Source organism: Mustela lutreola, chromosome 6 (assembly GCF_030435805.1).
Source record: "Mustela lutreola isolate mMusLut2 chromosome 6, mMusLut2.pri, whole genome shotgun sequence".
Lineage (NCBI taxonomy): Eukaryota > Metazoa > Chordata > Mammalia > Carnivora > Mustelidae > Mustela > Mustela lutreola.
The window spans coordinates 100,319,928-100,444,074 of NC_081295.1; the positions used below are offsets into that span (position 1 = coordinate 100,319,928).

General features: G+C 40.7%; 2 protein-coding genes and 1 long non-coding RNA gene across 4 annotated transcripts; 2 read left to right on the forward strand and 1 right to left on the reverse strand.

Moving 5' to 3' along the window:
• Nucleotides 1–66,338: 66,338 nt before the first annotated feature.
• KLHL31 (kelch like family member 31) lies at nucleotides 66,339–86,771 on the reverse strand. 2 transcript variants are annotated; one of them, XM_059178278.1, is made up of 3 exons: nucleotides 86,405–86,771; nucleotides 72,661–73,865; nucleotides 66,339–70,954 (listed from the first exon to the last, which is right to left on the reverse strand). In XM_059178278.1, the coding sequence occupies exons 2-3, from the start codon at nucleotides 73,830–73,832 to the stop codon at nucleotides 70,222–70,224; spliced, it is 1,905 nt and encodes a 634-aa protein (XP_059034261.1). In that variant the 5' UTR covers nucleotides 73,833–73,865; nucleotides 86,405–86,771; the 3' UTR covers nucleotides 66,339–70,221. The 2 variants fall into 2 exon arrangements, with proteins under 2 accessions (XP_059034261.1, XP_059034260.1); XM_059178277.1 differs by having other exon boundaries at nucleotides 86,356–86,770.
• LOC131834110 (uncharacterized) lies at nucleotides 70,283–87,601 on the forward strand. The gene is made up of 6 exons (XR_009354753.1): nucleotides 70,283–70,422; nucleotides 72,812–72,943; nucleotides 77,673–77,729; nucleotides 79,229–79,521; nucleotides 85,864–85,972; nucleotides 87,323–87,601. It is a non-coding gene; the product is annotated as an uncharacterized LOC131834110 (long non-coding RNA).
• A 6,267-nt stretch (nucleotides 87,602–93,868) lies between these two features.
• Nucleotides 93,869–121,205, forward strand: LOC131834641 (small ribosomal subunit protein uS5-like). Its single transcript, XM_059179311.1, has 2 exons — nucleotides 93,869–94,270; nucleotides 120,517–121,205. Exons 1-2 carry the CDS (start codon nucleotides 93,869–93,871, stop codon nucleotides 121,168–121,170), a joined length of 1,056 nt encoding a protein of 351 aa, XP_059035294.1. The 3' UTR covers nucleotides 121,171–121,205.
• Nucleotides 121,206–124,147: the final 2,942 nt, after the last annotated feature.

Here is a 124,147-nt window from a genome sequence, read left to right on the forward strand (position 1 = left end):
AAGGAAAAGTGCTCTGGTTAACTAAATCTGGAGGGCCAAGGGGCATAAAAATGTGAGCGGATGTAAGGATGCAAGGATGTGTAACCTTGTTTAGTTAAAAATATCTGGGGCGCCTGGGTGGCTCAGTGGGTTAAAGCTTCTGCCTTCGGCTTGGGTCAGGATTCCAGGGTCCTGGGATGGAGTTCTGTGTTGGGCTCTCTGCTCAGCAGGGAGCCTGCTTCCTCCTCTCTCTCTGCCTGCTTCTCTGCCTACTTGTAATCTCTGTCTGTCAAATAAATCAATAATCTTAAAAAAAAAATCACCTGGCCTTGTCTATAGTAATTTCCACAGCTTCATGAGGCTGCCATTTCTTTTCTAGAATGCCATATTTACTTTATAACAAATAGTAATTCCATAACTAGCACCAATTTTTTCCCTCTCTTCATCATTTTAGCTTTGAGTTGCCTGTGTTGGAACGCAGATGCTTGTTTTCTAATGTCTTGCCTCTTCCTGGAAGATACTTTTCCAGTCTGCAGGGGACTCTCATGTCCATATTCGTTGGGCATTTTTCACCCCCAAACTGTTTGCTGTACCCTGTAAAATTCTAATTTTGTAAAATAAAAGATCGCACTTTCAACTGTTTGGTGACTCCTCATTGTTAGTAGGTTTGCTTTTCTTTTTCTCAAAAAGATGATCACAATCACGAGGACCACTTTTGAAAAATCTCTCTGTGTGGATATCACTCATATTTTGGACTGAGAAAAAAGATGGGTCACGGCAATATCTTCTCCAAAGACCCTTCTTTGTATATTTTGAAACATTTATTAGGTACCATATGGCAATCAGTAAGCCCATAGAAGATGGCAGCGTGATTTGAGAGCTGTATGAGGCCTGGAATTAAGAAGATTAGGGACTAGATGGATATGTGTTTGTCATTGGGGGGTGTACGAGACACCTCTTGTTCATCCAGCATCAACAACCAGACGTATAGGTGTAAATGGGCTCTGCCTGGCCTCAGCTGTGTGTGCGACTCTTGCTGGCCTGTTCCTTCTCTAGCATTCCTTCTCCCAGAGTTCTTCTGAGTTCTGAGTTCTTCTTCTTCTGAGAAGAGCTCTCTGAGAAGGAGAGTTCTTCAGGAACTTGCTGAGACGTGGCGACAGATGCACAAACTCGAAGTACAAGACAATAACGTTCCAGGGGATGGTCTCTAACCAACGAGAGATGGAAGCCAGGGCATAACATGAATAAGGATACTCGAATTACTTCTTTTAGCCTTAGTCTCCTGCTTTATGAAGTATAGAGAAAAATTCCTACCTAATAATAAATGCCCTCCAGTGTAGTGGGGATAAAATGAGATAAAGTATGTACAGGTCTGTCAAAGAGTAGATGCTCAATAAATATTAATTGTCCTCTTCTTTCCTACATTTACAAAATTGTGTTAAAGAGTGTTATGATTTTGGTTCGTTTTCTCACCACTAGGATTTACAAATAAGTTAAAGAAAATAATCTTTTCAACATAAAACTCTTGGAAAATTGGAACTGCTAACCAATAACTATAGCCAAAAAGTGTAGTTGAAAGAACATCCTGTGTATAATCAGAAAAACCTAGATTCTAGTTCTCCTCTCAACGATTGCTGTCTGTATCACTTCAGGCAACTTGCGGCAACTCACAGAACATTGGATGAGGAAATAGTTTTATTCCAGCTTCCAAGAAACTGTTGGCAAGAGGGCGGGAAGCAAGAAGAGGAGAAGGTTTAATAGTAACACAGTCAACAGAGAATTTATTTCTAGCTTTCGTTCCAAGTAGGAAGTGATTCTTAACAACTAAAACAGGTTTAAAACCACACACACACACACACACACACACACACACACACACACTCAGTCATGGCATACAAAATGATTTGCAGAAAGGACACCATGACTCTGTATCCCACAGTTGGAGCAACAGAGCTCAGTAAGCCATAGCCAGGTGGGAATTTTGCAGCCAATAATGGGCCAAGCCCTTTATCACAGTCCGCTGGTAAAACCCAAGTCTTCAAAGAATTTCTATGAACAAGCTAAGAGGAAAAATTAACTTCTTAAAATCATTCTCAAGGATCCCAGAGCAAGAAGCAGGTATCTAAATGACGGTTGTGGCATAAGCAATGGGTGAGTCATCTGGAGAAACTGGACTGAACACTAACCAGTCCCTTCAGGCCACTAAGGGCCTTTCTTTAGGAAAGATGAGCCGGAGATGACACGGAAACATGCTCTATGTTCTTTAGAATTTGTTGTGCATGTTTGTGGAGTACAAACTCTTTATATGTCCCATTAATGGGTCATTTCAGTCATCTTCACCAATTGTTTTATTTCTTTAAAACTATTGAGTTGTTGGGCTGCCTGGATGGCTTGGGTGGTTAAGCATCTGCCTTCGGCTTGTGATTACAAGGTCGGGGATCGAGCCCCAGGTCTGGCTGTCTGCTCAGTAGGGAGTATGCTTCTCCCTCTCCCTCTCCCTCTCCCACTCGAACTTGCTCTCTCTGGTGCTCCCTCTCTCTCAAATAAATAAAATCTTGAAAAAAAATACTGAGTTATTTTGGGTGTTGTTTGAGGTGTTTTGGTCATTTTTCATTGTGATAAAAGCCATATAACATTAAATGTTTGATCTTAATGGTTTAATTTGTTTCTTTAATAAGTTTATTTATTTAAGTAATCTCTACACCAGATACGGGGCTCAAACTCACGACCCTGAGATTAAGGGTGGCATGCTCCACTGACTGAGTCAGCCAAGCACCCCCAATCTTAACCATTGTAGAGTGTACATTTCCGTAGTGTTAAGGGTATGCACATTATTGTGCAACAGATTTCTAGAACCTTTTCATCTTGCAACACTGAAATTGCATATCCACTAAACATTAATTCTCCCTCCCTCCTAGCTCTTGGCAGTGACCTTTCTACTTGCTATTTCTATGATTTTTGACTACTTTAGATACTTCATGTGAATGGAAACGTACAGTATTTGATTTTTGTGACTGGCTTATTTCACTTAGTGTCCTTAAGATTCATCCAATGTTTTAGCACGTGACAGGATTTCCTTCTTTTTTAAGACTGCATAACAATCCATCGTAAGTAGATACCACATTTTCATTTTAAAAATTTTAATCTCTGTATAGTTAGCATACAGTGTTGTATTAGTCTCAGGTATACAGTATATTGATACAGCCCTTCCATGTGTCACTCAGTACTCATCACAAGTACACTGCTTAATCCCGGATCACCTATTTTATTCTTCTCCCCCACTCACACCCCCACCCCGCCCACATGCCCTCTAGTAACCATCACTTTGTTCTCTACAGTTAAGAGTCTGTTTCTTGCCTTCTCTCTCTCTCTTTTTTCCCTTTGCTCATTTCTTTTGTTTCTTGAATCCCACAGATGAATGAAATAATACATTTGTCTTTCTCTGATTGACTAATTACACTTAGCAGCTGACTCTCTAGCTCCATCCATGTCAATGCAAATATACATTCATCTTTTGATGGCTCTTTGGGTTGCTTCCCCCTCTTGACTGTTGTAAATAGTGCTGCCATGTGTATCATACCTCTTTGAGATAGTGCTTTGAATTTCATATATACGTATTCAGAAAAGTGGAATAGCTGGATCACGTGGTAGTTCTATTTTCAATTTTTTGAGGAACTTCTGTATTGTTCTCCATAATGGCTGTTCTGTTTTATATTCCCACCAACAATGCACAAGGGTTTCAATTTCTCTGCATTCTTGTGAACACTTTTTTTTTTTTAAGATTTTTTTTATTTGACAGACAGATCACAAATATGTAAAGAGGTGGGCAGAGAGAGAGGGAAGCAGGCTCCCTGCTGAGCAGAGAGCCTGATGCAGGGTTTAATCCCAGGATCCTGGGATCATGACCTGAGACGAAGGCAGAGGCTTTAACCCATTGAGCCCCCCAGGTCCCCTCTTGTGAACACTTTTAATTTTCTGTTCTTTTCACAGTGACCTTTCCAGTGGGTTTGAGGGGGTATCTCATTGTGGTTGTGATTTGCATTTGTCTTATGGTTACTGATGTTGAGCTTCTTTTATATGCTTATTGGCCATTACCATATGTTTGGAATATTGTCTATTTGAGTCCTTTCCCCATTTTAAAATCAGATTATTTTCTGTTGTTTTTGAGTTGTAGAAATTCCTTATATATAGTCTTTTCTGGATATCAACCTATATATGTCAAATATATAATTTGCAAATATTTTCTCCCATTCCATAGGTTTCCTTTTCATTCTGTTGATCATTTCCATTGATGCGTGGAAGTTTTTAAGTTTGATGTCATCCCATTTGTCTATTTTTGCTTTTGTTGTCTGTGCTTTTGGTGTCATCTCTAAGAAATCATTGCCAAGTCCAATGTCCTAAAGATTTCCCCCTATATTTTCTTTCAGGAATTTAATAGTTTAAGTTTTACCCTTAGGTTGTTAATCCACTTTGAGTTAATTTTTGCATCTGTTGTAAAGTAAGGGTTCAACTTCTTCTATTTTTTTATTTTTATTTATTTATTTAATTTTATTGGTGGATATCCAGTTTCCTCAACATCATTTGTTGAAGAAACTACTCTTTTTTCCATTGTGTAGTCTTACTAAAAACTATTATATACATACAAGGGATTACTTCTGGGCTTTTTATCCTGTTCTACTGGTCAATCTATGTGTCTTTACACCAGTACCACACCAACTTAGTGACTCTTGCTTTGTAGTATGCTTTGAAATCATGAAGTATGAGGTCTGATCTTTGTTCTTTTTAAAAATTGTTTTAGCTGTCATATATCCCTTAAGATTTCATATGAATTTTAGAATATTTTTTCCTTTTTCTGCAAAAAATGCCTTTGGTATTTTGATAGAGATTGCATTAAATCTGTAGATCACCTTGGGTAGTATGGCTATTTTAATAATATTAAGTCTTTCAGTGCATGAGCAAGGGACCTCTTTACTTTTTTGTGTGTCTTCTTTTATTTTTTTCAAGCAATGCTTTGTAGCTTTCAGTGTACAGGTTTTTTTTTTATCTCCTTGGTTAGGTTTATTTCTAAGTATTTTATTCTTTTTGATGAATAGTAAATGGGGTTATTTTCTCAATTTTCTTTTCAGATTGGTCATGGGTATTGTATAGAAATGCAACTGATTTTTGTGTGTTGATTTTTTATCCTGTAACTTTGCTAATTTCTTTTATTAGTTGTGATAGGCTCATGTGTGTTTGTACATGTATGTGTGGAGTGTTCCACATATAAGATCATGCTGTCTTTGAACTGAGATCATTTTACTTCTTACTTTCCAATTTGGGTGCCTTTATTTCTTTTTCTTGTTTGTTTTAGATTTTTGAACATTGGAATTCAGATTCTAGTCTGCTATGTGGTCCTTGGCGAGAAAAACTAGGGCCCTTGTTACTCTGTAAAAGTAAGAGAAGCAAGCCACCTCTTCCAAGCAGCGCAGGCTGCACTAGCAAAAGTGATGTGTATGGCAGAGCACAGGATGAATGTCAGTCCTTCTGATCCCCTTGACTAAATGCTCTTGGGCAGTGGATGCTTGTGGTGTATCACTTCACATCCTCCCGGTCTCACTTTTATTCCAGCCTTAGCTGCAGTGACCAGTTCTGTGCAGACATCAACCACTTTCACACAGGTGCCCCTGAATAATGTCTCACCTAAAACTCCAGTCCTCTCATTTCTTGTCTGGGGGGTTTTTGAGATTTCCCTTCATGGGGATGCTCATAGGAACCTTCTTGGCACTCACACATGTGTAAGATTAAAGTGGGGGTGGGGGTGAGGAAGCAGGGAAAGGAAGGGAGAAGAAGGAACACTTAATAATACCCCATGAGGCAACCTTTGACCGATGGGGGAGAGGGGTCAATGAATACATGTTCTGCTCCCCCTCTAGAAACTTCCATGGAAGTTTCTGAGACACATTTCATAAGACTCGTCAAAGTTTCCCACGGGATAGGGCAACTGAGTCCCTTTGGGAAGGGCACCATGAGACATGCTTGTAGAACCATACGCAGCAGTGCTGACCGTAACCTCCGACAGCACTCGCTTCAGACCCTACCTTAAAGAGACTCATTTGTCTTTGATGCCTCACACGCTGCATAACTGCTTCACATTTCTGAGTTCTGCCTCCTTTTTATAAAACAGAAGTAAAGTGTGAAGCACTAAATACATTTTAATTACTAACATAAATCACTATTTCTCTTTTTGAATCTCACACCCACTACCACATAAACGAATATTTGCCTTTGTAGAAAATCCTTTATATGGATGTAGAGACACATGATGACAGGCAGTGAGTGTTTTAGACTGAGCTGCTGACTCTAGAGAGATCTCCTTTCTACTTTATCTTCGACTCTTATCTGGACAGCAGAATTGTTAAGTTCTGTCAGCCTGATCTGGACTCCGGCATGGCCCCACCTTTCCAGATTAAGCCAACGCTGACCCCTTGGTCTAGGTGGTTTGGACAGCCTGCATGTGTCCCATCTTAAGCACTACTCATTCTACATGGATCTGAACATTTTTAGAGCCCAGTGGTGCCAATCAGGTGAGGGCAGCTCTTATTTTCATTCCCCCTACCCAGCCCCCTGCACCACTCCAAATTTCCCCCTCACTGCACTGTCTTCTCTGTCAATACTTCCAAAGGTACCACTATGTGATGTCAACAAGGATCTATACTTTGTTCGTTGCTATATAGGAATTTTGTGTTTGGAATTTGCTGCTGTTGTTCTCAGAGATAGCCTGCCATTCACAGATGAGAGAAAATGCTAAATAAGAGCTATTTTTTTCCACATTAAAATATGATCAGATTATTGTCATTTATTAACATGTCTTTGGTTCTTCATTTGACCCTAAATGTTTTCATTACTGGGGTCCAGCTAGTATCAGAGAACACTGCCATTATCTGTTTTTTTCGAACACAAGATTATCATATTATTGACTTCACTGTCCCATTTTCGGTACTGTAAAATGAAGACTGGGTGTTTAGGGACTTAGGTCAAGACCCATTTCTGCCACTGGCTGTGTGGCCTTGGATATTTACTTAATTTCTCTGGGATCCAGCTTCCACTTCATAAAATGTGACTGCTGAACTAGACACACCACCTCCTCTAAATTCTGAGCGTCTCACGGAATTGGAGTCAACCAAGCACACACCTGGGTCAAGACGTCAGTATTAGTGTGTCTTCATTTCTTATTTATTTACTCTGTTGTCCTTTTCCTTGTCTGCTTGTTTATTTTAAAGTCATATCAGTACTTGGGGCTCTGAATCTTACTATGGAGTGTTGTCCCCAAGTGTCAAATCCTTCTTTAGCCAAGACAGACATGCCACGTGTCTTTCCCTGTGTGTTTCTGTTCATGGAATACCATTAAGCATAGAGTCTTCCACACATTTTTGAACGTTCTTATTTTCTATATAGTACAGATTGTTCCAGACTTTGATGTTTCAACGTAATGATTTTTTGATATTAGGCGCAAAAGAGATGTGCATTTAGTAGAAACTCTATTTCCGGTTTTGAGTTTTGACCTTCTCCTGAGCTAATGATATACAGTATGATACTGCCTCATGATGCTGGGTAGTGGCACAGTTCCTAGTCAGCCATGCTATGAGTCCAAGGTCAAGGTGTCAGAAGCTTTAGTTTCTTCTGAGGCCACTGTCCTTGGCTTACACATGATCACCTTCTCACTGTGTCCTCACTTGGTCCTTTCTCTATGTGTGTGGATCTCTGGTGACTCTTTGTGTCCAGACTTCCTCTTATAAAGACAGACCCCAAGTCCAATCAGACTGGATTAAAGCCCAACCAAACGGTCCCATTTCAACTTACCCAACTCGTTAAGGGATCTATCTCCAAATATAGTCCCATTCTGAGATACTGAGAGCTAAGCCTTTTCTATACAAATTCTGGGGGAACAGAATTCAATCCATAACATTCTCCATATATTGGAGGAGCTAAGTCAGCAGTCCAAGACTTTTATGAAAATAAGTTTGTGACAGGGCAGTCGGGTAGCTTAGCTGGTTAAGCAACTGACTCTTGGTTTTGGCTCAGGGTTGTGAGATCGAGCCCTGTGTGGGGCTCTACACTGAGCTTGGGATTCTCTCTCTCCTTCTGTCCCTCCCCGCCCTCCACCCACTCGCACATGCATGCTCTCTCTCTAAATAAATAAACAAAATCTTAAAAAAAAAAAAAAGGAAAATAAGGTTATGATAAAAAAAGCAGTTTTTAAAAATATATATTGGAAAAAGCATATTGAATTATTTTAACTTTCCAGTCCATTCTGAGAATATTGAGATACAGTGGGTATCTCAAAGAGGAACAAGACCAGATGCAATACTCATTTGCTAGGTGTCGGCCAGGCTGATTTTTAAACTGTTCTGTCAGTTGCTGACAGGCACTAAAGCTTCCGTCTATGGCTGCGGGTTTGCTTATTTCTCCCTTCTGTTTTGTTAGTTTTGTTAGTTTTCATCTCATGTATTTTGAAGCTCTACTATTAGAAACATACACAGTAGGAGTATGACTTGCTGGTGAATTGATCCTTTTATCGTATGAAATACTATTTTGCTTTGATGTTTACTTTGATTGATACTAATATGCCCTCACTTTCTTACTTTTACTGTTTGCATGGTATATCTCTTTCCTTCAGTATATTTGTGTCTTTATTTTTAAATTGCACCGTTTATAGGGAGTATATAATTCAGTCTTGCTGTTTAAATTCAATCAGACCATCTACACTTTCATTGCGGTATACAGTCCATTGACGTTTTATCTAGTTGCTGACATGGCTGGGTTTGGGTCTATCGGTTTGTATTTGTCTTCTGTTTGCCACGTGCTCTTTTGTTCTTCTGTTACTCCTTTCCCACTTTCTTTTCATTTAATTGAATTTTTAACATTCTTACTTATTTCTCCTATTTTTTAAAAAAATCACAGTCTATTTTAAATTAACATTGCAGTACTTCATATAAAATGAAAAATGTTTTCAACGGTATAATTCCTTTTACTCCATTCTTTATGCTAACTTACCATATATTTTATTTCTATGTACTTTATAAACCCCCCTACACAACAGTGTTACTACTTTTACTTTAAACAATTGTCTAAAGGATCTAAGAGAAAGGAAAGATAGGTTTTTTAATATATCTACATATTTCTAATTTTCTATACTCTTCATGCTTTCCTATAAATCTGAGATTCGTTTTTTCTTTCAGTCTGAAAATTAGCTCTTAACATTTCTTTTATTATAAATTTGCTGACAACAAATTCTTTCAGCTTTCACTCACCTGGAAATGTTTTTATTTTACCCTCCTTTCAATGATAATTTTGCTGGATATAGTATTTTGAGCTCATACTGGTTTACTTTTTTCCCCCTGCAGTGCTTTAAAGATTCATTTTCTGTCTTTCTGTCACCACTGTTTTTGCTGAAATGTCAGTTTGAATTTGTATTATAGTTCACCTGAATATAATGTACATTTTTCTCTGGCTTCTGTTAAGACTTTCTCTTTATCTTTGATTTTTCTTCACTGTAACTATGAAATGTCTCGTTGTGTTTTTCTTTGTGTGTGTTTATCTGGCATGAGTATCACCCAGCTTCTTGGATCTGTAAATCGGTTTTCTAAAATCCCAATTTAGGAACATTTCATCCATCTTTCCTTCAAATGTATTTTTCCTGCTCTGTTTTCTTTCTCTTTTTGTTCTGAATCTCTCCTTACACACATTAGATCATTGTTATCTTTCTAGAGATCACCAAGGCTCTAGTAATTGACAATATTTTTTTTCTCTTGTTCTTCAGGTTGAATGATTTCTTTTAATTTGTCTTCAAGCTCACGACTTTCTCTTCTGTGATTTCTGGTCTGTTGTTATGCTTATTTCATGAATATTTTATTTCAGATAATGTAATTTGCCAATACAGAACCTCCTTCTGGTTATTTTTTATAATATCCACTTTTATGTTGAGGTTTCTCATCTGTTTGCTATGTTTATCTTTTCTGCTATGTCCTTAAATGTATTTACAATGGCTACATTTCTGTCCTTGTCTGCCCATCCTAACACTTAGGTCACCTTCAAGTCTATAGACAAGGTTTTATGGGAATGCAACTATGCGCATTCATTTACATGTTGCCTGTGTCTGCTTTCATGCTACGATGACAGAATTGAGAGGCTGTGAAAGAGAACACATGACTTGTAAGCCTAACGCGTTTTCTATCTGGCCCTGTTAAAAAATTTTGCCAACCTCTGCTCTAAAGAATGACCCAGATTTGAGGACACATTATCTCCTCCTATCACATGGCCTTTCTGGGGTCTCAGGAAGTGGTCAAAGAGCCTAGCGAGGTCTCCCACTCTGTCTGGGGTGGAATTCCAAAGCCTCCCAACACTGAGCTACCTCATGGAGCACTTAGCCTTGCAGCAGCCTCTCTCTTTTGGGTATTGCAAGGGTTTTGCCCTGTGTGTATGCAGCTCTGCCCTCAGCCACAGATCTGCCCACAGCTCCCACACAGACTTCTAGGAACCCATCTTTGCAGCTGCATTTTCTCTGGTACCATACAAATTCCTTACAAATTCCTTCAGCAGCTTTGAATTTCACTCTCTGCCTCTTCAGCCCAGGGAGACTTCGGTGCCCTGCTAGAACTTCACTTCTTTGTCCCTATGGTTTGGAAGGTTTCCCTAGGCAAAAATCCAAGGTGAATGTGCTGTTCATTTCATGGGCTTTCCTTCTTTCAAGGACCTCAGTCCTGTGCTACCTGGTGTCCAATGTCCAAAAATTATTGCCTCATTTATTTGTCATTTATAGTTGTTACGACAGGAGGGCAAGTCTGGTACTGGTTACTCTGAAGGTGATGAAAGGCAGGAAGTTGCTCTTTATCCCTTTTTTATTATTAAATTTAATCATATATAATTATGACTGAACTAGCCCAGAACCTTTGAATTACAGTAAGGGAAACCATAGTCTTAGATGAGACTTTAATTAAATCTATCTAACATCTATTTTTCTTTTTTGCTACTGGGTTATCCCTCTATCTTTTTTCTTTGTAATTGGAGACATCCTCCATTCATGTACTTTGTTTTTCTTTTGGGGAAAAGTAAAGATTTTATGACTATCATGCTGTTCTACAGTCATAGGAAATGTTCAAACCTGTTACAGTATTATATGTGTATGTATTTATTTTATTTTATTTTTAATTGAAAGTTAGTTGACATATAATCTTATATTAGTTTTGAGTGTACAACACTCAAACACTGTGTTGAGTGTACAACACAGTGATTTGACAATTACATACTTTACAAAATGGTCACCACAAGAAAGAGCAGTTACTATCCATCACCTTCAAAATTATTATAGTACATTGACTGGATTCCCTATGCTCTACTTTCCATCCATTTTGTATATATTTTATCCTTTAAAACTACCACTACTAGAAAATAATTCAAGGCTAGTAGCCCTACTTCCCTATGTTAAAACAATATTTGTAGAATTGAAAGAAAATTTACAGCTGCATCATCTTGTCAGATTGTGCTAAGTAGAGTGTTTTTGTTAATGTCCCTAAATTTCAACTTCAGGGAACTGGACACAGGTTATTTTCTAGAAGGTAATGCATTATGCTGATTGGACAAACTGCCAACATGTAAGGTTTAATTTCTGTGCCACAAATGAGTTCTACATTAGTGGATTAATTTCGACTGTTTCTCAAAATTTCAGTTCTTTTACATTTTATCTCAATTTTAGAACTTACATTATTGCACCAAGAAATCTTGGTGATTTTAAAACACTAAGCACCTCTTAGATGTTAAATTGATAAGCATCAATGCAAATTTTTGGAAGACGTGCTCATAGGCACAGTGACGAATTACAGTTTGCAAGAGGTAACTGAAATTTTGAGATGTGTGTAAATCATGTCATATGCAAGAGGAACCACCAAAGAAATGAGGGCTGGTGATGAAAGCACTAAGTGTTAATTTTTCAGCATACTTTAATAGGCTGTTTTAAGTGAAGAAAAGACTATGCAGAGGCTTGTTCAAGCCTTTGAAGCTAATAATACATTTATTAGAGTTTCAGATTCTAAATCCTTAAGGTTTAAGGTTCAGCTTACAAATCTTGTTTTATTTATAAACCAAGCACATTTTTGCAATCACTTGTAAGAGTCTTTGCCTATATTTGGTTCTACTTACAGATTTGTTAATTAAGTATCTTTGACCCTTTGACACTGCACTTATATATTTACTCTATTTAAATTCTGTAGCTTTAAAAGTTGTTTGACCTACAAACCTTTCTAAGTGCTTAAATAATTCTTACAAATCTGACCCATTAGACTCATAACTATAATTTAACTATAACTATAATGTAAAAATCCTTTTTTTTTTTTTAAGGAAAAAGCCTGAAAAACAAAACTTGATTAAAATTAAGAACTTGTGTTCATCTGAAGACACCACAAAGAGAGTGAAAGGCAGGCCAAAAGACTTGACATTTGTGGTGGGTGTATCAAAAAGGAACCATGTTAGAATACGTAAGGAATTCCTAGATATGAAGGACACAGGCAGGTGACTTTCCTTAATACCCCCTGACCTATGAATGGGGAGGGCCTGGAGAGGGGGGAACTGTGAGATGAGTGGCTGCCGAGGTAGCTCTTGAATGATGGTGGCAGGAAGCCAGGAGGCTGAGTGTTGGATATTTCCTTGTGGCTCCAGGACTGTAGGAGGCAGAGAGGTGGTGGCAGGGTAGATGCCCATGGCAGAGGCTAGGGAAGGGACCTCTGGGAGCAACACTGACCCACAGCCTCCTCATCTGTTCATCTCCTCAGGGCTTGGATCTGGGAGACTTCCTCCAGGAGGCGCTGTTCCCAGAATCTCTGCAGAAGCTCTGCAGGGCTGCTTCTGTCCCGTCCTCCCTTCCTGGCCTCGGGCAGGGGGGAGGGGAGCCCTCAGAGTCCCCTCCACACTCTCACACTCTTGCTCCAGTCTCTTCTCCAAGAGTTCAGGATCAGTCAGGTCATTTCATCTGCCACTGAGGAGTCCAGCATCCTGGCATGGTAAGAGAGGAGATGCCACAGGCTCACCTCCCTGCCCCCTTGTCCCCACCTCTTCTCAGGTTATCTCCAAGAAAGAACTGCTTAGCTGAAGAGTAAACTTAAAATTCTCTTAACTGTTCCAGTGCTTCTTCCCAGTTTAGAAGATTTTGACTACAAAATAGAAGTCTATATTGACTATTCAACTACGCATTTAAATTCTTTTATTCTTATTCTTATTCTTACTATTAACATATAATGTATTATTAGCCCCAGGGGTACAGGTCTGTGAATCATCAGGCTTACACAATTCACAGCACTCACCATAGCACATACCCTCCCCAATGTCCAACACCCAGCCACCCTATCCCTACTCCTGACATGCGCCCAACCCAGCAACCCTCAGATTGTTTCCTGAGATTAAGAGTGGCTTATGGTGGGACACCATAGGCTATTTCTGTATGGCCTAGGGACTAAGAATGGTTTTAAAATCTTTACATGATTTGAAACAAAATAGAAGAAGAAGAAGGAACAGGAACTATATGTGAACAGCAAAGCTTAAAATATTTATTAACTGAATCCTTAACAGAAAAGTTTGCTGACCCTGGAGCTACAGAGGAAAGAATGTTAACCAGAAGCCAAGGACAATGATTCTTTTTCTTTGCTCTCTAGCCTAGTAAGCCAGATGTGTCAACAGGTTCTCTCTCACTGGCGCTAACATGTTGCTCAATCAGAAAAGGGTTTAAATTTTTACTAGCTTATGTCAGTCCCACCTAGTGATATTAAGTGTAAGGAAGAGTTTGCTAAAACACCATGCCAGACCACTAAATTAGGGCACTCAGAGGTGGTTAATCGCAATCTTGATAAGAACTGGGTTTTTCAGAAATATAGGAATAGTTATGGCTATGTTTAGCTCTTTTCAAGCCTATGGGTGTGTTTTGAAGACTTTGTCATAGATATGCCATAGATATTGTCATCACCTGAGACCTTTGCTGTACATTGGGGGTGGGGACAAAGCAGGAAAATATGCAAGGGGTTCTGATTTAGGAGTTTCCAGCCATATATCCTGTCCCTCCTTTTCTCTCCAAATAACCCATATGCGTTTTGCTCAAGTCTATTCCACCTTGCCATGTGATTCATTCAGCAGTCAACATTCTACTCTCCAGAGGGAAATTCAGACTCAAATCAGGCCAGTCTGGCTCGCATTTGGTCTGATGACTAGACGGGGGTCACATGGGAGTTTCTAGGTGGTGTTGATGTAATTGTTGCTGCAGTTTGAGTTGGTCTGTTATTGGATCAGCTATGGTTATTGGCATGGAGAGGAGGCTGGAAATAACTAGGAGAATGTTTGAGCCCTAATAAAATGGGTGGGTCTCAGGGGAAAGTTTGTCTTGGAAAGGGAAGTAAGGTGTAAGCCAAGAAATTTGTGCAAAAGCCAAGAACAAAGATGACTGGGGGTAGAGACAGATTGCATCTGTTGGGCTCAAGTCTGGGTTGGGACATACTTCATACCAGGCTAGGGGCAGGAACATGAACTACCCATTTGCAGGGTCTCTAGAAGCCTTGCGTTGGCTGCTGGAACCGAGCTGGCCACTTGAACGCTGAATGGCAATTGTTGAGTGTGATTGCATTGGTAAGGCCCAGGATTGAGAAGACGAAGTTACTATTGGTATTATTACTACAAAAAATATTTGATGACATTTGCCATTTTAAGGGTATTGCTATTTTATTGAGACATCTTGTAAATAATATCTCTACTCCTTACTACAACTTTATGGAAGCAGTTGCTATTTTTTAAAAAGATTTTATTTATTTGTCTGAGAGAGAGAGAGTGCATGTGACCATGAGTGAGGGGAGGGGCCGAAGCAGAGGGAGAAGCCGACTCCCTGCTCAGCAGGGAGCCCTTCTTGGGGCTCGATCCCAAGACCCTGGGATTATGGCTTGCACCAAAGGCAGACACTTAACTGACTGAGCCACCCAGGTGCCCCTGAAGTAGGTACTATTTTCCCTATTTCCCAGAGCAGACAACTGTAGATAGAAGAAGGGAAGTGATTAACTTGTGCTAGTAAGTGGCAGAGCTGGGCTTTGGAGCCAAGTCTCTCTGTGCCCAAAGTATAAAAGTATAAAAGCTGCTTAATTTTATACCTAATGGTCCTTCCATAAGGGGCATTTAACAAATGCTGTAACCATAAAGCAGTTACTTATCCTACATCCTGGAGTATAGTTCTCCATAGATTTGGGTGTATCTAGGGACTTTGGATACAAAGTAAATCTAACCTCACAATCCTCTGATGTTACTATAATATACATACTTAGCCTATTTTAACCAAACATCTTTTTGAGTCATACAGTGTGCCAGCTGTTGTGTGCATGATAACAAATGAAATATGCATAGTCATAGCCCTCATTGGGCTTCCAATAAAATGTGTTGGATAGACATTGAACAAGGAAATAAGATAATACGTATGTAATCCTTCTAATGGTTTCATATGTCACTATTCTGAGCACAAGGCAACACTATAGAAATTTCTGTCAGTTTTTCTAGACTATGTGGGAGCAAAGAGGTAAAAAAAAATCTTGCTGCATTTGTCAGTGGGGGACACTGAACAGCCTCTAAACATCAGTGTTCTTGTCTATACCACTGGCAGTTCCTTCATGGAACAGTTTCTGGACTATTTTGGTATTGTTGCAATTCAGAGCCAAGTTTGAAAATCCTACTTGCTTCATGGAGGTGATAAAAGAAAATGGAATTTAAGGGGGAGAAAAAAAAGACATGCTTTCTTTCATTCTGCTGATGGTACTTTTAAAACTAGCAACAACAACAACAACAAAAAAAAAACACAAAAAACCAAAAAAAACCCCACAAAGACAAAAAACAAAACAAGACAAAAAACAAACAAAAAACAGCCAAAAAAGAAGTGATCTGATCAAACTAAATAAAGGTGTAGGAGGGTTCTGTAAATATGTGGCTTCGACAGGGAAACGTTCCTGCGGCAATACCAACGTGTGTATCTTTTCATCCGCTGTGATTCAGGCGTTGCAAACAAGCCACTGGTTCTCAGCCCTGGCTGCCTTTTTGTGAAGCTTTCCCTGGAGAGTCTTCCCTTGTCTGCTGGGAGCTCCTTGTGTGAGGGGCTGCCCTTCCATTTTTTCTTTTTCAATAACTTAAAGCTTATTTGTTTGGTCCTTTCATGAACCCCCAGAATGTTGGGATAGATGGGTGATAGAATGGAAGGGGAAGCTGAATATTAGATCTTGAACTGTTCTATCCTTAGGGGTTTGATTGGAAGAACAAAGCATGATGGCCTTTCTGATTAGTGTGCAGTCTGTCCATATTTGAACAGCTGACAGGGCCCTGCCATGGACTTCTTCGTTTCCTATTGGGTTTTCTCTTCCTCTTGTTCTCTCTACAGCAGGTTATACTCTTTAAGACTGAAAGTGAGTGTTACTGAGGATTTTTCCCTATTGTGTATTTCCTACATTCTTCATATATTTAATTGCTTATGATTTTAGGTGTAGGACATGGAACTAGTTATTTATTAGTCAAATCAAATTTCAGACTGTACACCGCAGCACTTAGCAGGGGGCATCAGAATCTGAAATGCTGCTCCAAGAACTTAAGTACAATTTTTAATTCTCAGCTTACATATTTGAATTATTTAAATGCTTTAATTAAAAAAAAACCCTACTGATTTCATTCTAGAATAAGATTCTGTTATTCTCTAGCCTATAGCTCTGTTCTTTCTCCAGCATTTGACATATGGGCTGGTTTCCTTCCTCTTGTCTCATTCAGATATTATCTCTTAACCTTGACTGTTGGAACTAGAGCAAATATTTTCAGACACTGGAAATATGTCAAAGTAAATATGGTGTTGACAATGTAAGGGCAGTGTCCAGACCTAATGCTGACTATTTAATAGATCCTACCCCCCCCCTTTTTTTACATATATGATTGAGAGCAAGATATGGCTCACGGCCTCTACTGTGTCCAAAGAAAAGAGAAGGAGACATACAGTTATCAAATAAACCGTTGTCATATGTTTTCCTCGGCAACAAAAGCACTAATACTTGAAAGTCAACCGAGAAGAAAAGGCCCACTTTCACCAGGTGGAAGGTCTGGTTGCTTGGTCAAGGAGGGGAGGAAAGATAGAGACCTAGTGGAGTAGGGAATGTGGGGTGGGGGGTAGGGGGACAGAAAAGGGAGAAGACGTAGCCTCTTCCCTCTTTGGAGCCAGGGGCATGAAGTTATGGTGAAGGCATGGAATGGTACACTGTTCCTTTGTGGGCTTAGGAGCATTGGCATTCATTTACTCATTTCTCAGTGTTCATTGAGCACTCACTACGAGCCAGGTACCATTCTAGGTGCTTGCGATACATCAGTGAACAAAACGAAGACGTCCTTCTGGAGTTTATGCTTTAGCAAGGAAAGACACACAATACATACAGTAAATAAGGAACCATATAGGAAGTCAGAAAGTGATAAGTGTTCTGGGAAAAAAGAAAAATCAGAGCAGGAGATCCAGAGTGGGAGGTTAGGTGCATGGTTAGGACACAATATGGCCCTGATAGAGTAGCAGGATAGTTAGGCCTTCTTGAGAAGGCATGACTTGAACAAGGACTTGAAGGAAGTCTTGGGTGCAGCCAAGTGGCTATCTGAGGAAGAGCACTGCAGGCAGAGGAACAGCCAGTGCAAAGGCCCTGTGCAGGGAAGGAGTTGGAGCAGTCATGGAACAGGAAGGAAGTCAGTATGATGGAAGTGGTGTGTAAGGGGTTGGGAGAGGAGGCAAGTCTAAGAATTGCACAGGGTTCTGTGGACTCTACCTTTGTCTCTTCTATCTCACCTCCTCTCCCACCCCAACTTTGAAAACCCTTCTATGAATCCCTCTGGAATTCACCATCCGTTGTCACAAAATATAGTATCAGCCCAGACTCTAAATAATTTCTTCCTCTTCCTATTCTACCATGGACTCTACTTCAGCAGCCCTCCGGGTGGTGGTGGCGGGATTCTTTCATAGCACTCATGCTGGTAAGCCTGGGGGTGGCTAAGCTATTCAGATGGGCAAATAGTTTTCCATCCTTTAAAGCTCCATTTATGAGGTGGCTTGCTGTAGTTGATTTTTTTAAAATGGTGCTTGGAAACAGACAATTTGTGTTCAATTCTGCTGTGCCCTTAACTGTAGGACTTTGACACATCATTTAACGTCTCGTATTCTCTGTTTCATTCCTTATAAGAAAATGGAGATAATAAAGCTCTATCTTTCAGGTTGGTACTGAAGGTAAAATGTGGTTATGTCTCTGCAAGTGCTTTCTGAATTACACGAGGGTGAGCCCTATTATCTTTTGTGGCTGACACGGCCAGTGGACCATCAGCCTACCCACCTGGCACTCTTCTCTGTCTACCCAAGCCTGCTTACTGTGAACACCTGAGATTCTCTACCTAAAGCTTTGTTCTGGTCCTGGGAATGTGCTAATAGCACTGTGGCAAGCCAGAGGGCCAGGGAGTTAATGCCCTCCCCTGCCCCAGGAGCTGCTCTGAAGCAATGATGGCCAGTCGTTGGTGGATAAATACACCAGCTTCCTAGCTCTGGGTTGCGAGAACTCTGAGGTAATCTCTGTTCTGTCTGCTAGGGTTCCCCAGCAAGACTCTGCTCCAGTTGTCCCCTGTGACAGATGGTTTGATAACTTACCCTTCATTAGCTTCCTTCCTTTTCTTAGTTTATTTCCTCATTCCCCACCTGATGTTTCCTGGGATTACTTCCAAAATAAGTGGCAGAACTAGAATTTGGTCTCAGCATGTCTGGTTCCAAAGGCTTTGTCTTCAACCACTAAATTATAATACCTCCATTGATGCTTCAAATATTGTTTCAGACAATAACCTGGATGAGGGTTATGCTCTATGTGTGATTGGATTTACCTGCTTCACAGATTTGAGTACAGCTGGTCACATTCTTTTTGAGTTTCATATTTCGTGTAAGAGTACTCGAGAACCTCAGTGGCCAGATTAACAGGAATTCTAATAGTTCCCTTTCAGGGTCCTCTCTGTAAATTATTGAAACAACCCACCACCACCACCCTTCCCCCTACCCCCGCCACACCATCGTACTTCTAAAATCTGGAAAGGGCCTTTGTCTAACTTTTAAGTCATCTATCAGCTGTTGCCATCCACCCTACCCCATCTCCACCAGCCTGTGATGGAGAAAACAAATCCTCCCCAATCTGCAGGTGATGACAGTCCCCTCTGAAATGGTATTTTCTGCTCAACTCCTGTCACCTCAGTTCTTTGGGGGTGGGGAAGATTCCCATCCCTCAGTTCTGGGCCCTAATGCAGGTACCTCCCTTAAGAAGCCTGCGCTCAGCTCCTGTTTCTGGATCACAAGCCCCATGTCCTGCTGGCCAGTCAGGAGGCATTCCAGCTTCTAGTAAGATCTATGTTTAATGCATTCTTTCCCCATTCACTCTGGGGCCCGTGACCTGAGCTCCCCTCATGCTTTGAGACCTCTGTGACCCTAGAGTTAATTTCAGAGTCATCCTGGTCCACCTCGATAGCTCCCTATCTTCACATATCTGCAAACTGGTGTTGATTAAGCCACTTTCTTGACTCCCTGAAGACCCTGGACTCACTCAAATTGACCCAGTGTATTCCCTGCATTGAATTTTGTGTCACAAGGATCTCAGATTTGACTGAGACACAAATGCTTGAGTTCTGTCCTAATCCCAAGACAATGCCTGCTTTCTTGCTCTGTATTTATTTGCCTAAAAAGGCCACTCATGTGACTACCCCAAGGCAAAAGAAGACTCACCTCCCCGGGACAAATTATTTGAAAACTATTCACCCGTGCACACCCATCTAAAAAATCCTGGACAAACCTTTTTTGGCCAGCTTCTGTTTTAAGGAGATGCTTTATTTTATTTTTTCTTTTTCAGAAGCTCTAATATCAAAAGAAAAAAAGGATAAAGTTGAAGGAAGATTTATCCCCGTTTTGTTCCTGGAAGAGTACTTACTTGTAGTTTTCTTGTAGGGGAGCTGGTGGCAGAAAGAAGATGAAAATGTCTCCCTCCTTGCCATATGGAATTGGGACAAATATCGTTCTGGAAAGAAAGGTGACACAGACTCCCTCAGAAAAACTCAAAACTCCCCGGTGAGGAGAATTTGCTGAGGAGCCGCAGCCTTGGTGGCTGTCTGCTGTTTACATTCCTAACCTCCTGTGGCTTGAACCCCCTCGTCTGGCATAGGATTCATGACTAACAGGCATATTTCTCTATTTGTTTAATGTATATAGCTCTTATTTCTCCGTGGGGGTTGAAAGCTCCTCAGAGCCTAGCACAGTGTGAGCACAGCAGGCTTTTACTCATGTCCAGGAATTACCACATTCTTCCTTTCAGGTAACCCTATCTACTGGTCTTATTCTCTCACAAAGTAGCAGAAAGGGAGAGGGTCTGGAGTAGGGTAACAACTGTGGCTATGAAAAAAACGTGATTTTCTTCAAATCTTTCTGAGAAGGAAAATAGCACTTAGTGTCCTGAAGAGGTGTTTTCTTTACTCTGTTTCTTTGATGCACCTGTTTTTTTTTTTCTTTTTCTTTTCTTTCTTACTACTTTGACAATGTTATTTGTAAATCGGCATACAAGGAGCCATATTTTAGGTATTCTTAGCACTCAAAAGGCACTTTTCCCAGCATGTGTGATGTGTACCACCCCTGTAGGCAGACCCTCTGGTTGTCCGGGAGTCCAAGTGGCCAGTCTCCCTGGCAGTGAGGGGCAGCCTCATGGCTTGGTTTTAACCCCCAAGCTATAAGCGGAAGTCTTCTGGGGGAGGTTGGTGGAACAGCTTCTGCTTTTCTATATAGAAAGGGGCAGGGGGCTCCTGGGTGGTTCGGTCCGTGGAGCCACAGACCCTTGGTTTCCACTCATGCCACGATCTCATGGGTCCTGGGATCAAGTCTCACGTTGGGCTCCAAGCTCAGTGGGGATTCTGCTTCAGATTCTCTCTCTCTGCTCCCTCTCCCCTGTTTCTCTTTCTCTCTTTCTCAAATAAATAAATCTAAAAAAAAAAAAAAAAAGAAAGAAAGAAAGAAAGAGGCATATTTGGTTGTAAGGGCCCTTCCCCTTGCCCTTCCTGTCTCAGCACGGGTGAGGATGCTTTGGCACACCTGTGAGGAGCCGTTCTCCCAGGTTGCAGCTTCCGGAAGTGATAACTACCTACAGCCGACTTGGGATTTCTTGCGATCCCATTGCTTCTCTGCTTGCGCTTCTGTGACCCTAAGAGTCAGGGTTAGGAGTGTGACTGGTTGGAGCTCCAGAGGTGAGAAATCTTCTCAGGTTCTTTTGTGTTTTGGGATGATTTTTAAATTACATTTTCCCATAAGAGGCATGGGTTTTGTTAATTTTTTAAACAGTACTTTAGCCATTAAAGTAACACATGCTTATAAAAATATTTAAACTGTCAGAAAGGAATTAAGGAAAAGTCTTGTCTTCTTCCCCTAGGGGAAACATGGTTAACATTTCTTTTTTTTTTTTTCCCCCAAGATTTTATTTATTTATTTATTTGACAGACAGAGAGAAATCACAAGTAGGTAGAGAGGCAGGCAGGGAGAGAGGGAGAAGCAGGCTTCCTGCAGAAAGCCCCGGTGCGGGGCTTGACTCCAGGACCCTGAGATCATGACCTGAGCTGAAGGCAGAGGCTTAAGCCACTGGGCCACCCAGGTACCCCATGGTTAACATTTCTTATGTATTCTTTCAATTATGTATATATGTGTATGTATATTTATTTACACAAAATGATCTTAGTCCATGATATTCAGTATCTTGCCTTTTAAATCTATCGTTTTCAAAATACATACATATGTCATGGTCTTAATTGGCACATAGTATAAAAGATTACATGGCTAAGTCATGAGCATAAGAGAAAAGCAAATTATAACCAGAGCAGGGTACTGCTGTACACGTATTACAATGACTCAGATTAAAAACAAAAAAACAACAACAACCCGACAATACCAAGTGCTAACAAGGATGCAGAGCAACTGAAACTCTCATAAATTGTTGGTGAGAATGCAAAATGTTATTGCCAGTTTGGGAAATGACTGGCATATAAAAGTATCAGCCTTCAGGCTCAGGTCATGATCCCCGAGTCCAGGTATCAAGGCCCATGTCCGGCTTTCTGCTCAGCAGGAAGCCTTCTTCTTCCACTCTCACTCCCCTTGCCTATGCCCCCTCGATCTTGGTCAAATAAATAAATAAATAAATAAGATCTTTAAAAAAAAAAAAAAGTAAATGTATATTTCCTATACAACAAACTCTATGCCCAGACATTTGTTCAAATGAAATAAAAACATAAGTTCTCACAAAAATCTCAACATGCACATTTATAGTGACTTTATTCATAATTACCCCAAACTTGAAACAATGCAAAATTCTTCAGTTGGATAAACCAGCTGGGCACATCGACACAGGGGAGCTGGCCCAGGAGCAGGGTGAGGCAAATGCCGTGCTTGCCTCAGGCACAAAATCTAAGGACACCAAAACATCCAGTGATCAAGATAAGTAATAGTAGTGCAATATTAAAAAAAGAAAAAACTAGTGCAAAAATACATGATGAACAAAATTTAAAACAGAACCTGATCTTGCACTTCTAGAACCCTGAGAGTTAAGCCAGTTGGGGGTGAAGGTGCAAGGAAGTAAAAATGATCTAATTTGCCTTTTCTTTGAACAGTCATGACAACTGTTCCTAAATGAAGCAAGTTCTTTTCATGGTTTCTAACTTTAATCCATAGTTCCATGGGATAAATGGGAAAGTTTTGTTTTATTACAAATATATGTGTGTGTGATTTTTTTTGTTAAGATTTTATTAATTTATTTGCCAGAGAGAGTGAGTAAGCACAAGCAGAGGGAGCAGCAGGCGAGGGAGAAGTAGGCTCCCCGCTGAGCAGAGACCTGGATGCAGAACTTGATTCCAGGACTGTGGGATCATCATGAACTGAGCTGAAGGCAGATGCTGAACTGACTGAGTCACCTAAGAGTCTGCATGTGTGTGTGATTTTAAAAATAGAAAGAGCATTGAGGTAAGGTATACAAATTTTATTTAATAAATATTTATTTGAAAAATGAAATAATCATTTTTATTTTTATATAAATAAGTAATATTTATTTCTGAAGTACCTTAACTATATATTTTATTTTTCAGGAGTAAAACTTGATCAATTTCAAACATTTTTATGAAAAAAAATTTAACCAGGAAAATAACAAACTTAAGAGGATTTTACACTTTATTCACTTAAAACAATGATACATAATTCACTCTGTTTCAGGTCTTTCTATCAATATTATTTTTTAAACTACTTTTGTTTTACCAACTTGTCTAGAAAGCTGGTGTGTAATTTTTTGCTACTAGTAAATGGTAGCTTCTAATTAAAATTAAATTTTTGTTGAAGTACATTTTATTTATTTACTTATTATTATTTTTTTTTTAATTATTTTTTATTTTTTTAAACATGTATTTTTATCCCCAGAGGTACAGGTCTGTGAATCACCAGGTTTACACATTTCACAGCACTCACCAAAGCACATACCCTCCCCAATGTCCATAACCCCACCCTCCTTCTCCCAAACCCCTCCTCCCAGCAACCCTCAGTCTGTTTTGTGAGATTAAGAGTCACTTATGGTTTGTCTCCCTCCCAATCCCATCTTGTTTCATTGATTCTTCTTCTACCCACTTAAGCCCCCATGTTGCATCACCACTTCCTCATATCAGGGAGATCATATGATAGCTGTCTTTCTCCGCTTGACTTATTTCGCTAAGCATGATACGCTCTAGTTCCATCTACGTTGTCAGAAATGGCAAGATTTCATTTATTTTGATGGCTGCATAGTATTCCATTGTGTATACATACCACATCTTCTTGATCCATTCATCTGTTGATGGACATCTAGGTTCTTTCCATAGTTTGGCTATTGTGGACATTGCTGCTATGAACATTCGGGTGCACGTGCCCCTTTGGATCACTACGTTTGTATCTTTAGGGTAAATACCCAGTAGTGCAATTGCTGGGTCATAGGGCAGTTCTATTTTCAACATTTTGAGGAACCTCCATGCTGTTTTCCAGAGTGGTTGCACCAGCTCATTCCCACCAACAGTGTAGGAGGGTTCCCCTTTCTCCGCATCCTCGCCAGCATCTGTCATTTCCTGACTTGTTGATTTTAGCCATTCTGACTGGTGTGAGGTGATATCTCATTGTGGTTTTGATTTGTATTTCCCTGATGCCGAGTGATATGGAGCACTTTTTCATGTGTCTGTTGGCCATCTGGATGTCTTCTTTGCAGAAATGTCTGTTCATGCCCTCTGCCCATTTCTTGATTGGATTATTTGTTCTTTGGGTGTTGAGTTTGCTAAGTTCTTTATAGATTTTGGGCACTATTCCTTTATCTGATATGTCATTTGCAAATATCTTCTCCCATTCTGTCAGTTGTCTTTTGGTTTTGTTAACTGTTTCCTTTGCTGTGCAAAAGCTTTTGATCTTGATGAAATCCCAATAGTTCATTTTTACCCTTGCTTCCCTTGCCTTTGGCGATGTTCCTAAGAAGATGTTGCTGCAGCTGAGGTCGAAGAGGTTGCTGCCTGCGTTCTCCTCAAGGATTTTGATGGATTCCTTTCTCACATTGAGGTCCTTCACCCATTTTGAGTCTATTTTTGTGTGTGGTGTAAGAAAATGGTCCAATTTCATTTTTCTGCATGTGGCTGTCCAATTTTCCCAACACCATTTATTGAAGAGGCTGTCTTTTTTCCATTGGATGTTCTTTCCTGCTTTGTTGAAGATTAGTTGACCATAGAGTTGAGAGTCTATTTCTGGGCTCTCGATTCTGTTCCATGGATCTATGTGTCTGTTTTTGTGCCAGTACCATACTGTCTTGATGATAACAGCTTTGTAATAGAGCTTGAAGTCTGGAATTGTGATGCCACCAACTTTGGCTTTCTTTTTCAATATCCCTTTGGCTATTTGAGGTCTTTTCTGGTTCCAGATAAATTTTAGAATGATTTGTTCCATTTCTTTGAAAAAGATGGATGGTACTTTGATAGGAATTGCATTAAATGTGTGGATTGCTTTAGGTAGCATAGACATTTTCACAATATTTATTCTTCCAATCCAGAAGCATGGAACATTTTTCCATTTCTTTGTGTCTTCCTCAATTTCTTTCATGAGTACTTTATAGTTTTCTGAGTATAGATTCTGTGCCTCTTTGGTTAGGTTTATTCCTAGGTATCTTATGGTTTGGGGTGCAATTGTAAATGGGATTGACTCCTTGATTTCTCTTTCTTCTGTCTTGTTGTTAGTGTAGAGAAATGCAACTGATTTCTGTGCATTGATTTTATATCCTGACACTTTACTGAATTTCTGTACAAGTTCTAGCAGTTTTGGAGTGGAGTCTTTTGGGTTTTCCACATATAGTATCATATCAACTGCGAAGAGTGACAGTTTGACTTCTTCTTTGCCGATTTGGATGCCTTTAATTTCCATTTGTTGTCTGATTGCTGAGGCTAGGACCTCTAGTACTATGTTGAATAGCAGTGGTGATAATGGACATCCCTGCCGTGTTCCTTACTTTAGTGGAAAAGCTTTCAGTTATTCTCCATTGAGAATGATATTAGTGGTGGGTTTTTCATAAATTGCTTTGATAATATTGAGGTATGTGCCCTCTATCCCTACACTTTGAAGAGTTTTGATCAGGAAGGGATGCTGTACTTTGTCAAATGCTTTTTCAGCATCTATTGAGAGTATCATATTGTTCTTGTTCTTTCTTTTATTAATGTGTTGTATCACATTGACTGATTTGTGGATGTTGAACCAACCTTGCAGCCCTGGAATAAATACCACTTGGTCGTGGTGAATAATCCTTTAATGTACTGTTGAATCCTATTGGCTAGTATTTTGGTGAGAATTTTCGCATCTGTGTTCATCAAGGATATTGATCTATAGCTCTCTTTTTTGATGGGATCCTTGTCTGGTTTTGGGATCAAAGTGATGCTGGCCTCATAAAATGAGTTTGGAAGTTTCCCTTCCATATCTATTTTTGGAACAGTTTCAGGAGAATAGAAATTAGTTCTTCTTTAAATGTTTGGTAGAATTCCTCCGGGAACCCGTCTGGCCCTGGGCTTTTGTTTGTTCGGAGATTTTTAATGACTGTTTCAATCTCATTACTGGTTATGGGTCTGTTCAGGCTTTCTATTTATTCCTGGTTCAGTTGTGGTAGTTTATATGTTTCTAGGAATGCATCCATTTCTTCCAGATTGTCAAATTTGTTGGCGTAGAGTTGCTCATAGTATGTTCTTATAATAGTTTGTATTTCTTTGGTGTTAGTTGTGATCTCTCCTCTTTCATTCATGATTTTATTCATTTGGGTCCTTTCTCTTTTCTTTTTGATAAGTCTGGCCAGGGGTTTATCAATTTTATTAATTCTTTCAAAGAACCAGCTCTTAGTTTCGTTGATTTGTTCTATTGTTTTTTTGGTTTCTATTTCATTGATTTCTGCTCTGATCTTTATGATTTCTCTTCTCCTGCTGGGCTTAGGGTTTTTTTCTTGTTCTTTCTCCAGCTCCTTTAGGTGTAGGGTTAGGTTTTGTACCTGAGACCTTTCTTGTTTCTTGAGAAAGGCTTGTACCGCTATATATTTTCCTCTCAGGACTGCCTTTGCTGTGTCCTACAGATTTTGAACCATTGTATTTTCATTATTATTTGTTTCCATGATTTTTTTCAATTCTTTTTTAATTTCCTGGTTGACCCATTCATTCTTTAGAAGGATGCTGTTTATTCTCCACATATTTGGGTTCTTTCCAAACTTCCTCTTGTGGTTGAGTTCTAGCTTCAGAGCATTGTGGTCTGAAAATATGCAAGGAATGATGCTAATCTTTTGATACCGGTTGAGTCCTGATTTAGGACCGAGGATGTGATCTATTCAGGAGAATGTTCCATGTGCACTAGAGAAGAATGTGTATTCTGTTGCTTGGGATGAAATGTTCTGAATATATCTGTGATGTCCATCTGGTCCAGTGTGTCATTTAAGGCCTTTATTTCCTTGTTGATCTTTTGCTTGGATGATCTGTCCATTACAGTGAGGGGAGTGTTAAAGTCCCCTACTATTATTGTATTATTGTTGATGTGTTTCTTGATTTTGTTATTAATTGGTTTATATAGTTGGCTGCTCCCACGTTGGAGGCATAGATATTTAAAATTGTCAGATCTTCTTGTTTGACAGACCCTTTGAGTATGATATAGTGTCCTTCCTCATCTCTTATTATAGTCTTTGGCTTAAAATCTAATTGATCTGATATAAGGATTGCCACCCCAGCTTTCTTCTGATGTCCATTAGCATGGTAAATTGTTTTCCACCCCCTCACTTTAAATCTGGAGGTGTCTTTGGGCTTAAAATGAGTTTCTTGGAGGTAACATATAGATGGGTTTTGTTTTTTTATCCATTCTGATACCCTGTGTCTTTTGATTGGGGCATTTAGCCCATTAACATTCAGGGTAACTATTGAGAGATATGAATTTAGTGCCATTGTATTGCCTGTAAGGTGACTGTTACTGTATATGGTCTCTGTTCCTTTCTGATCTACCACTTTTAGGCTCTCTCTTTGCTTAGAGGACCCCTTTCAATATTTCTTGTAGAGCTGGTTTGGTGTTTGCAAATTCTTTCAGTTTTTGTTTGTCCTGGAATCTTTTAATCTCTCCTTCTATTTTCAATGATAGCCTCACTGGATATAGTATTCTTGGCTGCATGTTTTTCTCATTTAGTGCTCTGAATATATCATGCCAGCTATTTCTGGCCTGCCAGGTCTCTGTGGATAAGTCAGCTGCCAATCTAATATGTTACAGACTTCTTTTCCTGGGCTGCTTTCAGGATTTTCTCTTTGTCACTAAGGCTTGTAAATTTTACTGTTAGGTGACAGGGTATGGGCCTATCTTATTGATTTTGAACCTCCTGAATTTTGATGCTTGCTCCCTTTGCCATATTGGGGAAATTCTCCCCAATAATTCTCTCCAGTATATCTTCCGCTCCCCTCTCTCTTTCTTCTTCTTCTGGAATCCCAATTATTCTAATGTTGCTTCATATTATGGTGTCACTTATCTCTCGAATTCTCCCATCATGATCCAGTAGCTGTTTGTCCCTCTTTTGCTCAGCTTCTTTATTCTCTGTCATTCGGTCTTCTATATCGCTAATTCTTTCTTCTGCCTCATTTATCCTAGCAGTAAGAGCCTCCAGTTCTGATTGCACCTCATTAATAGCTTTTTTGATTTCTACTTGGTTAGATTTTAGTTCTTTTATTTCTCCAGAAGGGCTTTTATATCTCCCGAGAGGGTTTCTCTAATATCTTCCATGCCTTTTTCAAGCCCAGCTAGAACCTTGAGAATTGTCATTCTGAACTCTAGATCTGACATATTACCAATGTCTGTATTGATTAGGTCACTAGCCTTCGGTACCGCCTCTTGTTCTCTTTTTTGTGGTGAATTTTTGCGCCTTGTCATTTTGTCCAGATAAGAGTATATGAAGGAGCAATTAAAATACTAAAAGTGTGGCAACAACCCCAGGAAAATATGCTTTAACCAAATCAGAGGAGATCCCAAATCGTGAGGGCGGGTGGGAAAGGGGATAAAAAGAGGTTCAGGAAGAAAAAAGAAAAGAAAAGAAAAGAAATGAATTTAAAAAAAAAATGAATAAAACGAATAAAGAACAGTATAAAAAAGAAATATATATATATATTAGATAAACTAGTTAAAAAACGTTAAAAAAGAAAAGGGTAAAAGTTAAAAAAATTTAGCAGAAGAATAGAAAAAAAATGAAAAAGAAAAAAAATTAAATTAACTGCAAGACTAAAGAATCACAGGGAAAAAGCCATGAGTTCCGTGCTTTGCTTTCTCCTCTGGAATTCTGCTGCTCTCCTTGGTATTGAAAGTGCACTCCTTGGTAAGTGAACTTGGTTTGGCTGGATTTCTTGTTGATTTTCTGGGGGAGGGGCCTGGTGTAGTGATTCTCAAGTGTCTTTGCTCCAGGCGGAATTGCACTGCCCTTACTAGGGGTCGGGCTGAGTAATCTGTTCGGTTTGCTTTCAGGAGCTTTTGTTCCCTGAGCACTTTCCGTAGAGTGCCAGAGGATGGGAATACAAATGGTGGCCTCCTGGTCTCCGGCCTGGAGGAGCTAAGAGCCTGGGGCCCCACTCCTCAGTGTGCCCTCAGAGAGCAGCACCCAATAACTCCGTCTGCCTGACCTCCAGCCGCACTCTGAGCTCACCGAGCCTTTGGCCAGTTCAAGGTAACACCGAGCTGTGAGCTTACTGTTGGCTCTGTCTCTGTAGCCGGTTTCCCCGTTCCAATACCCGCAAGCTCTGCAACACTCAGACACCCCCTATCCTTCTGCCCTTCAGGACCTGAGGCCACGCTGACCCCGCGTGGGCTTCACCCCTGTTTAGCCTCTGGAGTGATGTCCCTCAGCGGAACAGATATTTAAAAGTCCTGATTTTGTGCTCCGTTGCTCCACCGCTTGCTGGGAGCCAGCCCCTCCCCCGGGGTCTATCTTCCCGTCGCTTTGGATTCACTTCTCCGCCAGTCCTACCTTTCAGAAAGTGCTTGTTTTTCTGTTTCTAGAATTGCTGTTCTTCTTCTCTTTGTTCTGCTGATGGATTTGCAGGTGTTTGCAATCTTTAGATAAGCTATCTAGCTGATCTCCTGCTAGCTGAAGTAGTCTCAGCCTGCTACTTCTCCGCCATCTTGACTCCTTCCTGATGTACATTTTAAATGATGGTAAAATACACATAACCAATTGACCATCTTAACCATTTTTATAAGGGTACTGTTGAATTGTGTTATGTATGTTCACACTGTTGTGCAATCAATCTCCAGAACTCTTTCATCTTGCAAAACTGGAAGTTCTGCCCAATGAACAATAACTTGACTTTATCCCATCCCCCAACCCCGTGCAACCATGGTTGTACTTTCTGTTCTTATGAATTTGATTGCTCTTGGTACCACATTTAAGTGGAATCATACATTATTTGTCCTTCTGTGACGGGCTTATTCAGTTAGCATCATGTCCTCAAGATCCACCCATGTCGCAGCATATGTCTCTTGAAATTTCCTTCCTTTTTAAGGCTGAATCTATTCTATTGCAAATGTATACCGTATTTTAATTATCCATTAGTCTGTCAATGGACACTAGGGCTGCAACCACCTTTGGGCTATTGTAAATAATGCTTCTATGAATATGGTTGTACCATGTCTCTTGGAGACCCTGCTTTCAATTCATTGCTCTATATATCCCGAAGCTGAATAACTGGCCATATGGTAATTCCATTTTTGAGTTTTTGAGGAACTGCCATGCTGTTGCCCCCATTTGCTTTTCTACCAACATCTCACAAGGGAGTTTCTATATTTTTGATACAAACTTTTATGTACATATATTTGATTGTTAAATATCATAATTTACATGCATCGAGGTGATTTGAATTCACTATGTTATATTTGCTTGAGTTCAGAAATATGGCATCTAAAAAGCCATTTTGGTGATGTGATGTTCAGGAAAAGGAGAAAAAGAATGCATATGGAAATGGATCAAAATTATGTGGGGCAGATACAAGTTTGGCTAGAAAACAGTACTTTGATCACTGAAAATAATTAAGCCCCTACTCTTGATATTATTAGAATAGAATCGGCAAACTCAGAGTTACCACAAGAGTCGTTTTTGAATTGTGAAGAAAAAACTGAAGAAAAGGAGATGTACATTTCAGAAACTAGTAAGAAAGAGTATAAACAAGAGAGCAAGAGAATGTAATTTATAGTAAATTTTAATAATGTTCCATTGTGACCACCAATTTTCAGTACAAAAAGTGATTTTAATAGACCTAACCAGATTATAGTGAATCTATTTCACATAGTGGCTAAAGATTTCAAGAGACTATTTTAAAAAAAAATGTTCTAAAGACAAATTAATTCATCACGACTGGTTCATTTATTCTAAAATTCTTTGTCTTTATTTTTTTATGCATCCTTTTTATCAGTGATACTACAAAATCATATTTGTAACTCAAAAACAGGTTTCAAAATTGGATATTTGCAATTCGAAAACATGGTTTAAAGATTGGAAAATTTAGGATGCCTGGGTGGCTCAGTCGGTTAAGCTGCTGCCTTCAGCTCAGGTCATGATCTCAGCATCCTGGGATCGAGTCCCGCATCAGGCTCTTTGCTCAGCAGGAAGCCTGCTTCCCTCTTCGCCTCTGCCTGCTTGTGCATTCTTTCTCTCTCTCTCTCTCTGAGACAAATAAATAAATAAATAAATAAAATCTTAAAAAAAAAAAAAACCCTTAAAAAAATTGGAAAATTTAAACTTTCTTTTTGCCATAAAAATGCCACCTTTTATCATAATGCTTTTCTAAAATCAAGTTTTTTTTTAAGTCATTCAAACTGTTTAATAGATAATGCTTTGCAGAAGGAAATGAAATTGGAAATATAAAAATTGTGGAATATTTTGCCAGTGATTTTAGATTTATATCTGGTGCAAAAATAATTTACTTCTTAGAAAATAGCAATAAATTATTGGAAGTCTAGATGTTGGAATGATTCTGAATTTAGTCAAACTTATAGATCATTAATGTCAATAAAACTAATCACATGGCTAATTATAAAAATGATTCCATGAGTCATGTCTAAAAAATTTCAAGCAAATTAGTAGAGCTACTAGGAAACCAGAGTAAATATGAGCAGTTATTGAGAATAAAAGAAGCAAAATAATTTTGATTATTAATTTGATTATTTTGATTAATAATTTCATAATTATAGTTAATTGTGAATAGGTATGTGAGATTATTAGGTATATTCACATTATGAATAATGGCATCAATAAAAGAAAGTTATGCTGACCACTGAAATAAGATAACAGGATATGGCTTAGCTTGTGAAATTTTAATAAATTGGAAAAAATGGTATTAACATAAAAATGCTCATGGCCAAAGATATGATAATGGATCAAACATGGCTGGTGTATATAAGGACTTAGAGGCCAGATTTCCTCCTAAAATTGATTATGCCAAATTTATGCAACATTCAGCTCATAGTCTTAAAATGAAAAAATATTGCTTCTGTGAATTGAAATGTGAACTGTTTTTAGTATGGGATAAAGCACATATAGTTTTTTTGGTGAATTCAATGTCAGATGTTTGTCTTAGGAATGATATTATGGGGGGCGCCTGGGTGGCTCAGTGGGTTAAGCTTCTGTCTTCAGCTCAGGTCATGATCTCAGGGTCTTGGGATCGAGCCCTACATCGGGCTCCCTGCTTGTTTCCCCCTCTCTCTCTGCCTGCCTCTCTGCCTACTTGTGATCTCTCTCTCTCTGTCAAATAAATAAATAAAATTTTTTTGAAAAAAGAATAATATTATGGAACACCTGATGGCATAAATATCAATTGTATCCAAGTACTTTATATACAAATTTAAAATATTTATCAAATATTAAAAGATATAACATCTAATGACAAGATACAGTATGCAGTATCTAAAAGCATCTTGGTGCAATAGATCGCACATTTTTATGAGACTTATGTGTATGGAATGATGTTTTACTTTATTTTTTTTTAATTTTTAATTTGATGTTTTACTTTATTTATTTATTTACTTATTTGTCAGAGAGAAAGAGAGAGACAGCACACAAGCAGGCAGAGTGGCAGGCGGAGGCGGAGAGAGAAGCAGGCTTCCTGCTGAGCAAGGAGCCCAATGTGGGACTCAATCCCAAGACCCTGGGATCATGACCTGAGTCAAAGGCAGTGGCTTAACCAATTGAGCCACCCAGGTGTCCCTGGAATGATGTTTTAAACCAACAAAAAAACTTAACAAAGCTGTATATTAAAAAACCTATGACTATACATAAAGTTACATGCTTAATAGAATGCCTACCCCTTGCTTATAACAAATGAGAAAACTCCTTTTAAAACATATTTGATGAATGTAAAACTTTAATAAGAGATATGAATATACTTCCTCAATTTGAAAATAAATGAAAAAGAAAATTAAGAAGTAAAAAGTTTACAAATTACTGCAGAAGAGTATCAATTATTATGAAAAAAAAATGCACACCAAACAAAACCTATGGAGAGTATAAGGATCCTAATTTCCACACTTGAGGTACAGATATGAAAAATTAAATAAAGCTTGTTCAGATTTAAAATTTTTAACTAGAAAACTGTTATTTCTCTATGATTGCATCTGATTTACAAAAATCAGCCACTGATTTGGCTGTTAAATATTATGACAACTTAAGTCCTATAGAAATTTCTTCTGAAATAGTTTTAAGCAATATATAATATCAATAACTTGAAATGTAAAATCGGTATTGAGTTTGGATTTTCTAAAACTGACTGACCAACTTTACTAAGAGAAATCTCCTCCAAACTTGGAAGTGATCTTTTTTTTTTTTTTTTTAAGATTTTATTTTCAAGTAATCTCTACATCCAGCATGGGACTCGAATTCACAACCCTGAGATCAAGAGTTGTATTCTCCACATACTGAGCTAGCCAGGTGCCCCTGGAAGGTGATCTTGAGATTTTTTTTTTAACAACGCTAATCTTAGTGCAATAATCTTCTGTGAAAGAAAATGAGATAAGCAACGAAGTAGATTTTGAAAATACTAATGATGAGTTTGCTTCCGTTAAAGCCAGGAAAGTAAAATGACAATAAATTGTGCTTTGGTATAAATAAAACTTTTATACTTTTTTGTTTTTGTTTGTTTTCTTTAAAGATTTTATTTATTATTTATTTGTCAGAAAGAGCAAGAGCACAAGCAGGGAGAACTGCAGGCAGAGGGAGACGCAGGCTGCCCAGTGAATAAGGAGCCCGAGGCAAGACTCGATCCCACAACCCCAGGATCATGACCTGAGCTAAAGGCAGATGCTTAACCAACTGAGCCACCAAGGCGTCCCAAACGTTTATATGTACTGTGAATTTTAATATACCTATTTTTAAAATTTTCAATATTTTTCAGCTACTTAAAAGTTCTAGAAAGAAAATACCCATAAAATACATAAATACATGTATGTAGGGGGGGCCTGGTTTTCCTTTTGCTGTAGGCTCCAATATAGCTCCTTGCGGCACTGCAATGGGAATTGTGCTCAGTAACAGAAAGGAACAAACTCCTGACACAGGCCACAGCACTGCGGAATCTCTAAAGTATCCTGCAAAGTTGGGAAGCCAACTCAGAAGGACCTAAATGACGTTTGGGAATAGAAAAAACTAGAGGCATGGAAGGCAGATCACTGGTTGCCAAGGGCTGGGATCATGGAAAAAAGACTGGCTGTATAGGGACAGGGAAGGATTTGGGGGATGAGAGAAGTGTTCAAGATCTTTTTTGGTTAAGATTTATTTATTTATTTATATGAGAGAGAAAGAGAGGAAGAGCGAGAGCATGAGCAGCAGGAGGGGCAGAGGGGGAGGGGCTCCCTGCTGCTCCCCTCAGCAGGGAGCCTGATAGGACGCAGGGACTCCATCCCAGAACTCTGGGATCATGACCTCAGCCAAAGGCAGACGCTTAACTGACTGAACCACCCAGGTGTCCTGGTAGTGTTCAATATCTTGACTGTGGTTGTGCTTACACAACTGCACGCTTTTGTGAAAACCTATAGAGTTGTGCGCATTTCTTTTTCTCTAAAAAAGAGTGAGCATTTGTTTTTCTGTGTGAACCTTCACAACAGAACAGCATGTAAAAAATTCTCCTCAGGGAGGATGGCTTTGGCTATGGTAAGCACATAAATTGGTATTAACAGTAGAATAGATTATAGATCTAGAATAGATTAGTAGATAATAGAACAGATATAGAATAGAATAGATTAATAACCCTGTAGAAAGGGTTCACTCTGAATTCCTTTTTGTCCTTCTTGATTATTGTGGTTCTCCACTTTGCCCTACTTCTTTTGTGGCCTATTATCCAAGTAACGTCTTATGTGTTTATGGGGTCTACATGTTCCTTGCAAGTAATAGACTTAAGATGCGAGTGGAGTCCTCCAAAATTGCCTAACTCCACTTGAGGCTGAGAGAGTTCAAGAGGCTCTTGAGAGCACATGGTTTTTCAAGGTTGGGCTTAATTACCTTTTAGTAAAATCTTGGCATAGGGACAACCATATTCAGGGTGCATGTCAGAGCAAAGACTTTTAGTCTTTGGAGGTTTTCGCCCACATCTCAATTATGTTTTTCATTATACTCTTGGCAAGCTAGCTAGATTGCTAAATCACATGGAGTTCCCACAAGACTTTGTGTATTAGGAGCTGTAGGATGTCCTCCCAAGCGACTAAGAGTAGTAAACTCTTATAACTCTATATTTTGCAGCTTGTTTCATAGATTATTTAATAAAGGATTATAAATCCCTTTATAGAGCATGAAAACTTGGGGTTGGAAGAAGCTGTGGGGGGGCATTGCTATTCAAAATGTGGTCCTCTAGTTAGCATCGGCGTCACCTGGAACTTTGGGAAAAATGCAGAATCGAGAGCCCAGCTGCAGGCCTGCTACATCAGAATGCATATTTTAACAACTTCTGCCTCTCCACTTGCGTGCACATTAAAAACAGAGGAGTGCTGCTGTGGCTGTCCCCTACCCTCATCACTTCCGTGGGGCTCAGCTCTCCCATGGCAACCCTGCAGAGAGCTCACGCAGGGTGAACATGCTGCATTTTTGTACCTTACAATACTCTTTGTATTCTACTCGTGTGGTATCTTTCCTGTACAACTTAATACAGATATTGAACAAGATGACACATCGGATACCTTGGTTATTGTTTATCATGGGGATTAGTGTGTCACAGTAGGAGTTTGATGATCACTCAGAGCATTCACAGGGAGTTACTAGGTTTCATTTGTATGGCAACAGGGGTTTCTGCTTTGATATTTTCAGGCAGAGGATCATCTCAGAGTAGCAAACAAGAGCAAAGATTTCTTATGCAGTTACTTTAGCTTTTACACTAGACATCTTGTGGTGATACGGGGGGCCAGGGGGGTGCAAATATTAACATTAAGTTGTTCTACTCAGTGACATTTCTGGACTAGTCCTAGGACTGGTTTAGCATTCAAGTGCATGTAGTGTTTAAAATTGAGAAATAATTCTTTCTTTTTTTAAAAAAAGATCTTATTTAGTTATTTGAGAGAGAGGGAGAATAAAAGCACAGACAGGGGGCAGGGAGGGGCAGAGGTAGAGGGAGAACCAGACTCCCCACTGAGCAGGGACCTCCCCCCACAATGCAGGGCTGGATCCCAGGACCCTGGGACCATGACCTGAGCCAAAGGTGGATCCTTAACCAGCTGAGCCACCCAGGCACCCTTAAAATTTAGAAATAATTCTTGATGCCTTCATCATAAGTGACTACAGTAATGGTTTAAGTTCCTTAATTCTAAGCAGCATCCTAATTTGACCTTTTTCTAGGTTCTCAAAATTTCAGGATTTCTTTCTTTCTTTCCTTCTTTTAATTATAGTTACTTATGCCAGTCACAATCCCACGCTTTTTGCTAAACTATGTATTTACATTGAATTTATCTTTATCTTTTTTTAAAAAAATATTTTATTTATTTGAGATAGAGAAAGAGAGAGAGAACATGAGAGGGGGAGAAGGTCAGAGGGAAAAGCAGACTCCCTACGGGGCCGGAACTCCATGCAGGACTCATTCCGGGACTCCAGGGTCATGACCTGAACCAAAGGCAGTCGCTTAAGCAACTGAACCACTCGGGGGCACAAAGTTATCTTTTTAAATGTGGTTCCACAATCCCCTATTCAAACCATTGAATAGAAGTATTTAGGAATTCAGAAGTTTTAAATTTAGATGATACTGTTTATTATGTCCTATTCCAACCAGAGTCTGGGGCAACACTCCTTAAACATTAATATTTCTTTAACATATGAAATAAATGTTCACACTAATTCATATGAATGAAGACTCTAAATATCTTTTTCTCGGGTCAGATTGAGTTTTTGCCACAAAATTGGTTGCAACATTTTTTTTTTTGTTTTCATAGTTTTTGTCTGCCTCACTTTTACATTTTGCAGTTGTGGATAAAGAAAGACGGATTGGTTTGTCACAATAAAATGAGAGGAGATTTTCGGAGTGCTTTAGTTCACTTTTTGGCTACAAGTAGGATGGACTAAGCAAAAATGAATGGGAATACGTGTTTATCAAAACTAAGATGTATTGGAATAGTCCCTAACTTTCCCAGTGTCTCATCATCAACAGAATCATAGTATCATGTGAGGCCAGGGGTAACCTCTGTATCAGCAGATACCAATATTCATCCCCTCTCTCTTTCTAAGAGACCCTAATTTTGTCCACAGTGCCGAATTAAAACTATTTGCTTCATCAGACTGTCTCACAGCCAGAGGGGTCACGTGACCCTGAGGTGTTGCTCAAGATCCCTGTGGAGCGTTTCTGTGGAAGCTTTGGTTTTCCTGACACAGATGGAGCCTTCCTCTCCCTGCCGGGTTACAGATGTAGTGCGTGGGTGTGCAGCAGCTCTCTTGTAGCTAAGAGGTGACAAAAAGCCTCATGCTCAGGATAGTGGAAGTGATAAAACAGGAAAAGCCTGGTGAGCCTGCGGAACAATGTTGGACTTCCCCAAATTTCTTGTTGCACCAGGAAAGCATAGAATTTAAGCTACTGTTATTGAGTTTCTGTTATTTATAGCTAAACACATTCCTAAATGCTACACAACAGCACTACTTTTTCCCCCCTTATTTATTTTTATAAGCAATAAATTGGCTGTACCCGCCCGGACTCCATGGGAGGATAATGATAACTCTGTACCGTGTCCATATCCTTTATTACTTACCTTACCTATTGGAAATGCCTTTAACTTGTGTTGGTTTTCAAGGTTACCTCCAATCCGTGAAGAATTACAACCCAAAGATTCTCTACTTAGTAGCTTTTGGCCACTCTTTACCCGCAACATGTGTTTACTCAGGTAAAATGATGCCCCTTTTCTCCCCATAAAAATTGCTATCAAACAAGGACTGCAGAAGTTGAGACAAAACATATAGAATGATTCTTTTAATTTTCTTAAATAACTTTAGAATAGTCAAATCATTTGAATTGTCAAATTCGTATTTGTTTCCTTCATTTTTTTCTCTATTCTGAGGCAAAATTTACAACAAAGTTTAGTTAATAATTGGTCAGCTTAATGCTCAGTTAATGCTCAGAATAGTAGATCATAACTAGAGCCATACTATTTAACTCTCTTTCAAATCTGCATGCCCTTTTCTTAAAATGTTCTTTTCTTGCCTTACAGATTCTCTTCCTTCCTCTATCTCTTTGACATTTGAAAGGTTTATTTTAAAGTTCCTTTCAGATGGCTCTGTTGCATGTGGTTCATCGAGTGTGGTTCCTTGTACATGCCGTCTGCTGACTCTCTCCCTCCCTGGTGTGCAAGCATACCTTCAAAGGTAATCAAGACCTCTGTTTAGATCCAATTTAATCACAGGGCTGTAGAGAATCTTCATGGGTTGGTTTCTTGTTACAGAAATGTGCCCCAACACAAAAATTTAGAATATCATAAAAATGGCATTTCAAATCATTAGGGAAAAGGCAGTCGTTTAATAAATGGTGTTTGTAAACTTGAGCGATCATCTGGAAAAAGATGGAAGTTATATCCGCAGCTAACATCTTATACCCAAGTAAATTCCACGTGATTCAGACATTTCAACAGACAAACAAACAAAAACTATTAAAACACCAAAAGAATCCATGGGAGAATCTCCTCTTATAATCTTTGAATGGAAAGGTCAGAAGCCACACAATAAAATCCAACTGCATAAAAAACAATCTATATGGCAAGTGCTAATATAGGAAAGACAAGAGAGAAACAAGAACTTGGGGGGAAATGTTTGCAAGACGTTTCATGATTAAAAGCTAGATTTCTGAGTATGTAAGAAGTATTTTCAAAAAAATAAACCAACAATCAAACAAGAGCATGAAGAAATGGTATGAAAAGAGAGTGCACAGAAAAGGACCTACAAATGGTCCTTATACCCATGAAAATATGCTCAGCCACACTCACAATAGGAGAAATGCAAATTAAATCTACAAAGAGGAAATTTTTTTTTCTTACCAGATTGACAAAGATCCAAAAGTTTAATAACAGGCTGCGTTGGTAAATGTGTGAGGAAACAGGCCTGTGGAGCTTAAACTGGAAAACCATGTCACTGGAGTAACTTTATAAATCTATAAAAATTGCAAATACATATGTCCTTTGACCTAACAGTTCTGCTCTTAAGAATGTTTTCCTACAGATTTCCTTTCCTATGGGTAGAATAACATTATCTAAAAGTCTATCATAGCAAAAAAATAGGCAATAAATAAATATGTATCAGTAGGGGATTGGTTCATGAAAGGAATACTCTGCAGCAGAATAAATATCAGGAAAAGTCTTGAATAGGAACAATATCTGTGATATCTGTGTGTGTGTGTGTGTGTGTGTGTATAAAATGCGAGGTAAAGGACACTGCGTAGTGCATTCTGTAGACTTGTGTGAGGAGGAAAACTATGTGTACGCATGTGCATTGGCATGTATATGAATAAATATTTCTGTAGAGATGCACATGAAACTGGTATCATTGATAGTCTTGGGTAGAGGTGTTGAGTGACTGAGGTCAGAGCTGAGAGAGAAATACCTTTCAAATGTATTGCATTTTTAAAAATTGGATAAAATTAAACTATGTATCTAATAGATTCAAATTGTATCGGGCTCAAGAACAGACAAAAGAGACTGTGGTGATAGAGGTCAGAACAGCTTCATGTTTGTTACCCTCGTCCTGGTAGATACTGGAGCAACGAGGGAAGTTATGGGCCCATGTGTAGTGTTTTCTTATTTCTGATGAAAAGTCACCCTGTGTTGACCTTCCTTCCAGGTCCAGCTACTGTTCCATTTTTTTAGAGTCATGCTCTGTGTGGATGGGCAGCTGTGTACCTAGACTCATGAATAAGTACATACTCAGCTATGAATAGACCAAGTCACATGCTTCTAAGAATTTGATATTGGACTTTGCTTCCATAGTGAATGGATTTCTAAACATTAGCTCAGTGAAGCTTTGAATATTGTACAATGCGTCAACAAAAGCTCCCATCTAAGAGTGTGAACCAACAACAAATTCCTTTTGAAAAAGAACTTTGATCTGCACTGAATCACTGCCCACTTCTGCCATGCAATCTCTCTTTTTTTCGTGTAACAAATACATTCTTCCGGCACCAAATATATATTTTCTAGCAATATTGGTGAGGTTTGATAGAGCAACATGTGGGTCATAATGTAATAGTAATAGGTACCGATGCCAAAGAAGTCCGATGGTGCTGAGTCACTGTGATTTGGTAATTCTCTAGTGAGAAGGATATACCGAGAGCTTGACTTTCATTTCCTTTCTTTGGCTGAAGTAAGCTGGAGGCACAATTACACGATTACTTTTCACCCACTAAAGCTCACGTTGCAGGTGCATCTCCCTCACAGAATGAAACAGCGAAGCTCTCAGATAACCCTGTCCCCAGGGGAAATGGGTCTGCCTGCCCCAAAGACTCAATTAGATTTGCCTGGGAATTCTGGGTAGGGGGTAGGGGGTAGAGGAGTTGGGACTGATGTCCAAGCACCAGAACACTGAAATTTAGATTAATGAGCAAAGGAATGTGTGTGTGTGTGTGTGTGTGTGTGTGTGTTTCTTAACCTCACTACTAGGTGTTTAAAAACTTATTCACTGTTGAACAGAGTAGAGGTATTTCAAGTTGCTATACAGAGAAGATGACCAAAAAAAATTATCTTCAGGAGCCAGACAACTTTTTGGAATATAGTAGGAGAGCTCTAACTGAGGTGAGATGAAGCCCTTCTTGGTAATAACAGTAAGATCCACCTGGCAAGATTGGTTGTGACAAGTGTTGACAATGGGGATAGAATAATAACTGATATCATCCTTCCTTGGGTGTGTGTGTGTGTGTGTGTGCATGTGTGTGTGCGTGCGTGTGCTCGCACCATGGCATCGTAGTAGAGTCAAGTCTTAGAGCAAGACAATACTGTAAGACTTACAGTAAGTCTTAGAGTAAGAATGCCAAAAAGTATCATGGAGATCCAGGATCCTCTTGGGATAAAAGAGGAACTGGAGGTCTGGGGGCTTCTGGGAGTCTACTGAGTGGAACCCCATGTGTCACTAAAACAAATTTTCATTAGTTTGATGTTTTTTATCCTTATTCTTGGTAGCTACCAGAGCAATGGACTGTAATTATCTGCCAGTTCCATTGCATTAGGGGGCTCCTTGACCAAAGGGGCCATATTGAATTTATCTCTATACCCCTAATGTTTAGCAAATGTTTTTACCAAATTGATCAATAAATCCATTGTCTACTTTTTTCCCCCAAAACCCTGAGATGTGATGAAAAAATTAGTGTCTCAGTAGAACTTTTGCTTTTACACAGAGTGAGCACTACACAAGTGTTAATTATGTCTGCCGTGATTACTATTATTTCTAAGTTTGCCTTGAACCTTCATATATAAAACTTTAACTGACTTTGGTATTTTTATATGATCACATTTCTCTGGTTTCTTCCTTTTACTTTTTATTTTTTTGGTGGGTTATTTTTAAATTTTTATTTTAAGTGGGCTCTGCACCCAATGTAGGGCTTGAACTCACAACCCTGAGATTAAGAGCTGCATGCTTTACCAGCTGAGCCAGACATCCCTCTGCTTCCTTCCTTTAAATTTAACGTATATGCAGTATGGTCATATGCACATAAGTTTGAAGTTTTATTTCTAGAATCCCCACAATTTTCTGCACAAATGTATATATTTCTCATATTTCCTGTTTCTTCTGAACATCTTCCCAATGACTGGAGTCATGAAAGCTCTCCTCAGGAGTAGATATTTTTTTAAAGATTTATTTATTTATTTGAGATTGAGAAAGAGAAATAGACCACACACACACACACACACACACACACACACACACACACACGGAAACGTAGATTACCTGCTGAGTAGAGAGCCCGATGCGGAACTCGATCCCAGACCCTGGGAGCATGTCCTGAGCCAAAGGCAGATGCCTAATTGACTGAGCCACCCAGGCACCCAGGAGTTGATTTTATATCTATGGCTCTGGTTAGACATGGAATTTGTAACCAGTGTATAATGTTCTCTCTTTACTTAAAAAGCATCCCTCCCTTGACCTCATTACAGTGTCCAATTACCATTGCATTTTTCACAAATATCTGCGACGAGATGCATAGTGTGGGGAAATCAACATTTCTATCCTACTCACCTTCACCTCAGCTAGGGGTTGCCTGACTTCAGCTTCACTGCCCATCCAAATACATCATTTTCTATAAAGCTTCAGTGCTTTTCTTCTGACCATGAGCCAGGAGGCTGTTTTCGTACTCCCTTTCAAGCTTAGTTGGTTTCCCATTATTAAAAAAACAAAATGAAACAAAAATCTGTCTTCAACCAAAAGTCCTTTCTCCTTTGAGATAGTCTCTTCTTCCTGACAATTATGACCCTGAGTTCATTTTTTTTTTCCAACCCATCTGGTGAACAGGTGGGGTTAATGCTGATCACACTTGGTGTTCGCATCCTTTAGCTTCCTGAAGTGAGCCCTAGGCTGTCCTCCCTCTGGTGATTTTGGTCCCCTGTGTGTGGTTCCCTCAGAGATGTACATCTTTACTCTGTTTTGGATACTCTTAACCCCACTTAGCCCCTTGGTTTTCTTTCTTTCTTTCTTTTTGTTTTTTTTTTTTAAGATTTTATTTATTTATTTGACAGACAAAGATCACAAATAGGCAGAGAGGCAGGCAGAGATGGGGGAAGCAGGCTCCCTGCTGAGCAGAGATTCCCAATGTGGGGCCCAGGACCCTGAGATCATGACCTGAACTGAAAGCAGAAGCTTAACCCACTAAGCCACCCAGGCACCCCAGCCCCTTGGTTTTCTAAACCTGTTTTAAAACTCATACATTCAAGGAAAATCTTATCTTCTTAAACTTTCCCTACTCTAACAACTCTCTTGGGTTTTGTGGGAACAGTGTTTTTTTAATGTAGTACTAATATATCAACACGCGTGCTTCTTAGTCAAGATTCTTAAGCTCTCATCTTTTCCTAAATGGGTATTGCTCCCTGAGACCCTTTTTTCTATTTGGGTTCTTGCCAAAATGCATATGATCTTCCAGATGCAGTGGGTATGACCTACCTTTTGGTGAAAGTGGGTAACAATTAAAAATGTGCTATTTACCCCTGACAGCTAAGTCAATATTTAACTTACTTAAAATGACTCAGTGATAATTTGTTCAGATACTGCTATTTCCTGCTTTCAGGGAACTGCTGTCTGTTGCTAACTTCATTGCCTCTCTTTTACCGCTTAGATCAGATGGAGAATATGGGGCTTATGAATTAGACCAGAACGTTGTTCTTATGCATTTTACTACCTGAATCACATGCCAACCTATCCTAAAGGCCAGATATTCCTTTCCCAGCCTGAATGTTTATAATAGTGGTGAGGAGATTTATTTGTGAGAGAAAGGACCCATAGAAGCTTCTCATGCCAGATTGCTGGGGTTGAAGTTCAGGTTTTGCCACACTCTAGCTGTGCAATTCTGTCCAGTTGCTTAGCTGCTTTGTGCCTCAGTTTCCTATTATAAAAAGGTATAAAAGTAATTGTATTACTCTCCTGAAGTTATCATCAGGAGCCAATGAGTAAATACATGAAACAGAGAGAGCTACCACCGCCCCAACTACTATTTTTAGGTTTGCTTAGAGTCCTTGTATGTGTATGTGGATTCAGACGCTACAAATAAAAGCTCCTGAAAATCAATTGTTCGGTTTATTCACCCTCAAGGAATAGATTCTAGAAGGTTAGAAGAGCAGACACTGGGACACTTGGGTGGCTCAGTCAGTTAAGCATCTGCCTTCTGCTCAGGTCATGATCCCAGGGTCCTGGGATTGAGTCCTGCATCGGGCTCCTTGTTCTGTGGGGAGCCTGCTTCCCCCCCATCCCCCGCTCCCCCAGGTTGTGCTTTCTCTCTCTCTCTCCTGCATACACACACAGACACACACACACACGGATAAATAAAATATTTTTTTAAATATTTTTTTTAAATACCTTCCTCTGTGAAGGTAAAGCCAACACCAGAAGGGATTGAGAAATTATAAATTATAGTGCTCCTGTTCTAGGGACTGTCTGCACTCTTCACAACCATCACTGTCAGACAAAGAAAGGCTGAGGAACTTTTCCAGATGAAAGGAAATGAAAGAGGCACGGCAGCTAAATGCAACTCAGAATCCTGGGTTGGATCCTAGGTTGCCAGAGAGGACATGATTGGGGAAATTGGAAGAATTTGAATATAGACTGAATGATAGATAGTGATTATGGTATTAATGTTAAATTTATAATTGCAACGTGGTTATGTGAGAGGATGTTCTTGTTCTGGGTGTGCGTGTGTGTGTATACATTGAGAGAAAAGAGAGTGAGATGAAGAGAAAGTGTACTAAAACATTAACATTTGATGAATTTGGGTTATACAGGATTCTTTTTCCTGTTTTTGCAACTTTTCTATAACTTTGAAGTTATTTCATTTCCTTTTCTTAAAAGTGAAAAAAAAAAAATTCGTCCTGTGATTTGGAGACCCAGTTTTCCAACTTGAAAGATGGAGGAGTTTTAATTTATGGTCTTTAAGAGTGATGATAATATTTTCTGAGCTGCAGATTGGACTATTTTGTCTGAAGAGTCTGTTAAAATGTTTCAAATATAAAAATTCTCCAAAGATGATATATTAAGACACACATTGAAGATAGTTCTGTTGAAAAGAATAAAAATATATAAGAAAAAATAACTTAATAAGATTACATTTATTGGTTAATAAAGAGTTGTCATATATCCATTTCAAAGTCAATAGTATATTCATCCTCTTGCTGCTATTGATACATACTCCGTGGGATGCTTTACTACCTGAAAAAGACACGATAAAAGAAAATAGATAATATTTCACTCTTTAGGCCCTGAAATGTCAGGGATATGAATGTGTATTTGCTTATACTTGAAGTCATAACAAAAGGGTATAAAAAAAAATTGGTTACCTACATTGGGAATAGGATGAAGGAAACACATTACAAACTACACTTTGGATTATACCTTGTTTGGGGAATTTGATTTTAGAAACATGTAAAGATTTTATGTAATGATAAAAATCAAATTAAATTTCAAAAATAATTCCTAAAAACAAAGTAAACTAAAAATTACTGTGTTGAGTTAGTAGCTTAACTATACAGAGAAAAATTATTTCCAGTGGCTTAATAAACAGTAATTTAACATATAAACAAATCTATTGGGCTATATCTAGGAATGAAAAGAATTGCAAGTACACCTTTATATGATATATATTAAGTATAGTACATAGTTTATATACAATAAAATATATATTATACACACACCTACCTACATATATATATATATATATATATATATTTTTTTTTTTTTTTTTTTTGGTCAGAATGCTGGAATTTCTAGGATATTCTGATGATTCAGTAGGACAGAATATGGGACAGAGTCCTGGAAAGTAGGACTTAGAAAATCTAAGATCAGAAATTGTGAACCCATCTAAGGGTTATGTGTTACTGAAATTGGCAAGGTGACTGACTTCCTTTGCTGGCCCCAAACCTGATAAAACTAAAACTTTATTGGAAAAATCTTTTAAGTAAAAGACTGGTTTATTAAGTAGAGGTATAGGGTGTATGCAAAGTCTTCAAAGCTTGGAAATAGAAAGTTACAAGCAATTCCTACATAAATTTTTTTGTCTTAAATATATGTATAGATGTAAATGTATCTCTCTGTTTAGTTCCTGAAAACAATCTTTTCACCTCCCAGGAGTTCACGCTATTGCTGAGATTTGCTTTTTTTCTTTCTTTCTTTTTTTTTTTTAAACCATAAGAGACTTTTTTTTTTAAAGATATTTATTTATTTATTTATTTGACAGAGAGAGCACAAGTAGGCAGAGAGGCAAGCAGAGAGAGAGAGGAGGAAGCAGGCTCCCGGCCGAGCAGAAAGCCGGACGTGGGGCTCGATCCCAAGACCCTGAGATCATGACCTGAGCCGAAGGCAGCGGCTTAACCCACTGAGCCACCCAGGCGCCCTGAGATTTGCTTTCTTGCAAGATTTTCCAATGATATAATAGTCCTTATTTTTGAACTGTCAAGTAGAAAAAAATCATTTAATTTGACAATAAGATAAAATTTTGATTCTAAGATGACTTAGTAGAAGATTCTGAGATGTGCACTGGAATATTTTTGAAATGTTCTTCAAATAGGTAAAATTTAAACTAGAAAGAGTAAAAAGTTAAACATTTTCTATTTATAAAAAGTCAAACAATTTTTTCCTCACTTGGTTAAATAGTTGGTACTGAAGTCATTAAATAGCTTCATATAGTAAACAATTAATCTTTTGTTGGATTCATTCCTAGTTCTATTTCAGGAAATTACCTTTGTTTTCCCCTTTGGTTTCCACCTCTGTAACTTATGTTATCAAGCTATCTTTTATAAAATCTTCTAAGTGGCCTTTTAGTCTTTATGGAATATGGTGAGGGAATAACTAACTCACTAGTTAAATTTAAAAACTACTACCAACTAGGGGCATCTGGGTGGCTCAGTTGGTTAAGCCTCTGCTTTGGACTCAGGTCATGATCCCCAAGTCTTGAGATGAGCTTCTGCAGTGGGGTCCTTGCTCCCCTGGGAGTCTGCTTCTCCCTCTCTCTCTGCCTTTGTCGTGCTCCACATCCCCCGACCCCAGCTCATGCCCACTTGCGCTCTCTCTTGCTCTCAAATAAATAACATCTTAAAACAAACAAATAAAAAAAACTGTAACCAACTAAAGATTGACACAATGATGTGACTTGCATTACTGTCTTCACATGAACAACCATAGACTTTATTTTCTAAGATACTTCAGAGAATGAAATGCCCAGCCACACTCTCAGCTTCGTTCTCTCGAACTCATTATCTGGATTTGGTGTTTCACCTGCATGGTCAAAGCTTTGAATCTGAAAGGTCAAAATTTCTTGGAATCAAAAGTTACTGAATGAACAAAAATTATTTCAGGAAGAGATAGATTTAAAGTCTTTGCCAACAAAAAGTCAAAGAGATTTATTAAGGCTCTAAAATGAATAATTTAAATATTTTAACATGTTAAGGGACATTTTGTTTCCCCCAAAGGACTCTGAATTGGCTAAGCATTTAACAATGACTTTAATCGTTTTTTTTTTTTTTCCATCTCAGTATATAAACTCAGTTACTTTCATGTCATCACATTGTCATTCCCAAGTAACCTCTTTCACAATAAAATTTTATCTGCCCAATTCTGTTTTTGATCTTTATGCAGCATTGTACTGAGTTCTACTGCTCAGTGTCCTGAGGTTTTCATCTGAGACCATAGTAGGTATTTGGAAGCATATTCCCCCCATGAGGACCCAGAAGCCCCCTGGAACAGAAAGGCCTCCATCCTCTGCCCTTTGCCTCGTAAACTTGTCCTTCAACTCCACGCACTTTCGGACCTACACTTACAGTGGCTCTAAGGAGGCAAGTACTTTGTTATCTGAGAAGAGAAGGCCAGGACTCCCCCCTCACCCCCAGGAAAGTGTGGAGAGGCTTCCAGGAGGTGCCTGCCCTCAGCCTGGAGATGTGCATCCCATCTGGTCAGCAAGAGAGAGAGAACTCACCATCAAGAGAGAAGAAATCTCCATTTTTAAAAATGTTAAATTCCAGTAGATGTACCACACAGTGTTGCATTAGTTTCAGGTGTATGACATAGTGATCCAACACTTCCGTGTATCACCCGGTGTTCCCCATGACAAGTACCCTCCTTCATCCCCATAGCCTGTTTCACCCATCCCCTGCCACCTCCTCTCTGGTAGCCATCAGCTTGCTCCCTGCAGTTGGGAGTCTGTGTTTTGGTTTGCATCTCTCTCTTTTCCCCTGCCTTTGCTTGCTTGCTTTTTTGTTTGTTTCTTAAATGCCACATATGAATGGATTCATATGGTATTTGTCTTTCTCAGATTCCACTGAGCATTAGAATCTCTAACTCCATCCATATCATTATAAATGAGAAGATTTCATCCTTTCTGATGACTGAGTAATATTCCATTGTGTGTGTGTGTGTGTGTGTATGTATATATATATATACACACACACATATATATATATATACACACCACATCTTCTTCATCCATTCGTCAATCAGTGGACACTTGGGCTGCTTCCATAATTTGGCTATTGTAAATAAGCTGCCATGAACATTGAGGTGCATGTATCCCTTTGAATCACTGTTTTTGTGTTTTGGGGGTAAAAGCACTAGTAGTGTGATTATTGCATCATGGGGTTGTCCTATTTTTACCTTATTGAGGAATCTCCACACTGTTTTCCACAGTGGCTGCACCAGTTTGCATTTCCACCAACAGTGCACGTGGGTTCCCTTTGCTCCACATCCTCGCTAACATTATGGTCAAAGAAATCTCCATCTTACACACTAGGAAACTGAGCCCAGGGAAGGCATGGGACTACACAGTTGTGCCTGTCAACCTGGCTAATCCAAAGACTTTTGTCCGCACTACTACTTCCTATGTGAACTGGTACCACCCACGGTCACAAGGCAGAAGGCAGAGCCTTGAGGAAATGACCACTGACTGATATGTGTTGACCAGGCCATGGGCAAGAGGGAAATCAGGAGGTTGTGGGTAGATGGGGGGGAAGACAGGAAGTTAGCATAATAACGTGGGAGGTGGGGCTCTGCAAGAAGCTGGGGAAATAAAAATTTTCAAACTTTGCATTTCCCCATTAAGGCCAGACCAAGTTGGATCTTGTTTTATAGCAGGAATGAAGCAGTAGGGCAAAACTTCTTTGTAGAAAAGCCCAGTAAGTAACCTTCTCATGAAACAGTCTTTTTCTAAATCTAAGGTCTTTTCTTTTATGTGCTCTGTAGAATGGAGTGTGTGCATGTTTGGGTGGGAATATATTGGCCATAAGTCTCCATCTTTTATTTTTCTTGTCCATGTAGTTCAGAGTCCATTTTCCTCTTGGTCTGTCAAAAGATACTGGTCAAGGGAGGGCACCTGGGTGGCTCAGTGAGTTAAACCTCTGCCTTCGGCTCAGGTCATGACTGAGGTCTAGTCCCGCATTGGGTTCTCTCGTTGGTGGGGAGCCTGCTTCCCCCTCTCTCTCAGCCTGCTGCTCTGCCTACTTATGATCTCTCTCACTCTGTCCAATAAATAAATAAATCTTAAAAAAAAAAAAAAAAAAAGATACTGGCCAAGGGAGCCAAGCAAAATGCCTCCTTCTATCCAGAGTTAAACACTTATATATGGGTAGATCGATGGCTGTGTTATGTAGGAGAGCACAGATCTGGTCATAGCAAAACTGGGCAGCACATCTGTAGCTCCAGATGCTGAGGTAATCTTTCTGTTTCCCTTCTGCTCCCCACAAGGCACTGCGCTCTGATGGCTGAAGGGAGGTGGGGCATGGGTCTGTCAAAGATTTTTTATTGATCTCCATGTGTCCTTTTTTTATGTGCCATTTCAGCATCACTTGTTTGTAAGGATTGAAAACACCTGAAAGCAGCTCAAGCAAAAGAGGGTTCACTGGAAGGATCTGAGCTTATGCCCTGGAGTCATTTGCAGAAAGGGTGTTGGGATCTCCTGGGAACTCTTTCTGGCTTGCACTATCTCCCTGATTGAGGTTCCAATGGCTCCGGCTGTTTCCTAGGACTGTTGCAGCAAGGCTCACCTCATGACGTGACTACAGGGTTGTAACAGCTACACAATTGGCTTAATTTTATTTTAAAAAGCAGTGTTCGTTCCACTTAGCCAACATGTTCCAAGTTGTTGTAAAGGATGCCGCAAAATGCTTGCAATTAAAGTCTTGTTCATTCACATTTAAAAACATTAAATGAATTGCGTTTCATTTTCATGCATGTGCAGGATGGGAGGCTGTCATATCAAGACTGGACAGTCAAGTAGATAATGATAGAGTGCCAAGATTCCTAAAAGGTTGGGAATCATGTTGGGGGAGGGCAAAGAATTTGTTTCCCCCACAAGCATGTGGCTTCGAGCCAGTGTACCTCCTAGTTGGTTTCCCTCCATTCCCTTCTGTTTTCCACCCCCTTCTTGTAGTCAGTTTAATCAGGGGAATGAGGAGCGTGAGGTACCTCTGTTAGTCTTTTTTTTTTTTTTAATTTATTTATTTGACAGATAGAGATCACAAGCAGGCAGAGAGGCAGGCAGAGAGAGAAGGGGGGAAGCAGGTTCTCTGCTCAGCACGTGGGGCTCGATCCCAAGACCCTGGGATCATGACCCGAGCCAAAGGCAGAGGCCCCAACCTACTGATTCACCCAGGAGCCCAGTCTTTTAACATCTGAATAGTTGTTACTTCTGAGAGACATGGAGACTTGTTGGGGTTGGGTGTGTTGTTCTGGTTCTTATCCCTTGGAAGTTTGAAAGTCTTTATTTTTTGTATCAGATATTTGACCAGAGGTCCAAGTCCAGAAGGTCAGACTCAGATGGTGAACCAGTGGGTTGTTAAGAGCTACGTAGAGGTCATTGAATCTACGCTGATCTAGAGTGAGGGACTAAGATTAAGGAATGTACAAGAAACTTAGATTCATTTAAGGAAATAACATAAAATGGAGTAATCAAGACGATAAAGAAGGGAAAGAACTTCTGTGGTCTTTGTTCTTGGGAAAGGGGCAGGTTGGTCACCTCGCTATGGCTGTGAGCCTATTGTAACCTCCAGAATATGGGATTTGATGAGTCATGCACACTTGTAGAGGGCTTGGTCAGGACAACACTGAACTACTGGAATGGTCAATGCTGTCAGCAGTAGAAGATCAAGAGATGCTCTTTGGTCAGATTTGATAAAGAAATGACTTTCAGAGACACAGAGATATGGCACCAATTTTCTGCCGTCCTAGGAGAGGATATGCACTAGATTACAGCAAGCATTTGGGTGAATCCCTCCATCTAGGCTTGGGTGGAGTTCAGGCCCCCTGGCAGATGGGTGGGAGAAATTTCATTATCCTCTGTATTCTTCCAGTATCGCACATCCCGAGCTTTTTAGTTTTAAGGCAAGGGTGGGACAATATATTCCCAGTCCATTTGTGAATGACCTCAGAGAATGAGGTAGGGGAGAGGAAGATACCACTTTTAATCCACCCTGGAGGAGTCTCTAAATCCTCATGAGTATCTCAACTGTTTGGTTGAATTGAAGGGTGTAAATATAGTGTTCTTTTTTAATCTAAACGTGATTGATTGATTGATTGATGAATTAATTGATTGATCAGTATGCATTGGGGACATAAACATGAAAATAATATGATCAAAACCCTTAAGGAGCTCAAATTTTAAATGGGGGATATAAACATTTATGATATTTGTGATAAGGACAACAATAAAGCAGATAAAGATATAAGGAATCTTCTGGTCTTTGCATGGAACATAATGTCCCTGGGAGGTCCTTTGCCCCCAAGCCAGTATGGGTCCCACTCCAGCTCCAGCTATTCTAAATGAATCTAAAGATAATGTATGATCTCACACCTGGAGCCATGCCCGCAGTCTGAAATTTCCCAGTGGCTACCCAGTTATTGGTCTGGTCCCTACAGGCCCATTAATTATTATCCATCCCACAGTGTTACTTCTGGAACAGACACCAGACGGGTAGTATCAGGAATAGTACTGCATGGGTTTGGCCCCCACAATCTTTGAAATAGGCCTGTTTCCATTCTGGCTCTTGCTGGGGAACCAGCATCTTCACTTCCTGATTTCCATCACATGCCTTCCTAGAGCCCTGTCCCAAGGCCAGAGGGTAGAAGAGTTCAAAGGGCAAGAAACCAGACATGGAGGGACCTGAAGCTCAAGAAGTGAGCAGCAAACCCTCAGCACATCATTATCATGGATAATTTAGCAATGCATGAAAATAGATGCCCCCAGTGGAGTCACACTGGGCTAACAAAAGGCCTCTTGCTCTTAGTGGTTCCTTCCGGGCTAGTATTTTCTTGCTGCACATGAAAGCATAAAAGACATTCTGTTAGGAAGATGAAAAAAAAATGCTTGTTTTAGACAAAGCTGGTGAGGGTTTAAGGATCACCTATTTATTGGCCATACCGAGTTTCAGTGGATTAAAAATAAAATAAGAAAAATAAACTCAGGCAGTCTTTCCTTCTTCAAAGGCAAATTTTCCAAGCCTTTCTTTTCCACCTGAAAACAGGAATTGAGAAACAGTAAAAAGAGATACTGGAGAAGGCTAGAGTTCCAGCATCCAATACTGTTCTTAGAAATAAATGCTTGATTCCAAAAGTTCTCTGAATACCACGTAGCCCTGAAGAAACTACAATTGCTGGCTCAGACCTTGATAAAATAACATATATTAGATGCTTTTCATTGCCAGGCACACTTCTAAGTGATATACATCCCCCCACACACACTGTTTATATATATACTATATACACTAATATACTGTATATATAGCCTATAGTATATAATGTAAATATATATTATAATACACACACACATTAATTTCTTTATTTTCTTAGAGCATAAAGGATAAGCAGAACTTTCAAGTTCTGGTATGTTCTAAGACAAGTTAACCCAGAAACTGTTATGGAAAAACAGATTCAGCAAAAAGGGACCAGCCAATATGTTACGTGGAAGTCCCCATGGCTTAGTGGCAGGGATTGGATGTGGTGCCCTTAGGGGAAAAACGATGAGGTCAGAGCAGACAGGGAGAGATCAGGTCTGGCACTTCTGCAGCAGGCCTGGATTCAAAGATGAGCTGATGGGAAGCCAGGCAGACAGTTCGACCGAGGCATTCATCCATAGGGGCTGGCCAGAGAGGCACAGTTTGGATTGAGAATGTGGGTGCCCTAGATCAAAGCAAGAGGCCTGTGGACGGGGTACAGGGCCCTGGAGGGCAGTCTCAGCCATGGGATAAAGCAGCAGTGACTTTTTATAGAGCGCTGGTGTGTGGGGTACTCTTTGGGAACCCTGAGAGGGGTATGGGGTGTCTAGCACCATATGGGTATACCCTCCCACAGTCTGGATCCAGGCAAAGAAAGGGACAAAGTACAAGAATCACGAGAGCAGGGAGAAGCTGTGCCAGATTTCATCCCAACACCAAAAAATAGTTGCAAAAATAGAAGAAGAGGATTTTTATTCCCTACTGGACTGGGATTCAGTCTTCTTTTCCATCAGGTCTGGGATTCTAATTGTTCATGATACTGACTTTGGCATGGGGATGATTATGATTACTCAGGGTTTTCGTAGTTTAAATCCTACTTGGCTCATTCCAGTAGGCACTAATGCCAAACTTCTACCACTGAATCCAAAGGCTTGTTAAAGACATGGCAATGCCATGCCGAGAGATTTGCCGCAAGTCATTACTTGTAACCCGTTCTTGCTTGCTGTCTTGTGGTATTCTTCAGCTCCTAATCCCCTAAATCTAAGTAAAGGGTTGGCAAAGTGTTTCTGGTAAGGGCCAGATGGTAAATGCTTTAGGCTTTGCTGGCAACATTCCGGTCCGCCATTGTGGTGGGAATCTGTGATAGACTGTAAGATCGACAGATACGCTGTGTCCCAGGACAACTCTATCCACAAAACAGGCAGCAGTCAGGTTTGGCACGTGGGCCACCGTGGCTGAACCAGGATAGAAATACATAGACAGATAAACACCCTTTCTACCTCCCCACGAGCAACTGTCGTATTCTAATTGTCTTTTCCTAAAGGACAAGGGGAAGGAGGAATCATTTTGTCTGCATGGAACTAGAAGACACTGTCATTTACCTTCTCTCTTACATTTGTAACCTTGGAAGCTAATAGCCTTAAACCAAACTTCTTGCCTGCTTTTAAAAGATACAGAAGGGGCTGGAATATATTCTGGTGGGTTTTTTAATTTTAAAAAAGGGGACCCCATTTGCTATTTTTTCCTCCTATCTAGTGAATAGTCTTCCCACACAGACAGCCTCTGGTAAGAGTTGAGTAGCGTCCCTTAGGCAGCCTCTACTCTTTCTTTTTCTGAGTTTCACTGACAACAGTGACCATGTAAATAGCCTTTGTAATTTTACTCTCTTTGGAGTGGCTTATCCAAGTAAAGAGTTAACAGATTTAAAGATGAAGCAAATGTGATTCCTCCTAAAATGCAGAAAATTACCAGAGAGCTTGAGTGAGAAACTACTAGACGAGAGATATCCTGGCCAAAATCAAGTCCAAAGGTTAAACACGTTTGCCCTCCTTATCTAAGGAATGAAAATGCTCAGATGACAAGATAGCACTAGGTTGACTCTAGATTCTCTTCAGTGAATAGCAGATTTACCACCTGTTATTGGTTGGACTCTGTCTTCCCAAAAGATCCAGTGAAATGCTGACCTCTGGGACCTGTGAACGTCACCTTATTTGAAAATAAGGTCTTTGCAGATGTAATCGAGTTAAGTTCAAGTCATTAGGGTAGATCCTTATCCAGTATGACCAGTGTTCTTGTGAGGAGGGGGAGATCCGGACACAGACCCACACACAGAGGAGAGTGAGCAGGGAGAAGATGGCCACTTGACAACAGAAGCAGAGATTGAAAGGAGGTAGCCACGAGCCAGGAAATATCCGGGAGGACTGGTAACTTCCGGAAGCGAGGGAAGAGCGTGGAACAGGCTCACTGTCAGAGGCCTCCAGAAGGAGCCAACTTTTTTGGCACCTCAGTTGTGGACTTCCAGCCTTCAGAACTGTGAAAGCACACGCTTCTATTGTTTGAAGCTGCTGTTTGTGGTAATTTGTTATGGCCGTCCTAGAAAATGAATTTGCCAACTGTAGGTTGACGTCAGATAGCTCACATCGATTTTGTAGTGTGCTCCCCACTGCTCATGTTCATTAAATGTCCTCCTCCTCCTCAAGATCTGGATACCTCGGTAGTGGGGTAAGCTTAGTGTTCTATCATCATAGGCAAAGGCTACATTCTGATTTTATTTTAAGGTATCTTGCAGATAACCTGGGACTTTCAAAGTCTAGTGGAAGTGATCATTTTAATACTTTCCCTCTTTTTGTGATGTGAATTCAGAGCCAGGCCAAAGGCAGTTTGGCAAATGGTCAGCAACTGATAGTATGACTGAAAAACCTGAAAGTCAGCTATTGTTCTACTGTACGAGCTTCTTTGGGTCCTCTGAACTCATGAAATATAACAAAGCACTGTATTGTCCAAACTTTTCTGAATATATGGCCAGTGGTCACGTACTCCTTTTGCTTCGGCTGTGCCGGTCTAACAGAAATTCTCTGGTGTCTTTGTTTCCCTTTAGCACTTTCCCTCTAATGTGACCTGTCCTTGATGACATGGTTATAGAGAAGGCCAGGTACCTAGTAGAGCAGAATGGCATGGAAGCATGGCAGAAGTCAGGCTGTGATGCAGGAAGGAACATTCCCACACCGAAGAAGTCTGAGAGCTGACATTTCTTGAGTGAGTCCCATGTGCCAAACACTCCCCTAGATGCTTGACAGCAGATAATGGTTTTATTCTTTAAGGACCCTAAGGGGCAGGTGCTATTGTTTTCCCCCTCTTTATAGCTAAGGAACCAATTTATGGCAACGATAAGTAAAACTTACCCAAGGTCACAGGGCTGGGTGGGTCAGGACTAAGATGATGAACCCAGGTGTTCCAGTGGCAAAGTCTTTTCTTTGACCATTACTCTGTTTCTTTTCTACCTGGGAAATACTCCCATCCTGGATGTGGACATTATCATGTGTTCCTCACTGAAAATCAGTGTTTTTATGTCCTTTTCAGCTAACCAAACTTTGGATCTGTGTACTTGCCTGAGGAGGCAGGGTTGTCTTTGCAGGAAGGGGACTGAATGGGAGCCTCTGGATTTCAGCTCTAGAGCCTTGGTGATTGGACAATGTTTCAGAGGTCTCTTGACTTTGAATGACCTAGGCCACATGGGTACCATTTTTAAGCAGTCATATCTTCTTGAACTAGACCCACTAACTGGAAATATCACAACGTTTGCAAAATTAAATGCTTTATTTTTGTATCATGTTATTATACACTAAAATTAATGGTAGTGATTATGCATGATTGACTGCAAGTCTACTTACCTCTGTACATAACACATTATCTGGGACGAGGTATCAGAAACCCACGAAAGAGAGGGCCAGAGTCCAATGCCTCCCCTGAGGGACCTCCTGCAGGCCTGTGGCTCCTAATGTTGAAGCGGTCAAGAGGAGAAAGGATTAGGGAATGGAGGAGTCATAGTTGCTTCTAGGACCTGGATTTAATCCCATTGGTCCCAATACAGCCTATTCATAACAATTTTTTTATTAAAATCCTTTTATCCTAAAATGACTTTCATAGATAACATAAGCTACTTCTATACATAATTAAAAGTCAGTGTAATGCCCCAGCTTAATCATAAAGAAAAAAACCAAAGGAAAAGAAGTAGAAATTACATAGTGTGATATTTATTGCTCAGGACCAACTGTAGGAAAATCATAATGATGTAGGCAGATGCTTGCAGCCGAATGTGCAAATGCAAATATGCAGGATACAAGGTGTGGTGTGACTTACACCCCGAGAGCGGCCTTACCTCTGAGGTGAGTCTCCTGGTGGTAAGTAATCTACGTAAAATTATTAGTAAAACAGCATGTAATCTTCCCCTGATTAAAACAACGACAACAGGGGCGCTTGGGTGGCTCAGTGGGTTAAAGCCTCTGCCTTCGGCGCAGGTCATGATCTCAGGGTCCTGGAATCGAGCCCCATATCAGGCACTCTGCTCAGCAGGGAGCTTGCTTCCTCTTCTCTCTCTCTGCCTACTTGTGGTCTTTCTCTGTCAAATAAATAAATAAAATCTTAAAAAAACCCATAAAATAAAACAGCAACAACAGGGACACCTAGATGCGTCAGTGGGTTAAGCCTTTGCCTTGGCTCAGGTCATGGTCTCAAGGTCTTGGGATCAAGTCCCGCTTCGGGCTCTCTGCTCAGCAGGGAGCCTGCTTCCTCTTTCTCTGCCTACTTGTGATCTCTCTCTGTCAAATAAATAAATAAAATATTTAAAAAAAACAATAGCAAAAAAGTTGTCAATAAAACAACATACAATTTTCCCTCAAATTTTTTTCCCAAGAATTTGCATTTTTTTGAGAGATTTTATTTATTTGTCAAAGAGAGAAATCTCAGGCAGGGGGAGTGGCAGGCAGAGAGAGAAGCAGGCTTGCAGCTGACCAAAGAGCCTGATGTGGGACTCGATCCTAGGATTCCGGGATCATGACCTGAGCTGAAGGCAGACACTTAACTGACAGTGTGGCCCAGGCGTCCCTCCCCTCAAATTTAGTGGCATTGCTGAGATATTCAGCCTATATCAAAACCAAGAAAAAACACTGCATTATTGTGGGAAATAGACCTGAGTCCTGAATTTGTCACCTACTTGAATTAATATGACAGTTAAGTAGGATGTGGGACTACTTAGTTGTGGGGCCATCTCACGCATTCTATGGTATCTACCACACCTGAACTTCTGTTGTTAGAACAAACAACCATCCCCGGAAATGTCCGCACCTCTAGGGGTTGTTTAACTCCAACTCATGGCCATGAGGTTCGGCCGTTTTTATTTATAAATCTCTCTCGTCTCCTTGTCCTCTCCTGTCTCTGTCTCTTCTCCCTTCTCCTCTTTCCCTCTGCCGCCACTCCTGTTCACCTTACTTGTTCCCTGACTTTCTCCCCTCCTTGCTCTGCTCTCCCCCATCTCCTCCTCTTTCTCCCCTTCATCAGGGAGGAGGTGGTAGCCCTCTTCCAATTGCAGAGTTGGGGGCTTCTTGTCTCTCGAGGAGAGTACATCTCATACGACTGCCTTCCAGCTCTGAGCATTCTCACATTGCATTTTCTCTCTTTCTCTCTCTCCCCCTCCTAATTTTGATCTGTGATTTCAGCTGTACAGGTCAGAAAATACGGTCTGAGAAACATGGTGACATCAGAGCCTTAACTCTTTAATATAATTTAGACTCTTAAACACCAAATAATGGCTAAGATATAGATATGCATTATTGCCTTTAATTTTCATCTTCTCCCCATTTTGCAGAGGAGGGGCTGAGACACAGAAATTAAATGACAGGCTAAGCCCACAGAGCTCATAAATGGCAGAGCTGGGATGTTCTCTTCTGACCTAGGCAAGGGGTGCTCTGAATCGGTTCCTATCTCCACAGAACTGGCTACCGGGGTGCAGATGAAAAACCTGTAAAGGAACAGATGAGAATTGGACAGCGAATATTTATTGGATATTGCCATGTGTCATTAATGCTCTACATGCCTTACCATTATTATTATGTTTTTTTGAGAGAGGGAGTGTGTGTGTGCACATGCAGTGGAGCAGGGGTGAGGGCAGGGAGGGACAGTGGGAGAGGGGGAGAAAATCTTAAGCGAGTTCCACCTCCAGTGCAGAGCCCAACAGCTCAACATGGGGCTCATTCTCACAAACCCGAGATCATGACCCAAACTGAAGTCAAGAGTCAAGATGCTTAACCAATTGCGCCATGCAGACGCTCCTTAACGTTTTCAATAACCCTGTAATGACCATGCTTTTTGTTGTTCTTTTTTAGTGTTGCCACCAATGTCTCACTGACAGATAAGGGACCAGAGGAAGACAGCTGCTGGGATTCGGATGCAGATAGACGGCCTTGGGAGCCTGGGTTCTCATCCACTAGTCTAAGCCCAGGGATTTCGAGAGAGGGGGATGTTTTTGGCAGCTGGAATCGGGGAATGAACAGCACTGCAGCTGAGCTTAGGGCTGGGGAGTTTCCCCCTGGAGATGGAGGAAGTGTCTTCTGTGCCTTGAATGGGTGAAGCCTGGTGGACAAGGAAGAGAGGGAGTCAGGTAGGGCTTTCTCCTTTTAAAATTTAAAGGCATTATTATTTATTTATTAAATATTCCAGTTGAATTTTGAAGAGAACTTTACAGCTGAGCATCTGTAATTGGAATAGATATATCTTTATCTGTTCTGGGCGACTTGAAATAATTTTTTAAAAATATTATTTGTTGAAATTTATTTTTTTTAAGATTTTATTTATTTGACAGAGAGAGCGAGCAAGAGACAGAATACAAGCAGGGGGAGGGGGAGAGGGAGAAACAGGCTCTCCACTGAGCAGGGAGCTCTGTGTGAGCTGTGATCCCAGGACCCTGAGATATGACCCCAGCCCAAAGCAGATGCTTAACGACTGAGCCACCCAGGCACCCTCTACTGAAATAATTTGTGAGAAGACACCACGGTCATGCCTGTCTCTTCCTCTGCGTGCTGCATGTACCAGGAAATGGTCCGAAGGCGAGACCTAGGGCTCAAATCTTGATTCTGCCTGTGGATCTGGGGCCTCCTACTTCATCTTCCCCATTCTTCTGCAAGTGTGGAGTAATGACGCAGGCCGCAGCTCATCCTGGCAAGATATTAGAAGGCCTAAGGAGGGAACAGAGCTGCCAAGCTTCAGAGGAAAGGTGCTATGAAACTCTAAGGCATCAAACATTTTTGTTACTTTGGTTACTGTCTCTTTTAATACATAGTAGTAATTAACATTGGTCACCAGCAACTCAGAATAGAAATGGTGTGACCTTGATAAATTTTAGAGTGACTTGGTGTTTTCATATACATGGTCTAATTCAATCTTTATAATTGCCCTATGATGTAAGCAGGATGGTTATGATCAATTGCAATTTTTACAAAAACTGAGACCCAAACCATTTGTTTAGTACATGCTGGGTCTAGGGATAAAAATCCTGTCTTCCAACCCTCAGTTTAGACTACTTTCCAGAGACAATAGAAGAGGCATTTTGGGGTCAACCCTTGCTAAATTTCTTGGCAAAATTCAAGACAGACTAGCGCACACATAGACTTGATAAGGTCTTTGAACAGAGTATGTAATCCACAGTGACACTGAATTCCAAAATCTTCTTAAAATTCAGCTCCAAGCTTGCCTTTTTTACTTTGACCCTTCTGGATAAGAATCTGTTACTCTTGTAGCAATCCCATAAGGCTGCATTCTTACCCCTGTAATTACACATATCTTGTCACACAGCAATAGTTCATGTGCATGTGTGCCTCTCCAGACTCCTCCTCCTGGTCCCCCCACCCCCACCCCAGGGGACAGTAAGACAAGGGCAAGCCATCTTGGGTCTCCAGCACCTAGCAGGTTTCTAGACATAGGAGATGTTCGAGAAGGATCTTTATTTTTTTCCTAAAAGGAAAATTTATTTTGACTGCTAAAATTCAGAAACATTTAAAAATAGTAAGGAGGTCATGATCCCAGGGTCCTCGTATGGAGCCCCTCGTCTGGCTCTCTGCTCAGCAGGGAGCCTACTTCCCTTCCTCTCTCTCTGCCTGCCTCTCTGCCTACTTGTGATCTCTCTGTGTCAAATAAGTAAATAAAACCTTAAAAAAAATAAACAGTAAGGAAGATTAAAAATGAAATAAAATTAAAAAGAAATAGAAAAATAAGAAACAAATGGTTGCAAAATGACAAATCCCCTAACCTATGAATTAATAATAAAAACATTACTAAGTTTAGCTGGGGATGGTACTGCCATTTGGGGTTGTGTGTATGTGTTATTTTAAAACCAGTCAAACCATTTTGAGGTAATATTAAGTTACTTTTATTTTTTTAAAAAAATACACTATTTATTTGTCAGAGAGACAGAGAGAGCACAAACAGAGGGGAGAGGCAGGCAGAGGGAGAGTCAGGCTCCCAGCTCAGCAAGGAGCCTGATGCAGGACTCAATCCCAGGACCCTGGGATCATGACCTGAGCTGAAGGCAGATGCTTCACTGACTGAGCCACCCAGGTTGCCCAACGTCTACTGATTTCTAATAGCAGCTCAGAGGGTAAAGAAATGGTTGTTATTCTTCTGAATGTCTCCATTTGGTCGTGTCAAAGTTCAATGATCATTTAAGTAATAATGGACATTTTTCTTTGAGCAAAATACAATTCATTGTATATAGTCTACAGGGCCCGCAGAAGAATGATAGAACAACATCTGTATCTGAAAAACACTACCTTATGGGTCATTATTCTGTCAGCCCTCACTAACAGTAAATGTAGCATCAATCAAATAATAGTAGTTAAATGAAAAAGAGGTCCATCAAAATGACTTTTAAAGAGGGGGAACACAGGCATATCACCATTGGCTGTGGACACTCAGGGGTCAGGTGCTTTAAAAGTTGAATCAAACCTGCATGTGACCCAGGTTTCCTGAGTCCTCCCAGCTTAACTCTGCTCTTCCCCTAGGGACCTGCTGATCAGGGGATGTCCCGATTCTCTTGGGCCTGTGCCAGGGCTGCTCATTGAACAGCAGAGACTTTAGTTTTCTTCTGTTGCTGAACACATCACCCTTCCAACTGAGTGCCTTAAAGCAACACACATTTATTGCCTTTTGAGTTCTGCAGGTTGGAGAGGGGTTAACTTGGCCGGTTTCTCTGCTCCAGATTTCACCAGCCTCTGATGCAGAGCTCCAGCTCAGGATCCTGAGATCATGACTGAGATGAAATCAAGAGCCTTTAAGACATTTCTGATGTGAGTTTTGAAGGACTGGGGGGATTTTGATTCATTTGCAAGTGGCCACACGTCTGTCCTTGAAGGCAGGCACGATGATTGCAACACTGAGGAATCACCCTGGCTAGAGGTGACTCGGGTCCTTCCAGGTCTTGTAAGGAGTCCAGGTGCCACCGACTTCACCATATTCTTCCACCCGGCACAGAAAAGCTTTTGCCTAGCTCTTTTCCTCCTCTTTAAAGTACACGGGCTCTTTATTATAGAAAGCAGATACCAGAATCACCAGGAGACCCAGAGAGAACTGTGCATTGTTTCCAGCTTCCCGACAGCCCTGGCTGATCCCAGCACAGCTGCTCCGGACTGCTGGAAGGTCATAGTTGTGCCAGCCGGCAGGCCCTCCATCCCTCCAAAGGGTACCGCAGCGCCACCTCTTGTTGGCTGGTGCCCTTAGCCACTACTGGCACAGAACCCTGCAAACTGTTCCACATCTGACTCTTAAACCCTCACCTCCATCCAGGACAGACCACTAGTGGGACAGGGAGAGGGGGAAGCCAGGTTTTGTACAACAGGGCTGTCTAACTTTGCCCTGCCCAGGGAAAGAGAAAGTGTATAAGGAAACCGTTTGTATGGCGCAAGGAGTGGGGGTGGGGCAGCAAAGGGACTGGGTGCAGAACGGAAAGGGCTGATGCAGCCAGAGAAGACCAGCCTGTGAGCACTGGCCTCTCTCAGCTCTCCCTGCAAACCTGCAGCAAAACCCCAGCAGCAAACCTGGGAGGCATCAAAGCAGTGCTGCTCCAGACCCCAGTCCCTGCATGTCAGGGCTTAATGGTGGCACACCCTGCAGTAAAGGGCTCCCTGCCACCGCCCCCCCCCCCCCCCCCCCAGGGGAGCCTCACTCTTCTGGTTTCAAGTTTCCTTCTGCAGCCCAGGACTCTGGTCTGCCCACAGTGATCCCAGGGCCCTCCCAGCCCTGCAGTCTCCCTCTCTCTTTTCGGTTTGGTCAGTGGAGGCAAGGGCAGAGGTCTTCACCAAAGGTACTCACTTGCTGAGCTGGATTTCAACTGGGAAAATTCAGGAGAAATCAAGGGGGAGCTGATGTGTCTTCATATTTCATGGTTTTTTATGGAGCCGATCTGTCTCCATTCAATGCAAGCATTCCTGGGAGACTCTCTTCCAGTGGCCCTGTCACCCTCAGAGCGCAGCTCCCAAGTGTGCGTGGGGCTGGTCTGTGGTCCACATCTCCTTCAGAAGTGTGCCTCCGTGTTGTGTCTCTGAAGAACAACAAGCAGATCCCCCTTACAGCTGCATTTACCACCTTTTTTTTTTCAAAAGATTTATTTATTTATTTATTTATTTGTCAGAGAGAGAGAGAGAGAGAGAGAGCGAGCACACAAGCAGGCAGAGTGGAAGGCAGAGGCGGAGAGAGAAGCAGGCTCCCTACTGAGGAAGGATCCCGATGCGGGAGTCAATCCCAGGACCCTGGGATCCTGACCTGAGCCAAAGGCAGTGGCTTAACTGACTGAGCCACCCAGCATCCCTGCATTTGCCACTTTTTGTCTTTGTAATACAACATCTCATTCTCCTACTATCTCTGGTCGCCTCAGGCCCAGAGCCTTACTGTCTATCACCCAGGACTCTCCCTTGTCCTCAGTATCGTTAACTTTGAAAGAAATGAGAGAACCACAGATGGAGGCAGGTGTGGAGGTTCTGAAGGGGGCCAGGGTTTGGGCTGCGAGTGCCCTGCGCAGTCCCTCCTTCTAGCTCTTATTCCTGAATTGGAAGAAGTCCTCTGGGTGTTAATGGGTAGGCTCTTGACTTTTCAGGTTTCTCCATGTGGCCAGGAATGTGGCTGCCCTCAAGAAATATTTAAAGAAATGGGGAACCCTAGGGGGCTCAGTTGATTAAGCATCTGTCTGGGCTCATTTCATGATCCCAGGGCCCTGGGACAGGGAGACCCAAGGAGGGAGGAGGGGGTGATTCTGATATTGGACAGATTTCCTTGATGGTTTGTGGGAACCAGATTTATACCAACAGTCAATACATTACTGAATACAGTAATGCATGATCCCAGGGTTCTGGGATCGAGCCCCTCATTGGGCTCTCTGCTCGGCAGGGAGCCTGCTTCCCCCTCTCTCTCTGCCTGCTGCTCTGCCTACTTGTGATTTCTGTCTGTCAAATAAATACAGTCTTTAAAAAAAAAAAAAAGTAATAACGCAAGGCACCTGGCTGACTCAGTCAGAAGAATGTGTGACTTAATCTCCGGGTCCTGGGTTCGAGCCTCACATCAAGGATAGAGATTACTTAAACAAACTTAGAAAAGCATTAAGTAAACTGAAGTTTGTGTAGACCTGTGGGGGCCCTGAATTGAAAAAAGGCCGCAAGAGTTGTTCGGGCTTGGCCTTCAGAAGGGAAAAGGCAAGACACACTAGAGGACTTCAGAACAAGTCTTATGAGCCAGGAAAAGGAAAGAGGAGAACGTGGATCCAGAGATTAAGGGGAGGCAGTTGGCCTGGGAAGCTCTTTGCTCCGTGGGCAAATGAGGAAGGAAGCTGGGAGCAGTGGTTTCCAAAATGTAATCATTCAATGTGCAGAGATGATGCTATATGAACTCCTTTCTTCTTCCTCTTGGGCTCCCCTGAAGTCTTCTCCAGCTCCCTTGCTTCTAGGTATGGCCAGATGCCTACTTCTGTGATGTAGTGATGGAGGCAGAATTGACCTAAGTCACTTCATACCTGGCTCACCAAAAATAGATCCCGCTCAGTTTCCCCCTCTAATTGATGGTAGTGATGTCTCCAAGACGGAAAAAGAATTTCTGAATGGAGAGCCTACAGGCATAACCTAAATGTGAGCACAAAGCAAAACCAGCCAGTCCTCCATGATATGAATGGAGGACACAAGTCCTCCATTCATATCATGGGGCACTTCCCTCTTGTGGGTACGGATTGAGATGGTGGTGGCGGGGTACAGAGACATGTTTGTTATGAAATTACGGCCTTTTTTCTTCCATTTTGACATATCACCCCATCTGAATGAGAGAAATAGTCATTTTCAAAGCCTTTTTTGGTGACGCCTGAGTGGTTCAGTTGGTTACATGTCTGCCTTTAGTTCAGGTCATGATCCCAAGGTCCTCGGAGTGAGCCCCGTATCAGGCTCTCTGCTCAGCAGGGAACCTGCTTCTCCCTCTGCCTACAGCTCCCCCTGCTTGTGCTCTCTCTCTCTCTCTAACAAATAAATGAATACAGTCTTAAAAAAATAAAAGGTCTTTCTTGAACATTGCTTCTATAGTTACAACTGAATATTGAGGCAAAACCTGAATGGTCATTTCTCCAAGATGAGTCAGGCTGACTTTTAAAGGTGCTTCCCTGAAAGGGATAAGAAAAGAAGCAATATAGGATCTTGGGCTGGCTAACCAGAAGCTACTGCATTTGTCCAAAGGTTAGGGAAAAGTGACTCCCTTCCTCACCACTCTTTAAGGAGCAAGTCTGGCCTGAAACAGGGTGGAAGACTGGCATTGGCTAAGGAATAATTTATCACACACCTATGTTCATAGCCCAACTTGTGAATGTGGCTGGAAAGGAAAACAAGAGGGGCTGAGGGGCGCCTGGGTGGCTCAGTGGATTAAGCCGCTGCCTTCGGCTCGGGTCGTGATCTCAGGGTCCTGGGATCAAGCCCCGTATCGGGCTCTCTGCTCAGCGGGGAGCCTGCTTCCCCCTCTGTCTCTGTCTGCCTCTCTGCCTACTTGTGATCTCTCTCTCTGTCAAATAAAATAGATAAAATCTTAACAAAAAAAAAAAAAAAAAGAGGGGCTGAGCAGAGTATTTCTAGGGAGCATGGGTTGGATTTCCTCTCTCCATCCAGGCCTGTCCCCTTTCCTGAAGTGGACTTCCTAATGCAATTTTTTATCACCCAGATGAGGAAAAAGCATAGAGGTGGGTTTGGATATCTTTTTGTCTCTGGTCTTTCTATCAAATTTGCCAAACACAGTAGGTGCAAAATGGTTATTCCTTTGCTACATCCTAGAGTACCTTAGATGTCCTTCGTGTCATTAAATAATTTCACACGTGCTGTGAACTGGACAGACAGACTAGTATGTGAACGTGGGAGGGAGTGCAGACCCGTGGGGAAGCTTGGAGTTCTAGATGTGGGAGTTCAAAGAGAACTCAAGGAAACTCTGGGGCTCCTGCAGGTATGCTCAAAACTGGGAATGTGGCACCAGCTTGTTTCTGTGTGGGGGCTTTCTAGTCTCTTTTCATGATAACAGAGCTTGGAGAAGTTTAAGAAAAAGTAATTGCTGCCATTTTGAATTTTCTGGAAAGGACCACCTCAACTGAGTGTTACTCTTTAACTGCTAGATCAGATCGAAGATTGAGCATCTTATGAGCTTCCTTTGCTCATCTGGAAGGCGAGGTGGAAGAGTAAGGCGGTGAGAGTTTGCCGGGACACCAGCACGATTTCATTTCCGAAAATGTAGCTTCATCGCAATGATGACGAACCCGAGTCCGTGACCGGGCAGCTGTGGTCAGGGCGGGAATAAGGCTAGAAACCACCACACTTTATCTGTGATTTCTAAATGGTCAGGGCTGAGAGAGACCAAACGTAGGCTTTTGTCTGAGCCACAAGCAAGTCACTACTGACGTTTTATACATTTTTCTTTTACTAGTCTGCAAGCTGTTGGAACAACCCTTCAATTATTTGTCATCTCTTTTGTTGTTGTTGTGTTTTGCTGAGGTGAATCATCATGAAAACTAACTGGAGGAGAAAACCAAACACCCCAACCATCACACAAAGGACACTTCAAAACCACCCACATCTGATATTGACTAAGTTCTCACTGAATACAGCTTTATTGATAGTGGTAAGGATACAGATACACATACATTTTAGTTTGTTGTTCCTTATATAATACCAGAATGTTTTAAAGAAAGAATTTGTTTTGTTTCGCCAGGATTTGCTGAATAAATACAAAGGTTTTTTGTTTGTTTGTTTTTTAAAGGAGTGTCCAAGACAAGTATTTTTATCCCAAATTCTCTGGGAGGGAAATTTAGGTGGTCTTTACCCTCTGAATGTGCTGGAGGGTAAATCTTTAATATTTTAGAATCTTTAGTTCTTATAATTACCACAGAGGAGTGTTGAGGTAATTATGCTGTAGTTTTTACTGGTATGAAGAGACATACTGAAAAATAATTCCTTGTAATGCTATCTTGTGCTAGAAATCGTATTCATCAGTGGCTCGGATGAGGACGGAGCTCATTCAGAGAACATTCGTTCAAAAGAGAATGCAGAAGAGTCCTTTAAAGAAGATTACATAGACATGTTTCTTTGTAACTCGGGGGAAAAAATGAAGTGATTCCAATTTGTCTAGTATCTTGGATCAATTTCTGAAGATATTTGGCCAAGATAACCAGCAAAAAATTGGCCTTTTAACACTCACGTATTTCCAGGGAAGCCTCTAGTTACATGCATGTTTGTAAAATATATTTACTATAATTGCTGCTCTGGCTTAAATAGGAACCATTTAGTACATTTTCACTTCCTTCTTTCCCCAGTTACACCTCTTCGTTCCTAAAACCCCACTATCGTCGAATCACTGATTTGAATTATATTAATCTGCACCATCACCGACTTTCTATACTTAACCAGTCTTACACCAGAAGAAGTAAACATGAAACTCATTCAAAGTCACTTAAAGCAACTAGTGCACCAGGGACAAGAGCGAAGCACCAAGAGTCTAACTCAAAGCGGACAGACTACATTAAAGTCTTGCTTCCTCGAGACTAGCACATCAGGAATCTGGCCCATTCAGAAAAAGACAGCTTATCCCTTCAGCAGCTGGGGAACTTGCTCCTGCTCTGATGGATTGAGTTGATGCTTTTATTTAATCGCAGGACTTGGCGATTACAAAATACACATTACAAAAATTAGATGTCCTTTTCTTTCAGAAAAATAAAAGGAGGTCCGGAGTTGGATCCTGAGGCTGGAAGTGTAACTAAATGTAAGCTCAAAACACATTAGAAATGACATCGTTTTCCAGCTGGGAAACATGGACAAACCGTCACATTTCTAGGAGCAATGGCTCCAGCACACGAACCAGGACACACGTTATTTTGATTCTCTAGACCTCCATGTCTTTCAGTTGTCCGTGAGAGATGTTCCAGGATAGGACCCCACCCATTTCTCCCACCCTAATGTTCCACCCTCCTTATCAATTTGCCATGCCAGAAATCCCAGGATTCTAAATTCATACCGTCTTTATTTATTGACCTAACTGTTGAGGCATAAGATAGAACAGCGACGCATCCGGGTACCTGGTAAGCCTCGACGGGTGTGTTTTCAGAATCTTCAGATAAACAATATGGAAAATATGTTACATGGTCATTTTAAATGATTTATCCGGCGCTAACATGTCTTCACTCTCATGTCTAGAAAGCCACTGCCAAGTCTGTGGACAACCTCTTACCAAGCTCTGAAGGCTGAAGAACCCTCTCGTTTCAATCTCTCCTCATTCTTCCAAGATAAAATGTTACAACTGATTGATTCCTATTTCATTCCAAGCGTTAGGTCCTCCACTTCACAAAACCTCTAGAATCTCAATGGGAGACACATCTACTATTGTACATCAGGAATTATGCCTATTTGCCCCACTTGTGACCTGTGATCCACAATAAATCACCTTTCTTCCTTTCAAAATTTATAAGATACTATAGGCTGCTCAAGTGTACAAGAATATATTATATTTATACCAAACTAAAAGATGTCATAGCCACCCTCACATAGGTTTTGTTAGTTGTGGCCAAACTAATTTATTAAAAATGAAGTTTATTTTATCAAAGATCCTGCAAGGACAAAAATTATCTATAGTTAGTATGCTGATAGCTTAAGGGGCTCAGTGGTTTAACTTGTTCCATAAACTTGTTTCTTGTACAGCTTTATTCTCCAGTGTGGCTGGAGAATGAGTCAAGGGAGCAGGTGCCTTTAGACCTACTCCCTACTTGGAGAAGCTCCGAATGTTCTGTGTGGGGTGAGGAGACAGCCCAGTGTTTTTACATTAATAATGCCTTGTTCTTAGTTTACAGTGTTGTACGCTTTACCAAGTGTTACTGTTAAATACACATAGACTGAACTTTTCATAAGGGGCGATGATATAAAATTGTTCCACAAAGTGTACTATATGAACCACTTTTCACAGTTCAAATAAAATATTTTAAATATAAATATTGTAACTCTAGCAACAACCTAGCTACATAGGGTAGGAGAAATGGGACTAATGAAAACCCAGTTAGATTTCCATACATCTCATGGTTAACCATTTAAATAGTTTTATTTTTCAAAAACCAATTGCACATAACCCATAATTGATAGGCCACATCTCCAAAACAAATAAGCCACCAGAGTAGAGTGATTAATTGTAAGAAAGGAAAATATATATCATTTACTACAATCATTCCCTTGCTCTAAAACTTGGCAAATATGTAAGAGAAATGATATCCAGTGGATACATTTTAATTTGCAAAGCTAATTTGGAGCAGATGAAGTTAAAATATATAGAACAGAAGGGCATTATTATGTCCATGTGAAATGAATGTGTTAGAGTTTTAATTAGGAAATCAGAAGAATTGCTATGAAATGGGAAATGGTGACATTTACCAACAGGAGAAGCCATTCATCCTGTTACTGCCAAACCCAAGAATTCCAAATGTTCCCTTCATTCTCATCCATATAAAAAATGAGGGAAATCAAATTATTGCTATCAGTCGTATAATCTACGGGCTATATAAGCTTTAAGTTAATAGTCCTTACGGCCATAGTTTTATCTGGTGTTCTTCTTGGGGCTTATATTAGGGTCAAGGTTGCATCTTTTTAGGGTCAAAGTAAGACTGCCATGATACTGGCAATTCCTTTAATAGGGGACAAAGGTTAAAGTGCCAATACTTCCAGGAGAAACAACAAAATGACTGAAATTTACAAAATTTACACCATAAACTAAATGACAAGTAGCTTCTTTGAAAGCAAGTATTTTTCAATAGCAAATACCCTGGGGACTGAGGCACAGAATTAGAGGAGAATTAAGGGATAAACCAAAGGGATCAGTGTGACAGTCCAGGGAGGAGTCCCTGTTACTCTCCAGTCAAACCTTGTTTTAAGTTTTAGAACGTTATCATGGGACGCCTTTCAATATTCTTTACTCAGTCGCGTATGGAAAAAGAAACTGTATTTAAACGTAGAATTTAACCTTTATGGATTTAGATGGCCTTCCATTTTAAAATAAAAGCGGTAACTGAACACTTTTAATTTCCTAAAGAAAAAGACGAGAGAAGATCAACTTTCGTACCCGAAATTGCTTACTCACATAAGCTTCATGTGTACTAAAGGGTAGAGGAAAAATCTCAAATGTGGGTGTAACCGCTATCCACGAAGGGGCCGTGCCCCGGCGGGAAGAGTGCCTACGACGAATTCCGTCTGCCACCCAGTGGCCGCTGAAATAAATGGTTTCTTTTCTTTGTTGGCCAGAGCCCTGTATTTTGCCTTTTTTTTTTTTTTTTTTTTTTTTTTTTAAAAGAGGTAGATTACGCCCGCCCTACCAGGAATTCAAAACTACCAAGACAGACGCCTCGATACGGCGTAAGATACAATCATTGTAGTAAATGTTACGTATTTTCCTGTTTGCCCTTCCTGCGTCCCCGCAGCTACCTGGGTTCAGATACTGACTGGCACCGAGGACACCGAGCTGGCTCGGGACTCCCGGGTCACGCTGTTGGGCATCGAGAGGGTGCAGCAGGACACGCCCACGGTGGCCTCGGGCAGCTCGTCGTCCTCCGTCCACTCGTTGAGCTCCGGGCTGAAGCACTGGATGCACTTCTTGTACTTCTTCTCGCCCTCGTTCCAGCCCCCCAGCAGGTAGGCGCGGCCGTGCAGCGCCGAGGCGCCCGCCGTGCTCACGCCCACCAGCAGCGGCGCCGCGTAGCTCCACTGGCCGCTGGCCGGGCTGTAGCACTCCACGGTTAGCACGTCCACGCGCTCCCCGCGCGGCCCCAGCTGGCTGCCCCCCATCACGTACACCCGGTCGGCCAGCGTGACCGCGCAGTGCCAGCCTCGCGGCGTGCTGAGGCCCGGCAGCTCCTGCCACGAGTCGCCGGTGGGGTCGTACGCGCACACGGAGCGCGAGTACGCGCTGCCGATGTAGCCGCCGGTCACCAGCACGCGGCCGTCGGCGACCGCGCTGGCGTGGCAGCAGCGCGCCACCTCCAGGGGCGTCTTGGGCTGCCACTGATTGGTGGCGGGCACGTAGCACTCGAGCGAGGCCAGGCTGCCTTCGGGATTGCGGCCGCCCACGGCGTACAGGAGCCCGTTGAACACGCTCAGGCTGAAGTGCGTGCGCTTCTGGGTCATGTTGGCCAGGTGGATCCAGGTGTTGAAGCGGGGATCGTATCTGAAAATGGCAGAACAAGTGTGACAGCCAGGTTGGCGGCGGCCAGGGACCCGCGTGACGCCACAACCCACGGCGTGGCCACTGTGACACTCTTCAGGCAGGGAGGCTACGCTAGGCACAGAACGCACTTCCTCACCCGCAGGCTGGGGTTTGTTTCTCAGCCAGTGAAGTGTGACGAGTTTGCGACTCCCTTACTCCCGTTTATAAAACCGCTGCCTTTATCGGGCCTCTGGGAGAAGTCCCCACAGATGCCACTGGTCAGGCCCTCTTCTCCCGTACTCCCACATCATGGGGGGGGAGAGGGGTGTTTATGAGACCGGGGCTTGTGGGGGAGGCAGGTGGAAGCTGGGTATCTGCGGCAATCACAAAGGGAACCCTGCCACATTTAAGTCAGTTCCACACATCTTCAGACACCAGCCATCCCTGGCTCATTCTTACTGCTTAATTAGATAGCAGTTGGCTAACTGGACTTCTCCAGGTCTGGCAGACACTGGCCACTGGAACAGTAAAGCTACGTCACTCAACCAAGTCTTCGATCTGCTTAGAATGAGATCAATGGAAGTCGTGTCCAAAAGCATCACCAGAGGGTTAACTTTCGATATTCCTCTATTTTCTAGCACTTACCCATAGGTAAGATTTTTCAGTTTAGAGATCTGTCTTTCCAGTGTTTGATATTACAGTTATTATATCACAAGTACTGAAACCAATACTGCAAAAATGGTTGAGTACCCAACAGAGTTATCAGCAGGAGGAAAATAAGCAGTCCTAGAAAACCTGTTTTAAACTGTTTACGTAGTTCCAAAGCATTGTAAACCCAGACCTCCCTGCATTAGTTTGATGTTCCTTCATTTTTGTCCCATTTAACCTCCAAATCAAAACTTAACTATAGTTATAAATTAAAGGGCAAAAATCAGTTGTTTGGATTCATTTAAATGACACACAGACATAAAATAATAAAATAATAAATGATATGCTTTATAAATTTTTAGATCTTCCTCATCAGTTATGATGAGGTATATCGTTATACCAAGATATAAGCATGACTTCCTGACATTTCATATATATATGAAAGTGTTTTTATTATAAATATACACAGACAACATGGCATTCGAATTCCATTTTCTGAAGGATATATTATACCCTTACTATTTCTACGTGCGTGAAAGAAATGGACAGTTTTTATAGAATTCAGTCTTCAAAAAATATTAAGAATTAATGACCTGCCACATTTTTAAATGATCTCATTGTATTTGCCAATTATGAATCTTGACAGTCATCAGTAATAGTCATTTAAAAGAAATTCTGTATTATTTTGACCTTTCTTATTACTCAGTGTTAAAAACTAAATTTGTACCCAGTTTGTTTTCAGAAAAACAGTGTACAGTGAAGGGAATGTTACTATAAACGAGAGAATATGAAATGAATTACCACTCACTTGTGGTATAACTTGTCTGGGTATCAGATGTCTCACATGTAAGATCCGAATAACCACATTTTCCCAGCTCATTTCATAGGCTTATTCAGAAATCTGGAGTGCATTTTATATATGCATATACTTGATGTGGACTTTTGTATACATGTAATGTGGCATTATTGATTTACTGAGCCAGTGAACTAAGCTAACAGGCAGGACTCATTTACTTCTATGTCAGAGCAATTTCCTCACAATACTGAACCATTTCAGTTCCTAATAAAGGATCAAATACCTGCAGAAATTGCTGACTGCATGCTTGGCTTGGTTTCTAGCATCATTCTGGTCTTCACCACCAGCCACATAAAGAAATCCATCCATCACAGCCACACACTGATTAAAACTCTTGGCTGGCATTTCTGTAAGCTTGCTCCATCCGTTTTCAGGGTCTCTGTACAGGATGTCTCTACTAAGGGACTTCTCCGTAAGGCCTGGACGTCCCCCAACAGTGACGAGGACTCGACAGCCCCCGCGGATTCTTGTGCGCCTAGACTGCAATGTGTTTTGACGATATGGAAGTAAGTGGTAGTTCATAGCATCTACAAGAAGTTTGTGACAATCAGCGTCTTGCATCATTCTTGGTACAGACTGAACGTAATTGACCAGGTCTTGTGCAGAGATGGTACCAAAGCGGATATTGCTCAGAAGATCTGCAGCATATTTCACTCTCTTTTGGTCAAATTCTAACCATTTCATTGCAATCTGGAATGCTACTATTTCAGAAGGCAACTGTAAGTCATCATCTATGAGAAGTTCATTAATTTGCTCAAATGTAAGTTTCAAAAACTGATCTGATTCTGCAAATTCAAGGAAGTTATCCCGGATAAATTTTTGGGCTGCTGCTTTGGCATTTTTCAGGGAGTATGTTTCAGCAATGTTAGCAATGTACATGCAATTCTCAACACTCATCTCTCGTATCAGAAAATCACTGCACATCTTTACAAGGGTATGGATCTGAAGATAGACAGCAGCAGAGATAATGCTTCCTATAGTATACAAAGAGAGTGTCAGCTTTCCAGTATAGGCATATGCAATGACAGTAGCCAGGCCCAGCGGTGAGATATCGTTGAGATCTACCCTTTGGGTAGATGGGTCTTTTTTTAGAATGTTGTAGAAGTATTCACTGCACGAAGCCATCACTGACTTGTGAACATCAAAGGACTTTGTTTTGGTGCCAATGACTAGGTCGCAAAGGAAGTTCTCTTGCCTCATTTTACTTAAGCCTTCCAAGAGGTTGGGGCCATAAGAAGCATCTGTTAATTCAGAAGAAAGGCAGCTAAAGCCATTGCCTCCTTCTAGGAGCCCATTCAAAGTGTTTAGTTTGTTCAGAGGGCTATCTTCTACGATTATGGTCATCTCATTAATATCTCCTTTGCTCTTTTTCACAGTCTTCTTTTTGGGGGCCATGTTGGCAAACACACTGTCACAGGCAAGATATTGCTAAAAAAAAAAAAAAAAAAGAAAAGAAAAGAAAAAAAAAAGCATGGTTTTATTTTAACAGCTCTTTGGACTTTGAAATGCTACATTGAGAAACCGTTCTTTTCCATAATAGTTTTTAAATGACGTAGATTAAACTTCAAAGGGGATTTAAAGACTTACATTAAACTAAATGCACATTTTATTGAGTTTACTTCAGCATCAAGCACTGAAGACAATTCTAGAAAGATTTATACTATCAAATGTGACCTCCCAGTAGCTATACTGCCAAGTCATTTTACTAATTTTAAAAAATTTTTTATAAACATATAATGTATTGTTAGCCCCAGGAGTACAGGTCTGTGAATCGCCAGGTTTACACACTTCACAGCACTCACCATAGCACATACTTTCCCCAGTGTCCATAACCCCACCACCCTCTCCTTATGCCAAGTCATTTTATTCAGCAGAAATGACCAGATAGTCTCTGATTTAGCTGTACAGCAATTACAGAATAATAGTTAAACATCACATGAAGGGCTTAAAGATTAAAATTCTAAAGTTTTCCTCGGAAAAATACTGAAGTTCAGGAATCCATATAAAATGTGTGTGTGTGTGTGTGTATATACACACACATATCAGAATAAATATGGAACTTAAAAATCAATGGGTAAGGACTCGAAGCGATACATTAGTTCAACTGATTTCTACTCTCTGCAGTCACTAAAATAACGTCCAGATGGATGAAATTGCTAGATCACACTCACACACACAAAAACTAGAACCAAGTAGGTTTTTGTTTGTTTTAATTTTAGGGTAGGAAAGTCCCTCTTAAGCATAGCCCAAAATCCAGAAGTCATAGGGAAAAGACTGAAACATCTGAATACAAACAACAGCAGCAACAGCAACAAAACCCCACAACTTCTATAAAATGTTTAAAAGACAAGCATTGATAGTGAAAGATGTTTGTAACATTCTTGACAAATGGTTAACTAACATGTTTAAAGAAACTCCAACAATTAGTTAATAAGGAAAAGGTAATTCAACTCAAAATTCTCAAAGGCTGTGACTAGAAAACTAGGTTGTTCACAGAAAATAAAATACAAATAGTTGATCAACATATTTTTTTTAAACTAAACTATAATCAGGGAACTGTCAACTGAAACACAGAGATCTTTTTACTTTTTGGTGGACACATTTTGCTTATCAGATAGTTAAAATATTTTTTAGTGTTCACAATAATCAGATTTTGCTGTGGCACTCCCCATGCATTGTTGATGGGAGTATGACTGATACAGTCTTTGCTTTGACATTAAATCTAAGTGTAGGAATGTGCTCATAGAGATATATCCTCATAAGGACATATTTATATGGATTCTATATACATATGGTTCTATATATAATAGAACTATTTTCTATTATCAGTGTTATAAATATTTGAGCCAGTTTTGTTCGTGTGTTTGTTTTTAGAGAGAGAGAGAGTGAGTGCAAGTGATTAGGGGAGGGGCAGAGGGAGGAAGAGAGAGAATCTTAGGCAGACTCCATACCCAGTGCAGAACCCAACGCAAGCTCAATCTCAGGACCCTGAGATCATGACCTGAGCCAAAACTAAGAGCTGGATACTTACCCATCTGAGCCACCCAGGCGCCCCAATATTTGAACCAGTATTTAAACCTGTATGAAGTGGTCTGATCCTTTAAGGCAGCTCTAAGCAGCTTTAGTATTAAACAGACTTGAAATATATTAAGTTTAGCAAATACATGCAGAACCTTTAAAATACCATTGATTAAATTGTTTTAGAATTTTTCAAAATTCTGAGCATAGTTATCAGAAGATGTTACACTTGGACTTTTCAATTGATTATACTTATAGCGTGGTAGCATTCACTTTTTTGTGAGACTATTCTTTTTTTTTTTTTTTTCCATTTTTAAGATGATAAAATCAGGGGTGGCTGGGTGGCTCAGTTGTTAAGCATTTGCCTTCAGCTCAGGTCATGATCCCAGGGTCCTGGGGTTGTGCGCCCCATCAGGCTCTCTGCTCCATGGGAAGCCTGCTTCTCCCTCTCCCATTCCCCTGCTTGTGTTCCCTCACTCCCTGTCTCTCTCTGTGTGTCAAATAAATAAATAAAATCTTTAAAGAAAAGATTATAAAATCAGTATGTGTAAATTCAACAATTCACGGTTTGGTATATATTATTTCAGATAACTGGCTATGCTTACACAAACTTGTATCTGCACATTTTTGAGCAGTGGTGTGCTGATAAACCAGCTCTCTAAGGAGGCAAGGGATTGGGGGTGGTAGTGGGGCTGGGGGGAGAGCCCTTATTGGTAAGGTGTAGATTTCTTTGGTGCAAATACACTCATTGTAGCTGATTTTAAAGTGTCTACTGTTTAACAACCAGCCTGTCAAATTCATGAAAATGTAACAACTGCCTCCCATGAGCCAATATAAGTCACTTCCAGCCCCTCTAGGAGAACTTGCATCAAAGCATTTTTATGCTTTATTATTGGGCAGTTTGCTTTGTTCGCCTAGCAGTAACTAATGGGTCTCCTTCCAGATTGCTACACACATAAATTTACATCATTCTTTTTTAAAAATTTTATTTAATTTTTTTTTCAGTGATCCAAAATGTTTATGCACCACACCCAGTGCTCCATGCAATACGTGTCCTCCTTAATACCACCAGGCTTACCCCACCCCCCACCCCACCCCCAAACCCTGTTTGTTTCTCAGAGTCCAGTCTCTCATGGTTTGTCTTCCCCTCCGATTTCCCCCAACTCACTTCTCCTCTCCATCTCCCAATGTCCTCCCTTATGCTCCATAAGTGAAACCATATGATACTTGACTCTCTCATAGTCTCCCATACTAAAGATATACAAAACTTATGTCATGCTTCGACTGATGGACATTTAGGTATTTCGGTGTTTCATAGTTTTCTTGAGGGGTGTGTGTTTGTATGTGTATGCATCTCTCTTAAGTCACACTGCTGAGTTCACCCTGAAGGGTAAAACCTGGCTTTGATCCCCCTTGAAAAGCCCTTCAGTTTAATTATGGGAAAGTATGTTTAAAAATTCTATAACCTTTCTATTGTGTTTGTCCTTATTCCTTTCCATGTGGAAGAAGTAAAGCAAGTGGGTGGGAAACAGAAATCTATCCCTTTGCCAGGGACTTTGTCTTCCTCATTAAGCTCAAATTGTCATATTCATATTCATATTTGTCTACAAACTACAGCCTATTTGTCCTTCCTCATTCTTTCTTGCAAGCAATGACAGATGCAGCCTTACCTTGTGAAACAGATTTCCAACCCACCATCAGTTTAGTCTTCAAATGCATTTGACTTAGGTGGCAAGTGTCCCTGTGATGGACTTTTCTGGAGCAAATTTTAAATTTTAAAACTTTTAAAAATTTTGTTCAGTTATCAGACACCTACTGCTGTGTGGGCAGCATCATTCTGGGAAGGATGGAGCCATACGATATGTAAGTTATGTGAGACAGACAAGACAGGACAAGTACAAATTGATAACAAGCAACTAGGGAAGCACAGCAGAATTTTTTTTTTTTTTTTTTAAAGCATCAGTTTCTACCATATGAATAGAAGCACCAATGTGTCTTTGGGAAAAGCCTTGTCTATTTTTCTGGAAGAACCCCTTTGGAGATGTTTCTATTCATGCAGATGTAGGGCTCGTGACCACTCCTTATTTGGAAGGCAATCCTGACCTTGAGGAGTAACGTGAATATTTTAGACTGAAATGGTAAATATTCTGTTTATCTATCGGTAAATGATTACAGTAGTCCCCTTTTTATCTGTGGTTTTGCTTTCCTTGGTTTCAGTTACCCGTGGTCAGCTGTGGTCAGGAAGCAATGATCCTCCTGACATATCATCAGAAGGTCAGTGTTATCCTAATGCGAAGTCACAATGCCTACACCATTCCTCTTATCTTCTTATCATACAGGCATTTTATCATCTCCCATCCCCGCAAGAAGAAGTTCTGTTCTGAGCACGGAACAATAGGATATTTTGAGAGAGAGAGAGAGAGACCACGTTCACATAACTTTGATATAGTATGTTGTTATAATTGTTCTATTTCATTATTAGTTACTGTTGTTAATATTTTACTGTGTCTAATTTATAAAATAAACTTTATCACAAGTATATGTATAGGAAAAAACAGTGTATCGAAGCTTTAGAACTATTTGCAATTTTAGGCAGCACCAAGGGGCTTGGAAGGTGTCTCTGTGGAGAAGGGGGAACTCCTGTTTTCTTGCTAGAGTGCAGGGTGGTATTCAAATATTCAAAAACTGATAAAACATGGCACCTACTAAATAATATGGATTCACAGGCCACAGGTCTGGAGCAGGGTTCCAGAGGCTTCCTTGAAGGACTCTGTGTAAGTCTTCAGTTGCTGGATAATAGTGGGGCCCGGGGGCTTCTGGGGGAAGGATGGAGGGGTGGAAGGGCTTCAGGGGGAGCTCAGGGCAGCAACTATTTGGCTGTTTATTTGCCCATTTACCAACTCTGTACAGAAGGATCTCTTTATTTTAACAACTGTATACTGTACTCAATCATTCTTGTCCCAGGGACAGGGTGTAATTCTGAGGTGTCTGGAGAAAAGAGAGAATCTGGCCTTGACAACATAGCGATATGATGAGGCCAAGGAGGCAAAGGGTCAGCAGGGAATTCCAAAGGAATCCAAAGGTGAACTGCAGGGCCACTAATATATGATTTCCAGTTTCAAATCTTCCTTTGCTACATTGTTATTTCCCTATATCACACATAATTGGAGCATCCTCAAGTATCCTAAATTAAGTTTGATAGATTGCTGACTAGCTCACTCTCTGCCTTTAGGAATATCATAATATTGTTGGGAAAACCCCACCCTCCGAAGAAGAACCACTTGAGTTTAAGAAGGAGCTCTAGGGGGGCACCTGGGTGGCTCAGTGGGTTAAGCCTCTGCCTTCGGCTCAGGTCGTGATCTCAGGGTCCTGGGATCGAGCCCCACATCAGGCTCTCTGCTCAGCAGGGAGCCTGCTTCCCCTTCTCCCTCTGCCTGCCTCTCTGCCTACTTGCGATCTCTCTCTTTCTGTGTCAAATAAATAAATAAAATCTTTAAAAAAAAAAAAAAAAGAAGGAGCTCTAGGGAGTGAGGGTGGGGGGGCATGGGTTGGAGGGGGTAGGGAGAGAAGTAGGGGAAACTATCCACGGTCTGTAGGGAGTATAAAAAACAGGATAATTTCAAAGAGGAATCAAGAGTTGGAAAAAAGAAATAGCATAGCATGAATCCCCCAACCCTTAACAGATTTTGGGGTGCTTTTGTGGATTTTGACTTTAGGGGGGTTTTTTTGGATGGCTTTTCACCTAAGAGCAGACTGCAATTGGTACTTTACAGGGCAGCAACAACTCCAACAGAAAGTATCACTGTATTGAAGAAGCAGAGGGTTTGTGGCAAACACATCCCCTGGAAAGTGAGCTGGGAATTCTGGGCAAGAGAGATCCCAAAAGGGGAATGAAGGAATGAAGAACATGAGAAATAATAAATATCTGGATGCATATAAAAGACTCTGAACTTCTTTAAAATTCATATAACTCTTCAAAGCAAAACTGGTAACATCGTCTCATGGAGATTCTAACATTTCTGGATGTAGCACATATGATTATTACAGTATAAAGGATGGAGTGATGGTAAGTGAATCTTACAGTTGCAAAGTTTCTATATTTTATGTGAAGTAATAAGTATTAACTTCTATAGTTGTGAGAGTTTAACTGTATATCGTAATCCCTAGAGTAGTGCTTGCCAATAGAGATATAACATGAGTCACATATGCAATTAAAAAATTTCCAGTAGGAACATGAAAATGTTAAAAAGAACCAGGTGAAATTGATTTTGATGGTAGAGTTTATTCAACCTAGTATTTATAAAATATTATCATTTCAACATGTAATTGGAATGAAATTATTAATGTGATATTTTACATATTTTTAATCCTAAGTCTTCAAAACACAAGGTGTGTTTCATATTTACAGCACGGCTCATTTTGGACAAGCTGCGCTTCAAGTGCTTAATAGCTTCATGTGAACTGATGACTGGTAATGGATAGCAGAGCCCTAAGACAATCACTTAAGGAATGCAAAATATAGCTGAAAAAACCCAATAGGTAAATTTAATGGCATTCAAAAGAGGGCAAGAAACTTGTAACAGAGGGACAAAAATTAGAGGAGACAAAAAAAAAAAAAAAAAAAAAAAAAAAAACCTCCAAATAATTTAATGGTCAACCTAAATCCAATTATATTATTCATTATATTAAATGCTAAAGGGTGAAACATTGTAATTAAAAGGCACAGGATTTCAGAATGGATAAGAAAGGCAAGACCCAAATATATGCTGTGTACAAAAGACTCAATATAAATACAAAGACACAGATAGGTAAAAAAATAAATGGGCATAAAAAGATTTACCATAGAAATGGTAGACCTAAGAAGGCTGGAGTGGATATGTTAATATCCAGGTGAAATACACCTCAAGAAAAAAAAATTATCAGTGATGAAGAGGGAATTTCATAATGATTAGAAGGTCAAATCATCACAGGTATAACACATATACATTTATATGTGCAAATAACAGACTTTCAAAATTATGTGAAGGAAAACAATGTGACTGAATTAAAGGGAGAAATAGCCAATTCCTCAATTATATTTGAAAATGTTCATAACTGTCTCTCAGACACTGACAGAACTACTAGACAAAAAAAAAAAAAAATCAGTAAAGCTATAGATTATCTGAAGAACATTATTTATCACCCTGACTTAATTGATATTTCTTGAACATTACACTCAACAAATGCAGAATACAAATTGTTCTCAAGTGTACATGATACACTCACCAAGGCAGACCCTATTTTGGACCACAAAACACGTTTCCATAAATTTAAAAGCACTGAAGTCATACAGAGTACGTTCTCTGATCATTTTGATGAAGTGGTGTTGGGGTGGGAAGATTTGCAGTTAATAGGAGTCTTGCTGGTCCTGGTACCAAACCAAGAATTTTTAAGAGGAGTGGGTATAGGAAGGAGAAGGTCATTAGAAGTAGAGGAAATGCCTCATGCTGAAGCAGGGAGCCATGACTCAGCATGGTATGCATAGATTCAGATAGCTGAGTCATGAAGGAGACTACTTATATATTAGGCCAATATATAAAGGATGGAGACAGTGGGTGGGCATATTCGGTCAATATATTAAAGGATGTTGGATGCTGAGAAGAGTTTGGACTCAATAAATTCCTTTGTGATCAAGAAGGATTACAAAATCTCCAGGAATGGAGAAGACAATATGAGGCCCTAGGGGAATTGGTAGTTCTTCCAGTCCTTCCTTCTCTTATTTCCTGTTGCCACTTTTTATTTCCTTTATGTATGTGTGGGTATATATATCTATATATATGGACACACAGTTGACTCTTGAACAGCCCAAGTCTGAACTGCATGGGTCCACTTACACAGGTTTTTTTCAAGAAGTATATTTTTGGAGATTTGCAATAATTTGAAGAAAAAAAAAAAGGATGAACCATGTAGTCTAGAAATATTGAAAAAATTAAGGAAAAGTTTGGTCTTTCATGAATACATAAAACATACATAGATACTAGCCTGTTTTATTGTTTACCACCATGAGATATACACAAATCTGTTATAAAAAGTTAGAATTTGTCAAAACTTAGGCATACAAATGCTTGCAGACCACATGCATGGCACCATTTATGTTGGGAGAAATGTGAAGCTACAGTATGAAGTCATAGCTGCATAAAAGCAACGGTGGTCCATACTACACTACCTAAGAAAGTGGTAGAACTCACTGGTACTATTGCAGTGAGCTCAAGTGTTGCAAGTATTCTCTTAACATGCTGTGTGACCTTAATCTTCTCTGCATAAAGAGTTTGTTTCCCCGGTAACTTGTGTATGGCACTAGTTCAGTTTTGCGGGAGTCAAGTTATATTCCGATTTTTTATTATGGAGGAGGCTGGCACCCCAAATCTCTGTGCTATTCAAGGGGTAACTGTTTATTATGGATATGTCATTTTATTTTGTAAATGTTATTTTAAATAACATCAATTGATTCAATTAATTTGATTTTAATATTATTAACATTTTCAAAGATTTTATTTTCAAGTAATTTTTACACTCGATGTGGGGCTTGAACCCACAACCCTGAGATCGAGTCACATGCTCTACTGACTGAGCCTGCCAGGTGCTCCTATTAAGTAATATTTAAAACAATATTTTAATATATACATTTTTAAAATACGAGAGAGCTTTTAGAGCCCTTAAAATCACTCTGTAGACTATGGTGAGTGCTGTGAAGTGTGTAAACCTGGCTATTCACATACCTGAATCCCGGGGGTTAAAAATATATTATATGTTTATAAAAAATAAAAAATTAAAAAAAAATCACTCTGTAGAGGTAAGTGGCTTTTTTAGCTCTAGGGGAGGCAGAGGGAGAGAAACAGGAGACCATTTAACAGACCACGAAATCAGAGCCTACATTCCACTTCCTAGTGGCCATATTTTCTCAGATATGCTCGCAAATTCAATCTTTCTTTACGGGAGTGCTGCCACTACATCCTTTTCCTAGGTGTGCACCTTGGAGGTGAGGCTGTCTCTCCACCTGCCCAGGTGTTCTTAGTCTGTGTCCTCTTCCTCCAATCAGGACTCCACAGATGCCTCAGAGAAACCTGAGGACCACTCACCCCTGTGAAGCTGGGCAAATCTAGAGTATAACATAGACATTAAGTAATAAATTTTGAAAGCACCCCATTCTCATTGATTCCTTTATATATTAATTCAGAGTTGGATGAGGATTTTAGTTATTGTTATTTTTTTAAAGCTTTTTTCTTTTTCTTTTTTTAAAAACGGAGTGAGTGCCTTGTGGCCAGCTGCTCAGGGATTCTCTGGGCTTGGTACCTGGGCAGTTGCCATGGCTACCATTGGTGGGGGTGGGGGGATAGGGGGGGTGGGGGTGTGTGGGGGTTGTAGGGCTTTGACTGGGGTCGTGGTCTGGGCTGCATGGTGAGGAGCACACAGCCTTGCTGAGGTGCCCATGGCTAGCAGAGTTTCAAGATTGTTTCTCTGTTTTTCTTACAGCACAACAGGCTTGATTCTCCCTCCGCACCCAGCTCCAGTGAGCTCAAGGGTGGGGGAGCCTTCCCAACGGGGGGAATGAAAGAAAGGAAGAACCATACACACTCTCTGAGACAGTTAGAACTTGCACTTTTCCCACAGCCCCTGCCACAGTAAGACTGTTGCTGGAAAGGGGACCAGCTACAGCAGGGGAGGTTGTGTAATGGGGTGAACAGCTCTTTAGAAGCACTGCAAATCCTTTCCTGTCCTTCCCTTTTTGGGTGAAAGAAAAGACTTTGGACAGGGTGCAGAGGGTTATAGAAGGCTCCCTATGCTTCCGAACTATGCCTTCATTCTGTGCAGAACACACAAGAGAATTTTTTTTCTCTGGTCACAGACCACAGCCTCCTTCCTCTCTCTGCTGGATCCAGGATTACCCAGAACAGTCTCTTGGGTTCCTGGAAGAGCTGCCCATTCAAAACTAGATAGAAGGGCAATAGAAAGGCACCTCCATACTCTCCTCCATTGTCCACCACAGACCTTGGCTCCCGTGCCATTTCTATTACGATAGTATCCTACATTCGACATCCAATAAACAGCTGGGCAGTGATGTGAGCCATTGTATTTTTCATCACCTTTTGTATTTGCCAAATTTAAGTACATTAATAATTATTCCTAAATATAAGTCACCGAGCATGAATCCATATTATGTATTAATTGTAAACTGTTACCTCCACTTCTAATTGAAATAATAATTATATTAATTTATTAATTGAGAACTGTGTGTGGAGCCCTGGGTTTAATACTTTACATGACTTTATTATGATTATTTTTTTTAATTTAAGCACCACTGAAATCTGAAGAGATGGTTATATTATGTTCATTTTACAAATGAAGAGATTAAGAGTCAGAGAGACTTTGAAAACATATCCAAGGCCACACAAGCGTGCAACCCATAGTGCAACAAAGACTCAAACCCAGAGTGAGTCCTGACCACCGTAATCGCCTCCCTCAAAGGCAGGGTAGGTTAAAACCTGTAGCAGGTTAAAAAGTTAACTCTTTCCAGCATGAGAAGAGAGAGACTGAGTGACGCAGACCTAAGGTTGTCAAATAAAATTTGGATATAGAGAACATGAAATGGTTCTTTGTAACGCCAAACACTGAAATAAAAAGGATTGCCTTTTTGAGTTTAAAATAAATCAGAGGATGAAGTAAACCTGTGGATTTCTTAATTCTGTTATAGGTAGTAAAGACAGAAAACTCCCATAGGTTGGGTAAGCCAAAAACAGAAAGAGGTTCAAGGAGATTCTGCATGAATTGGTTGCTCTGATCAGAGCACAAAGCACTTCCTTTTAAGTGTTGGGTTGAATATGAAATTATCAACCCAACCCAATTTGTTGTTTAAAAACAAATATTTATTCCATATGTTTTAATTTAGCTAAAGAATTATGCCTGGCTTTTATCTAAGTATATAGAAACTATGCACAAAGTTAACTACAATTCCATTCACCAAGGCTGCATACAGGACACAGGGATCCAGTGCTAAAACTTTTGGTTTGGGTTTTATTGGAATTTCAGGAAAACAGCTCTTTCTCTTCCTAGTCTTTTGTGTGTTTGTGTGTGGGAAGGGGTGGTTGGAAATGTAATTTTTCAGATTCATGTCTCTCTGGTTGTCACAGAACTGGAAATCGAGTTTTAGTGTTCTTTTTGCTCTAACCATCTAATAGACCTATAGCAAAACATCAATGAATTAGGAATTCGGTTTCAACATCTATTAGATGGGGATATGTGTAACTTTCTCTTCTAAAACTTTACACAGAGTTAAGAATAAACAGCTGGCTTTTGCTGCCAGAACTGTCAAAGTCTGGTCTGGTATCTCTTCTCCCCTCAATATGTTTTTTCAGAATCCTACGATCAACTGTATCAGATAGAGACACACCATCTGGGACAGGGGATTCTTCACCTAGGAGGTATGCAGTGGGGTCTAGGTTGCCAGATTTAGCCAATAAAAATACAAGATGTCCAGTTAAATTTGAATTTCAGATCAACCATGTATCATATTTTAGAATAAGTATATCTCTCACGCTATTTTGGGACATGCTTATACAAAAAGCTGGTTTGTGGTTTATCTGAAATTCAAATGGAGTCTTGGGTGTTCTGTATTTTATCTAGCAACCTTGCTCTGGTTTGCATTTCAAGTGAGTCCATGAATTCCATGGAAATTTCTAGAATATTAAGAAACATGTTACACATGTGTGTTTATGTGTCTTTTTCTGAGGAGCGGGCCAAGAGCTTCCTTGAGGTTCTGAAAAAGACCCATGACCCAAAATAGACCTAGAACCTTTGGGCTGAGGACAGTGAAGACAAGAAATGGTGATGTAATTCTACTCTCTTTGAGGAGCCGGCAAGTCCCTGTGGAGGCATTACCCTAGAGAGAAGCTCCTCCTGGCTTGACACAGCCCTCAGATGCAAACCTCTACAACTGATCATAGAAAAGAATTGCCACTTTATATTTAAGAACATTCTCTTTTCTGCCGCCTTCTCTCCTTGCCTCCTGGGAGAGACTCTACACAGGGCAAGCTGCAAAGCCATGTATGTAGAAGTGTCACTGTCACTCTCATGCCAGAATGAACTGGGATCCCAGAATGTGTCTTTGCCAAAGGGGCGAATCAGCTGTGCCTTTGCCCTGTCCTGTCACATTCCAGTCGCTGCATCTGTTCTAGCTCATCAGCACGGACTCCGGGAATAGAAACATTCCAGCTTCTGCCACTTGCCATTTTAAGTGAAGTCCGACTTAAGGGGGGGTTTTCCATTTCACCGTTTCACTTCTAACGTAAAACTGAGGTCAGGATAGCCAAAGGTGCACATTAAGAACAAAAACTCATTTTATGGTTAAGTAAAACCTGTGTTCTTTTTATAGGGGGAGTTTCTATGTTGCCAATATGGATATTTCTGGGACTTCAAGGAGTTCTCTGACTTTTGTGTTACCGATTGAATTAAACTGATTGTATTTCATCTAAACCTATCAGGTACTGAATGTTTACATGGTTCCTGATAAAAATGAAGACGGAATTCAAAACTTTGTGAACAAAACCTACAAATTTTACTTTGTCCCCCCTTTCTCTATAAAGGAAGGTGAACATGTTTTAGGCTTTAGAGACTGAAAATTATTCATGGAAATGACAGGTCATTTTACTTTTTAAAAGCAGCCCTCTCACGCATTTCTCTTACTATGACATTCTTCTGATCTCTGGCATTCCTTACACTGGGAGAGAATGTGTTCTGGCTCCCAATTTCAGATCCAGAACATGAGCCGTGGGGTCCGGCTATAGACTGCCTGTCAGTGGCACAGCCCCCCTACCACGAGCACACAGATACCTCCACCCGCTCCCACCCACCCACCCATACGCACCCTAGAATCTAGAAGTCAGGAATTGGAGATCGTGGTCCCAGCTCCTTACCCTCTTGTGTGGTGTCGGGATGTGTAATGATGAGTTTTCAGCAGGAGGCTCCTCTTGGGAAGCAATCTGTGGGGAGAGAGAGGGACGGAGGGAAAGGAAACCGCACTGGGGAGCCACCAGCAGCCACCTGAGGAGTCCCAGCAGCAGCAATTTTTAGAGTGACCCTTGCGGTCCTACTGGATGAGGCAGCAGAGCCCACGCTCCCCCACCCAGAGTACAGTCCCCTCTCCCTCTTTGGCCTTCAACTCCAGGCCTCCTGGGGCAGAGGCGGGGCTCTGGTTGGTGGAGAGGGGTTGGGTTTCTTGGCCTGCTCAGCTGTTTAAACAAAAAAATAAGTAAGTCAAGAGTCTGTCAGCCTGGGTGTGAGGAAAAAAATTAATTTGGTGGGAATTGAATGGTTGGAAGCAGGGATATCAGGGTACATACTTGGTAAGAAGAAGGGAAGTTGGTGAAGAAAAAATTAGCTTCTAGAAACGTCAATCCCCTGGTCACCTCAGGTCCTCTGAAAAGATCGAGTTTATAAATAGGCTGTTCTTTAGAAGTGGAGCGCATGTTCAGGAGGACAAAGTGCTTTCTTTGGTACCTCAGATATGGCATCAACACGATTAGGGTCATGGTATAGTTGCACAGAGTGAGGTCTGGGACCAGTGCTTGACTCTCCAGTGATCCCCAGGGATGTCTGAGACTAACACACACTCTAGCACACGGGCAGGTGTAGAAATACCTACTTCGGCAACACTCCATATGAAAACAAACAAACAAAATCAGAGGATTACAACTGACCACAAGTTTTTAATAGACACCAAGGATGTGAAATAGCTGATAAGAGTTAATGTGATATTAGACTGTAATAATGGAAAAATAGGTCCTGGAAAATTCATGTTATAATTATTTTTCATTTGTTGGATGATGTGTTAGGCATCGCTTTGCGTGTTGGCACACTAGAAAATTATTCTGCACCCTGAAGGAGTGGCGGGAACAAAGAGAACTTCGGAAGCTGTGACTGTTGGGACAATCTGAAGAAAATACCGAGAGAGGACTTACGATGGATGAAACACCTGTGCAAGTGTATGGGGGTTGTTGGGCAACAAGTGGATTTAGCGAACATTCTTATACCCTATTGTGGCCAAAATTGGGCCCGATGGGCGGATATTCCTGGGAAATATTAAAAGTAAGGAAAGAAAACTCTGATAGCAACTGACTCTTAATGATTAAAATGGGTCCTAATGATGAAAAGGAGCCAGTTCCTTATGAGTGGAAGTGGGGAGGTAAAAGGTGATGTAGGGACTCTCACTCCAGCTGGGCACTTGGCTTAGCTCATCCTTAATATAATTCCAACTCTAAGACTCTATGATGCCATATGTATTGGCTTCCAGACTTCCCAAACCTCTCAGCTCACTGGTTGGCATCTTAGTTACCACTTAGTCTTAAATTCCATTCAGCTTTTTAGCAGGGAAAACTCTTTTGATTTAAAAAAAAAAAAATTCTTTGTTTTCACACATAGCCATCCAGCTTCAAATGTGTCAGAAGTATATCAAAGAACTTTATTGTACGGTTTATAAAGCTAACAGAGGATCATTCCCAGGTGATCCTTCATGTTTCCCCCTCCTTGATTCCAGTCAAGGGCCAAGGCATTCAACTCTCTTCTTAGTAGTATGATAAAAATCAGCTTTAGATAAGTATTTATGATAATGATTACATGATTATGGAAAGGTCCTTTAAGAAGTAAGCAGAAAATTACTTGGGAACTTTATTAAAAATCAGTTTTGAGGGGCGCCTGGGTGGCTCAGTGGGTTAAAGCCTCTGCCTTTGGCTCAGGTCATGATCCCAGGGTCCTGGGATCGAGCCCCGCATCAGGCTCTCTGCTCAGTGGGGACCCTGCCTCCCCACCCCACCGCCTGCCTCTCTGCCTACTTGTGATCTCTGCCTGTCAAATAAATAAATGAAATCTTTTTTAAAAAATCAGTTTTGATAAGGTAGGTCTGGGCTGGAGCCTGAGATTCTGTTTTTCTAATAAGTTCACAGGTGTTGCTGATATTGCTGATCTAAAGACCACACTTGGAGTAGCAAGGATTTAGAATGCTTTGGCTCCCTAACACCTGAAGGAAGAGGGTTTGTTGAAAAGGCAGTAAAAGCCATTGTATCAGAACACATTCAGTGTACTAATACCAAATCTACAAATCCACCAGGAAGAAGACTACAAGCTCTCTTTCTTTGCCTTGTTACAATAGAGGAGTCCTCCTTCGAAAGCCAGCCCCCACACCGGTACTTTGGGTTATAGATAGAACCACCTTTTCAGGAACTTTGCTGTATCAGTTCATCCTACTCTTACCCAGCAACCTCCCTGCCCTGTCTCTGCTAGCCAGTTTCTACCTCTGTTTAATGGTACACAAACTCTTCTGTTTAAAACCAGTGCAACAAAAGAAAGCTTTCAATTTAGTCCATTTCCCCCTCTAGATGAGGCCATATTTCTCTCCACTTCTTCAAAAGCAAACCTCTCAGATGTATTGTATGTATTTGTATTTGTAGCCTCTATCATGTTGCTGCCCATTTTCTCCTCAAATCAGTCCAACTAAGCTTCCCTGTTTGCCCTTCTACCAAAGGGCTTGTGCCGAAGTCATAAATAACCCTGGGTCGCCTCATTGCTTGGGACATTTTCCAGGGCTTGACCTTTCAGAATTACTTCACACAGTTGACCAATCACTTTGACTAAAAAATTCTCTTTTCCTGTTGGTTTTTTTTTTCCCCAGTTGCTCTGGTCATTTCTTCTCATTCTCTCTTTCTAGAAGATCTTCAATGCAACTCTTGCAGGTTAAAGGACTTCAGAGCCATCTTAGACTCTCTTCACTTCTCAAAGCTGCATTTGGCAGATCAGCTCACACGTCCTTAGATATCTCATAGGGTCCTTAAAAATCATTATTTCCAAGACTCAAGTCATATTTTCCCTCAAAATATGCTCTTTCTACAGTATTCCCATTGGTAGTATACAAGCAATTACTCATCTATTTCCTTAAAGGGTGGACTTGGCATCATCATTTGCCTCATCTTTTCTATCCTGCACCTCTGTCTCCTCATCTCATTATTCACCATGTCCTGCTATTATATATCTGTAATATCTTTCCCACTGCTACCATTCTGGTCCCAGCTATTATTACTTCTCACCTAGACCATTGTGAAATCCCTAAAATGGCCTTCTTGTGTTCACTCTTGCTTCTCTCTAATCCATCCTTCCCACAATGTAGCCAAAGTGATATTTTCAAATTTCATCATGTAACTTCCATGCAGAAAATTCAGTAGCTTTCTGTTTCCTCAGAATAGAGGTCCAAATCCTTCTCTGGTTTATAGTGCCTTTCAGCACCTGATCCCTGATTTCCTCTATGATATCTTCATGTTCTAGCAAAATCCATCCTCTCCAAGTGTCTCAAATATACCATAATTCTCTCCTGCCTTAAGGTCATCATACTTGCTCCCAAGATGCTGTCTATTTCCCCTTCTAGGATGATCCCTAAATGATCTCTGCTCCCTGCGATTCAGAGCATTAGATAATGTCTTAACTTTTAGCAACTTACTTCTAAATAATAGAATACCTTAATGTTGAAGGGATGATTTCTATGAGTAGATTACGAAAGATTCCAACTTCCATCTTTAGAGCAGACTTTCTTCCTTGCTGGCTTTAATGAAGCTCAGTGTCCCACCTGAAATACCCAGGAAAGGAAAAGCCATCTAGGAATGAAGCCCTCAGTCCAACATCCCCCAAAGATGTGGGATCCCGCCAACCAACCCTGCATGAACTTGCAAGTGGGCCCTTCCTCAGCTGAGCCTTCAGATGAGACTTCAACTCTTGTGAACATCCTGGATAAGCACAGGCAGGTGGGTAACACAGTGCTGCTATCCCTGATCAAAGCCATTGGCTTGGAGATCATTTGCTCTATGTTGGCCAAAGCTCAAGAGAGTGCTTCAGTTAAAATCAAGGAGGGTGAAACTACTAAGGACTAGCTTTGCCCCCCATCACCCTTGTTTCCAGCACCAGTGATCCCCATTGTGCACTAATATTGTATTTTGAACATGTCAAAATCTGTCTGTTAAATTGTCATACATGGTGTTTGTGGCCTTGGCCGACATGAAGCTGTTCTCTGAGGTTTGCTTCTCAAACTGCACAGTGCTTTGTGTAGTACTTTGATTTCACAAAAGAAAGTCTCTAGTTAAGCTCTTCATGGATCCCTGATCTACTGAAACTGTGAGATAATAAATGTATATTTTTAAAGCTGCTATTTATGCAGCAATAGGTAACTGATAACAGTACCCTTGTATGAGCTTTTCCTTATAAACTAACATAGTCCTCATAATATTTTTATCAGACAGGATCCATGTTTTGTAGATAAGGAAACTGAAGAACTTTTAACTTATCACAGAGCACATGCTGGTAAGGGATGGAGCCAAAATTTGGACCCACATTGTCAGGCTCCATGGTCTGTGCTTTTAACCACTTCATTCTGCATGAAGCAGTGACTGTAACTGATTTGTTGACAACTATAGTCCCAACCAACAACACAAGATTTGAAATGTACTAGTGATCAATAATTGGTTAATTCATTACTTAATTTAGAAAATTGCTAAATGAGTGATGAATAAATTTTGTTTTTGTTCATGCAAAGGAATTTTATAAGAGTATTTTCAGTATAATTGATCCTTTTTGGTCTCAAAGGATTTTTCCATTTTGTGGTATGTAGTAACAGAATGGGCTACATGCTGACTGACTGAAAATTACAGATGCACACCAACAGCATTTTTCACAGAACTAGAACAAACAATCCAAAAACTTGTAGGGAACCACAAAAGACCCAAACAGCTGGAGCAATCTTGAAAAAGAAAAACAAAGCTAGAAGGATCAGAATCCCAGATTTCAAGTTATACTACAGAGCTGTAGTAATCAAAACAGTATGGTTTCCATGCAAAAATAGGAACATAAATCAATGGAACAGAATATAGAGCCCAGAAAGAAACCCACAATTATATGCTCAATTAATCTTCAACAAAGTTGGCAAGCATATACAATGGGAAAAAGGCAGTCTCTTCAACAAATGGTGTTGGGAAAATGGGACAGCCACATGGCAAAAACAATGGAACTGGACCACTTTCTTATACCATACACACAAATAAACTCACAATGGATTAAAGATCTAAATGTGAGACCTGAAACCATAAACATCCTAGTAGGGAGCACAGGCAGCCATTTATCTGACATTGACCATAACAACATCTTTCTAGGTATGTCTGCTGAGACAAGGAAGATAAAAGTAAAAATAAACTGTTGGGAATACATCAAAATATAAAGCTTCTGCACAGCACAGGAAACATACTATACAACTAAAAGGCAAGTTATTGAATAAGAAAAGATATTTGCAAATGACATATCCAATAAAGGGTTAGTATCCAAAATATATAAAGAGCTGATACAACTCAACACCCAGAGAACAAATAATCTCATTAAAAATGGGCAGAAGACATGAACAGTCATTTCTTCAAAGAAGACATCTGGATGGCCAACAGACACATGAAAAGACACTCAACATCAGCCATCATCAGGGAAATGCAAATCAAAACCACACTGAGATGTCACCTCATCCCTGTCAGAATGGCTGAAATTAAAACAAAAACAAAAACAAAAAAAAAAAACCAACAATACAAGGAACAACAGGTGTTGGAAAGGATATGGAGAAAAAGGAACCCTTATACACTGTTGGTAGGAATGCAAACTGGTGCAGCCACTGTGGAATCAACATAGAGATTCTTCCAAAAACTAAAAATAGAGTAATTATATGATCCAATAATTTCATTGCTGATTATTTACCTAAAGAATACAAAACACTAATTCAGAGGGACACATGTACTCTTATGTTTACTGCAGCATTATCTATAATAGCCAAATTATGAAAGCAGCCCAAGAATCCATTGATAGATAAATGGATAAAGAAGAGGTGGTATGTGTGTGTGTGTATACATATTTAATATATATATGATATAAAAATAATATGTCATATTATATATGATATATAAATAATGTGTATATACATATACATATGCAAATAATAATTATCATATGTGTATATTTATATGTATATACATATACAGTGGGATATTATTTAGTCATAAGAAGAATGAAATCCTGCCCCTTGCAAACAACATGGATGATCTAGTAAGTATAATGCTAAGTGAAACAAGTCAAGAGAAAGACAAAATACCAAATCCTTTCATTCACTTGTGGAATTTAAGAAATAAAAAAATAAAAAAAGGGAGAAAAAAAAAGGGACAAACCAAAAAATAGCCCCACAAAAACCAAAACCCAACAAAAAAACAAAAACCCAGTCTCTTAACTGGGTTAACAGTTTGGAGAACAGATGGTTACCAATTGGGTGGGAGAATGGGTGAAAAAGGTGAAGGGATCACTATACTATAACCTGAAACTAATACACTGTATAACATACCAAAATTAAAATAAAATTAAAAAATAGGTGTATTTCAGAGCACAAAGCAGTGTAATATAAGCATGATGTAAGCCACATATGTAACTTCAAATTTTCTAGGAGTTGCATCAGAAAATGAAAAAGGGAATGGGTGAAATGAATTTTAATAACATTTTACTGAAATCAGTATATCTATAATATTGTTTTAACAGACAATCAATATAAAATTATGAGGTATTTTACATGCTACGTAAGTACTAAATCTTCAAAATCGGGTCTTTTATACTTTCAAGACATTTCAAGTGCTGAAATCTGGATGCGCCCTACTTCAAGGGTCCAGTAGTTTGTATTAGACACTGAGGATAAGGACAATATAGGTGCATGGTCAGTGCAGGTGTAAAGAAAACTTGGAAGGAAGACAAAAGAGTCTGGAAGTCAACAGAGTTATCTTTTGTCCTTATAGTTACCCTTTCTGTTACAATACCAGGACGTACTAGAAATAGTTCAAAATAAGAACTGAACTTCAGGGACAGACGTTGACTAAAAGATTTTCTTTAAATGGAAACTGAAAAAAAAAATCATGATGTGTCACTCAAATGGTAGGGTTTGAGCACCTGCCTTGATGCTTCTAAAATTTAGGTTGCCTAAAATATGCAGTTTCATTTCAGGCAGAAGACAGGAAAGTCTTAGAGAACCAAACTGACAGTTTCTAGAAGGCAGGGGTGGAGAACGTCTCCCTTTGATTCGCAAAGGTTACTGTAAGTCTTTGGCTGGTCGGGACCAAAAGGCCAGGAGACAAATAAGCGATGGAAAGTGATGAAGACATCTTTACTTCAGGCTCTGAAGTAAACTCTGGGCCTCTGAACCCCTTTCCGATGGTTGTGTATTTACTTTCCCACTGTAAGAGGCTGGGTGGGAAGCAGAGTCTGTCTCCACCATATAAGCCAAAAAAGTCGGATGCTTTTGTCTGGCTTCTTGTCCACTATGGCAGGGTTGGGTCATGGGTTTGACTGATCGGCTGCCCGTACCCTGCATTGGAAACTGGGAACCAGTGATGCAGAGAAGCAGGTCAGAGAGGAAGCTGTTCCGGGATTGGCAGGCCCTGGTGAGCAGCACCAGCAACATCGGTTTGCAGGACCGTGCGCAGCTGGCAGGGCTGGTGGCAACCTCTGCGTCTGGAGCCGGAAGCCTGGGGACTTCCAGCAGTGGCTTCTACTGTTCCATAGGGGTAGCTGTGGTGCCTGGGGCTCTTCTCTATGGCTGTGGGGTCTTTACTTGTTCCTGTCCTTTTCCTGGCCTTTTTGGCGGTCCAGGAGTCAGTGCAGGAGCTGCGTGGTATCCTTTCAGTAGATTCCCTTCCTCGGTTACTCTGCTGGCGGGCTCTGGAGCTCAGCATCTCTGTGTAATGAAATGAGGGGACCCAAGGGACAGAAACAGAGAGAAGGCAGCCTGGAAAACAGGGAAGCCCAGAGATGGTGGGAGTCTCGAGGGAGACGGGTGGAGTTACAAGACCCGAGCTGTGGTCGGCTGGTGGCGGGGAAGGTGGGGAAGCCAGGGAGGATGGAGTCATTTCTGATGGCTTGGTGGCTGAGGGAGCTGTGCCAACAAAGGTGCCTAATTATCCATGTTGAGCATTCAGTTTGCATTTCTGCCCTGTAAATGATCTCCACGGCATAAAAGTTTCAGGAAAGACTGCTCTACATCTCTACGTAGATATTCTGGGTAGGTGTTTTCAGTGGATATCAGTAAGAAGTCACCCAGGTTGGCACAGAACAAAAAATGGCAGCAGAGTGCGGAGATGGGCTGTGAGGGACAGCTCAACAGAGCAGTAACTTGGATTCAGGGGTGACAGCACGTGAGCCTAGGGCCCTGGCTCATTCCCCCAAATCCTGGTGAAGGCATGGAACGGCTGTGACTTAGAAATGTTAAGGCAATCTTATTTAAATATTAGAAAGGCTTGGAGAAGTCAACTGACATCAGGGTCACACCTATATTAATCTATTTGTACTAGAAAGGACTAGCTCAGGGATGGGTCACCGGGGACAACCAAGAGTTTCTCATCTTGATCACGGGATTAGTAATCTTTGAAAGAGGGGCTGTTAGTGAATCTCTAAAACAAAAGGAAGAGACAAGCTAAGAGAGTCCATATGCCAAGAATTTTCAGATAGCAGACGTGAAGCATTGTCTTTTCGAGGTGACACAAAGGGTTCTAGTTCATTATTTTAAACACATAGGTGTTAAGCAGACAACATTGACTAGCAACATCCAACACAGAGGTGTTCATAGGTCCCATTAAGTTCTTAATTTTGGAAAATAAACATGAGAGCGGTCGATGACATAAAAACTTACATGGAAACTGCACCTAATGCATCAGTTTATACAGCCTACTCTAATAGTGTCCACGGATGCCAATTGTGCATGGACTGTACTTGTTTTAGTTAAGAGGTTCTTGACGTAGGAGGACACACGCAAGCCACATGCTCTGTTATGACATTTTAAAGGCAGCAGTACTGTTTTGGTACAAAGACACACTTGTAAAGGAGAACATGTATTTACTGCAAGCCCTGTCAAGAGTCTGACCGTTTTCAAAACACAGAGCACGCTTCTCCAATGATTGTAAGTGCACAGTCACTGGGGGTTGCTTTTCGAAACCAAATAATAAAAATGATCCATATATGAAAGCTGAGGACTGACACTCATTTGCTGTGGCACTACTGCAGAGTCAACCCAGCTAAAATGTAGAAAACCTCTTAATCAGGAACTTGCTTTAATGGCCACAGTCTTCCTGTGGCCATATTGAGTTAAAATGCGGTAACTTTCTCTATTAGCAAAGGGTGAATGGTGTTTCTCCATCAGTTACATTCTTCTTGCATACGCCTTCCCTGACCTGTCCACCTCCCCTTCTCCTACCCACTTCCAGGCCATGTTAGGTGACTCCTTCCATGTCCCCATGATGCCATGGGTATAGCTGTCTCTTGTGGCACTTACCACATTATAATAATGTGGTTTTCTCCTCCCTGACCTGGGACATCTTGGAGGACAAGGTCCTTGTAGTGTCCTTTTTTTTTTTTTTATTTTTAAAAATCTCTATACCCAGTATGATGTCTGGTACCTGGTCAGCACTCAAGAAAGTCTCTCACTCTAGGAATGACCCATTTGCTTGCATTAATGACCCACTAACTCTGGAATTAAACAAGATTTAAACAAGATTAGACAAGATGCTGAAGATTGATTTCTCATTAGTTGCGTTGTCAAATTACCTTCAAAAGGTAATTAAAAGACTGAAAGTGCCTTTTACTCAATGCCCTAGATAAGTGATGGTCCCACTCTCTCCTTCCTGCCCGGCTCTCCTTTTTCACCCATCCAGCTCTTTCATTAAAATCCTTCTCCTCTGCCTCACTATGACCAAAAGCTCTATCATTATGCACGATTTAAAGAATTGAAAGAAGAGATGAGGTGTCGTTTTGGTAACGTTTCATCAATCAATTTCACCCCAGCCTCCACCCCTTTTTTAAAAAAGAACAGCAATCGTAAAATCTTGAAACCATAGTGGCTTGTGTTTGTGCAAGCTGGAATCAATCCTAGGTTGTCTTAAAACAGATTTTAATTGTAAAATCTATTTCTGAACAGAAGAATTTATTAAAATTATCTTCTGAAAGCTGGATGGCTGTCCCTGAGTCCTTTCAGGCAACAAAGTGACTCCATGCTAGTGGAAAACAGCTGGAAAGAATAAAATGATCAAAACCCAGATATTATAGGTCCCTTATTCTTTCCCCATAGGAGGTCCCTTCACATCCTCGCTAAATGCATTCTAATTCTTTTGTCACATATTTCAGTCGGGTTCCCAGGCAATCAAGAAGGCATGCATGGCAAGAGGTGGCCAGTGGATTGGGATGGAGGCCAACTGTTGAAAACATGGCACAGGAATTTCCAAACCCTCAGTTTTAGATCTTTGAGGGTAGGGGTACTCTTTCTGAGCATCATTGTGAGGACTTAAGACAGCTGTCCTATGGGCCAAATTTGGGTTGCCCAAGTGTTTTGTTTGGCCTTTACAGTGTTTTCATTTTTTTGTTTTATTGAGCTAATATTTTTGAATAAAGGGGTGTCCACAGAACAATATATTTTTTAATTTTAATTTTAATTTTTTTTAAGATTTATTTTTTATTTATTTGACACAGAGAGAGATCCCAAGTAGGCAGAGAGGCAGGCAGAGAGAGAGAGAGAGAGAGAGAGGCAGAAGCAGGCTCCCTGCCGAGCAGAAAGCCCGATTCAGGGCTCCATCCCAGGACCCTGAGATCATGACCCGAGCCAAAGGCAGAGGCTTAATCCACTGAGCCACCCAGGCGCCCCACAATATATATTTTTTAAAGGTACTTTTTAGACTTGTTCATTTTTAAAGATTTTACTTGTCAGAGAGAAAGAGAGAGGGAGAGAGAGTGAGCACACAAGCAGGGGGAGCAGCAGGGGGAGAAGCAGACTCCCTGCAGACCAGGGAACCTGATGCAGGCAGGGCTCAATCCCAGGACCCAGAGATCATGACCTGAGCCAAAGCCAGCCACTTAACCAACTGAACTACCCAGGCGCCCCTCACAGAACAGTATATTGTTCCATAGAACAATGTCCTTAGAAAAGGCGGTTTCATGAGCAATCGTACCATCTGGCAGTACCGGGCCTGGGCAGGTACATGTGAAGAGTAGTTGACGCTCAGTGGTGACTGCACCTGAGAGAGAAGGCACATAACCCCCGTGGGTCAGTTCCACTGCTGACATGTGAGTTACCCGGCCCCCATCCCGGCTGTTTGCCACTGTAGGCAATTCAGTTTGGCACAAAGAGCTTCACATCATGGTCCATTTTCTAATTGTCATACCATTGATGTTTTCACGGTGACAGGGAATTCTCCACTGCAGCAAGAAGATATTCTTGCCTCCTGCTCGCCTAGAATTGGTTACTTTTATTTGTGTAAAACTCCAAGTGTGTTCTATAGAACCTTCATTCCAAGGGATGTTAAAATTGGTGTAACAGGGCGCCTAGGTGTTCAGTTGGTTAAGTGTCTGCTGTTCAGCTCAGGTCATGATCTCAGGGTTCTGGGGTTGAGCCTGGCCTCAAGGGCTCCATATTCAATGGGGAGTCTCCCTCTCCCTCTGCTCCTCACCCCACTCTCACTCTCATATGTGCTCTCTCTCTCCCAAAGAAAAAATAAAATCTGGGGCTCCTGGGTGGCTCATTCGGTTAAGCATCTGCCTTCGGCTCAGGTCATGATCCCAGGGTCCTGGGATGTAGCCCCGTATCAGGCTCCTTGCTTGTTGGGGAGCCTGCTTCTCCCTCTCCCTCTGACTGCTTGCCGCTTCCCTTGCTTATGCTCTTTTTTTGTGTCAAATAAATAAACAAATAAAAATCTTTTAAAAAAGAATAAATAAGATCTTTTAAAATTGGTGTTACATAAAAGAAAAATTTCAATAGTCAGGTATTTATTCATTTATCAGCAAAGGTAAATTATTACTTTTTTCCTTTCCTTTTCTTTCTTTCTTTCTTTCTTTTTTCTTACTGAAGGACTTCTTAGAGCCTTTAAAATATTATTGCTCATTGTTGGTCTCTAATAGGAGGATAAACATGTAGACTTTCTTCATATATATTTGACCATAAAACCTGTTTTCATGGGACTATCCTTGGATAATTCATATAGGGATTCTTAAGGATTTCTAAATTTTATTATGTTGTCTCTACTGTTTCTGAAAAGTCAGCTGGAAACAAGATACAGCAACTTGCTCTAGAACACAGAAACTGTGGCTGTGATGAAACTGAGATGGAATCCCAGAATCCTGACATCAGTAATAGTAGCAGGATGCATATGGAGTGTGTACACTGATCACTAAGTTTGGGGATAAATAGGCTTAGTTAAATCCATAATAGTGGAAGAGGAAAGTGTGACCACCTTGATAAACACCGATGTTAATGTAGAATCAGTGATAGCAAAATACATAATAACAATAAGAATGGGAGGTGGTTAGGAGGTTAAGAAGGTAATTAATGGGGGCTTAGCTTTATTTTTGTAAAAAGCTGAAGTACTCTTTCCTTTGATGTTCATATTTTACATAAGACTTTAGTATATGTAATATATGTTATAAGCATATCTATTACAAAAGCAAGTCATACAATGATTATGGTCTCATTTGTACCTCCTGTCAAAATTAAGTCCTCATGAAGGAAAAATTGAAGAGAACAAAACAAAATTTCCCACTATCATCATTAAATTATCATTGTTAGAGACAGGCAGTCTCATTAGTAAGTCTCTTTTTGTACTTGGGATTTAATGTTAGCTAAAATATAGAGATTTAGGGTGCCTGGATGGCTCTGTGGGTTAAGCTGCTGCCTTCGGCTCGGGTCATGATCCCAGGGTCCTGGGATCGAGTCCCGCATCAGGTTCTCTGCTCAGCAGGGAGCCTGCTTCCCTCTCTCTCTCTGCCTGCCTCTCTGTCTACTTGTGATCTCTCTTTGTCAAATAAATAAATAAAATCTTTAAAAAAATATATAGAGATTTATGTTTTGGGGCCATCTCAAAGGAATAATATAGCTTTATCATCACACTATTAGGTCAAGAGTGCAATAAAAGAATGGTAGAGAAAATTGGGAGCTAAAAATAACATATTCCAAAATCCCACTCTTATATCATAGCTATCAACATTTGTATTTATTTCTTACTAATATTTGTTTATGTTCTTTGTATTTTTTATCATTATAACCATATATGTATAGTTTTGGCATAATTCTTTATTATAGTAAAATATACTTAGCAAAATTTATCATTCTAGCCATCTTTAGGTGTACATTTCAGTGATTCTAAGAATCCTCAGCTTGTTGTCCCAACATCACCACCTGCCATCTCCAGAAATCTTTATCTTCATAAACTGGAATCCTGTACCTGTTGAAAATAACTCCTCACCCCTCTCCCTCCAGTCCCTAGCAAACACCCACCATTCTCTTCCTGCTTTTTAATGAGTGTGTTCTTTTAAAGATATTCTTTGGGATAACATCTTTTTACCAATCAGAGGTAATTCTGTTCTTAGGAGTTATAATGAAGGTAAATATTCAATCATGATATTTTTGGTGAACCAGTTACACTCTTGTTTCCAGGAGTTATGGCTTTATTCGTTCACTGGGTCGTTCATTCCTTCTTCCAACAACAAATTGTTGCATCATGTCTTAGCCTGAATCTTCCTGAAAGCAGAGCCTGAGATAAGAGGTGTATTTGGGAAGTGATCCCAGGGAGGAGTGAGAGGCCAGGAGACTGAAAAAGGACAGAAGGGAAGACAGCAGCACAAGGATGCATTAAAAAGTTGGCTAGCACTGTGGGCTGCTGTGGCCCAGCCCCCTGGACCTCTTGAGAAACTTTCTGAAGTGGATCTCAGAACTGTCCACACGGAACAAAAGTTGTCCCACAGGCATTAACACTCTGGCCTCTGGCTTGTGTATTCTTGTGAGTCAAGTGGGTTTTCCTGGGATTCCACACTAGAGGCCAGAGAAGCACCGGTACAGGAAGAGAGAGCTATGTGGAGTGGGCCCAGTGAGGTGCTGAACAATTATACCTGTACCATGTAGGGGAATGCTTGCAAAGAACTGGGAGCTGGGGCAGTGGCTGGAACAGGAGGTGGGGTGGGTGGTACTTCATACACACAGGCACTGAACTAGGCATTGGACTGGAACCACAACAGTAAGCAAAAGAAGGCATGGGCCCTTGCTCCTGGAACATACAGATGTGGATGGATGCTAGCAAACAGGGTCACTTGGGCAGCTGAAGAATGCTGGGTATATATGACTCAGGATGATTACGAACCAGCCATCCAACCACTTGAGAATGGGGCTGGACACTGGACAAGGCATATGGGTGAATACAGTGAGAAGCAAGAGGATATAGGTCTCACCTCATGAATATGGTGGAGGAAGGCCACCACAAACAAATAATTCCCCCAAGAGGCACCTAGGGGGCTCAGTCGGGTAAGTGTCTCAGGTCATGATCTCAGGGTTCTGGGATCGAGCCCCGAGTCAGGCTCCCTGATCAAAGGAGAAGCTCCCTGCTTGTCTGTCTGCCTGTCCCTCCACCTGCTTGTGCTCCCTCTTCTTCTCTCAATTAAATAAATAAGCAAACAAACAAACAAACAAATACATAAATAAATACATAAATAAAGTCTTCAAAAAAAATAATAATTCCCACCAAACAATGAACTACCATTGTAACAGGTACTGTGAATGAGAGAAGTTCACCAGATTTCAAGAGGCATAACAGGGGTCCTGGTAAAGTCAATTGAGTCAGGAAAGGTTGAATGCCTTCTTCACAGAAATGATATTTAATCAGAGACCTGAAGGATGATAAGTGCTATTAAATAAGCATTCATCGGCTATTACAGCTTAGATGCTTGGAATACCCTGTAAATTACTACTTTTTTTTCCCTCAAATTGCTCACAGTCCAATTGTGGACACACACAATGATTATGTAATCAGTAACAGGCTAACTAGATTTAGGTCTAATGGAAACCCAGGGACTCAACCCAAGGAAACTAGTGATGCTTCATCACAGGAGATAAAATCTGGTCCTGAAGGATTTGGCAGTGTCTTCCAGGTGAATCAGGTAAGGACTCCATCAGAGTGTGTTTCTCCAATGGGCGGAAGAGATTGCCATGCAGTCCATGAAATTCCTTAAAGAGAACTTCAAGTTTAGTTTTTATTTTTAAGAGAATCTTTTTGAAGTTAGTTAAGCAAACCTGCATTATCTGTGTGACCCATCTTACCATTGGGCACCACTGTACAATTTCAGGGCCTACATTTTCAAATGTGTTTGCTATCACAGGGTATCAAGAAAAGTATTTGAGTTATCCATCGCCATGCAGGAATTCAGGCCCGGTATGTTGAGAGAGATTCAAATTTTAAGGTAAGAAAAAAAATCACCACTTCACATGAGATATCCTAATATCTAAAGGTTGGAAATGAATTTTTTTCAACATTACCCATAGTAACAAAACAAAAACGACTCCCACCGGCAATGTCTTTGGGCATCAGGGTCATTAACAGGATATCACTATCCAACTAATGGCCCTGTAGTTTCACCGCAGTTGGAAGGTCTTCAAGGAAATTTGCTTCTTGCAAATTCCTATGGAGAAAGTTCATATGGAGAAAGTTCCAGGAATTTCCCCCTTTTCTTAGTCGAAGGTGGGGTCGGGGAGAGATGTGCTTCCTCATTTTGCCATCCAAGTGAGAAAGGCTTTGAGGGAGTCACTTGAGGAGCTTGATGTGTGTTCTCTGGAGTTCAGTGGACTTAGTGTCTGAACTCTGAGGATGATTGTTCAGGTTGCACACTGCACAACTGCAGGGGGTGCCAACCACTCAAATGACAATGTTTATAATCTGTATGACGGTACTTGGAGACACTGGGAGGAGGCAAGCTCTTGTGGCTGGAACAGCAGCTATGTAGTAGTAACATAGAAAGCAAGTTTTACTTTCACCAACATTGGGACAAGGAGGTGAGAGATTTTCTCGTTGGTTGTGTGGGTTCACGTGACAGAGCTGACCTGGAGTCTTCTCAAGGACCACCCAAAAAAAGCTTTCTGGAGATTTCTTCAAACTAGCAGCCTGAGGTTGAGTGTTAGCAGTCAGAGCAGGAAGGAGGAGGACTTAGGGCTTTCACCATGCAGTTTTCAGTGAGGATTCTCAATGGGGAAAGTATCTCATGAGCGAGTTGGACCTGCACACCCAAGACCAACGAGCAGCAATGCCGGGTCACAGAGGCACCATCCATGGAAGACTGTGTGCTTTGTCTAACCCTGCATGCCCTGGGCCTAAACCTGGAGGGGCTGGAAAGGCAGCTAGTAAGGGGAAGCATTGAAAGAGGTAGGACACCCACCAGCCCTAATGGCCCCTGTGCCCCTGATTCCCAAGACCCCAGGTTTCTTGGCCTAAATAGAGCCTTAAAGAGGGGAAGAGAAAAAATCTTTTATTTTAATTACTAAAATAAGGCTTTCCATGAGACCGAAGGTGACCTCAGGACAATTCACAGCCAGAGTGACTGGGAAAGCTGCTTGAGGACTTCAGATACGGACAGGGGACAGTGGGTACAATCTGGACTCCCAGTGGGTACAAAGGAGAGGCGGCCACAGAGATAATTTCTCTTTGGGCCCTGCTGAGTGCCAAGCCTTCTGTGACCAGACTCCATGGGAAATCTTTCAGTGAGATGCCCATCCATGCTGGAAACACTTTATTTTAACTTGAAACATATAAATAAATACTCATCCCCAATCTTTTTACCTAGAGCAACGCTTCTGTGTGAGCACAGGTGAATGGATCTTTCTTAAACTCACCCACAAAACATCAACTGTGAAGTTGATTTTTGCCTCCTTATATTGGATGGAAAATTTTACAAACCTTGCCAAGCAACTTGAATATAGCTACATACATGTATAGGATTTCATTTCTTTTGTCTTCTATGGTCATCTCATCCATAACCATTTTTATAAATGTGCATTTATTGGGTCTTCTAAAAGCCTTCAATTTAGTGTTTCATAGAATCAATTTTCTTTTTTGGACTCCTATTTCATCTGTTTACATAGTATTTATTTTATTTTTTTATTAACATATAATGTATTTTTATCCCCAGGGGTACAGGTCTTTGAATCACCAGATTTACACACTTCACAGCACTCACGATAGCACATACCCTCCCCAATGTCCATAACCCAACCACCATCTCCCTCCCCGCTCCCCTTGGCAACCCTCAGTTTGTTTTGTGAGATTAAGAGTCTCTTATGGTTTCTCTCCCTCTTGATCCCATCTTGTTTCATTTATTCTTTTCCTACCCCACAAACCCCCCATGTTGCTTCTTGACTTCCTCATATCAGGATGATCATATGATAGTTGTCTTTCTCTGACTGACTTATTTTGCTAAGCATAATACCCTCTAGTTCCGTCCATGTAGCCATAAATGGCTAGATTTCATTTCTTGTGATGGCTCCATAGTATTCCATTGTGTATATATATACCGCTTCTTCTTTATCCATTCATCTGTTGATGGACAGCTAGGTTCTTTCCATTTTTTGGCTCTTGTGGACATTGCTGCTATAAACATTTAGGTGCACGTGCCCCTTTGGATCGCTACGTTTGTATCCTTAGGGTAAATATCCAGTAGTGCAAGTGCTGGGTCACAGGGTAGGAAGGCCCATGCTGTTTTCCAGAGTGGTTGCACCAGCTTGCATTCCCACCAACAGTGTAGGAGGGTTCCCCTTTCTCTGCATCCTTGCCAGCATCTGTCATTTCCTGACTTGTTAATTTTAGCCATTCTGACTGGTGTGAGGTGGTATCTCATTGTGGTTTTGATTTGTATTTCCCCGATGCCGAGTGATATGGAGCACTTTTTCATGTGTCTGTTGGCCATCTGGATGTCGTCTTTGCAGAAATGTCTGTTCATGTCCTCTGCCCATTTCTTGATTGGATTATTTGTTCTTTGGGTGTTGAGTTTGCTAAGTTCTTTATAGATTCTGGACACTAGTCCTTTATCTGATATGTCGTTTGCAAATATCTTCTCCCATTCTGTCAGTTGTCTTTTGGTTTTGTTAACTGTTTCCTTTACTGTGCAAAAGCTTTTGATCTTGATGAAATCCCAACAGTTCACTTTTGCCCTTGCTTCCCTTGCCTTTGGTGATGTTTCCAGGAAGAAGTTGCTGGGGCTGAGGTCGAAGAGGTTGCTGCCTGTGTTCTCCTCAAGGATTTTGATGGATTCCTTTCTCACATTGAGGTCCTTCATCCATTTTGAGTCTATTTTCATGTGTGGTATGAGGAAATGGTCCAGTTTCATTTTTCTGTATGTGGCTAATTTTCGCAACACCATTTGTTAAAGAAACTGTCTTTCGTCCATTGGACATTCTTTCCTGCTTTGTCACAGATTAGTTGACCATAGAGTTGAGGATCTATTTCTGGGATCTCTATTCTGTTCCATTGATCTATGTGTCTGTTTTTGTGCCAGTACCATACTGTCTTGATGATGACAGCTTTGTAATAGAGCTTGAAGTCTGGAATTCTGATGCCACCAACTTTGGCTTCCTTTTTCAATATTCCTCTGGCTATTCGAGGTCTTTTCTGGTCCTGTACAAATTCTAGGATTATTTGTTCCATTTCCTTGAAAAAATTGTTGGTATTTTGATAGGGATTGCATTAAATGTATAGATTGCTTTAGGTAGCATAGACATTTTCACAGTATTTGTTCTTCCAATCCATGAGCATGGAACACTTTTCCATTTCTTTGTGTCTTCCTCAATTTCTTTCATGAGTACTTTATAGTTTTCTGAGTACAGATTCTTTGCCTCCTTGGTTAGGTTTATTCCTACATATCTTATGATTTTGGGCACAATTGTCAATGGGATTGCGGTTTACATAGTATTTAATTAAAGTATGTGATTCCATAACAAGTACTACTGGCATAAACAGGGTTGGGAACACACGCTTCTAGGTAAACATAGAGTTGACCTTGTGGGAGCAGAAGCACTTTGGTGCTCTGGAGAGTACCCAACAGCTCGTGTATCCTCAACATTGGTCTGTATGTCTCAGAGACAGAATGGAGAGCACAGGATTTTCTGATGAGTCGGTAAGGGGAGGTCGGTTGGGTGAGCCATCTACTTTGGAGGTGCAAAGTTGGAAGTGATCAGCAAAAAAAAGAGTTACCATTAACTGAGTCCCTACTACATGTCTGGTGGGACACAGGACCCTTTATACACACGAGCTCACCTAGCTCCCACAGGTATTATTTCCTCCTATGTTACAATCAAGGAAAGTAGAGTTTACAGAAATTAAGTAATGGACTCTGAGTCAGTAAATGAAATAGCATTTCTCAATCTATGTGCAAATGAATTGCCTGGGGGATGTGATTTAAGAGGCATGTTTTGATGGAGTATGTCTCGGGTAGGGCCTGAGAGTCTGCATTTCTAACAGGCTCTCAGACCATGCTTTGGGTGAAATTCTGACTTACTTGTCCTGAGATAATCACTATTTTCTAAAAGTTTTCTGGGAAACTTTTATACAGAGTAGAGGTGATGAGTAGCTTGGACCCCAGTGAGGTCAGGAAAGTTGGATTCTCGGACTGACAGAGAGATACTTAATTTTAAATACTTCAGCTAAATTGAGTGTTTTAAAGACAAAAGTAATGGAATTTGAAACAATATAAGCGTTTATAAAATGAAAATGAAAAATACCCCATTCTCCACATAATATAAATAATTTTAAAAAATGAATTAAAGGATGTCTGGGTGGCTCATTTGGTTAAAAGTCTGCCTTTGGCTCAGGTCATGAGATGGAGTCCGCATCTGGCTCCTTGCTCCACGGGGAGCCTGCTTCTCCCTCTGCCGCTCCCCCTGCTTGTGCTCTCTCTCTTGCTCTCTGACAAATAAAGAAAATCTTTAAAAAAAAAAATTGAATTAAGCTATCCCTGCACACATTCATGCAACAATTTTCTAACTGAGTGCTATGTCATGAGTTTCTTTCATCATTCCTACGTGCAGACCTATTTCGCACTTATTGACCCTGCATTACATCCTCTAGCACAGTTACACCAGAATTCACCTCACTAATCTCTCACAAGCGTTCCGTTGATTCTTGCTTTTCAGGTTTTTAAAAGTGATTTTATTTATTTATTTGAGAGAGAGAGAGTGCACGAGCTGGGAAGAGCTGGAGAGGGAGAGGGAGAAGCAGACTCCCGTCTGAGCAGGGAGCCCAATGTGGGGTCCATCCCAGGACACTCAGATCATGACCTGAGCCCAAGGCAGAGTCTTAACTCACTGAGCCACCCAGGCGTCCCTAGTTTTTCAATTTTATAGATAACACTTTGGGCACACATCCAGGGGTATGTGTACAGATTGTTTTGCGAAATGGACTTCCAAGTGTGGAATTGCTGGGTTATTTAAATATTTATTCTTAAGTTAACCCCCAAAGGCTCACCAAATTACATTCCCACCATCACATCTAGAAATGCCTTTTCCCCACCACCTTGCAACTACTGGGTATGATCATTCTTTTCAATATTAACCTATCTAATGTATGAAAAATGGCTCCTACTGATGCTTTAGTCTACATGTCATGATGAATGCGTGAGGATGAATGTCTTTTAATATATACATTAGACTTAATTGGCTTTTTCTTTTTACTGAAATTGCATTTTAATACACTAGTGTGGATTTTTATATTATTTTTATAGTATTTTCTGTTCCATGCAGAAACAAGATATGTCTCTCTCTATGTGTTTGTGTGTGTGTGTATCTTTTAATATTTCTTCACAAACACAGATCTTGCATATTTCTTGTTAAGTTTATTCCTGAGCGAACTATATATATAGTGACATCTCTTTCCAAATCATCATTGTAATTGATTATGACAATACAGGACAACTGCTGATTTAAATACATTTATCTCCTAAAAACAAATTAAAGAAATAAATATTTATGTTTTAATTATCAATCTTACCAGATTCATAATGCCTGAAAAATTTAATCGATTGTCTTTGGAGCCAGCTTTGATTTTTACCAAATTCATTTGTTAGTTTATTTTTTCAAGTATTAAATTATTGAGTACGTGAGAGAAAAAATTAGAAATGTGGAAATAATTACCCCAATAACCAAGGAAAACTATTACCATTTTACTTGGATCAGTTTTCATTCTTTTAGTATTTGCAGAGCTTCTGTCACATAATTTTAATCACACAATTTAATTAGCTGACGTACTTCTTAAAAGAACAAGTGTGCCCAACCTGCCAAGACCGTTTTGCTGGAAGTTTGTTTTGTAAAGTGCCACGTGCTTCTCACTAATGGGCAGGAATGCGAATGTCACTTCTGCTCCCGCAATTACTGAGTTCAGGCTCTTCGTTGGCTGCCAGCCTGGCCTGCTGGCGTTTCTACTGGACAGTTATAGTCCAGCGTCATGGAGCCCTCTGGCCCTCGCACCACACATAGATGCTGACCTCACCACGCACTCAGCCGTTTCATTTCAGGCCTCTGCCGGATTCACTCTTGCTAGGGGGGTTGTAATTCCATTTGAAATGCTGACTAGGTCATGACATAATCAAAATTTCCCAAGAATTTGTTCAAAAACCGTTTCTCCCATGGCTTTCATTGACATGAACATATATGGGGTTTGGGTATGGATGGGCTGATTTGCTGCCCATCTGTATTCCTTTAAATGTGATTTCCTCACTTGCTCGTTTTGTGACCCATATGGATTGCTCCTTCTTCCCTCAGCTCTCTGCTCACTCACCGTAACAGGGAGGGTGAGTTACATAAAATAGGAATCCCCACACTTATCCCCTGGCCAGATTTGTCCTTAACATATACAGGGCTGGAGCACGAGCATGAAGGGAGGCCCACACATCATAGGTCGAAGTAGTTTAAAGGCCCAGCAGGGCTTCATGTACACACATGTGACCTGTCCTAGCTCTCTCCATGCTCCTTCCCCAAAAGCCACCTTTGACATCCCCTTGGGCCTGCAGGTGCAAACACTTGATTTTTTCTTCTTATACAATGATTAATGTATTTCTTGGATATGTTACTTTTGTGGCTTAAAAAAAAAAAAAACCTAGCTATATCTTTTTCCAATTATTTTATCTAGTTCATTGTTGCTGCTTGCAGATCTTTCTAGCCACCTCCCACTGTCTCCTTGTCCTTTTGTTCCTTTGTCCTTTTCTTTTTCCTTTTCCCAGTAAAGATTACCTTTTTCAAATTCTTGTGGCCATGTGAGTAAGTTCTGGCTAATGAGGCAGCAGACGTTGGATGTGGGAGTTCTAAGAAGTCTCATTCCTAGGGGCACCTGGGTGTCTCAGTTGGTTAAGGAGCTGATCTTGGTGGTTGCTCCTGTCATGATCTCAGAGTCATGAGCTCAAGCCCTGCTTTGGGCTCTGCACTCAGCACAAAGTCTCCTTGGGGATTCTCTCTCCCTTTCCCTCTGCCTTTTCCCCTGCTTGCACCATCTCTTTCTTTCTTTCTAAAATAAATAAATGAAATCTTAAAAAACCAACAACACAAAAGAAGTCTCCTGCCTAGGAGGGAAAGAGGGAAAGAACACAATTATCTTCTTCTTTGTCTTCTCCTGTGGTTATTATTCTAGTCAGGTTTCCTAAGCCTTTTTCAACTAATCTTAATTTGTGTTTCTCTAGAAAATTCTCTGAAAAATTATATAGACTTTTAATTTTATTGACTATAGTATCATCTTCACCTGTTTTATTCCCTACTTTATTTATAACTATAGACTCTGTTTTATTCCTAATGTTGCTTATACATGATCTCTTTTTGGTGTGATTGCTTGCCAGATTAGATTTAGTAATTTTACTTCTCTTTTCAACTTTTCTTTTTCTTTTTTTTAAAGACATTTATTTATTTATTTTAGGTAGGCTCTATGCCCAACATGGGGCTTGAACTCATGACCCTGAGATCAAGAGTTGCATATTCTACTGACTGAGCCAACCAGTCAAATTTTCATTTTTAATCGCTATTCATTTTTTCTTCAGATTTTCTATTTGATTGATTTCTGCCTTTATCTTCATTGTTTCTTCCCTTCATTATCTTTTTACTTTCATTTTCTTTGTTATTTTTTGGTTTCTTGAGTTTTATGCTAGAATCATTTATTTTGTTTTCCTTATTTTCCAATATATACACTTACAAGCCATACATTTTCCTTAAAGTATGATTTTGGTTATATGAAATAGCAGATGTAAGACACTTAGAAAGTTCTGGCACATGTAGGTGTGACTTTTTAAAAGCGTACTTTTGTGTATCAAATAAAAAGTCTTTAAAATTAAAAGAACTGCTTACATTATGATCTTGACTAAATATTTTCCTAGACATATTTCCATATATTGACATTTCCTATAACCAAATCAAAAAAGAAATTCTTTTGGAAATATTTATTTTGTATGTTTATTAAAATTAAACCCTTCTTTTCTTTTAGAGCAGTTTTAGTTAGGTTCACAACAACACTGAGAGGAAGGGACAGAGATTTTCCTTATTGCCCTCCTCATATGCCTACATCTCTTTATCACCAGCCCCTACCAGAGTTGTGCATTTGCTACAACTACACATAGAGCTACACTGACACATGGTAAGCACCCAAAGTCCAAAGTTTACATTGGGGTCCACTCCTAGTATTGTATTTTCTATGGGATATCGTTTTTTCTACAGAGCATTTTTTATTGTTGTTTCTTTTTTATTCCTTCTTTATCTTGGCTGCTTTTTAGAAATACCCAGGAAGCTGTAAACCTGATACCAAGGCTCCAACCCAAATTTTATCAGAATCTCTAAGCATTGGACCCAGACATTGTACATTTTAAAACTCCCCAGGTGTTGAGGTGCCTGGGTGGCTCAGTTGGTTAAGTGTCTGACTCTTGGTTTCAGCTCAGATTATAACCTCCAGGTCGTAAGACTAAGCCCTGCATCCAGCTCTTTGTTCAATGTGGAGTCGGCTTGAGAGTTTCTCCCTCTCCCTCCTCTCCTCTTTCCCCTTCCTCCCTCTCTCTAAAATAAATACATAAATCTAAAAACAAACAAACAAATAAATAAATAAACAAAAAGCTCCCTGGGTGATTTCTTGGTATTCCCAAGGCTGAGGTTTACATTGATCTTAACTTTCTCTCCCATCTTTCCTACTCATAAGTCACAGCCATTTGGAACTAACAAAAGTCTAATAAAAATGAACTGATATAAATGTAATGCAGAAATTTTTAATACTTTCTGTAACACTCTGGCAATATTTTGCTCATTGACATTGGAAATCCATAAGATGTAACTGAACATTATTCTAAGTGAGTATTAATAAGTGAGTTTTCTCAGCAATTTGGTGGACTTATCATAGGGAAAATAAATTTATGGGGTGGGTAGATTTTCAGACTAGTTCAGGAAAGCCTGTATGACCCACAATGTAGCTGAAAGTTATTTAAACAGAATTTATTAGGCACAATTGAATTAAAGACATTGTTTTTTGAAGGCTGATGATCAAGTAAAATCCGTTCTAATTAGAAAACAAAGTAACGGGAGGGTAGGATTTCCCAGGATAGTATGCTATTTAATTATTTTCCTTGTCTTTGAAAGGGGCATCTTTATTGTTGTACAAACAGAATGATAATTTATAGCTGAAAATTTGAGGATTTTAAGTCTCCCTTGATACCCACCATTTAGGTGAATTTAGGCAGAAGAATATAAACTCTCTGAGACTTTGTATTTTTAAATTTTTAAAATTTAATTTATTTTTTTCAGTGATCCATAATTCATTGTTTATGCACCACACCCTGTGCTCCATGCAATATGTGTGCTCCTTAATACCCACCACCGGGCTCACCCAACCTCCCCTCCAAAACCCTCAGTTTGTTTCTCAGAGTTCACAGACTCTCATGGATTGTCTCCCCCTCCGATTTCCCCCACCTCACTTCTCCTCTCCATCTCCCAGTGTCCTCTGTGTTATTCCTTATGCTCCACAAGTAAGTGAAACCATATGATAATAGTCTGCTTGACTTATTTCACTCAGCAGAATCTCCTCCAGTCCCATCCACATTGATATATTTTTCATTTTTTAAAAAGATTTTATTTATCTATTTGTCAAAGAGAGAACAAGCGAGGGGAGCAGCAGACAGAGGGAGAAGCAGATTCCTGCTGAGAAAGGAACCCAACCTGGTACCCGGTCCCATGAGCTGAGGGCAGACGCTTAACTGACTGAGCCACCAGGCATCCCGAACCTTCCTGTTTTTGAATGCAAAATGAGGACAATCTATCTTGAAGGGTCCTCTGAGGTTACAAGGCATCGAGTAGGTGCTTGGTACATCGTTTCTATGACACTGCCAGTCCTGCTTCTTATTTATCATTCTATTAAACCTAAGACATCATCTCTCTTCTTTGCTGCGGGACATCTCTAGTACTATTCACTAGCTGCGATGAACTGTATAAGCAGGAAGGAAGAAAAAAATGCTGTGGTAGTCGCTGTTGATCTCAGATCAGCTAGGGTTACTTTTTCTGCTGAGCCTGGAGGAGGAGGCATTGCGCAACCAGACTTCCATCTGCGCAGGCTCTTTTAAGGTGAAAAGTCAAGTCACACTCTTCTGCGAGCTCTTGTGGTTTTTGTTGTTGTTTTGTAAAAGTCTGTACAAATCTTAAAAGGCATATAGATGTACTTTCCTTCCTTGGATTATTTTTCTGGCCACTTTGGATTCATGGTTAAAATATGCCTAGATTAGATTTTTTTCCTCCTACCTTTGTGTTGCTACACAAAGGAGTCATTCTGTCAGTAGAAGAAAACTTACAGGGGCACCTGGTGGCTCAGTCAGTTAAGCATCTGCCTTTGGATCAGGTCATGATTTCGGGGTTCTGGGATTGAGTCCCACATTATGGGCTCCTTGCTCAGCTGGGAGCCTACTTCTCCTTCTTCCTCTGCCCCTCCCCTCAGCCCGTGTGTGCTCTCTTTCTCTCTTTAATGAATAGATAAAATCTTAAAAAAAAAAAAGAAATAAATAAAACTTATATACCAGCAATTTACTCCTAAGATTGTAAAGCTGGATGGATTTCAGGAAAATTGATGCTGTCCCAGAGCCATCTGAATTAAAAGCAGGATGAGGGAGAAAGGATTGCTTAATTTGTATTTGTGCCTAAGACTTACAAGAGAATCAGAAAGAGTCAGAGACCTTCTTAGGGACTGAATTACAGTAATTCTAGTATTGGTTTGCAGTTTGATTGTGGAATGCAATGCTCATGTACAATCCTGATGCCAATTTACATAGCTAATGAGCTTGACTGGCTTGAGTGAGTAGTTATGAACAGGAAAGCCTGAAATATTCACTCTTTGGTCCTTTGCAGAAATAGTTGGCTGGTCTAGAAAATAATGCAGGCAGCTTGGAGAAAAAAGGCTAAAATTACCGAGAGCCTAAAATGTCTCAGCAGTGCCACAGACCTTCGCTTACTCAGCGTTTCATCTAGCCCCAACAAGTGAGCAGGATCAGAGGTAATTTCTCCACTTCACAGGGCAAAAAAAATTGGTTCTGGAGACGAGAAGTCCAAGTCGGCATAGCCAGTGAATGTACGGTTTGAATTACAGTACAAAGTCGGTCTGACCTCCAAGTTCCTTGATTTCTTTCAACAATATTTCTTCCTTCTGGGACAGCAATGTCCAAGTTCTGAATTTATGTACAGCGAGGTGTGGCCCGAAGTCAAGAACACTAACAGCAAGCATGTGAGCAAAGGGAGCCACAAAGAACTGAAGGCAGGGTCTTGGGCTTCTGTAAGAAATAAGGATACTGGAATGTTGGTGAAGCAGGAAACAATCAGTAGGATGCATGTTCGGAGGCCTGAGGGTGAAAGTAGGCTCGGGCTGCGAAGCAAGGAGAGGCAACGTTTGGAGTTCTCCTGGGATGCTCTAGATTCTAATCAGACTGGTCATCATTGTGACTTCTGCATGCCCAGAGGTCACAATGGAAGGATCCTTCCATTATGTTACCAAGGAGGAACTGACATACTAGGAATTAAATTCTAATCACTGCATTAATTTTTTTCTTTTGGATCAGAGCTATGTATTTTCCAACCATCCTTCTGATTTCTCTATCAGGTAACAGAAACCAACTTGAACATAGAGACTGTCTCATCGATGGCATTGATGCCACCGCTGAGTGAGAGTAGCCGTCCCATCTTGGCCACAGCAGGAAACTGCACTTTAGCAAAGTCATTATAAGTCCAAAGTCTGAAACTGAACTTTGGAGTCTGAGGAACAGTATTTTCTTTTCTTTCTTTTTTTCTTTTCCCATTTATTTGTCAGAGAGAGGAGCCTGACACGGGACTGGATCCCAGGATCCTGGAATCATGACCTGAGCTGAGGGCAGATGCTTAACCAACTGAACCACCCATCCCTCGAGGAGCAGTATTTTCATCAGTTCACCTAGTTGTGATCAGGATTTAAAGGGCAGGTTCATATGGATTAAAGCCAACTTTAATAATAATTAAATAAACTGAATAATCCTATCACAAATTGATAGAATGGAACAGAATGCTCATGCTTATTGACTGTGATCCATACCTCTGGATCCTCCGAATATTCTTCTTATTTAGTATCCTTCTGTTTTTGTTTTTTTTTTTAATTACGTTATGTTAGTCACCACACAGTACATCATTAGTTTTTGATGCAGTGTTCATGATTCATTGTTTGCATATAACACCCAGTGCTCCATGCAGTCTGTGCCCTCCTTAATACCCATCCCCCCTCCTCGTCTGAAACCCTTGGTTTGTTTCCAGGAGTCCATAGCCTCTCATGGTTTGTTTTTCACTTCGATTCCCCCTCCTTCATTTTTCCCTTCTTTTGATGTCCTCCATGCTATTCCTTATGTTCCACAAATAAGTGAAACCATATGATAATTGACTCTCTCTGCTAGACTTATTTCACTCAGCATAATCTCTTCCAGTCCCGTCCATGTTGATACAAAAGTTGGGTATTCATCCTTTCTGATGGAGGCATCATACTCCATTATATATATGGACCATATCTTTATCCATTCGTCCATTGAAGGGCATCTTGTTTCTTTCCCAGTTTGGCGACCGTGGCCATTGCTGCTATGAACACAGGGGTACAGATGGCCCTTCTTTTCACTACGTCTGTATCTTTGGGGTAAATACCTAGTAGTGCATTTGCAGGGTCATAGGGAAGCTCTATTTTTAATTTTTTGAGGAATCTCCACGCTGTTTTTCCAAAGTGGCTGCACCAACTTGCATTCCCACCAGTAATGTAAGATGGTTCCCCTTTCTCTACAACTTTTCCAACATTTGTTCATTGTACATAGGCCCCCAAATGTCTGTAACACGTTCACACTGGATGGTGCTCTGAAATGCTCGATGAATGAGGAACTTCTGGTCAGATCTAGGGTGGACATTGTCGTTTCCTCACAAGCCCTATGACCTGGACAGGTTACTGCCTAAATCTCTTTCTATCTCCATTTCATCCTTAAAGTGGGAATAATAACAGTAACATGGTTATTATGAAGCTAAAATGCAAAGATACCTGAAAACAATAAACACAGAGCCTGGTACAGAGTACACATCTCAAAATACTTATTTAATTTATTTGCATATGTATTTAGCTATTTATTTATTTAAAGATTTTATTGATTTATTTGAGAGAGAGAGAGAGAGACCATGAGAGGAGAGAGGTCAGCGGGAGAAGCAGACTTCCCGCAATGCAAGGAGCCCGATGTGGGATTCGATCCCAGGACTCCAGTATCATGACCTGAGCCGAAGGCAGTCGCTCAACCAACTGAGCCTCCCAGGCACCCTGGATATTTAGCTTTTTAAAAAATATTTTATTTATTTCTTAGAGAGAGTGCATAAGCAGGGGGAGAGGCAGGCAGAACGAGAAACAGGCTCCTCACTGAGCAAGGAGCCCAATGCGGGGCTCAATCCCAGGACTGTGGGGTCATGACCTAAGCTGAGGGCAGATGCTTATCCGACCGAGCCACCCAGATAAATAGGAATTTCTTCCTTTTTTTTTTAACTTTCACTTTTTTTTCTAAAATTAAGAAATTTTTTTTATGAACATATAATGTATTTTTATCCCCAGGGGTACAGGTCTGTGAATCACCAGGTTTACACACTTCATAGCACTCACCATAGCACATACCCTTCCCAATGTCCATAACCCACCCCCCTCAACTGCCCTCTCCACAGCAACCCTCTGTTTTGAGAGATTTAGAGTCACTTATGGTTTGTTTCCCTCCCAATCCCATCTTGTTTGATTTATTCTTTTCCTACCCTCCAAACCCCCCATGTTGCATCTCCACTTCCTCATATCAGAGTGATCATATGATAATTGTCTTTCTCTGATTGACTTATTTCATTAAGCATGATACCCTCTAGTTCCATCCACATTGTCGCAAATGGCAAGATTTCATTTCTTCTGATGGCTGCATAGTATTCCATTGTGTATATATACACCACATCTTCTTTATCCATTCATCTGTTGATGGACAGCTAGGTTCTTTCCATAGTTTGGCTCTTGTGGACATTGCTGCTATAAACATTCGAGTGCACATGCGGCTTTGGATCACTACGTTTGTATCCTTAGGGTAAATATCCAGTAGTGCAATTGCTGGGTCATAGTGTAGCTCTGTTTTCAACTTTTTGAGGAGCCTCCATGCTGTTTCCAGAGTGGTTGCACCAGCTTGCATTCCCATCAACAGTGTAGGAGGGGTCCCCTTTCTCCTCATTCTCGCCAGCATCTGTCATTTCCTGACTTGTTAATTTTAGCCATTCTGACTGGTGTGAGGTGATATATCATTGTGGTTTTGATTTGTATTTCCCTGATGCCGAGTGATATGGAGCACTTTTTCATGTGTCTGTTGGCCATCTGGATGTCTTCTTTGCAGAAATGTCTGTTCATGCCCTCTGCCCATTTCTCGATTGGATTATTTGCTCTTTGGGTGTTGAGTTTGCTAAGTTCTTTATAGATTTTGGACACTAGCCCTTTATCTGATATGTCGTTTACAAATTCCCTCTTCCCATTTGTCAGATATCTTTTGGTTTTGTTAACTGTTTCCTTTACTGTGCAAAAGCTTTTGATCTTGATGAAATCCCAATAGTTCATTTTTGCCCTTGCTTCCCTTGCCTTTGGTGAGGTTCCTAAGAAAACGTTGCTGTGGCTGAGGTCAAAGAGGTTGCTGCCTGTGTTCTCCTCAAGGATTTTGATGGATTCCTTTCTCACATTGAGGTCCTTCATCCATTTTGAGTCTATTCTCATGTATGGTGTAAGGAAATGGTCCAGTTTCATTTTTCTGGATGTCCAATTATCCCAACACCATTTGTTGAAGAGGCTGTATTTTTTCCATTGGACATTCTTTCCTGCTTTGTCGAAGATTAGTTGACCATAGAGTTGAGGGTCTATTTCTGGGCTCTCTATTCTATTCCATGGATCTATGTGTCTGTTTTTGTGTCAGTACCATACTTTCTTGATGATGACAGCTTTGTAATAGAGCTTGAAGTCTGGAATTGTGATGCCACCAACTTTGGCTTTCTTTTTCAATATTCCTCTGGCTATTCGAGGTCTTTTCCAGTTCTATATAAATTTTAGGATTATTTGTTCCATTTCTTTGAAAAAAGTTGATGGTATTGTGATAGGGATTGCATTAAATGTATAGATTGCTTTAGGTAGCATAGACATTTTCACAATATTTGTTCTTCCAATCTATGCACATGGAACATTTTTCCATTTCTTTGTGTCTTCCTTAATTCCTTTTATGAGTACTTTATAGTTTTCTGAGTACAGATTCTTTGCCTCTTTGGTTAGGTTGATTCCTAGGTATTTTATGGTTTTGGGTGCAATTGTAAATTGGATGGACTCTTGATTTCTCTTTCCTCTGTCTTGCTGTTGGTGTATAGAAATGCAACTGATTTCTGTGCATTGATTTTATATCCTGACCCTTTACTGAATTCCTGTACAAGTTCTAGTAGTTTTGGAGTGGAGTCTTTTGGGTTTTCCACATATAGTACCATATCATCTGCAAAGAGTGATAGTTTGACTGCTTCTTTGCAGATTTGGATGCCTTTAATTTCTTTTTGTTGTTCGATTGCTGAGGCTAGGACTTCTAGTACCATGTTAAATAGCAGGGTGATAATGGACATCCCTGCTGTGTTCCTGACCTTAGCGGAAAAGCTTTCAGTTTTTCTCGATTGAGAATGATATTTGTGGTGGGTTTTTCATTGATGGATTTGATAATATTGAAGTATGTGCCCTCAATCCCTACACTTTGAAGAGTTTTGATCAGGAAGGGATGCTGTACTTTGTCAAATGCTTTTTCAGCATCTATTGAGAGTATCATATGGTTCTTGTTCTTTCTTTTATTAATATATTGTATCACCTTGATTGATTTGCGGTTGTTGAACCAACCTTGCAACCCTGGAATAAATCCCACTTGGTCATGGTGAATAATCCTTTTAATGTAATGTTGGATCCTATTGGCCAGTATTTTGGTGAGAATTTTTGCATCTGTGTTCATCAAGGATATTGGTCTGTAATTCTCTTTTTTGATGGGATCCTTGTCTGGTTTTGGGATCAAAGTGATGCTGGCCTCATAAAATGAGTTTGGAAGTTTTCCTTCCATTTCTATTTTTTGGAACAGTTTCAGGAGAATTGGAATTAATTCTTCTTTAAATGTTTGGTAGGATTCCCCTGGGAAGCCGTTTGTCCCTGGGCTTTTGTTTGTTTGGAGATTTTTGATGACCGTTTCAATCGGGTTTTCCATTTCTTCCTGGTTCAGTTGTGGTAGTTTATATGTGTCCAGGAATGCACCCATTTCTTCCAGATTGTCAATTTGTTGGTGTAGAGTTGCTCATAGTATGTTCTTATAATTGTATTTCTTTGGTGTTGGCTGTGATCTCTCCTCTTTCATTCATGATTTTATTTATTTGGGTCCTTTCTCTTTTCTTTTTGATAAGTCTGGCCAGGGGTTTATCAATCTTATTAATTCTTTCAAAGAACCAGCTCCTAGTTTTGTTGATTTGTTCTATTGTTTTTTTGGTTTCTATTTCATTGAATTCTGCTCTGATATTTATGATTTCTATTCTCCAGCTGGGTTTAGGCTTTCTTTGTTGTTCTTTCTCCAGCTCCTTTACGTGTAGGTTTAGGTTGTGTATTTGAGACCTTTCTTGTTTCTTGAGAAAGGCTTGTACTGCTATATATTTTCCTCTCAGGACTGCCTTTGCTGTGTCCCACAGATTTTGAACCGTTGTGTTTTCATTATCATTTGTTTCCATGAATGTTTTCAATTCTTCTTTAATTTCCTGGTTGAACCATTCATTCTTTAGAAGGATGCCTTTTATTCTCCATGTATTTGGGTTCTTTCCAAATTTCTTCTTGTGATTGAGTTCTAGCTTCAGAGCATTGTGGTCTGGAAATATGCAGGGAATGATCCCAGTCTTTTGCTACTGGTTGAGACCTGATTTATGACCCAGGATTTGATCTATTCTGGAGAATGTTCCATGTGCACTAGAGAAGAATGTGTATTCTGCTGCTTTGGGATGGAATGTTCTGAATATATCTGTGATGTCCCTCTGGCCCATTGTGTCGTTTAAGGCCTTTATTTCCTTGTTGATCTTTTGCTTGGATGATCTGTCCATTACAGCGAGGGGAGTGTTAAAGTCCCCTACTATTATTATTTCATTGTTGATGTGTTTCTTTGATTTTGTTATTAATTGATTTATAAAATTGGCTGCTGCCACATTAGGGGCATATATATTTAAAATTGTTAGATCTTCTTGTTGGACAGACCCTTTGAGTATGATATAGTGTCTTTCCTCATCTCTTATTATAGTCTTTGGCTTAAAATCTAATTGATCTGATATAAGGGTTGCCACCCCAGCTTTCTTCTGATGTCCATTAGCATGGTAAATTGTTTTCCACCCTCTCACTTTAAATCTGGAGGTGTCTTTGGGTCTAAAATGAGTTTCTTGTAGGCAACATATTGATGGGTTTTGGTTTTTTATCCATTGTGATACCTTGTGTCTTTTGATTGGGGCATTTAGCCCATTAACATTCTGAGTAACTATTGAGAGATATGAATTTAGTGCCATTGTATTGCCTGTAAGGTGACTGTTACTGTATATTGTCTCTGTTCCTTTCTGATCTACTACTTTTAGGCTCTCTCTTTGCTTAGAGGACCCCTTTCAATATTTCCTGAAGAGCTGGTTTGGTGTTTGCAAATTCTTTCAGTCTTTGTTTGTCCTGGAAGCTTTTTATCTCTCCTTCTATTTTCAATGATAGCCTAGCTGGATGTAGTATTCTTGGCTGCATGTTTTTCTCATTTAGTGCGCTGAATATATCCTGCCCGTTATTTCTGGCCTGCCAGGTGTCTGTCGATAAGTCTGCTGCCAATCTAATATTTTTACCATTGTATGTTACAGACTTCTTTTCCTGGGCTGCTTTCAGGATTTTCTCTTTGTCACTAAGACTCGTAAATATTACTATTAGGTGATGTGGTGTGGACCTATTCTTGTTGATTTTGAGGGAGGTTCTCTGCACCTCCTGGATTTTGATGCTTGTTTCCTTTGCCATATTAGGGAAATTCTCTACAATAATTCTCTCCAATATTGCTGCTGCCCTTTGGAACAATTTGTTACTTAAACTGTAACCCCTGGAGGATTTTACTAGTTACCAAGCACATTTAGATATGGCCTTAAGAAATACATATACTGGCAACAGGTCTTTGGGGATTTTGACGATATATGACCGTGAAGCTGGGCAGCTGGGGATGCCTGGCTTGCTCATGGCGGAAGGCCGCCCCTTCACAGAAGTCGGGCTCCTGGGAACGCCCGGCCCATCCAGGGCAGATCGCCGCCTGCTTCAGGGAAGCTGAGCACCCGGGGAAGCCCAGTCAGCTCAGGGTGGAACAAAGACCACCTGCTTCCCTTATCCCAGAAGCGCCTGTTGTTAGTTAGATGAGTCCTTTGAATGTGCTTGTTTAACTATAAACTTTATCCTCCTTCTTGCTTGTCTGCAAGACGGGATTAACGTTTCACCTTCATCAATCCTTCTATTGGCTATTGTTTTCTATCCAATAAAAGTGAGACTGTGGAGTTGCTCGTAGCAGTAGATTGTTCTAGAAATCTATAGGTCAGAGTAATTAGTCCCTGGAGGAGATCTATCTCTTCTCCCTGCCCATCAAGGAGTCTGAGATCATCGACTTCTTCCTGGGAGCCTCCCTCAAGGACGAGGTCTTGAAGATCATGCCTGTGCAGAAGCAGACGCGCGCCGACCAGCGGACCAGGTTCAAGGCATTTGTCGCCATCGGAGATTACAATGGACACGTCGGTTTGGGTGTCAAGTGCTCCAAGGAGGTAGCCACTGCCATCCGCGGAGCCATCATTCTGGCGAAGCTTTCCATTGTCCCTGTGCGGCGAGGCTACTGGGGGAACAAGATCAGCAAGCCCCACACTGTCCCGTGCAAGGTGACTGGCCGCTGTGGCTCTGTGCTGGTGCGTCTCATCCCCGCCCCCAGAGGCACTGGCATTGTCTCGGCCCCTGTGCCCAAGAAACTGCTGATGATGGCTGGTATTGACGACTGCTACACCTCGGCCAGGGGCTGCACTGCCACCCTGGGGAACTGTGCCAAGGCTACTTTCGATGCCATCTCCAAGACCTACAGCTATCTCACCCCTGATCTCTGGAAGGAGACTGTGTTCACCAAGTCTCCCTATCAGGAGTTCACGGACCATCTTGTGAAGACCCACACCAGAGTCTCTGTTCAGAGGACCCAGGCTCCAGCTGTGGCTACCACATAGTTTTATACAAGAAAAATAAACTGAACTTAAGCTTGTTAAAAAAAAAAAAAAAAAGCTGCTCCCAATCTCTTGCAGCTGACTTGTTTGTGCCTAATTCTTCTCTCGTCGCTGACTATAAGTGGCAAATATACCTTCTGCTCCCCTCTCTCTTTCTTCTTCTTCTGGAATCCCAATTATTCTAATGTTGTTTCATCTTATGATGTCACTTAACTCTCGAATTCTCCCCTCATGGTCCAGTAGCTGTTGGTCCCTCTTTTGCTCAGCTTCTTTATTCTCTGTCATTTGGTCTTCTATATCACTAATTCTTTCTTCTGGCTCATTGATCCTAGCAGTAAGAGCCACCATTTTTTATTGCACCTCATTAATAGCTTTTTTGATTTCAACTTGGTTAGATTTTAGTTCTTTTATTTCTCCAGAAAGGGCTTTTATATGTCCAGAGAGGGTTTCTCTAATATCTTCCATGCCATTTTCGAGCCCGACTAGAACTTTGAGAATCATCATTCTGAACTCTAGATCTGACATATTACCAATGTCTGTATTGATTAGGTCCCTAGCCTTTGGTACTGCCTCTTGTTCTTTTTTTTTTGTGGTGAGTTTTTCCACCTTGTCATTTTGTCCAGATAAGAGTATATGAAGGAGCAAATAAAGTAGTAAAAGGGTGGCAAAGACCCCAGGAAAATGTGCTTTAATTTAAATTAACTGCAAGACTAAAGAATCGTGGGGAGAAAGCCATGAGTTCTGTGCTTTGCTTTCTCCTCCTCTGGAATTCTTGGTCTTGGCTGGATTTCTTGTCGATCTTCGGGGGGGGGGGGGGGTTTGCTGTTGTAGTGATTCTCAAGTGTCTTTGCCCGAGGCGGAATTGCACCGCCCTTACCAGGGGCCGGGCTGAGTAATCTGCTTGGGTTCACTTTCGGGAGCTTTTGTTCCCTGAACACTTTCTGTAGAGTTCGGGAGGACGGGAATGAAGATGGCAGCCTCCCAATCTCTGGCTGGGAGGAGCCAAGAGCTCAGGGCCCCACTCCTCAGTGCGCCCTCAGAGAAAAGAGCCCTTTCACTCCCATCTCCCTGGCCTCTGGCTGCGCTCCAAGCTCACCGAGCCTGCGACTGGTTCAAAGTAACCCTGAGCTGAGAGCTCACTCCTCGGCTCTGTCTCTGTAGCCAGCTTCCCCAGTCTAATACCTGTGAGCTCTGTGTCACTCAGACACCCCCGATCCTTCTGTGACCCTGCGGGACCTGAAGCCACACTGACCCCGCGTGGGCTTCACACCGGTTTAGCCTCTGGAGCGATGTCCCTCAGTGGAGCAGACTTTTAAAAGTCCCGATTTTGTGCTCTGTCGCTCTGCTGCTTGCCAGGAGCCGGCCCCTCCCCCACCGTGGTCTATCTTCCCGTCACTTTGGATTCACTTCTCCGCTGGTCCTACCTTTTAGAAAGTGGTTGATTTTCTGTTTCTAGAATTGCTGTTCTTCTCTTCGATCTCCCGTTGGATTTGTAGGTGTTTGCAATGGTTCGATAGGCTATCTAGCTGATCTCCTGCTACCTCATGTCGTCTCAGCCTGCTACTTCTCCGCCATCTTCTAAGTATTTATTTCATAAAGGAAGGCCTTCTTTCTCCCACCTTAGCATTACCAGCAGCATTAGATGTTCTCTCCTGGAATAGGATGTCTGATGATGACCATTTTCTGTAACATCGATTCTTACCCCTCTGAAATCGAAGCTAAATTTTCTTGAACTTGTCTCAAAATTACAGAGTGTGTCTTATGTGTCTGGAGCATTATCATGCTTGCCTTCCATCCAGATAAAAAATAGCACTGAGAGATGGTCATTTTCTATACATTATCTCTAACAGTTCCACCAAATGTCTGCTATACTTGCGATTTCTTATAAATGGAAACCAAGGCCAGTGTTTAGAGGCTATATATGAAAAATGTTGACTTCTGGGGGTTGGGATTATTATTACTTTTAAAAATTTTTTATATTTCTGAATATTTCATAATGAGCAAATATACATTGTGTATGTGTGTGTGCATGCATATGTGTGATCAGAGAAATAAAAAGCTACTTAAAAATAAAAACTAAGAGTTTTCCCAAGTCACAATCAGTAAGTAGGGTAAATAAGTGTTAAACCTATACCTGGTGATGAAGCCCATGTTCAGTCTTTGTCTCATAAATTCAACAACTATTTGTTGGTTGTCTCCAATGCTATGTGCTATGCACTGTTCTAGGAGTAGTGGAAGCAATGAACAAAACAGGCAAGTCTCTGCCCTGCTGGAGAGCATGCAGGGGAGAGAAAGACAGTAAGTAATAAACAAAGGCAAATCATATACCAGATGCTGGTCAATGCTGTGTAGAAAAAGAAAATAGAGGAAAAAGGGATAAGGAAGTACAGGGTAGGGTAGGAGTTAACCAGGCATATGACTGAGAGTGATTGTACCAAGTAACCTAATTTGTTTAACCTGGAATGGCAGCCAAATCAGTGGTTTGCATTGTACCAAAATGCTTGCATGCCTCTTCTGCAAGGAGCAAAAAGAATGATACTCAACCTTTCCCCCACTCATCTGCAATGAGTGTAGGAAGGCTTTTCGCAGAATCTGGTAGATTGTGAACACATTTCAAATAAATTAGTCATGTGGATATTGTTCAAATCTTCTTTTGGCCTCCCTCAGATTACAAATGAAATCAAAGTGCCAATGTTGAAAGAACAGTCCACCCAGTCAGTAGGAATTGAATTTCACACTCACTATAGAACCTAAATTCTGAATTAATGTGTGTTAGGAAGGGCCAAACCAAGAAATCAGTTATGGAAAAATTTAGGCACATTCAAAAGTCTAAGCATTTTTTTTAAGTCTTTCATGCAACTGATTTGCTCCTGTTCTTTACCCTGTTCGTTATCATTGATGATTACTCTTTAGTCTACACAAAATAATACTTGGGGGAGGAGTTAATGGATCAAAGAGAGGACTAAAATGTGCCTTATTT

Coding starts and splice junctions, on each gene's coding strand:
- KLHL31 (XM_059178278.1), bottom strand. CDS start 73,832: ATGGCCCCCAAAAAGAAGACTGTGAAAAAGAGCAAAGGAGATATTAAT. Junction 70,955..72,660: donor GCAGTCAGCAATTTCTGCAG/GTATTTGATCCT, acceptor TGCCATTTTCAG/ATACGATCCCCGCTTCAACA.
- LOC131834641 (XM_059179311.1), top strand. CDS start 93,869: ATGGGTTTGACTGATCGGCTGCCCGTACCCTGCATTGGAAACTGGGAA. Junction 94,271..120,516: donor CTGGAGCTCAGCATCTCTGT/GTAATGAAATGA, acceptor CAGAGTAATTAG/TCCCTGGAGGAGATCTATCT.